At 37.1% G+C, this 109,599-nt stretch overlaps 3 protein-coding genes across 9 annotated transcripts; 2 read left to right on the top strand and 1 right to left on the bottom strand.

The window, feature by feature from the left end:
• The first annotated feature begins 22,808 nt into the window (after positions 1 to 22,808).
• Positions 22,809 to 101,675, top strand: ALKBH8 (alkB homolog 8, tRNA methyltransferase). 7 transcript variants are annotated; one of them, XM_037841318.1, is made up of 14 exons: positions 22,809 to 22,947; positions 23,159 to 23,234; positions 25,262 to 25,350; positions 26,908 to 27,043; positions 29,876 to 30,113; positions 31,820 to 31,951; positions 32,663 to 32,758; positions 35,708 to 35,812; positions 37,018 to 37,088; positions 73,241 to 73,347; positions 80,270 to 80,421; positions 82,840 to 83,096; positions 88,292 to 88,441; positions 100,107 to 101,675. In XM_037841318.1, exons 4-14 carry the CDS (start codon positions 26,915 to 26,917, stop codon positions 100,662 to 100,664), a joined length of 1,995 nt encoding a protein of 664 aa, XP_037697246.1. In that variant the 5' UTR covers positions 22,809 to 22,947; positions 23,159 to 23,234; positions 25,262 to 25,350; positions 26,908 to 26,914; the 3' UTR covers positions 100,665 to 101,675. The 7 variants fall into 7 exon arrangements, with proteins under 7 accessions (XP_037697246.1, XP_037697243.1, XP_037697245.1 ...); XM_037841315.1 differs by having other exon boundaries at positions 23,159 to 23,277; XM_037841317.1 differs by having other exon boundaries at positions 23,159 to 23,277; positions 24,996 to 25,350.
• Positions 48,922 to 49,295, bottom strand: LOC119538404 (mitotic-spindle organizing protein 1-like). The gene has a single exon (XM_037841321.1). The coding sequence runs from the start codon at positions 49,245 to 49,247 to the stop codon at positions 48,978 to 48,980; it is 270 nt and encodes an 89-aa protein (XP_037697249.1). The 5' UTR covers positions 49,248 to 49,295; the 3' UTR covers positions 48,922 to 48,977.
• Positions 101,676 to 102,935: 1,260 nt separating the features above from the next.
• LOC119536260 (60S ribosomal protein L21) lies at positions 102,936 to 103,528 on the top strand. The gene has a single exon (XM_037838984.1). The coding sequence runs from the start codon at positions 102,985 to 102,987 to the stop codon at positions 103,465 to 103,467; it is 483 nt and encodes a 160-aa protein (XP_037694912.1). The 5' UTR covers positions 102,936 to 102,984; the 3' UTR covers positions 103,468 to 103,528.
• Positions 103,529 to 109,599: the final 6,071 nt, after the last annotated feature.

Genomic DNA, 109,599 nt, shown 5'->3' with positions numbered 1-109,599 from the left:
GAAGTCAAAGTTTGCTTTTGGCTCAGCCCCAACTTCTCTCATCTCCAACACCAACCTCCCCACCCCCACTCCCACTCCCACCCCACCCCACCCCCCACACACCCGCTTTCCTGCGCCTCGGGTCCATCCCCTCTCCAGACTCCTGGATCAGTGGGGTCAAGTTCTCAAAGAGCTAGCTCTTTAATTAGGTGTAATTGGGAGATCGTGTCAGTCCTCTCAGGTCACTTGTCTGCAGTTCAACCAGGGCTTCCTAAACAATACATTAACCCCAGGGTTAGTTATAATGGGAGGAATTATAGGTTCGGTGATCTCGGGCTATTTGGAGAACACTGCTTCGCTGGACCCTGCAGGTGGGCAACAGGACTAGCTCCAGATCCCACTTCTACACACACGCGTGCGCAAACACCCTTTCTTTGGGATTGTATTTCATGTTGAGAACATTTTCTTTATATCTCGTTACAACGCTTCTTTTATTAGAGACAGCATAGCGTCGGGGAAATAGGCTGAATTTGAGGTCGGCCTTGATTTCAGTTTCATTTACCACTCCGGCATATTACCTAAACCACTTTGCCCCCCAGCTTCCTCATCTGTAAAATATAGCTTGGTGAAACCTACCTCTCCGGGCTGTTGTGAGAATAAGTGAGGCAATGTATGCAAAGCACCAGACACATAGTAGATGTTCACTGAATAAAAATCTCTACAGTTTCCATCTCCAGTATTCTGTTTTTGTGAAAGCTTGGCTTAGTGATAATCTTGCATTCCCTCTTTACGTTAAATAACCTCAAAGCCTTGATCTTTCTAATTTTCTATCATTGTTAAAAGCATTAGCCACTATTTACTTTTCTTTCAACAACAGTTTCTTCATAACTACCTTGAACAAAGCTTTTGGAAAAAGCTGGACCCAGGTCATACACAAGTCCTCTTTGGTGGGAAAAACTTTTCAGGAGAGATTCATTATGGTCAGATTTATTCACATGACAAAAGGATTTCACTCCATATTCTTTTTTAAGTAGTTTAATTTACTTGCATCCCTCTGTGGTCCTTGTTACACATCTATTGCATAAAGTAAAGTGTGCCTGTATAGAAAGAAATTTACTTCCCACTAATGATATCCACTTTTGAAGGTATCAACTTTTAAAAAATAAACTTTCATTATAAACTTTCAAATATTTCCTTCATTATAAAACTTTCACAATAAATTTTCAAGTATGCTATGTTTTTAATGTCCCTTTACCTTTTTCATGGTGTTCTACCCTTTCTGGAATGTCCTTCTCTTTCCAATTCACTTCACAAAGTCCCGCAAGCTCAAATGCCACTTTCTCTCTGAAGTCTTCCCTCAACCCCCAGGCAAAGTTAATGCTCTGCTGTCATAGTACCAGGGCATACTGCTATCACAGCACTTACCACAGGCTATTGCTGTTATTTAAGCAACATAAAAATATTCACTGAGCAACTATTGTGATCTAGGCACTATTCTGAGAAAACAACAATGAACAAGACAGACAAGGTCCGGTGCATATGGAACTTATAGTGTAGTTCAAGAAAACTGACAATAAACCCTTAAACAATAATCATCAAGGGCAGGGTCATGTCTTTTTGTCTTTGTGTTATTCATCAAATTAATCTATACAGTCTTGATTCATTTTTCCAAATACATCAGTAAAGTATTAATATTGGCCCCAGGCCAACCAAACTACATGGACATGGATCGCCATTTGTTGTGAACCATTACTACTTCTTTCACTTGCATCCCTCAGCTAAAACTTTCCTAATCCCAAACTACTCCAGGGGGATACCTGGAATTCCATGTGATGAATGGAAGGGAGGGTGGAGGCCAGAGACTTTAATCTCCACACCAAATTACAGCCCTTCTCTAACCTCAAGGGAGAGGGTTCTCCACTAGCCCAATAAACCTGGATTCCCAGATCTCCTGCACCCCAAATGTCTCTTCTAGAATGGTGCACCACTCCCAAACTCTCTCCTCACCATTTAAAGCCCACACCATTGGCCTCTGTTTATGTCAATGTATTATTCTCTATTGTCTGTCATCTGTTTGGCTCTACCTACTGTCTGCATAAGCTTCTCTCTCTGATCCTCTTATTATCTGAGTATGAGGCAGACTTAGTGCTGTTTACAACCAGATCTTCCAAAGCATATTTATACATATGTATTCCATAGCACTTAGTGATAGCCTTGCTGCTGTTTACATGAGCAACTCCAGGACAGGATCTCATTCATCCTTGTAGTCCAGGGTTTAGCAGATGACCAATATGTGATAGAGTCTTAATTAAAAGTTTGTGGAACAAATGAATGAATGTTTGCAGGCATGCATCCATCCTAGCTTCTCAACTCCTTCCTCAGACCATAGTTCTTTTCTAATTGCTCTTTCTACTAATGCGAGAATTGATGCACTTAATTTTGCCCTTTCCCAGTCGGCAAATTTCCCTCTAGGCACAAAGCCACTCATTCCTCCACTTCTGGGTCCACAGAGAACTGTGGAAGAACATCGTAACCATAATTCATTATCGATTTGTGTTTTTAGCAGAAGTTACAACCTATCATCTGTAAATCAATATTGTTATTGCTTCCTCCAATCCATAGCAACTGTTTTTTAAAAAAATTTTCTCCTATCCACCTCCCTGGCTCTGTGTTCTTGACAGTGCACATATGACTCTCCCCTCTGCACCAGAAAAAAGAAACCATCAAGTGTCATCTCCCTAGGAATAGCCCATCGTTGTAAATATACCTCTCCCCACACTTTTTTCCTCTTCCTCCTCAATCACAGAGAGTAGATATTCTCTTTATTCTTGAATGCCGGTCTGTACCTGTAGACTCTCTGCTTCCATCTGTATTCCCTCTCTTGTGGATATCACTAACTTTTCTGCCTCTTGCTCTCATCCCTCTCATTTTCTAATTAACATACCCAGAGTACATTAGGCCTTAAAAAAAAAAAAAACTGATTTGATCCTGATGTCCTTTTAAGATATCTAAAAACTTTTAAATATCTAGTGTAAAACTTTCAGAGATCCTTTAAAGAACAACTTATTTGCACTTTCCCATTTCTAGGCATTTCTTTTGTGTTTGGACATGACTATAGTTACATCTGCCAAACCTGTAAGTACACAAAGATGCATGACCTCATGCTATGCTAACTGGAAGCAGCTTTCCTGAGCATTCCCATCATCAAATATCAAAGCACTAGGTTCTCTACAAGGAAAACTACACTGATAGGCAGATTTGTCACAGGCAAGTGAAGCACTTCTCATCAGCTGATAAACATAGGAAAATGCATCTAGTAGGATTACATTCAGAGATGTTCATAGAATTCTAGGTAACAGACTTGTTGGAGACTATGTTTTCTTTGTATTAATCCAGGATGTTCTCACGGCAGCAGTGGATCCCTGCTTCCAAACTGGCAGGGATTCATGTCCATGAAGTTTGGAAGCAGTTACATGTCTGAATGAAGGTGTTCAGTGACATTTGCTGGAGCAATAGTATAGAACGTAGAACGTTAAGGCACCAGCATGGAAGTTAGAGGGTCTTGGGCTTAACCTCTTTCAGTTTCATGTCTGAGGTGAGGATGATAATAAGAGCACCTACTTCATAGTGTTGCTGTCAGGATTAAATTAGTTAATGATTTGTAAAGTGCCTAGTACCCTGACTGGCCCATAAGTACTCAAGAAATCTTAACCATTAATCCAGCTGCATTATTTTTGGATAAAAACCTAATTTAGTAGATTAGCAAGAGATCAACAGAGAGGGTAGGTAAGGGAACTGAGATAATCTGATGCCGTATTTGTAAGTAACAAATGAAAAATCCATGGAGGAGGAGTTGTACCTCTATAGCCCAACCAAAATTATCACAGTAGAGCTGAAGAGAAAGGAGAAGACCTGGGAGATGCTGTACTCTGCCAACTACTCATTACAAGTGACACAGAGCCTGGGTCTCTTCCAGACAGGTAGCTATGCTTCCTTGTTTGGGAGATCTCTTATTACACATCATCCTTAGGTATCATTTGAATAAAATTTTCCCCCACCCAGAGGTTTTTCTTTAGCAAGGTTAGATTGAGCAATGGGGCAAGTAGGAATTTCCTGCCTGGATTATTCTGTGGGTGGGGTGGCAGTGATGGCCCATTTATTTATTTTTAATTGAGCTCTGGTCTTAAGCATAGTAACTTGAAGAACTGGCAGTTGGAGAGTATTCTTGGATGCGTGGGTTTCAGAGTCAAATCAGAAAGGAATCCTCTAGGCTTATAAAGTATTAGGCCTTGTCTAATTTTGCTTGATTGTTGTGTAAAGTTTAGCAATTAATTTAAGGCCACTTTGCTTTCCATAGAAAAGATTTTATAGGCCTATAGAGTTCACTATACTGAAGTGGTGTTTGACTCAATATGCCTATTAATATCTGTACTGATAAAATTGTAACTAGAATACATGAGAGTCAAACACCATGTTAGAAAATGCTTTAAACCAAACAAACTAAGGCTCAGACATGCTGATGTGGCAGTGGTCTTCAAAACATGATCTGCAGAGGGCTTTCCTTGTGGCCCAAGGACTAGCCCCAAACACAGTTCATTTAATAGTCTTTTATTGAGCATCAGCTATGTGTCGGACAATATGCTAGATATTGGGGATACACAGATGGATAAGACATAGTCCATGGTCTCAAGGAATTCATATCCACATAGAGGAGCAAGTGTGCACACGCACACCAATGTACATGCACATACACAGACAATGCAGGTTTTCCTTCCAAGTTTGTTTCAAATATAGAATTAAATCTGTACCAAGCTTCCTTTTCCTCCCTCCTCATTTTCCCAATCAGAATACTCTGCCTGGTTTTTGTTTGCGATGGCATTTCCCCATGAGAGTGAAGGCCAAAAAACACCTGGGAGGCCTGGTGCTCAGGGCCCCACTCCTGTCACCCAAGTTCAAGAGAGTTTAATCAATCTCCAGTATATGGCTGATCCTGCAGGAATCCAAGAGCAAGAAACTGATGTCAGCCAACAGGGTAAAATTTGATCATTTTGGAAACAATATAAATGACACTCTTGAGGCCTGCTAAGAAACTAAATGCAAAAGAAATGCTTTTAAAAGCTCTGGTCTTAGCAGAAGGGAGAGAAAAATGTATCCTTAATAGTGGGGTTAAAAGTAAGTATTCATTGAACAGCCCAAAGTGGTGGTACAGATGATTTGGAATAATCTAGAAAGAAATCAAGTTCTGAAAAAAGGTATAAAAATTAACAAGGTGATGGTTGCTGAAGCCTTAGATATTTCTAGATAAATCTACTTCGAAATTTTAATGGACATCCTGCCATGGCTTTTATTGATGTGCCATCTCTAGCAGGGACATTGTCATTAAATAGGTGGCACCTTCTACACCAGAATATATTTTTAAGGAGGAAATTTACATTTTTGAAGTCATATAGAACAGTCAGGTTTAGTTGATGGAAGAAAATTGAGACGATGGGCCTATGGAAATCAGGATGTGTTGCAAATTAAGAAGCTGTATTATTTCTTTCTGAAAATGTATTCTACTTAGATTGAAATGAAACATTTTGTTAAAACTCTGGAAGGACAAATAGGCTGTTTTTATGCCAATATAAACTTGGGGCCAAAAGCAGAATACCCACAAAAAGACATATTTGCCATGAGCAACAAGTCAAAAAAGAGTCAATTGGAAATGCAGTCACCAGATATGAACCAAAATGCATAATGGGAATGTCACTTGCTTTGTGAATGATGCTGGGCTAGTTATGGCTACTTGTGACATCATTTCCCTTGATGGTCAACCAGCCAACCTCTTAGATCCCGGTAGTGGTGTAAAGGAATCTCAGATGTATTAAACATTTAAATTGCTCATTGCTGCCCCTAGGGTTGAAGGCTTCCTCAACACCACTTTCGGTGGAATAGTGGACTTTGCTGTCATTGCTGATGGAATCATCAAAGACTGCCAAGAACTCAAATTCAAGGACCTCATTGGTGGTCAGTTTTGTAAGAATCAATGCCTGGGAGCTTCAGAACATACTCAATAATGACCAACTTTCCATTACTTCTGCCATTGACTTAGAGGATGCACCATGGTAAAGAAGTGGTTCCTTCTTTCTAATCCATTTGAGAAAAAAGTCTGCCTCCAAAAAGAAGAAAGTCTCTCATCATTGTGAAGAAAATGGTTATTCAATGGAAAGAAAGAGTGGGATGGGATCGGGCCCGAGTGAGAAGGATGGTTTGGGAATCATTGTATGAAAAATGTTAAATCTGTTACTTTTTCAGGAATAGAGAACTAGATAGCCTGAATAATTCTGATTTCACATAGTTTTCATTAAAATAGCCTGTATTCTCGTTCTTCTTTATCATGGTAAACCTGCTGGTTGACAGTATTTTGGTGACTGTTGGAAGCAGTCTATATGGTTAAACAATGTGGATATAGTGAAAAATTTGAATCAGGGTGTGGTTTATTTAAGAGAGAGAATTCTGCTGAACATTTAGTTTAGAATAGTAGGAAATTAAAGACAAAAAAGTCTCAAGCAAAATTACATTCAGATGGCTTGGTCATATTAACGGTTGAAAAGACAATTGAACATCCTGAAAAATAGCTATTACATGGTGCATTTTTTACAAGTTTCTTACTCCAACATATGTTGTGTATTCATAGGGTTGTTTTATTCCAAAATATTTCTCTAATGAAAGATCCACATTTATATCCACATGTGTACTGTGTCATTTGCCTACATTTTAAATATGCTGTTTATCTACTCATAACAATAAAACCTAAGGCCTTATTTGTGTCTGTAGAGCAGAACTTTTCATTTTTATATTAAAATTGAAGAATTCTGATCCTTCTAAAAAGCTATATAATTGATTTATTTTCAGGTGAGACAACAAAAGAATAAGTTATGTTGTAGATGGTGTCATTTTTTTTTCTTCAGAATCCATCAGCTTGTAGTTGAAAGATGGGAAAACATTAAAAAGAAAGTATGGCTTTTTTCATGATAACGATTTATGTGGAAGAGAAGAATTTGATTCAAGTTTTTGTTTAAATTTTGATAAAAGCTTTTAAATCTGTTCACTAATTTAAATAAAATCCTGTATTATGTGAACTATTTGCAAAAAAATCTGTATTAAGATGTAAAAAGAATAATCTTTGGGACCCCATATTTATTTTCATAAGTCAAAAGTAACACATTTTTCTCTATTTTCAGAAGTATGAGTTGATAGTGTACTTTCCGTAAATAAGGGAGAGATGGATGGATAAGTGGATAGATAAGTAGATGGATGGGTGGATAAATGGAGAGAGGGAGGAAAGGAAGGTGGGATGAATAAATGAATAATGTAACTTGAACATGGAAAAGGTATTCACCTGTCCAGAATTTTCTGAAACTATCTAGATTTTAAATATTTTCTCCCATTGTCCAATTGTGTTTCAGATGATGTATCTTAACGTTCAGGAAATACGTTACCATATACATGGAAACATCTTTCCTGGTAATTTAATATGCAAACAGAAAAATAAGATTACTGTGGCATCCGGTCTTCATTCAACAATTATTGTGTTCTTTCCATGTGCCAGGTTTGGGGGATGGCATGGAGATATAAAGATAAGTAATATGGTGCCCACTAACAAGAAGTTCTTAGTCTCATAGCAGAAAAAGGCATGTAAACAGATAAATTTGATGCAAAACAGTCGGTGGTGGATTAGAGACAGACAAATTACTGATGGGAGCCCATTGGAAGGGGGGCAACTGTGTTGTGTCTTTCTTTAGTACTGTATGTCCAGAAATTTCCTATACACAATAAAATTTTTTCGCCAATAAGCATGTCTTCTCTTATGGCATGTCATGGCAGTGCCCTGTTACTCACACAGGTTGGGTGTGTAGGTCATGTAAAATTCTGTGGCATTAACATTTCATGGCATCAAGTGTTTAAATGTATTTATTAATCACAATACAGAGCAGCTTTGAGTGCTGTGCCTTTTGAGAGTCTGACTTTTCAGCTCTTGAAATCTTTTCTTTTGTTATTGTAGAAATGGCATTTCTTCTCTGAAGCACGTCTGAAACTCAGAAACATGTTTTTAAAGTCACAATCTATCCACTTCTTTCAGTTCAACTCAACAAGCAGTTCTCAAGTATCTGCTATAAAAAAGATACAATTCTAGAGGAGATTACACATATTTAGGGCCTAAAATTATTGTAGTGCAAGGATGATGGTGATGATGATGATGATGATAATACCTGATGGAAAAAATTATAACAATAAAAATAACTAACGCATAGTGCTTTCATATGTGCCAGGCACTGACCTAACTATCCCAAGCACTTTACACACTAATTCAGTTAAAATGACATGTCTCACAAGTCTCACATTGAATTTTTATTTCTGTGGACTTAGGAATAAAGAGGATGAGAAATTTTGTTTAAATGTGCAAGGAAATGAAGTCCCCTTTTAAAATCCCTTTTTTAATTGCCAGATCAGTTCGGCCAGTGTTTCCTTAGAGCCAATGTAGAAGGGCTTCTACAGATGGCAGGATTATCAACAATTTTGAAAGGCAGAGAAGTAGCCAGTGATAACAGAGAGAACTTTATATAACATCTATTTTTTTATGAAACTAAAAAGCATGCTTTTGTTATACAGAAAATAATTCTGTTATATTTTCCCTGTTTCCTTCTTGTCTCCACATCAAAATTCTGAGTGACTGGGATTCCTCATAGATGAAGGTAGACAAGTATCCTAACATTAAAAGTAGGGGGGAAAAGCAGCAAAGAGGAAACTTAAAATTACAACAGCAAGGTCATCATGCTTTCAACATCCCAATGCAGAGCCAGCTTCTGGTGAAGTGAGTCATGAAATTATCCACAAAGACTTCTTAAATTCTCATTAAAATGGCATAAAAGTCCACTAAAGGTGCTGCTAGTAGCTCAGTCCTAATGGAATATAATTCATATTTTCATGGTATAGACGTGAACTAAGACACTGTCTTCTGTGAGTGGAGAATTTGCTAAGAAATTTCCAGTGCACCTACTTATAAGGAGAAATCCATCAAAACTGTGGATAGTGTTTAGAGCCTAGCTGAAGTTGTTTTCATCAGATGGGAAAAAAGGGGTGAGGGATATTTGGAACAGTAGTTTTATCTCAGAATCGCTTGGGGAACATTTTCCAAATAAACATGCCAGAACATCACTGAGGCCCAGCCAATCGGAGTCCTTGCGGGGCACGGCCCCAGTTGATTTTAATGCACAAGGCTGATTATGCACCTTGCCCTTATGCCAAATTCTGTAAAATCATCAGCTGCAGCTCATTTGTTTCATATTTTATTGAATTCTTCCATAAAGTTATAAAAGTTATGTTGTTCCAGGCTGAACCTTCTAAACAGATCTATTGTGTACAGATTGCGTTGTGGTTATTTCCTTTCTTTGCATAAATGAAACTAGTGTGTTACTAGCACAGCAGGGAGAGCATTTACTAGGCGCTCCAGAGGGAATCAAAAGCGTCAACTGCTCCCATGCTTGCCATCGATTACCATTAACATTTATTAGGCTGTGGTAGGCATGGTAAGGCCACAAGGGACAGGGCCAATTCACTTAAAAGGGGGACATGAAGCAGCAGACAAAGATGGGGAAAAGCCTTAAAGCAAATTCGTTTTTTAAGTAATAATGGCCAACAGTGATAGAGCCTTACTTTGTGCCCACCTTGTTCTGAACACTTTACATGCATTATCTCCTTTCATCCTCACAGTCACCTTAAAGGTAGGTCCTGTTATTATCCCCGCTTTACAGCTGAGAAAACTGAGGCATAGAGAGGTCAAGGTCACAAAGTTAGTTAAGGATAATAGAGGCAAGATTTGAATCCAGGTAGCCTGTTGCCAGAGCCCATATTTTTAACTGTGATACTGCCTTTCAAAAACACACAAGGATGGAGAGTACCAGTGTTTTGTTGTTATTTGTTTTTACTTTATAGTTAGCAAAAAAAGTCAGCCCCATATTTAGTGGAAATTTGGGATGTATTTTAGAGGAGAGGCAAGGAAGAGTGGATATCACCATGTGCCAAGAGACCATCCAAACCTCTTTCCTCTTTCTCTCCTCTTGATCCTTTCTCTCTTGTCTTTCTTCTCCCCCCTCCCCCCATCCCTTCTCCTTTTCCGCTGTTAGGCGTTTAGTCTACAGACTAGTGTTCTTGGGGACCCTGAAGTACAAATATGCAGAGGGAAAAAGCAGCTAAGCACTGACATACAAAAGAGGGATGCGAAAAAAAGCACAAGGTAAGAATGTGATGGAGAGGAAAATCAGAAGTCACCTGGAGTGTATTTAAGGTAAATGGAGGGCGGGAGGTGCCCCAGGTGGTTCTCCCAAATCAGGACACCAGTTAGGGTCATACCAAGGCTGGAGGAAAGGGAGGAGGTTGCAGGTTTGAGATGACTGATCCTAGGAGTGTGAGAGAGGTATGCAGGGAGATGCAAACAGCACAGCTGTTTTTATTTCATCATGCTAAAAGGGAAGATGTCACCAGAGGCCAGTGAGGGTAAAGAGAAGCATGGTTCTTAGACAAGATGGACCCCTACCAAATAAGACATTTGTCCCACTTAAATGCCCATGAAATTACAAAATTGTATAATGTTAGAGTGCAGGGGAACTTTGAGATAATCTAGGCAGGTAATTAAGGAAATTTTTAGTCATAGAACCTTAAAAATGACCTTCTACGATGATCCCCAAAATACAAAAGACAAAAGCAGAACTGCTTTCAATAAAATGGGTGTGGGGTGAATGCCCTCTCCCCACTCCTGCTGCAACTACCTGAGGTATCTCTAAGAAAATCTGAAGCTCAAAGGAACACAATTTGGAAATCAGGGATTTGGTCCATTGTCCCATTTTACAGAAGAAGTAACTAAGGTGCAGAGAAGAGATAGGATTTGCCAAATTAAATTCTCCTCACACCTACTCCCATGCTCTCTCTGTACCAGGCTGCTTTTAAATCACTGAACAGAAAAAAATCAACAAATGCCTCTATGTGTAACATTTTATCCTGGATGCTATGGTGTAAAGTTTAGGCTTGGCATTCAAAGAACTTATTGCTTAATTAGGGAAAATTGAATAACCATGTAGTTAAATTGGTGAAAGAGTCCATGAGGTGGTACAGATGGTACATATCTAACCACTTAGGAGTGGTATAAATCAGATGCTCTGATTTCTGTTCCCTGAAGGCTTGATCTCTTCCCTGAGTGGGAGCCTCCTGAGCACACCTGGAGTCATTGACCTTTCACCCATAGGCTCTAATCTGCCCAGCTGCCTCCCCACCCCTGACCCCAATGCAGTAGGGATTTAAGGCCCCCACAAGCGCAGCCATATTGTACAGTTCTACGTTGTGTTTGTGAGTAGGTTCAAGTTTTCAGAGTGGGTTCCTGCCTCATTGTGTTCTTTCTAAGTCCATGTCATAGGAACTTCCTTTCTCTCGGAAGTGAGGTTCTACCTTGCTTTTGTGAGTTCTTCTCCTAAGGAGGAGACTTTACTTTTAAACTCTAGTCCAGTGAATAAGGCCTTTTACCTACTGATCGACTTCCTTTAAGATGCTTCCTATTGTTGGATTTATTTTATTTTATTTTATTTTGTGTTGACTCTGCTGCCTTATGTTGCTTGAGTGTCACTTGCAAGTCTCTATCCTACTTCTTGGATGCACTTCGAGTGTTTTCTGGTGATGCCTCCATCCTGGTGGACTGATGTCTAGTTCCAGCTGCAATTCCCCATCTCCCCTTTGCGTTTAAGCAGACCTTGCCAACAGACCTGACCAAAGAGCTCCTGACTGATTTTGCTGGTGGCTTCTTCTGGTCTTTTTTGCTACTGGACTGACTGAATGTTCTTTGTCCTTACCTGGGTGTGTATGTAACGTTCAGGCCCTTATTTCCACTAAGGGGTTGGAGAGTCACTTTGTTACCCTACCTCGCAAGGAAGGACACAGAGGGACTGGTAGCCTCTACCTGTGCCTTACAGGCACTGAACCTCACCGTGGTAAAAATGTGGCTCTGTGTTGTCTAGACTAGCAGTTATTGGAGAAGAATGCTGCTCTGGGGCCTTGCATCTCCTTCCTCACTGAGGAGGACCATTCTTGAAGACGTAGCATATGGGGCATTTCATCAGTGTGGCCTACCTTACTGACAGCTGGAAATGTGTGGAGTTATAGAAGTCCAGTCTAGCTATTTGTGTAGACTTACCTTTTCCTAGTTTTCTGGGGCCTAGAATCTAGTCATAGACTCTTCTACTGACCACAAGAAAACAGGGCTTAAGATTATCTGCCTTAAAGGGTAAGTAACCTGCTGGATGTGTGTGCTATATCTCTGAGTAACAGCCCCCACTGAATGTCCTTATGATAGCATTTAAGGACAAGCCATGATAAATTTTGGGGGAAGGGGACACTGATGGTGTGTGAGAGAAGCAGTAAAGCAGCTTTTTAATTCTTGGCTAGCCGTCTTTCTCCAGTGGAACTTGAAGCTCCGTGCAGCAGAGAGGAGCTCAAGCCTCAACTTCCTACAGCAGGCCTAGTTAACTATGGCAGTTTGAAACTTCTCCAGCCACATATTCAGGGTACACCAAGGATGGTGATTGCTCAGCTACGTATTACAGACCTGACAGATCTCTCCTAACTGGGCTTCTTCATGCTATCCACTTACAGCACCTGTGCATGACCCTGGGACTCTGGCTTCCCGGCAAATGGCTGGCATGGAAACAGCCTTGGTTGATGGAAGGATGGAGATCTAATGCAACTGGATCTTTGTCAACCTTGGTTATGTCTTTAGTGACATAGTGATAGATCATTGGTTGGAGCCTCAATCTCCAGGTCAGTAGGGGACCTCATCTGGAGACACTTTCTTCTAATACTTGCTAATAATAATACTTGCTAAAAATACTTGGCGTAGCCTCACCCTAACCTAGTATACCTGAGAGTTGGCTCTTACTTTGAATGTTGTAATAACTTTCACAGTCTTTCAGTCTGTAGACTACATTCCATAGTTAATGAGCAAAATTCTCAAGAGTCTCCAAGGAAGTCTGATATGTAGAACTTCCTGAGGATTTGATCACCACAGTCTAGGCCCTTGGGCCAAGAAACACATGGTAAGAAAGGCCCTTGCTACCAAAACACAACTTGTGGTGATTAGGTCTGATTTCCCATGAACCATCTCATCAAGATACTAGGAGAATCATTCATTGGCCTTATTTAACCTAACATCCTCATTTCGTTCCTCTCACTCTACTTTAATTGCTAATTGATAAGGAAGAGGATATTTGTGACCTAAACCTTTAGATTTTTAGCTGCTTTCATGAACACATTTGATATGACCTAAGAAACAGAACTACCCTTGGATACATTATGGCTTTCCATTGCCACAACACCTAGCTCAGGTCTCCAGGTTCCCACGGAGGCCTGTCCATATTCTCCCCCCTGCTGATTAGAACCAGGAACGCAGTGCTCCTGTCTCCAAGTTGCATTGGAGAAAGATGACTGGCCAGGGACTAAAAAGCTGGTTTACTGCTTCTCTCTCCACTGTATCAATGGTTTTGGTTCATAGTCAGATTTGATTTTTTCTTTGTTCTGTGACTTGTGGCCTAAATCCTTGTTCATCTTTCTACTGCTTATCGCGGTGCTTTGGTGTCTCTGTTACTTCTAGCTGACTTTTGTTGGTGTAGATTGGGTTGACTTCTGAGAGGCCCTTCATTACCTTAGCTAGGTGAAATCTGCTCAACATTTCTTACCTAGATACCTCTCTTGGATTCTGAGCAGGAGAAGCCTGGCATCGCTTCTGTGATGTGGCACCTCCTAGAGGCCTCCATACCATCCAGAAGCCTTAAGTGACTAGGGAATGCTTGAGGCAACTCCTCATTTCCAACTGTAGTCAGGATTTCCATTCTTTCTAGAAGTTCCTGCTTTTGCTGCTGCCATCTCCTGGTCATAGGTATCTGCTACATTGAATGGAACATAGCTATAAGCTCACTGTATTCCTTTAAGCCCTAGAACCCCTTTCCTTTAATAATCTATCCTTGACTCCTTTGGTCTCCTAAACACTCAGGTAGCAAGGCTTGTCTAACTCCCTCCCCCCCCCATTGCCTTGAGTTAGATTAGAATCAATTAATTTGAAGCTACTGCCACATAATATTTGTATTCATACAGGAGATGATAAAAGAAATGTCAGACACTCCTAAGCCCCATATAATGACAGGCGATGGAAAACGTTCGTTAATGTGACCTTGTGCTCCACCTATAACACCATGTTAATAATTCAGCTTCACTAGTTCTTGTTTCAACTGATTTTTCGAAGCTATCTATTTGCAATTTGGTGTATTAAATTTCATGAAGAAGAATTCCATAATGAATGCTAATTAACTATTAATGCTTGATCCTGAGGATGGCAACAGGTTTTCTAAAGATGTTGAAAAGTAGATTCTAAGTTCCAGTTAACTTTTTATTGATCACATGGTCTCAATTTCAAATATGTGAGAAATGATATCCAAACTTATTTTTTACTTTGGAAATTGGGACAATAGATGAAAATAAGACAAATAATGCTCTTTGTCTTTTTTATTAATACAGCATTTAAATATTCAATTAAGATTCAGTATACACTGTTTTTAATGAAGGTTTAACATTTATACTTTGTAAATTATTCTTGCATATATTTTGCTTAAAAGATGCAACCACTTAAAAGCAATTTTTGAGTTTGTCATGTCTACATTTGTCTTATACTTGGATAAACTCTGAAATGTCAAAAAACAAATTATCTTCTCTGCAGTGGTATACCTTAGCAGCAATGCATGCAGCTGGGAAAAAGGACAGACTTTGTGTTGGACTCTTGACTCTTATTAACTATGGGATCTTGGAAAAGTTTCTTAACCTTTCTGAGCCTCAGATCATTCATCTATAAAATTGGGAAATAAAACTTAGTCCTGAGGTTTTTTGAAGATGAAATAATATTGAGGTGTTAAATGTTCAATACCTCAATAAAAGGTAGTTTTAGGTAAAGAGGTGTATGCTTTAACTTATAAAATTGAGCCCTTTTATTCATGGGAGAACATACATGAATGTCAATTAATTTTTTTAAAACCGTGTGGTACCTAAGCAGCATATACACTTTATCTTTAAGTCTCAGATGCCACATCTGTAAAATGGGATATGAAGATACCAGTAATTAAAATTGTTTTTGAGACACAATTTTATGGGTTCTTTATTAGTTTGATAATCTGAGCTCTGGATCATCTGGATTCTCGGTTCCTTGGACCTTATGTAATTAATTTTTAATTCAAAACAAAAACCCAAATATACTAGAAATCTTGCAGCTTGTCACTCTGGGACAGATTTTTTAAAAGAGTTCTATGTTGACCAATAACATACAATGCTTTTCTTTAATGGTTTAGCATTTGCAAAAGCAACAGGAGTGCTTGTTAAACATGCAGATTACAAGCCGTGTTCCCAGAGATTTTGGAGCACACACTATAATCCAGTGGAGTTCAGAGAGAAAATAATAAAACCTATATTTGCTTTTATTTGACTCTTTGTGGCTTGTGAGGGCTGGGACTCTATTTTTTTAACAAGTACTCCAGTGATTCTGATACAGGTAGTCTTGAGAAACACGCCCTAGTGCAGTGGCTTCTCAAGTGAAGTATGTGCACAACCTTGGGGTTTCAGACTAATATACTGAAAATTCTATATCTAAAAGAAATTAATCTCCACTCACATTTAATATAATGGAGCCTTCATGAGGTCTATATGTCAGATATCACATGTCACAGACCTATGGGAGGTGTTCTGCAAGGAGTAGGGGTGCACGGGCAGGGGAGCTGACTCTGGCACCCTCTGTCCTTTGCCTTAAGCAAGACATGCTATTTGTACCTTGTAAATGGATTTTGGGATTTTATAATGCAAAAACTATTTTCACAAAAATGGACAAGTAGGTTAAAAAATTAATTCCTTACCAAAAAGACAATAAAGATAATTTAAGCACAAGCAACCAATAGAAAATGGCAAAATGGATGCTTCCAGTATGTGGTCTGTATTAGCCAAAATGTGAAGTAAAAGCAAAGATCATCTATTCAGATCCTCCAAGAAGTCTACACCCCAAATTAGAGGCAATCAAGAAGACTTGATGAAATATGGATTTACATCCAGGCTTACCCTCTTTGGGCAAGCATCTCTGGGTCTTTGAGAGATCAGTGATTGTATGAAGCCATCAAAGTAGCAGGAACATAACAATGAAGTGTTTATAAATTAAGAGAATTTTTTTTCTTGTAGAAATATTTAAAAATTTGTTTCATTTTATCATAACCTTTAAAAACCCATGAATCTTTCTGTAGCCACTCCAAAGCTTTTCCTGCACTTTAAGTTGTTTGCTGTCTCTTACTCTCTTTTACTTGAAAAATATGTTGCAGAAAAAAAAAAAAATTCTTCTGTGAAGTAAGCAGGTCTTCAGCCTCAAGAATATACAAACCATTTGGGGAGAATTAATGCTTACAGCTAAAATCTTATGTATTTGAAAATGACCAACACACAGTCCTTCAAGCAGAGTTTTATGTTCTGTGTTACAAATTAAAGGCTAGCCTCTTGTGTTTTCTTTTGTTTCGGTTGCTTCTTGCCTCTAATTACTGCATGGGGAATACTGTTCTCATATGACTTTTAAAGCTGCAAACTTTTCATTGAATTCTTATCACCATAGCATGAATAATGCATTCAATCCTGAAATGTCACAGTGAACATCAAATGGTTTTATATAATGCATTCTTGCTGAAGTTTCAAGAAACCAACAATCCAGGGAAGCAGCAGAAAAGACAAAAGTTTGGAAAGGAAACTTGATACAAATTTATCATTTTCCCAGGAGGGATAAAATGAGTAGCAGAAGAATAAATGGAGAGGAAAGACTGAGAAATGAAAGTTTTTACCATAAAGAGAGAAAAAAGCAAAACTAGTACACTTGCCACTGGGGACAAGTGGAAGAAAAAAACAGAAGTTAGCTAAAAACAAATAGTTGGTAGGGGTGGGACTGGGGCTAGGAACCTCATAAAGATACGAATTTGAAACTGTAGTAAAACTCTGATACCGTTTGGAACTGTAGTAAAAATGTAACAATGTTCAGATTGTTAGGGCCATTTTTTTTTTTTTTTTTCATTTTTACATTATTTTTATTACCACGGTGATGTCTCCTTGCAGGGCAAAGGCCAGGCAGTTTACTAGTGATTATAAAAGATTCAGGGTCCCTAAGCCTGGGGTTCCTTTCCATTAACTCTCAAGTCCCCACATATGGGGGCAAGTCCTGGCCTTCTTCACATCGCCCTGTGGGTACTGAGACCCCTAAATGGACACAAATGCTGATCCTCAGCTACTGCTTTGCTGAGGGTGATAAGCCCTTTGCGTGATGTGTTCTGAGGAAGCTTCTGTCTAGGGTTGTGCACTGTGGCCTTCAGTCCTGGGGGTTGACCTTTTGGTTCTCCTGTCCCTCTCTGTCTGGAGGTACAGGCCCGGTGCATAACCCTGTCCCTGGCTCAGAAGTAGGGCTTGTCCCTTGTGCCCTTCCCTGCACAGCAGTAAGTTTTCACCAAGCCCTGGAAGATTGCAGAGCCCTTTCCCTTCCCCCTCATAATAAGGTCTTATTCAGTCCTGGAGATGGGAGAAAGATTTTGAGCCTTTCTTGCCCTCCCCTAGGTGTCTTGTCCATGTCTGGTCACACTACTGTAAATGTGTGCACACATGTCCTCTCTCCCTGTAGATGCCTTCTCTCCTTAATTTTTTTTTTTTTTTTTTAGGGCAGTTTTCCCAGCCACCTCAGCTGTCCATGCACTTGACAACAAAACGTTGACTTTGAAGCTAATCCATCTTATCAGGGCCATTTTTAAGCCCTGCTTAAATAGTCTTGAAGTAGAAATATAATAGCTGTTAGAATTCTACCTCTAGATGCTTTATTAGTTGAGAGTACTCATCCTTCTAGCACCTCTTTCTCTTAGGTTTTGAGATACACTTTATTATGATGTATTAACCTCTTTATGGAATGCTATTGTCTACCCAACAGTTGTTTCCTTTTTTTCTTGCTAATAGAATTTTTAAATTCATCTTATTGAGATATATTCACATACCATGCAGTCATACAAAACAAAGCATACATTCAATTGTTCACAGTACCACCACATAGTTGTGCATTCATCACCAAAATCAATCCCTGACACCTTCATTACCACACACACAAAAATAACAAGAATAATAATTAAAGTGAAAAAGAGCAATTAAAGTAAAAAAGAACACTGGGTACCTTTGTCTGTTTGTTTGTTTGTTTGTTTCCTTCCCCTATTTTTCTACTCATCCATCCATAAACTAGACAAAGGGGACTGTGGTCCTTATGGCTTTCCCAATCACATTGTCACCCCTCATAAGCTACTTTTTTATACAATTGTCTTCAAGATTCATGGGTTCTGGGTTGTAGTTTCATAGTTTCAGGTATTTACTGCTAGCTACTCCAATTCACTAGAACCTAAAAACGGTTGTCTATACTATGCGTAAGAGTGCCCACCAGAGTGACCTCTCGGCTCCTTTTGGAATCTCTCTGCCACTGTAGCTTATTTCATTTCCTTTCACATCCCCCTTTTGGTCAAGATGTTCTCCATCCCACGATGCCGGGTCTACATTCCTCCCCGGAAATCATATTCCATGTTGCCAGGGAGATTCACTCCCTGGGTGTCTGATCCCACGTAGTGGGGAGGGCAGTGATTTCACCTGCCAAGGTGACTTCTTGCTAATAGAAAATTATTTCTTTTCCCCCAATAGAACATAGAGGTCTCTTGGTGTCAGGAAGGATGGGCCTTATTCCAGTTTCATGGAGTGAATCATAATTGGCCAAAACCAGTCATGGTAATTCCACTTTCCTGAGCCAGAGGATGGTCTGGGGTGAGCATGTATATTAGTTTTCTATTGCTGCAGTAAGAAATTATCACAAATTTAGCCATTTAAAACAACACAAATTTATTATTTCACGGTTCTGTAGGTTGGAAGTCTGGGTTGGCTTGGCTGGTTTCTCTGCTCTGGGTTTCACAAGGACAAATCAAGGTGTCAGCTGGCTGGGTTCTTACCAGGATGTTCTGGGAAGGATGTGCTTCCAAGCTTCTTCAGGTTGTTGGCAGAATCCAGTTTCTGGTAGTTGTAGGACTGAGGTCACTTTTTACCTGCAGGCTGTCAGTTGGAGGTTGCCCCTATCTAGCTCATAGAGGCCTCTTTCCACTCATTGTAAATGGAACTTAATGTCTTAGAGCCAGCAACAGCACGTTGACTTCCTCCCATGCAGGGAATTGTGCCGACTTGTCCTTCTGACTCACCTTTCTTAGTCCAGCCAGACTAAATTATCTGCTTTTAAGGAATTGTGTCATTAGATTGGGCCTCCGGATAATCCATGATAATCTCTCTCTTTTGAGGTCTGTATCGTTAATTACATCTGCATATTCACAGGTTCCAGGGATTAGGGAGTGAATATTTTGGGGGGCTATTGTTCTGCTGACCATAGTGTGCAACTAATTTGCAATCAATGAAACTGGATGGAAAGACAGAGACTTTGCTCCGCTTTTACAGCTTAAGACACTGGTGTGGGAACATGATGTTAGGAGCTGTGGCAGCTACCTTGTAACCATGAGGCAACAAGAATGAGCTAAAAGTCAATGCACCTAGTGGGTTGAATTGTGTCCCCTTAAAAGATATGTTCAAGTCCTAATTCCCACTACTTGTGAATGTGACCTTACTTGGAAATAGGATCTTTGCCAATGTAATCAAATTAAGGTGAGGTCATCCTATTTAGGGGGGCCTATATCCAATGACTGATGGCCTCATAAGAAGGCCATCTGTAGATGGAGGCAGAGATTGGAGTGACTGGCGTGATGTACACAGAAGTCAAGAAACACCAAGAATTGCTGACATGACAACCACCAGAAGCTAAGAGACAGGAATGGAACAGATCCACCTTCAGGGTCGCCAGAATGGACCAACCCTGCTGACACCTTGATTTCGGACTTCTAGTCTCCAGAACTTTGAGAGAATACATTTCTGTTGTTTTAAGCAACACAGTTCGTGGTACTTTGTTATGGCAGCCTTAGGAAACTAAGACACCAAGGATGGTGGAGTGCAAAAATAAAAAGTGCCTGGGTTCTTGACATTTCTGAGCAGCTGAAACAATGCCAATGATTGCCTTTGGATGTTTTCTCATTTGAGGAACAATAACTATTCGTTTAAGCAGTCAGCTCAGTTTTCTATTACTTGCAGCTAAAAGCAATTCTAAATGATATGTCCCTCCTAGGCCTCATTTCTGGAACTCCACTGTGGCACAAACCTCTACTTTTCAATGCTTTAATATGTAATGTTGGGTAATCTGATAAAACTATTTTATTCTGAATATATACCTTCCGCCTTGGGGCTCAATTTTAGCTTCTCCTTGAGACTGTGCTCAGGATTAGAGTTCAATGTAAGGGTAAATACAACTCTTAAAAATACATATTGTTTTTTCCCTGGGGCAAAAAGAGAGAGAGAGACCCTCCCTCCCCACCACCCTCCTTTTTTTTGAGCATTTACTTTAGAAAGCTTGTAATTGTGAATTCTTTCTCTGCTTCATTTGAGATGTATGTAAATCTTTTAAAAGCCTCTTGCCAGTTTTACAACTTTGGCAGGCACCTGCCTCCAAATTTCAAAAGTAACTCCTGCTGTAAAGACAGGACAAGTTTATCTTTCCTTTGGATAAAGGCAATTAGCAAACACAGATGGTCACCCCAGTTACCAGGTGAATTTAGGATGCGTGACAAATGGTACTCTCAAGTCGTCTTACACCAGGACTGGTTATTGCTTATCTTGAAAACATGTAAGTAATGTTCTGTGTCTATCTGGATATATAAAAGCGTACGATTTATTTCTATCTTTGCAGTCTTTTTAGCGGATTGCCTGTGATATACATCACATTCTGGTTTAATGCTTATTCAATAATATAACTGTTCTTTCTATTCTACCTTTGTAGAGAGGTTTTGGGGTTGGCCAGAGATTTTGTTTTTAGTTTTATTTCCCCAACACCAGGAAGAAGAGGGTCCAGGGACTGGCAAACTATAGCCCATGGGCCAAATCCTGGCAGCATAAGCCCTTGTAACCAAGAATGGTTTTTATATTTTTAAAGGGTTGTAAAACAAACAAACAAAAAATGAACAACAACAACAAAAAAACAAAGAATATGAGACAGAGACCATATGTGACTACAAAGCCAAAAACATTATCTGGTACTTCATTGACCCCAGTACTAGTTATATGAGGGCTCAGCTATCATGAGTTTGAAACTAGGGTTTTACGAAGACAGGACATACTAGGTTGGCAGTGAACACCTTTGAAAAATTATTATAGGTCTCAGTGCAAAGCTCTTCTCAGATAAATATGAATTCGACCTTCAAATTAAATTCCTTTACAGTTCAATACGTGTTGAGTTCCTATTATTACAAGACTACGGAAGACATGGATTAAAAAATAAATAAGTCAGGGTCTTAATATAGCTGAAAATTCCTTCAGGGAGTCATCTTCTCTGGGAGCACTAGTCCATCCAAACTCCAAGCAACAGACAACGATCTGCATAAAAAGGATTATATTCAAAATTTTCAATGTATCCACCTTTTTTAAGGATATGGAGGTGCAGATTGTCAGCAGGTGGTCGGACATTTGGGCCTGTACCTCAGGAGCAGAAGAGGAGGGAAGGAATAAATAACAATTTAATAGCTACTTTATGTATGATATTTTATTTAATTATCACATCAATCCCAAAAGGTAAATGTTTCGTAGTTTCTTCTTCAGGTCACACTCCAATGCCAATGTTCTTTCCACTAAACCAAACTGCCACCTAAACGGAAGTCAGGACTAAAGATATAGAAAGTTATCTCTGGTTTACCAAATTCTATTACTTTATCTAGGTGTCCACCCTACTTAAAGCTTTTTAAACTTTCAGATTTCTTAGCTTCTGTAAAAATACTCTGTTCTAGTTCTGATCACTTGTTTTCAATCTTTCTCACTAGCTTTCCTCCTTGTGGCCACAAACACAAGCAATAAGCAATACTTCATGTTTTCTGTTTGACCCTTTTCTTACTCTACAGTCTCTCTAACTGCCTCCCACAATTTTAAAGAGATTTGTGAATCCTTCCCTAATCTTTCTATATCTAAATCACACGAATAAGGGCAGGAACAGTCGCTAATCACCACCCTCTCCTGTGCTTTTTAATTTCCAATCGTCATCGAATCTATCGTTTTCCTTTCCCTCTGCCAATGGCATGCCCTAGTTAACATTTCATTACTTTTCACTTTACCACCGCAATAGCCGGCTAGACAGTCTTCTTACTTCTAGTTTCTCCTCCCACCTTCCACCAGAAGCGCCATTCCCCGGGCAAGGTCACGCATATGCACCTCCCTCCCTTGCCATCTTGCACACTCGAGGGGCCTCTCCCCTAACTCTAAAGATGTACAAAGAGCCAAGGGAGGACAATTATTGCGGGACCAAGGCTAATGGGGAACAAAGACCTGTTTGACCTTGTCCGTTTTGTGAGCTACCGATAAAATATGCCGATTCCCAACCATTATTAGTTCTTCCAATAAAGCAACTGTAAAAGAGAGCAGTTTACAAGCCAAGGGCTCTTGGCCACGAAGGGGTCAAAAAGATATCCCGAGAGGGGAGGGGTGGGGGTGGGGGCGGAAAAAAAAGATAATCCTGAGAGGCCAAGTGGATTGTGGGAGTACTCTTCGCCGCCCCTCTGATTCCTGGGAAATGTAGTGCAGTTTTCTCCAACATGGCTGCGCGCAAGTGAGGCGATGTGTGAGTATCCGCCGAAACTGTCTACGCCTAAAGGACAAATACCGGCGACCGGTGAGAACCCGGTGTGAGCAAATTTGGAGATTTGTGGCACCCTTCTTCCTGACTGGCGCGACAGAGCGGTAAGTCACCGCTTCTTCCGTAGGCCTCTTCCGGTCTCTTCTGCCTCGCCGGCCTGGAGCTGAGAATCCAGTAAAGGAAGGAATGGCTCCGGAGGCTCCCTCGTGCAGTTCGTGGGCGGTAGTGTGCCAGTGCATTGGGTACTCTTGTAACTGAGATGCACGTGTTTGAGTTCCGTGCAGTTGCTCACGTGTGGATGTTTTTTTTTTTCAGATTGGAGACGAACGGTTGCAACCTGGGGCGTGTTAGTCTGTCGCTCACAGCCGAGTTTTCCCGTGCTTTTACTTGAGTAATTTCTTCGAACTCTGGGCTCCTGGTGGTGGTAGCCTTTGGTACAGAATTGATTTCCTTTGACGGATATTTATTTAGTGCTTGCTGTCCACCAAACACTTTGTTGGTGGTTAGAGGTAGCGTTTTCTCTCAAGTCTTTGCTCTAAAGTAGGTGGCATCCTTCTGGGTGAGACCAACACACCAACAGGTTATTAATTATAATACAATTTGAGAACTGCAGAGATAGAGATACACACCTGGTATTTATGAAAACATTGAGGAATGTTGCCAAAACAATTCTGGAGGAGGAAGGTTTAGGAGGGAAGATGGTGAGTTCGATTATGGCATATTGAATAAACGTTTGTTGAGTGGCTACTAGGTTCAGGATCCTGTTCTGGGTGCTGGGGCTACAGAGTGAACAATACAGACAAAATCCCTATTTTCATGGAGCTTGCTTTCTAATTAGAGGGGGAAGGTAGGGAGTAAACAAAATAATAAGGGCATAAGAAAATACACAGTGTTCTTCAGAGAGTTAAAACAGGGTGATGTGAAAAGTGATGGGGTGAATTTTTTCTAATCGTTTAACTTTTTTTTTTTTTTTAATAGGTAATGCATTTTGAATAGCTACTAAATTCAAAAGTCACAAAAGAGAGAGTTCTTTCCTTCCTGCTTTCCATCCACTCATTGCCCCTCCCTGGAGGCAGCCCATATTACCAATATCTTGTGTGACTTAGGATCTATATTTATGTAGATCTATATATATAGCTTGTATTGATGTAATTTATAATCAGGCCTCATTTGATAGGAACTTAGGTTCTTTCTGATCTTTGCAATTAAGTATAATTTACATACAAATACAGGAACATTTGTTTCATCTATACATACTTTTTGGTTCATAATAAGCTCTCTGTTGAGCGAGGAGGGTGTGGATACACAAACTGCTGCTGCTTAGGGCAATATTCAGTAGGATTTATTGGAGTTAAACTTAGCAGCAAGCAAGTAGCAAAGCATGCGAAATCTCCAGACTTACTGATTATCTCACAGAGACTGTGCTTAGGCTGGACATGGCTGTACTGGACTCAGCATGGCTAGTATTTTAGTAAATAGTGACCTTATTCCCATAACATTTCATAACACTCCCATTACATGACAAATAACTTCCAGTAATTTGTGCAACAGTAGAAACTCCCTGGTCAGGGAAATGGCCTCATTAGAAAGGGGGATCCTCCAGACCTACCTCAGCAGCTCGTGTCAGCCTATTTATTCCTTTGTTGAAGTGACTCATACCTGCTGGGTCAGAGCATTTCCAAGCCACTGAACAGGGAAGAAATGAGCTCCCAGGGCTATCTGGATTGTTCTTTCTTCACATGCAAGCATATTGCATAACTGAAAGAGGGCAAAGCAAAAGAGGATAACAAAATGTGGCTATAAGGCTCCATCTGCTGGTATTTGGACTCTTGGCAGCAGACTTTTAAAAAGATGTTTTCAGCATTTTTCTTTTGCATCTCCATTTTGCAGTTATTGCTCATGTGAAATATTAAGAAAAAATTCTGTAGTGCACTCATTCTCCATTGCATACTACAAACTTGCTTTTCCAAAGATGATGCTCTTGGAATGGGATGGTTATAAAATAGCTCCTTTGCAGGCCCTCAGCTTTTCTTTGTCTTCCTTAATCATTCTGATCTGACTCTTGGAAATTAACAGTAATGTAGTAATAGACGCATTTTATTCCTAATAAAGCTATGAGATAGGCACTATATTTATTATCCCTGTTTTACAGATGAAGAAACTGAAGCAAAGAGATGATGAGTTACTAACTCACCAGGATCGTACAGCTAATAGTGGTGGATCTGAGATTTGAACTTAGAACCTGGACTCTTAACACTGCGTTATACTGTCTCATAGCACTAAACGAAGCTCTGGGGGAACAAAGAAAAAATTTATTTAATCCCTGTCATCAAAGAGTCCATGGTCCAGTGGAAAGGGATAGACATAAGAACAAATAATTAGTACATTGTTAAAAAATACTGTCTTCTTCCTGCCCAGTGACTCCTAAAGCTGTTTAACTTCAATTCCTCTCCTGAGAGCCACTTCATATTGTCAACTGCCAGCCAGATATTGCATCTATATACCTGGTTAGTACCTCAAACATGTTCTGTCCTAAATCTGACCTGACCTCCCTTGCAGAATAGCTGTTCCTGTGTTTCCAGTTTTAAAATGACATTACTAATCTTTCCGTCATTCAGGCTTCAATAAAACTCATCTTTGATTATTCTCTCCCTCACTTCTGAGTAGTCATCAAGGGCTATTAATTCTACCTGACCACTCCCCCTTCCTCCTCCATTCTTCCTGCTCCCTTCACCTTAGATCAGGTTAGCATTTTCACTTGCCAAGCCTGATTACTGGTCTCCTTGCCTCTCATCTGCTTACTGTGCTCTCCAGCCAGCCTACCTTACCAACCTTCCTTCTTATCACTTGTACCCTGTGTGCTAGTTAAGCTAGGCAACTGGCTGTTCTTTCAATAGGCTTGGCATTTTTTTCCCTATACTTAAAGATTTGTAATTAGAGTTTTGTCTGTTAGTGAGCTGTTTTAGAATATGATTTTATTTAACCCTCTAAATTTATTTTGTTTGTTAACTTTAAAGGCTTTGAAGTATGTAGAGAGTGGGTCAGCAAACACTCTGCTTCGAAAAATTATGCTTACCCCTCGCTATCTTTGCCAGACATGTCCAATCCCGGTTTTGCCTTCTACTCTTTATTGCCTCACTAGATTCCTTCCCTTCCATATGACTCTATATTCTTATCCTTCAGTACTCAGCCCAAATCCCCCTGTGTTTTGAAGTCTTCCCAATATTTTCCAGTTAACATTGATCTTATTTTTTTTGTTTCTAATTTGCCATACCTAAAGACTGTACCATTAACATTTAATTATATAAGCTTGCATCAGTTCTTACTTTGTTTAGTGTTTGTTTTCTTCAACTAAATTATAAACTTGTTGGAAGCATAAACTTGTCTTATAGTTGTATATTGCAGAATTTTGAGACCATAATAGGCATGTGTGTATTCCTCATTTGTCATTTATCCTTTCAAAAATAGTATGAGTTGAATATCTACAGTGTGTTGGTGTTACTGTGTCCCTTTCATATAATATTACTTTCTCTTCTCTACAGAAATGACCAAAACCTGAGTTTTGTGTTTATCCTTACCTTGCTTTTCTTTTTAGTTTTATATGGCTTGCTTTTGGACGTTGTTGAGCCTTATGTAAATAGACTATATACTGTATATTCTTCTGTGAATTGTTTTATCTATCTATCTATCTATCTATCTATCTAGCCAGCCTAACATTGTATTTGTGAAATCTTCTGTGGCATGTTTTACCTACTGTTTCATAAGTAAAGAGATGTAGAATCTATAGGTAAAATAGCTCACTTAATATTGGAACTAAAGCATTGGGACATTTTTTAGAACCTTTAGAGATGCTATTGGATGTTCTTACCTCTTTGTTACCTTAGATATTCCTTTATTGTCTCTGCATCTGTTTGTTCACTCTTCTGTTGGTTGGTGAAAGGTAAACTACGCGTTTTTTTGAATTGTCACATAGATAAACTCTAAAATATGAATGGCATCATTATCATTGCTTCTTCAGGACTTTTGAGATTGTTTATTTTTCTCTCTCTCTTTTTTTTTTGCAGTATTGCTATGGACAGCAATCACCAAAGTAATTACAAACTCAGTAAAACTGAGAAGAAGTTCTTAAGGAAACAGATTAAAGCCAGTCATACTTTGCTGAGACACGAAGGCATCGAGACAGTATTATATGCCACTCAGGTTACCTAAAACTATTACTATCATTTGAATATAAATGCATTGCCATGCTAATATATTATGTATTAATAATTGCTCAGAGAAGAAGGCTGTAATTGTTCAGTCATGTGTTTTATATGTATATATACACACACACATATATATACATATACATACATACATATAAATGATAGGACCTGCTAACTTTCTAGTCAGACTAGTCAATAGGTTGAATTCCCATTGATTGTTTTGGTTGAACTAGAAGACATTGTAGGTATAGCTTAATAGTAATATGAACAACTTTTTTCAGTTTATAAAGCACAATATAGTCATTATTATATTTAATTCCCTAAAAATTTCTGTGTGGTGGATGGGAAAACTAAGGTTCTGAGAGGTTGTGATATGTCCACTGATATTAACTAGTAAGTGACTGAATAGAAACATAAAGCTAGGATTTTTGTATCCTAATCTTGCAATCTTCTTTCCTTTATACCTGACTTCATTTGTATTATAAAGTATTTTGATTATATGCTATAAAACATTTTTCACTTATTAGACCTTATTTACAAAGCGTTTCATTATTTGATGTCAATAGTTAAATGAATGATATATATATGAGGGACTTGGAGACTTCCTGGGCTATGAATTGGAAGAACTTGGTTTAACCCTTAACTTCTCCACTTATTTGAACATGAGCAGTACCCTTTGACCTTGGCTTTCTTCATTTGTAAGATACTGCATGCCTTTGTACTCTTTTGGATTGTTAAAAAAAACTTGATCATGACAGTATTTACTACACATTAAAATATTACATGAATATAAGTTATATTCATTTTGGTTCATAAAATTACAGAATAAGAGTAAAAAAGAAGCTTAGAGATCATCTAACTGAGGTTCTAAAACATACGACTGGAAGACAGAGTTGGCATTAAAACTTAGGTCTTGACTCTTACATCGATACGCTTTTTGTATTACACTGTCTTCTGTGCTGTTTCGTAGCTTGGGAATTAGCAGTCTGTTGAGGGGAAATTTGATTTTAATAGATGAAAGTCCCATTCTTGGAGTTAAATATTAATGACTGTGGAGAATTTAAACCAAATTCCTATAGAAGGGATGGAATGAGATGACAGATTTAGAATCAATATATTTGTACATACTTAACTGTTTCAGCCAAGAGCCATTGAGGCTGTGATGCATCCAGTAGATTAAACTAACATACCCTTCTCTTAACTTGCCTTCTTTTCCTTAAAAGGATGTTGAAGAGAAGTAGTAAGAAAAGAAATGGGTTGAGTTTTCTTTACTGACTCTGAAGCTTGTTTTGATTGGGTCTGTCTTTTCTTTAGGGTCTTCAGAAACCTTCATCCTACCTTCATGGCTTCCAAAGCAGCTTTTTATTTGGGATTTGATTAATTGTTCTCCACCATATTTTTAAAGGAAAATAATTGAATTGTAAAGGGACCTCTGATTATATCTTATCTATCCAGGGAAGAACAAACACTTTAACTGATTTTTTTTTTTTTTTAATTAAATTCAATTTTATTGAAATATATTCACATACCATACAGTCATCCATGGTGTACAATCAGCTGTTCACAGTACCATCATACAGTTATGCATTCATCACCCCAATCTATTTCTGAACATTTTCCTTACATCAGAAAGAATCAGAATAAGAATAAAAAATAAAAGTAAAAAAGAACACCCAAATCATCCCCCCATCCCAACCTATTTTTCATTTAATTTTTGTCCCCATTTTTCTACTCATCCATCCATACATTCCTAAGATTTGAGAAGATGGCCATGTTTTTGTAACATGGCTATATATAATTACGTTATTTTGGTACTTTAATTAATAAACCTCATTGAATGAAGTGCAGGGGCAAGCCATCTGAGACTAAATTTTTCACTGTATTATATATCATTGAGAATTGTGTTTATCGTATACACATGTATACTTGCATATGTATTAAGTATTGGCTGTCTCATGACAGAACAGAATTTTATTTATTATCCAATTTTATAATAATTGATCATAGTCTTTTTAAAACAAGGTTCTAGATATTCCCAGTTTGAGTATATGAAATTAATATGTTATGTACTAATCTCAGCTTAGTTTAAATCGGGGGTTGGCAGAATGCTACACTCAGGCTGAGTCTGTCTTGTGAGCTAAGGATGGTTTTTACTTTTTTAAAAGGTTGCTAAAAACACAAATAACCAAAACTATGCAACAGAGACTTAGGTGGCTTGTAAAACCTAAAATATTTATCTGGCCATTTTCAGAAAAAGTTTGCTGACATCTGATATAAGTGATGAAATTGTTGAAAGTAGGCTGTAAATGGTTTACTTTTATTATATTTCAAAGTTTTTAGAAGTTATAGATCATAAATTGAAGATCTTAATCAAGACTGTAGAATGTTTTTTAAGTTCAAAGACTAAGGGCATTAGGCAATAAGCATCAGAAAGCTGCAAATGATTATGAAAATTACAAAGGAAGTTTGAAATACTTAGAGGAAAATTTCTTATATTATATTGAATAGAACCTGTAATTGATTTTTCTTATATCTAGAACCTTTACTTTTAGGTTTCAGTAAAAATTGTAGAATGATTATATCAGAAATGTGGATTCTGGAAAATGACAAAAATGGGCTTGAAACAGAAGTACTTTTTAGTCTCCAAATATTTAGTAAATTGATTTACCTATTTTTTATGAAATTAGCAAACCAAATAACCATCACAAAGAAAACTTTTACCTTCCTTAATTACACCTTTGTAAAAATATAATCTTATTTAATAATAAACAGGTTATCAGTATATTAATTGCTCATGTTACTTTTCTTTTTCTTCTTTTTTTTTAAGAGTCTGGTTGTTGCCAATGGTGGTTTAGGTAATGGCGTGAGTAGGAATCAACTGCTTCCACTTTTAGAGAAATGTGGACTGGTGGACGCTCTCTTAATGCCACCTAATAAGCCCTACTCATTTGTAAGATACAAAACTACAGAAGAATCCCAGAAAGCCTATTTTGCCCTCAATGGAAAAGAGATAGAGGATGATTTAGGACAAAAGATCATTCTGTACTTGAATTTTGTGGAAAAAGGTATTATCATATGGGTACCTGTTTAAAAATGGTTCTTGCTATTGTGAGTTTTCATTTCAAAGACCTAAGTTGGGGAGAGCGCTCAGTTCTTTGGAAATAAAATAGGACATCAAGTAAGCAGCTCCTGTTCATTTAGCAGACATTCATTAAGCTTCTAGTTTGTGCCAGGCAAGGGACTAGAAGTTGTAGTACAGAAGAGAACATGACATAACCTGCCTTTAAGGAGGTGATCCCACCAACATAACTATATTTATTATACATATTACTTATTTTGGAACCCACCTATATTATTGTATTTTTTAAAGTTTAATGTTGATGATTCAGAGCACCAGTTTATTTCATGGTGTCTGCCCAGAAACTTTCAACTAATCACTTAAGAATTAATTGTGATCCAGAAGATTATGTGCCAAGCTTTATATTTATAGAGGACCACCTTTAGCCTCCAGAGATACTTAAAGCTTTGTAATGGCGCCATCCAGTAGAACTTTCCTGGATGATGGAGATGTTCTACTTTTGTCCAATACAGTAGCCACTGACTAGTGTGACTAAGAAACTGAATTTTAAATTTCATTTAACATTATTAACTTAAATATTAATTTAGTTAGTTTAAATAATAGTTGTATAGTCTGATTTATAGAATTACTATAGGGATTTTTTCACCTTGTCAACTCTGCCCCATGGAAATGAGATGAATTGAGATGAACTTTGATTTAGACATCTAAGATCCTTCTATTATATTTATTTGCCACCAAGGTAGACAATAAAAAAAGCTCTGTTTAGATGTCCTAGGAAGGTGGGTAGGAGGGGATAAACTGACCAAGTTTGTTTTTGTAAAATAAGACCCAAAGGAAAACTTTTAAAGACATATTTTTGAATTTATACTTCTCTCCTTGGTGTTTATATGTATTAGATTTTAAATCTGACTTAAACTTTACAGATCTAGACTGTCTCCATATTTTACACTTCTATATCTGGTTTTTTCCACCATTCAGTATGATGAACACTAAGAAATTGCAATAAAGTGAGGGTTGAAGTGTTCTTTATTTGAAATCCTATATTAGATCCAAATGTCCTTCTAAGACTCTTGTGATCACTTTAACAAACTTCTCATTTTTAATTGAAAGAACTATGTCGTAAGTGCTTTGATATTTGTAACAGATAGCCCCTAAATACAGCAAGCATTTTTAGTTATTTTTTTTAAACTTAAGTATTTGATTTTGTCTTCGTGAGAAGAAAGCAAATTTATATGCTTGTTGTATAAATTACCTACAATCATGTCATTAGTTCTTTAGAAAGTTGTATGTTATTTTACATTTTTCTGTTACTTGACGATAGATAAAATCAAGAGCCTAGGAGCAAAAATGAGCATTTAAATTTCTATATTAAAAATTTAGAAACAATATGACTTTTTAAAATAGAGGGGAATAGTGTAGAAATTTTGAGAAATCTTGCATCTTAGTGAGATTTGGAAAGTGACTCAATCTGTTCAAACAGAATACTTTAATATTGTTCTGTTTACTGTTGGTAATTGCTGTGGACAAAATGTATAGTCTGTTTTTTTTTACACTTCTAATGTATCATGTGCCTTTTAGAATTCTTATTTCTGAAAATGAGGATTGGGAACTTTATGAGTTGATGAATGGATATTGGAGAAAATTATTTGTATTCAGTTTTGTATGTGACTACTTTAATTTGGTGCCTCACAGTAGAATGGAATGAGTTGGGGCTTCAAACCTTACCTCCAGGCCTGATGGTAGTGGAAGAAATTATTTCTTCTGAGGATGAGAAAATGCTTTTGAAAAGCATTAATTGGGCAGAAAATACAGATAACCGAAATGGTAAGTAAAACTTTTGAACTCTTGATATTTAAGTGTCTGCAAAATGCCATCTCACTGCCCCTATTTCTGGTCTTTCCCTTTGGTTTATTGAAACTCTTAATATTTCCTCAAAATTACTGAAAGTAGCCTGCATCCAGTGTGAGTCAAGTCATACCAACAATTCTTGGGAGCATTAAAAATGAATAACATTTATATAGATATCAGTTTTCAGTTCAAAATGGATTAATAGTATTAGCTGACATTTGTGTAGCTAACATTTATAAGCTCTTTCACATATATTATCTTATCTGGTTCTCTTCACAATAAGGCAGATTTCCTATAAGGAATCAGCAATTCAATACCGTACCATTATAATATAGTATTATTAAATGGAATAATTTAAAACTTGTATTTTAAAATAAAATATTCCCATGAATCTTAATGGAATCTGTAATGCTCTTGGGTATCTACTCTGATTCTTTCCAGATGATTAGAGTGTTGTGAGTGGCATTTTTTTGTGATTGGGTGAAAATCTTTAGGTGTTTGTTACAGTTTTAGACCTGAAAGAATGGGAGGTACAAGGCAGAATGGTTAATTTTATTAGAGGTGGAAATTTTGCAGTTAACAGAAGGTACCATTACTAAAACTAATCCTTTATGTTGACTTTGAAATATATACGAAGGAACTCCATTCTTTTTCTCTCAAATAATTTACTTTCTTCTCTTCATACAGTTCAAAAATCTTTAAAACATAGAAGAGTAAAACATTTCGGCTATGAATTCCACTATGAGAACAACAATGTAGATAGGGGTAAGCCACTACCTGGAGGTAAGTCATTGTTAATAAACAATAAATGCTGGTTCAGAAAAAATATTTTATGTATTAGAATTATATCATAGTTGAGATATGTTTCATTTGTCATTTGTAGGTGAACTTTCAAAATAGTCAATTAAATTAAAAACTTTTTAAGTAAATAAATAATAAAGTTTTATTGTAAAAAATTCGAACATTGAAATAAAGCTAAAGTTATCCTTGACTGCTATCCTTATTCTCATAGTTCTTCTCAGAAGTAAATACTGTTAACAGTTTAGTATATATCCTTTCAATCCTTTAACAAATGAGTTTACATCCAAATATATATACCTGTAAAAGTCCATAGTTGCTAGCATGTGTAGTGTTATACCATGTTGGGTATGTTGAATATTCATCTATTGGGTACATCATTGCAACTTATTCTTTCCCCTCCATGATATGTCTTAGAGATCTTATATATAGTTTTAAATTTTACTGAATGTTCTATAATACCTTATTCAGTTAATTCCTTATTGGTAGACAATTGGGTTTTTTCTGGTTTTTAGCTTTTACAAGTGGTTCTGTAGTGAGTATCTTTCTACACATCTCTATAGGCACTATGAAAGAGTTTCTCAAGGGGTATTACTTTTGGAATTGTTGTGGCAAAGATAATGTTCATTTAAAATTAATAGATATTGGCAAATTGTTCCTCAAAACAGCTGTATCAGTATATTCCCACCAAATGTCTAACTCTTTCCCCCATACCTACAAATGTGATATTTTAAGACTTTAAATTTGTAGTTTCCTGATACTAGTGAGGTTGACTATTTCTGTTTCCTTCTTTGTGAATTCCTTTTCATTCTTTGCAATTTTTTCTGATGGGTTGCCTAATTGATTTGTAAGAATTTGTTATATATTTGGGATATTAATTCTCTGGTGTAATTTTTTGTTGGAGTTAATTTATTTATTTTTATGATTTTGGTCTTATTTAAGGCTTTCCTTCCCTCATGAAGTAACATTTATGATTCCTTTAGTAGTAAGTTCTATTTTGAAACGTGTGTGTGTGCTTTTAAGGGAAATTATTTATAATAATTAAATTTAAAATAAATGGGATTATAAATTAATGGGATTATAAGTATCAGTGATGCATTGAAGGCAAACATGTTCATAAATGGTTGTTTAAAGGGATATAACCCACAGAGTAGAACCACAAACCTAAATAAGTGTTAGCATGATACATTCATAAGGTATGACACTTGTGCAGGGGGTTAACAATAGAGCGGTATATGGAAAAACTACCCATTACATATTAAAGACTATATTTAATAGGAATATCTTATCAACACTACACTAATACTAGGGATAAATAATTAGCAGCTGATAGCTCTGGGATGTATTATGTTATGATAATTGTTTAAAGTTGAGAGTGATGATGATTGTACAACTAAGTGAAGATAATATAAGAAACTGACTGTTTAATCGGGATAGACTATATATGAAGTGAAATTAGGAACCTGCTACTTAAAATATGTATATGAATAATAAAATGAATGGAATAATTTAAGATAAAAAAGAGGGTGATCAGGCTGATTTCCAGGATATAATATATTGCATTTTTTGTTTTTATTTAAATTCAGTGTTATTGAGATATATTAACATACCATGCAGTCATCCATGGTGTACAATCAGCTATTCACAGTACCATAATATAGTTGTGCATTCATCACCACAATCAATTTTTGAACATTTTCCTTACACCAAAAGAATAAAAATAAGAATAAAAAATAAAAATAAAAAAGAATACCTCAATCATTCTCTCTGCCCCTATCCCAACCTATTTTTCATTTAGTTTTTGTCCCCATTTTTCTAGTCATCCATCCATACATGGGACAAAGGGAGCATGAGCCACAAGGTTTTCACAGTAATATAGTCACACCATGTAAGCTACATAATTATACAGTTGTCTTCAAGAATCAAGGTTACTGGGTTGCAGTTTGGCAGTTTCAGGTATTTCCTTCTAGCTATTCCAATACACTAAAACATAAAATGGGATGTCTATATAGTACATAAGAATGCCCTGCAGAGCAACCTCTCAACTCCATTTGAAATCTCTTAGCCACTGAAACTTTACTTTGTTTCATCTTTTTTTTAAATTCAATTTTGTTGAGATATATTCATGTACCATCCAGTCATACAAAGCGTACCATCAGTTGTTCACAGTACCATTATATAGTTGTGCATTCATCACCAAAATAAATTTTTGAACATATTTCATTATCACACACACAAATAATAAGAATAAAAATTAAAGTGTAAAAGAACAATTAAAGTGAAAAAAGAACACTGGGTGTTTTTTGTTTTTGCCCCCGTTTTTCTACTCATCCGTCCTTATACTGGACAAAGGGGAGTGTGATCCACATGGCTTTCCCAATCACATTGTCACCCCTCATAAGCTTGTTATACAATCATCTTCAAGATTCAAGGGTTCTGGGTTGTAGTTTGATAGTTTCAGGTATTTACTGCTAGCTGTTCCAATTCATTAGAACCTAAAAAGGGTTATCTATATTGTGCCTAAGAGTGCTCACCAGAGTGACCTCTCAGCTCCTTTTGGAATCTCTCAGCCACTGAAACTTATTTCATTTCATTTCACATCCCCCTTTTGGTCAAGAAGGTGTTCTCCATCCCACGATGCTGGGTCTAGATTCCTCCCCGGGAGTAAAATGTATTGCATTTTATAATTTTATTGCTGTTTTAAAGAATATCAAAATTGGATTTTTTGTTTGATTGAAAACACTGAAATAACTTTAAAAGTTTCTTAAGAGGTTTTTTAAAATTTTGATTTGCTTGTGGGTTTGTTATATTAATAGATCTGACTGTTAAATTAAAAGCTATGAGGTATTTATCACAGTGACTTTTTTTATTGTTAGGTAAAACATACAAAGGTAATATTTTAATATGTTTCACCTCTTTGTTTATTGACCACAGGTCTCCCTTACATTTGTGATAGCATTTTGGAGAAATGGTTGAAAGAAGGTTACATTAAGCAGAAACCTGATCAGTTGACCATAAATCAATATGAACCTGGGCATGGTGAATACTTCTTCTGATAAAATTCTAGGCATATACTTAAAAAACTAAGTAGATTATATAACTCTTTGAGATCAAGGATATTATTTGTTAGCCCAAGTAACTGCTTAGATTCATTTGCTTGTGTTTGTTACCTGTGTTAACTTTAATCCCTTGCAAATCTACACTTCAATTCATTGAGGAACTTGCATCTTAAAGTGTAAACAGATGGACATAAATATGTAACTGTTTGTGTGTGGTTTTTGTTTTTTTGTGTTTTTTTTGTTCTTCTCTCAATGTTTTATTTAAAGAGAGGAAAAAGATTGCCTGGAAAACATAATGGTAGAAACTGAAGAAACTAGATAATTTTCAGATAGAGGGATGAAGGCTAAATGGAGGTTTGGAGCTTGATTGGATGATCTTGCTCTTCTTTCTCCTCTATTTGAAAATATGGAAGACATAATTCTAGGGTGATATGCTAGTGAAAAATCTTTAGGTTATTGATTTCTTGTATTTGTAAGCAGCAACTTCATTTGATATTTATAGTAATCAAATGATTTTACAGTTTTATTAATGACATGGAGTGTGTTTTTCTTCATTTATCATATTGTATTATAATTACTTATTATCTGCCTCTCCATTTGTCTATTAGGTCCTCTAGGACAGGGTCTATTTCTTACTTGCCTTGTACCCTCACCTTGTAGTGAAGTTGCTTTTACTAGAAGGTGCTCAATTAACATAGGTTGATAGGTTGGTGGAGGAAGGCACATCTTAATTACTGAGTTACTTAGTCTTCTATTACTTAGGTTCTGCAAGGTGGCAGGGGTGGGGGGTGGAGGTGGTGGTGGTGTGTGTGTGAGTGTGTGAGGTTTTGTGGGTGTGTGGGTGGGTGGGGGTGCTGGTTGTGGAATGACTTTGGTATTTATCTTCCACACCTTCCTTCTAACTGATTTTGGATGTGTCCTAGTTAAGTAGTGACTCTTAAGACTTGATTTTAATTTAGAATGAAGTCACAATGGTGCTTTAACTTGAAGTTAAGATATTTTTAGTATAGAATCCCTTTAATTTAGTTTAGTCATATTCACTGTTACCTTTTAATTAAAATTGTAGTACCTTCCTGATTTCTAAGTAATTTTTTCACCATAGTAAGTGTGAGACTGTATTTAGAATTGTCTCAAATCTATTAAAAGGAATAATCAGGTGCTGTTTTATTCTGTTTTCCATTTCAGGAATTCCTGCCCATATTGACACCCATTCTGCTTTTGAGGATGAGATCATTTCTCTCAGTTTGGGGGCAGAGGTAAATAGATGTTCAGCCATTTTTATTAAGTATAAACATATGCTTTACCTTGTGAAATGTCTTTCGTAGGCTTTCCTACATTTCTTAATTAAAATGAATTGATTTAAAATGAAAAGATCTAAATACATAATATCATCAATACTTTCATTTCTTACAGAACACGAAATGATCACAGTCTCTCTTTTTATATATCCAAAGATTCATCTTTCAGCTCATCAGATGCCAGGAAAACACCTTTTTGATTTAAATTTTCATGCATATCACGTTACAGTTAATTAAAATCCAGACCTCCCTTGGGTATAGGCAACTTTTGACTTTATTGGTGCAACATTGCCACCTAGTGGCCAAAGGTAGTAGCTGCAGGCCATAGAAAACACTAAAAATGTGTCAGGAATTTTTGTAAACTATTCCACATACATTACTTGATTCAGTTCCTTCGAAAACTCTGAGTAGTATAGGGTAACATTCTCATTTTTATGTTAGAGAAGATATAAAAAGCGTGATTTAAAGTAATCCATGAAAACCAGAGACAGAATTTTAGATAGAATTCAGAATTTTAAATCTAGAAGAATGCTTAAAATATGAGATAATCTAATATAACCAGAGATTGCTTCAATATCTGATCTTGGTCCTGGAGACAAATGCTGGGTTTTTTTGTTTGTTTGTTTGTTCAGTATTTGTAAGGTTCCCGTCACTAGGTCTTCCGCTGGGCTTGTGTGATCATGTTGATATTGTGACCAGAGAGTTAGTGCTGTTTGTTTGTTATGCAAAACCAGCTTCTTACCTACACCTGTGGATTCTTATTAGCTGCTTTCAACAATGAGGAGGTGAAAGAAAAAGAAAAAGCCCTTCTCTGTCTGGTTTGTTTTGACCCCTTATTATCGCTTGGAGCTTTAGGGAACCAATAAAGAACACCCTGTCTTTTGTTCCCAAATTGGTAGCAGTTGAGAAGGAGAAAAAGGATAAATGGAGATTAGAGTATCAGCTTTACTGCTGATATAGAACATAGTTTTAGTTCTGTAGCCAAGTGGACTTGTTAATACTCCATCTCTGAATTAGAGACATACTGACCTTGTCACTGGTACAGCTGGACAATTGGATACCTCCCCTAGGGAGGCACAGCCTGTCCCTAATACATGAACACACCGAGGAGCATGTGTTAGATCCTACAAATCAGCTGGAGCCAAAAAAGAGAAAGAAAAGGGTTGAGCCAAGAAAGCTTGGTTCCACACTAACCAATCAGATAAGGTTTTCTTCTTTTCTAGTGAGTTACATGTGAAAGGGTGGAGAAAAGCTAGGAGTGTTCTTTCTGTACTTTCACTCCTAGGGGAAGTCCCTCCCCTCTTTGGAAATATGAGGAATAGGGCCTGAGGTTCCTTCAACACCCTATAAGGTATTTGCAGTTTTTAATCAAAAGTCGTAAAGAAGGAAAACCTTGCCCTTTAGTTGAACTGAAAATCTGCTGTAATCAAACATCTCCCTTTGGTGTCCCTGTGGGCATATGCATTTCAGCTGTATTCCAGTTTGCTAATGCTGCCTGTTATGCAAAATACCAGAAATGGATTGGCTTTTATAAAGAGGGGTTTATTTTTACAAAGTTACAGTCTTAAGACCATAAAGTGTCCAAAGTAAGTCATCAACAATTGGGTGCCTTCACTGGAGGATGGCCAGTGGTGTCCGGAAAACCTCTGTTACCTAGGAAGGCATGTGGCTGGTGACTGCTCAAGTTCTGGTTTCAAAATGGCTTTCTCCCAGGACATTCCTCTCTAGGCTGTAGCTTCTCTCCAAAATGTCACTCTCAGTTGCTCTTGGGGCGTTTGTCCTCTCTTAGCTTCTCTGGAGCAAAAGTCTGCTTTCAAAGGCCATCTCCAAAATGTCTCTGTAAACTGCAGTTCCTCTCTTAGCTCCTGTGCATTCTTCAAAGTGTCCCTCTTGGCTGTAGCAGGCTCACTCCTTCTGTCTGAGCTTTTATAGGGCTCCAGTGAACTAATCAAGGCCCACACTGAATGGGCGGGGCCATACCTCCATGGAAATTATCCAGTCAGAGTTATCACTCACAGTTGGGTGAGTCGCATCTCCATGGAAACACTCAATCAAAGATTTACAATCGAATCAACACTAATGTCTGCCCACACAAGATTGCATCAAAGATAATGGCATTTGGGGGGACATAATACATTCAAATTGGCATATTCCACCCCCTGGACCCCAAAATAACATGATCTTTCCATATACATATACACTCATCCCATCACAATATCACAGAAACTTACGTCATTTCAGTAACAATAGGTAAGTACAAGATCCCATCAAAATCAGTTACAGGTGTGATCTGTCTTACGGAAAAATTCCCCTCTAGCTGTGGATGTGTGAAACTCAGAACACATTATCTGATGCCAATATACAAAGGAGGGACAGTCATAGGATAAACGTTCCCATTGCCATAAGGAGATACAGTAAGGAAAACAGGGTTTAAAGGACCAAAGCAATTCCTAAAACCCTCAGGGCAAACTCCATTAGATTTCAAAGTCTGAGAGTCATTTATTGAATGGCATTGTATCCTTGGGGCTTGAGAGTGTGGGATTCCAACCCTTTCCAAAGGCTTTCGTGGCAGCCCTTTTCTCTGTAAATGCTGGGGTGAGTGCTCCAACATATCCACACATTGGGGAGACCACCTTCTCGGTCCCACCCTCCTCAAATATTGGAGCAGCACCTGGATTCTCTTCCATCTCTGGGGCACACGCTCAACCCCTTCAAAACAGTGGGGTGGCGGCCAGGCTCTCCCCAATTCCCTGGGAATGTGCTCCACACTCTCTGGGGCCTGAGTTGAGAGCACTCTTCCTGAACATTGAGGTGGAAAACCCACCCTTGACCTCCGGGGCTAACTCACCCTTTCCGTGTGTGTGGACCACTCCACTGTCCCAGCCTGAGACCTCTTGACTCCAGACCTCAACCTCCATGGCTCCATCTTTGAAGAAATTTTTCCTTCAGTTTGTTCCTTGTCTGTCTCCTCCAGTCCAGACCGGCAGCGGCTCCATCTATAAAGATCTTGCAAAAATTCTGTTGGCTTCACATGAAGCACGCAGGGGTCAAAGCTGTCAGACAATAGGACTTTCCACAAATCTTTTCTGCTTAACTCCTTCTCCAATCTTGTCTTATACTGAAATGGCGGTCGGGTTCCATGTTTGGATAAATTCTCACGTGGGGCTATAGCTTCTGGTGTTCCATACCCTGGAAGCCCGAAATTTTCCAAACCATCAGTTTCTGGTTTCTTTGAGCCCAAGAGTTCAGTTCTAAGTTAATCTCTCTCCACTCGCATTTTACTATAAGCTGCAAGGAGAAGCCATGCTATATCCACAACTTTTAGTTTTGAAATCTCATCAGCCAAAGCTCGTCGCTCTCAAGTTCTTCCTTCCATCTGAGACAAGGACTCAATTTTGCCAAATTCTCTGCCACTTTAAAACAACGATCGCCTTTCTTCCAGTTCGCAACAACAGAGTCATCATTTCTGCTCAAGGCCCCATCAGAATTATCTTTAGAGTCCATATTTCCACCAACAGGGTCCTCAGAGCAGTTTAGGCCTTTTCTATCAAGCACCTCACAATTCTTCCAGAATCTTCCCCTTATCATATAGAGACTTATTAAGGTATTCATTTCAGTTTGAAGCACCCATTGTGCTTTTTTTCTCTTCTCTTCAGTTCTGAAAGTCCTGACTCTACAAGATTGTCAAATGTTAAATGACTTTGCATGTAATTTAAGTGATTCTTTGACATCCCTTTCATCCACTTCATGAAGTTGTCTATCTTTTGCAAAGTTTTCAATTTCAGTTGGTTTCATATTTGCATTGCATTAGCTAGTATTTACAGCATCCAACAACCATTGAAAGACTGACCACAGTGATTACTGCGATGAGCAGAGATACCTGCTGTCTTAAACAGAGAGAAACATTTGGCAGGTACTTATTTTATGAGAAGTCTGTTCATCAATAAATCATCTCATTGTGATGACTTTTGCAACTGAGTGGCCTGGGATAATTGAATACTGGGTAATGAAGATCCCATCTATTAAATGCCTACTGTGGTACTATATCTCATTAGATCATCTGGCTTATGCTTTCAGCAAATAGCTATCGAGACTAGTTTGATATCTTGTAATAGGGTCTTGAATAAAAATTCCTCATGAAATATATCTTGAGATACCCAATTTCTTGATTGCCAACTGAATGACTTTGTACCTTCCCTAAGTTTTTTCAGCCTGGTCTCTGTATAGTTTTTTGGCACAGAGATGTTCTGATCCTGGAGCAATTCTTATCACTTTTCTATAAAGAATGACTCACAGGGCATTTCTCTTTTAAGAATTTATGGCTTTAATGGACAAATGTTTCATTATTTTCTGATCATCAGTGTAAAGTGGAAAAATAAAACAAAGAACTTAAAGCAATAACTGCTATTTAGACCTCAGCCATACTGACTTTGCCTCTAACGTCAAATTCAGTCCTTAAAATATGTATATATAAGGAATGTTTACTGCCTCAGAAGCCAAACAAGCTCTTCTTCCATTTTTGTTTTAATTCCAAGCCTCATACTTTATTCTTATCCAAGAAACTTTGAAATATTCATGTTTTCAGAAGTTCTGTCAAATGGATTTTCTTTACTGTATAGCTTTTTCCCTTCTTTCATCCTTTATGGTTTGTGTCAGTAGTGTTCTTAGTGTTAATAGGATAATGTTCTTTCATCCTAGTGGGTATATTTTTCTCCTGCATTTGTGCATATGTGTGTTTTGTATCTATGGCTATGGTTGCTTCTATATGGCTGTGTATAGTGATTTGGTTGTGGAAAAGAGCAAAATTCTTACATAGGGTATTTAGTTATCATAATACAGTCTACATGGCACTGAACCAAATCATTTTTCTTCTTTTTTATAAAGTCATATTTTTTATCGTAGACTGTAACATGTATACATGGAAGTGATAACTTTCCAAGTGCGATTTAGCAAGTAGTTAGCAAATTTCAAAGAATGTTAAGGGTTACAGTTCCACAGTTTCAGTTATCATTTTTCTTCTTATCCAGTGTGTGTCTAGCATTCAAAAATTCTGTGGGTGGACAAGTAGATCTGCTGCTTTATGGGCCATAAATAAGTAAATAAATGCTTTACCTTGTTTGATCATGTTAGTTGTTGTCTGTTGAATTCTATTTTCACTTTTAAACATTTTCCCTATTAACTTATGTTCTGAAGATTTTTCAATTTTTGTGTAATTTTTTCATCTTTCAAGATCTCTTGGAAGCCAAAATTCCCTTTTGTGTAAATTGGGTAAATGAGACTCATTGCTGGCAATTCTTAGAGTGTACTCTTTATCTTCTTTTTATGGAATAGGATCTCCTTTATTTTTGCCCCTACGGTAAGGTTAATGGCAAAGAGACAACCTGTTTCAGCCAGCAATCTGCTAACAGTCTGTTTCACAAAGTGACATCATAAAATAGAACATTCTGCTATATTTGGAGTCTAACAGCCTTGAGTGCTGGGTCTCCTGAATTTCTATTAGAATCATTTGTATCTACTCTGCAGCAAGAAAGCAGTATTACATCACTTTAGCTATGTTGTAGAACCAGAATAAAATTTAGAAAATCAATTGAGTTTGGGAAACTACAGTATAAGCCCATTTAGGTGATGTAGTTGGAACCAGTGGTTGGTTGTTAATCGGAAAAAGGCACTTAAATTGGGGAATAATAATAATAAAAGGTACATATATACTGGAAACACTTTATATTAACACATATAAATTTATTCACCAATATTTTGATGTGGAGCTAAGGCCTGCCTTTCTGTCTTTTCAGTATCACTTTCTTTAAAGTAAAGCAAAAGCTTATAGACACTCATGTAGTGTTTTTTCTTTTTTTTTGATGTTTTTATTTCCAGTACTTTATTGTTGAATTATCCCATCTGTGACAGCAATTTATTTTTGCACTTTTACTGAGTTTTTCTGTGACATTCAACTTAAATTAAAAATGATCTTTTCTTACTCAATTTTCATTGGTTTATGAAATATTTATTTAAATAACTACAATAACAAGTATAACCAGTACAAAGAGTTTGGGAACACAAACAATTAACTTTATTTTACTTATTTGTTTTTTATTTTTATTTTATTTATGATTTAAAAGCAGTTTTATTGAGATGTATTCACATAACATACAATCCATCCAATGCATACAATCAGTGGCTTTTAGTTTGTCCACAGAGTTGTGCATTCATCACCACAATCAATTTTAGAACATTTTTATTACTCCAAAAAGAAAATCCCATACCCATTAGTGATCACCTCTGAATCCCTCTATCCTTTCTCAGCTCTATGTAACTACTAATCTATTTCTGTCTCTATAGGTTATTTATATTTACATTATATATAAATGGAACCATACAATATGTAGTACTTTGTGTCTGATTTCTTTCACTTAGCATAATGGTTTTTTTTAATTTTTATTTTTTTAAAGTAGAGAAGTTATAGGTTTACCAAAGTAATATAAAAAATACGTTCCCATTTACCCCCCTATTGTTGATACTTAGCATTGGTGTGGTGCATTTGTTACAACTGATGACAGAATATTAAAATATTACTGTTAACTATAGTTTACATTAGGAATATTTTTTCCCATATGCCATCCTATTGTTAATACTTTTTAATAGTAACATACATTTGTTCTAGTTCATGAAAGAACATTGTTATATTTGTTCTATTAACCACAGTCATCGTCCACAGCAGGGTTCATTTTGTTACATAGTCCCATGTTTTATCTTCTAGCTTTCTAGTGACTTAGATGACCTTAAACTTCCCCATTCAACCATATTCACACATATAATTCAGCGCTGTTAATTACACCCATAGTAATGTGCTACCATCACCTCTATCCATTTCCAGACATTTACAATCAACCTAATTAGAAATTCTGCACAAATTAAGTATCAGCTTCCCATTTTCCCTCATGGTAACCTATATTCTAGATTCTAACTCTTTATGAGTTTGCTTCTTATAATTAGTTCATACTCGTGAGATCATAACAATATTTGTTCTTTTGTGTCTGGCTTATTTCTCAGCATAACATTGTTAAGGTTCATCCAGTTCATCCATGTTGTCGCATGCATTCCTTTTTAGAGTAGAATAATATTCCATCGTATGTATGCACTACATTTTGTTTATCTGTTTCTTGGTTGATGGACACTTGGGGTGCTTCCGTCTTTAGGCAATGGTGAATAATGCTTGTATGAATATCGGTGTGCAAATGTCTGTTCGCATACCTTCTTTCAGTTCTGAGTATATGCCTGGTAGTGGGATTGGAGGATCATATGGCAGTTCTATACTTAGCTTCCTGAGGAACTGCCAAACTGTCTTCCACAGCAGCTGCACCATTTTACATTCCCACCAGCAGCGAATGAATGTTCTTGTTTATCCATCCTCTCCAACACTTGTATTTTTCTCTTTTGTTAATAGTGACCATTCTAGTAGATGTGAAATGATATCTCAGTGTGGTTCTGACTTGCATTTCCCTAATTAGTGATATTGATTATCTTTACATGTACTTTTAGCCATTTATATTTCCTCTTTGGAAAAATGTCTGTTCATGTCTTTTGCTCATTTATAATTGGATTGTTTGTCTTTTTGTTGTTGAGTTGTAGGATTTCTTTATATATTCTGGATATCAAACCCTTATCAGATATGTGGTTTCCAAATATTTTCTCCCATTGAGTCAGCTGCTTTTTCACCCTTTTGACAAGGTGCTTTGAAGCATTGAAGCATTCAGTTTTGAGGAGGTCCCATTTATCTATTTTTTCTTTCTTTGCTTGTGCTTTGGATAAGGTCTAAGAAACTACTGCCTATCACTAGATCTTGAAGATGCTTTCCTACTTATTCTTCTAGGAGTTTTATGGTACTGGATCTTATATTAAGTCTTGATCCATTCTAAGTTAATTTTTGTATAGGGTGTGAGTTAGAGGTCCTCTTTCATTCTTTTGGATATGGATATCCAGTTCTCCCAGCACCATTTATTGAAGAGACTGTTCTGTCCCAGTTTAATGGACTTGGGAGCCTTGTCAGAAATCAATTGACCATGGATCTGAGGTTCTATTTCTGAACTCTCAATTTGATTCCATTGACCAATATATCTGTCTTTGTGCCAGCACCATGCAGTTTTGACCACTGAGGCTTTATTCTGTGCTTTAAAGTCAGGGAAGCATGTGTCCTCCAACTTCATTCTCTTTTTTTTGGCAAATCAAGGCTCTTTACCCTTCCAAATAAATTTGGTAATTAGCATTTCCATTTCTGCAAAGTAGGCTTTTAGAATTTTTATTGGTATTGCATTGAATCTGTAGATAAATTTGAGTGGAATTGATATCTTTAGCCTTACAATCTGTGAACACAGACTATCCTTCTGTGATGGTTAGGTTCATGTGTCAATATGGTCAGTGCCCTGGTCAAGCAAGCACTGGCCTAACTGTTACTGCAAGGACATTTGTGGCTGGTTAATAAACCAGAACGCTGGTTTATTAAATCATAAGTTGATTGCATCTCTGTGGCTGATTACATCAATGAAAGGATTGTCTTCCACAATGAGAGAATTCAGTCATCTGGCTTTAATCCAATCAGTTGAAGATTTTTAAAGGGGAAGAGAGAGAACTTTCACTTCTTCTTTAGCCAGCCTCCTTCTCTTGGGGAATTCACTGAAGACCCTCATCGAAGTGCCAGCTCGCAGCCTACCCTATGGAATTTCTCTTCTTCAGCCAGCCAGCCTCTCCTGGGGAGTTCATCGAAGACCTTCATCAGAGTTGCGGCTTACCCTACAGAATTTGGACTCATAAATCTCCACAGTTGTGTGAAACACTTTTACAAAATCTCATATTTACAGTTGTCTCCTGTTGGTTCTGTTTCCTTAGAGAACCCTGACTAAACACCTTCCGTTTGTTTAGGTCTTTCTTGACTCCTTTCAGCAATGTTTTGTAGTTTTCTGAATACAGTTTCTTTACATCCTTGGTTAAATTTATTCTACATATTTGATTCTTTTAGTTGCTATTGTACATGGAATGTTTTTCTTGATTTCCTTCTGAGATTGTTCATTATTAGTGTTTAGAAACACTACTGATTTGATATTGTATCCCACCACTTTGCTAAATTTGTTTTTTAGCTCTAGTAGCTTTGTTGTAGTCTTTTCAGGACTTTATTAATATAGGATCATGTCATTTGCAAATAGTGAAAGTTTTATATCTTCCTTTCTAATTTGGATGCTTTTTAGTTCTTTTCTTTCCTAATTGCTCTAGCTAGCACTTCTAGCACAATGTTGAATAACAGTGGTGACAACAGGCATCCTTGTCTTGTTCCTGATCTTGAGGAAAAGCTTTCAGTCCCTCACCATTCAGTATGATGCTAGCTGTGGGTTTTTCATAAATGCCTTTTATCATATTGAGGAAGTTTCCTTCTATTCCTATTTTGTAAGTGTTTTTATCAAGAGAGGATGCTGTATTTTGTCAAATGCCTTTCCTTTGTCAAGATGATCATGTGGTTTTTCCCTTTCGATTTATTAATGTGGTGTGTTTCAGTTGGCTAAAGCTGGTGGAAATGAAATATATTGGAAATGGACTGGCTTTTACAATGGGGGTTTATTAGTTCACAAATTTATAGTTCTAAAAGGCCATGAAAATGTCCCAGTTAAGGCATCAACAGGATGATACCTTCTCTCAAGAAAGGCCGATGGCGTCTGGAGTTCCTCTGTCACATGGCCAGAGTCTGCTGGTCCTCTCCTGGGTTTAGCTTCTGGTTTCCATGGCTTTCTCCAAAAATGACTCTGGTCTTCTGTCTTAGCTTCTCTCTTAGCTTCTCCCAGGGACAAACTCTGGATTGCATATCTTAGCTTCTCTCTAAAATGTCTCTGTCAGCTTCTTTGAGCTCTCTCTCTGTGAGCTCTCTTAAAGGACTCCAGTAAAGGATTAAGACCCACCTTGAAACACATCTCCATGGAAACAATTTAATCAAAAGTCCCACCCACAGTAGGTCTGCCTCCACAAGATTGGATAAAAAGAACATGTCCTTTTATGGGGTACATAGTAGATTCAAACCAGCACATGGTGTATGACATTAATTGATTTTCTTGTGTTGAACCACCCTTGCATACCTGCAATAAAACCCACTTGGTCATGGGGTATAATTCTTTTAATGTGCTGTTGGATTCAATTTTTTTTTTTTTTTTTTTTTTTTTTTAAATCATCTAAATATTTATTTAATATCTCTGGGAACACAAGCTGAATTCACAGATGCAATATTAAATCAAAAGTACATGCCAATACCTCCGAAATGGTTTTAATTTTGTCACTGACAATACGCACACACTGCAACTGCATCGCTATTTTGTTTGATTTCCTTATATTTAAGTACACATTAAAAATATATGTTTACATTTCAGAAATGTAATACATTAAAGAAGCCCTCTGTAAACAATCCCTTTTCAATATATTTTCCGGCTTTGTTTCATACATAAATAACTTAATCTACAAAATCATAAATAAAACTATCAACTTTTAAGGCCTGAGACTATATACAAATTTTGCTCAAATTAAGAGCTTGACAAAAGTGTTTTCTTTATATGATTTTATAAATAACATGCAGTGTTTTCAGTGTTTATCAATCAAATGACTTATTGTCACAAGTTATTGTCTCTCAATCAGTTCTGTCAATAGACCTTTCCAATGTGCTTAATAAAGATGCCATGTGTTTAAAAAGCCAAACTAGTTAAAAGACTGGATTTTTAAAACAGTAAAGTTGCTATTTAAATATTACTCTTTTTTGAAACCACTTCAGCATGTCTGAAAAAAAAAATGCTACTAAAGAGGGAATGCTTGTACTATCATTTAAATGTCAACTTAAAAAGTCTAAAATTTAAGAAACAATAAAATCAGATTAAATTCATATTAATCTTGTGAAAAATCTTCTATTGAAATTCTGTTACAGGAAGAGAATAACACTATCCTAAGTTTTACTCAAGATTTACTAGTTAAGACTCAAATTACTTTTATTTAATAAAACCAAAAGGGAATTTTGCATGTTGGCCATATTTCACTTTATAAATTATTTTTTTAGACCTTCATTTATAGGGTATAAAACTTAGAAAGTAAAACATTCTCATTAGATTTAAATGAATAAAACTACAATTAATACTAAGTTAAGCACTATCATTAGTTTTAAATCTAAGTTTCTAAGCTTTATTTTTCAGTATAAAAATGATCTGATTCACATTAACAGCCAGCCAAACTTCATGTTTATAAAACTAAACATTCTTCATTAAAGAGTACACAAGAAATGCTTTCTATGCTCTTATTTAAAATAAAAAAATTCTGATATTCATAATGAATCTAAATAAAAATTCACAAATGGTGGCTGCAATTGTCAACTTACAGCTCAACACAACTAAATCCACAATTATTATGCATAAACAATTCAAAATTAAAGTTTATAATGGAAATGTTAACAAGTCATTATTACTTTATCACTACTGATGGGTTCCACTAGACTCAACCAATCACAGTGATGTGCACATTTTATAGACAGACTGCTTAGAAAATTAAAGCTATCAGAGCTATAAATAAGGAATACATAAATATGAACACAGCAATGCCAAAGCATTAGGGCCTTTAAAAACAAATGAATATGATGCGAAGTAAACATATTTGATAGTTCTCTCTTAAGCCACTTTCCACTGATTTATACAGCTATAGTTTATAATTCTAAAAAAACAAAAACAAAATATTTCTATACTGCTGCATGAAGTTCATTCTACATTCCTGACTACAATGCAATCTTTAAATCCTCTTGCAGAGCTGGACATATCTCATCAGGATTTCTCCAGAAAGTCAACTTGTCATATTTTCAGCAGCATTTGAGTCTCTAACCTTTAGTGCTTCGGAGGCCTTGCGAAGTTCCTTAATAACTGATGATAAAGCTTCTGGGTTAATTCCTTGTTCACAAAGCCGTACACAAATAGACAGAGTTTCCATATCTAAGCCAGTATTCAAAATCCTTGAAATCTCAAGCAGAACATCCATGGTCTCCCTCACAGCATTCAGATTCGCCGCCGAGGCCGCCCCCGCAGCCGCCGCCCCTGCGCCGCCACTGTTCGCCATCGCTGAGGCCGCTGAGGCGGACGGAGGCGGACGGAGGCGGAGAAGGGCCTGACCCGGAACTCTGGATTCAATTTAAAAGTAATGTGCTTTCTCTCATTTCTGATTTATTTGTATCTTTTCTTTTTTTTCTTTACCAATCTAGCTAAGGGTTTGTCAATTTTATTGATCTCAAAGAACCAAATTTTGGTTTTGTTGATTGTATTGTTTTTTATTCTCAATTTCATTTATTTCAGCTCTAATCTTTGCCATTTCTTTCCTTCTGCTTGCTTTTAGATTGGTTTGCTTTTCTTTTTATAGTTCCTGCAGGGGTGTTGTTAGGTATTTGATTTTAACTCTTCTTTTTTAAATGTAGGTGTTTAGGCTGTAAATTTCCCTCTCAGCACTGCCTTTGCTGCATACCATAAATTTTGCTATGTTGTGTTCTTGTTTTCATTTATCTCTTGTGATTTCTCCTTTACCCAGTGATTGTTTACCAGTGTGTTGTTTAACTTCCATATATTTGTGAATTTTCCAGTTCTCTACCTGTTAACTAATGTCTGCTTCATTCCATTGTGGTCAGAAAAAGTGCTTTGTATAATTTCAGTCTTTTTAAATATATTGAGGCTTGTTTGTGACCTAACATGTATTCTATCCTGGAGAATGATCCATGAGCACTTGAGAAGAATATATATTCTGTTGTTTTGGGGTGCAATGTCCTGTCTGTGTCTATTAGGTCTAGTTAATTTATTATATTATTCAAGTTCTCTGTTTCCTTATTGCTCCTCTGCCTAGATGTTCTGTATATTGACCAGATGTTCTGTATTGAAGTCTCCAACTATTACTGTAGAGATATCTGTTTCTCCCTTCAGTTTTGCCAGTGTTTGCCTCGTGTACTTTGGGACACTTTGGTTATGTGCATAGATATTTATGATTATTTCTTCTTGGTGAATTGCCACTTTTATTAATATATATAGTGTCCTTTGTCTTGTATAACCTTTTTGCATTTAAGATCTATTTTGTCTGATATTAGTATATCTACCCCAGCTCTTTTTTGGTTACTGTTTGCTCTGAATATCTTTTTCTAACATTTCACTTTCAACCTATTTGTTTCTCTGTGTTTAAGGTGAGTCTCCTGTAGATAGCATATAGATTGGTCATATTTTTTTATCTGCCAGTCTGTATCTTTTGATTGGGGAGTTTAACCCATTAACATTCAGTTATATTACTGTAAAGGCAATACCTACTTCAACCACTTTATCCTTTTCTTTTTGTATGTCATGTCTTTTTTTTTTTTTTTTTTGTCTCTCTTTTTACCCTTTTAGTTACCATTACTGAAGATCTTCATTTCTACATTCTCCTCCAGACTTCTCTCGTCTGTCTTTTCCTTTAAACCTGCTGAACTATCTTTAGTGTTTCTTGGAAGACAGGTCTCTTGTTAATGAATACTCTCAATACTCCCACATTTTTGAAAGACAGTTTTGCTGGATAAAGAATTCTTGCCTGGCAGTTTTTCTCTTTCAGTACCTTAAATATATCATATCTCTGCCATCTTGCCACCATGGTTTCTGATTAGAAATTGGTACTTAATCTTGTATGTGACAAATCACTTTTTTCTTGCTGCTTTCAGAATTCTCTCTGTATCTTTGGCATTTGACATTCTGATTAGTATGTATCTCTTAGTAGGTCTATAAGGATTTACTCTGTATGTTGTGCTTCTTGGACATGTGTATTTATATCTTTCATAAGAGTTGGGAAATTTTGGGCCATTATTTCCTTGAATATTCTCTCTGCCCCCTTGGCGTATGTTTGTGTGCTTCATGCTTTCATTCAGTTCCCTGAGACCTGCTCAATTTTTTCCGTTCTTTACATGTTCTTCTGTCTGTGAATGTCGTATCTTCTAGTTCATTGATTCTTTCTTCTCCCTATTCAAATCTGCAGTTGTATGCCTCTAGTGTATTTTTTAATCTCTTCTATTATGCCTTCCATTTCCTTAAGTTCTGTTATATTTCTTTTCATACTTTCAAATTCTTCTTTATGCTCATCCAGTGTCTCCATAATATTCTTTATCTCTTTAACCATATTTTCCTTCCTCTCCTTGAATTTATTAGGACATTGTTTGAACATCTTTTATTTTTTTCAAATTCTTTGTTTGCTCTGACTTTTTAGTTTGTTCCTTTGACTGAGCCATATCTTCCTGTTCCTTAGTATGACTTGTCATTTTTTGCTGATGTGTAGGCATCTGATTATCTTGATGAGTTTACTCCCAAATGTTAGTTTCTCTCTTTTGTCTAGTGTTTTATTGTTGATCGGCTTTGTTTTAGTTTGCTAATGCTGCAGAATGCAAAACAGCAGAGATGGATTGGCTTTTATAAAAAGGGGGTTTATTTGGTTACACAGTTACAATCTTAAGGCCATAAAGTGTCCAAGGTAACACATCAGTAATCGGGTACCTTCACTGGAGGATGACCAATGGCATCTGGAAAACCTCTGTTAGCTGGGAAAGCCTGTGGCTGGCGTCTGCTCCAAAGTTCTGGTTTCCGGAAGACCTCTGTTAGCTGGGAAGGCACGTGGCTGGCGTCTGCTCCAAAGTTCTGGTTTCAAAATGGCTTTCTCCCAGGACGTTCCTCTCTAGCAAGCTTGCTCCTCTTCAAGACGTCACTCACAGCTGCACTGAGTTTCCTCTCCTTGAGCCAGCTCATTTATATGGCTCCACTGATCAAGGCCCACCCCGAATGGGTGGGGCCATGCCTCCACGGAAATATCCCATCAGTTATTGTCCACAGTTGGGTGGGGCGCATCTCCATGCAAACAACCTAATCCAAACGTTCCAACTTAATCCCCACTATTTTGTCTGCCCCACAAGATTGCATCAAAGAATATGGCTTTTTCTGGGGGACATAATACATTCAAACCGGCACAGGCTTTGTGTCCAGGCTCTTCTTTGACACTTGACTCAACTTATTCTAGACCGCTAGAATTGCCCATGTTTAACCAGTAAGATTTGTTTCACTATTCTACATCTGATTCTTGCTCTTGGTATGCAGTGCAATTTTTAAGATTGTTCTGTTTTTGTAGTTGTTTCACTGCCAGGAGAAAGCTTCCTTTTGTATCTTCCTTCTCTGGGAATCTTGATCTGTTCTGTTTATTTTTGTTTTCCCTCTATAGTTTTTTGTTTTGTTTTTGTTTGTTTGATTTTACACTCCTTTCCTTGTCCCTAGCTGCTTTGACTTGGGGGCAAATTCTGTGAGGAGGGTTACCCCAGAGAGGACTTTCCCAAGTCAGTAGTTCTCAGCCAAAACAGGGCCAGGGACCACAAAGGGGGTGCAGATTGGCTCCAAAGTGCCCTGGGGAAAGGGTCAGGAAAGACTCCCAAAATTTTTTTTGATGGCTCCCCAAAGCTGTGCTTTCCTGACCTGCCCAGAAAATGGCACCCTACAAGAAACTGTTCCCCCAGCCCTAAGAGGCGCTGTCTTTAAACCTCCACAGCCTCCACCCCTGTCTGGGGCAGGTTGAAACAGTAGCTCAGAGCCAGAACCCAGCCATCTGAATTCACTAATCAAAAGCTGTACGTCCCCTCCCCCGCCTGTTCTTGGGGAAGGGGATTTTTATATCCCTTACTGATGGGACTGGATCCCAAGGCGACCTGCCTTGAGAGTGGGGAATGGACGCCAGCAGCTGCCTTGTGGAGAGGGCTACTTAAGTTTTTATTGCCATTTATCCACCTGTTCATCCCAGTCTTCCCTGCATGTTGTATAGTGTTCTTCTGGCCTCTGGAGCCCTAAAACAGTTGTTTCAGACAGTTCCTGCCCGTTTCCTAGCTGTTTTGGAGGAAGGAGTGTGTCTTGGAGCTCCCTGCTCTGCCTTCTTCCCCAGAAGTCCCACAGTTGACTTGTTAAGCATGCAGGCTCAGCTGTTAAGAAGAGAAGTGCATGAACATATTAGAGAGTTGCCTATTACCAACAAACATTCAGGGCATAACTACACTTTACAGAAGAAATGGAACATGTTGGTTAATTGCACGGGAGTTGTTAAAAGAGCTTTTACTTCTGTGACCAGCATTGTCCTAAACAATGTGGGGGATACAAAAACATTTCCAGAATTGATAACTTTCCTCAGAGTTTAGACCTTTTAGACTCTCCAAAAGACATTTTCACTTCTCTACACAAAACAAACTTTTCCTCTTCTGGGTTTCCTGCTCTGGTTAATGATCCCACTGTCTACCAGTTAATTGATTTAGAACCTGGGAAATACTTCTGACATGTACTTTTACGATTATGAGATTTGTTCAAAGTTCTGTTTTAACTGCATCCCACAAGATTTTTTTTTTTTTTAAATAAAGCTTTGTAGAGATACAATTGACATACAATAAACGTGTTTAAATACACACTGGTGAAAGCTTCACCACACTCAAGATAATGAAGATTATCCATCACTCCCAAAAGTTTCTTCTTATCCCTCCCCTTGCTTGAACCTCAGATGCTACAGATTTAGTTTGTATTTTCTAGAAATTTTTTTGTAGAGGAATCACAGAATATGTACTCTTTGCCCTCTGTTTCTTTCACTCAACATAATTATTTTGCAATTCATTCAAAGTCAAAGGTCAATTGATATCTTTACTTTCTTGTTGGACAATTTAAGGACCTTAGAATACTTTTAACTTTCTAACACTTTAACTCCATTCCCCTTTGCTAATTTATATAGTTGATTGTGTGTTTGAAGTCCCTTCATTTCTTTTGTTTTGTACAGTCAGTGAATGTGTAGATATAATTACCATCTTGTCTGCTCTTCCTTTTTCCTTGTATCTTAGACCTTTCATCTGGGATCATTTTCCTTTTATAAAAAGTATATCCTTTAAAATTTCCTTTAGTCCTGGTCTGCTGTGGTCTAACTCTTGTTTTCAGTTGGTCTGCAGATGTCTTTATTTAACTTCCATTCTTCAAGGATATTTTGAATAGTTACAGAACTTGAGGTTGGCAGTTATTTTCTTTTGGCCCACTAAAGACTTCATTTACTTCTTTCTGGCTTAGTTATTGCTCTTGTTACCTTTGAAGGAGATCTTTGTTTATTTCTCTGGCTTTTTAAAAGATTTTCTTTATCTTTGTTTCTCTGTAGTTTTATTTTGCTAAATCTGCTTTTCTGCTTATTTTGATGGGATTTCTTATTCTGCTTGATGTTTATTGGGCTTCTTAAATATATGGATTCTGAAAAACTTTCTGCTGTTATCTCTTCCACTTTTGCCTCTGCACTATTCTTTCTCTCCTCATCTACCCTTTCTCTATATCCTTTTATTTCACTTACCCTTTCTTCTGTGTTTTCTAGCTTCTGTTTCTCCATATTTTATTCCAGATAGTTTCTTCTGTCATTAATTCTTTCTTCATCTATGTATAATTTGTTAATAAACCCATTCATTGATTCCCAATTTCAATTATGGTATTTTTTTAGTTTTAGAATATCTGTTCGGTTTTTCTTGAGATCTAGAGAGTCACTTTTTTTCATTTCCATTTTGACGTTTTCAAGCTTAACATTTATATATTTGAACGTGGTAAGCATCTTTGTTTTATAGCCTGTGTCCGATATTTGAATATTTGAGTCCCTATGATTCTTTTCTGTTCCCCTGCTAGACTACTTCCAGAGCAGGTACTGTGGCTTATTCTGATTCAGATGATTGTAATATTTAGCTAGGATTTTGAACCATTATTAGAAAATGCTGAATCTGTGTAGTATCAACTCAAAAGGCAGTAGAATTTCAAGCTTATTTCTTTTTGGACAAAGAATACATAGAGATGAAATAATATAAGCTCCCAATGGAGGTTCTAATAATCATTTAATTAAATATTTCAGAACAGTGTTAGAAACTGAAAAAGCTGAAACATCTGTGTATTGCATCCAGATCCTTAGATACTTGACCTGGGACTGGGTTCAGCATTGGGCAAGTCTTGTACTCTCTTGTTGCACACTGCACATTTTAATGTTTTAAAATGTTTACTCTGGAATTTATTCCCTGGGATGTCTATTTCTTGGTTTGTAAACAGCTTGTGATAAGACAGAGATTTTCTTGAACTTCAGCCCTCCTATCAGGAAGGTCTGCCCAACAGTTTTCCCTGTCTTTCTGGGCCTGTGTCTAGTGCTGGACTTTTGCTTTTTAACTGTTTTGGAGTTCCAGTGTTTACAGGAGTTTGGCTGTCTGCTCTGTTTCCCAGGAGACAGACCTTTCTCTTCCGGGTGTTTAAAGCTGGCAGGCCTTTGTCTCAGACTGTCCATGCTATAGTTTTTTTTAATTAATTAATTAATTTTTTTAAGTGAGATTGTTCAGATACCATACAGCTATCCAAAGATCCAACGTATACAATCAGTTGCCCGTGGCACCACCATACAGCTATGCATCCATCAACACAATTATTTTTTTTTCAATTTTTAGAACATTTTCACTACTCCAGAAAAGAAACAGAGACAAAAAAAAGGAAAAATCACATCCTCCCATACCCCAACCACGTCCCCCCGCCCCATTATTGATTCATAGTTTTGGTATAGAACATTTGTTACTGTTGATGAAAGAATGTTAAAATACTACTAACTGTAGTATGTAGTTTGCAATAGGTATATATTTTTTCTCTATATGCCTCTCTATTATTAACCTCTAGTTAAAGTGACATACATTTGTTCTAGTTCTTGAGAGAGATTTCTAATATTTGTATAGTTAATCACAGACATTGTCCACCACAAGATTCACTGTTTTATACATTCCCATCTTTTAACCTCCCACTTTCCTTCTGGTGACACACGTGACTCTGAGCTTACCCTTGCCACCACTGTATCAGTTTGAATATATTGTGTCCCCCAAATGCCATTATCTTTGATGTAATCTTGTGTGGGCAGACGTTATCAGTGTTGATTAGATTGTAATTCTTTGAGTGTTTCTGTGGAGATGCGGCCCCACCCAACTGTGGGTGATGACTCTAATTGGATAATTTCCATGAAGTGTTGGCCCGCCCATTGGGTGGGCCTTGATCAGTGGAGCCATATAAATGAGCTGACTGGGTAGAGGGAACTCAGTGCAGCTGTGAGTGATATTTTGAAGAGGAGCTACAGCCAAGAGAGACACTTTGAAGAAAGCATAGGAGCTGCGGATGAGAGACATTTTGAAGAAGGCTGTTGAAAGCAGACTCTTGCCCTGGAGAAGCTGAGAGAGGACAAATATCCCAAGTGCAACTAAGAGTGACATTTTTGAGGAACTGCAGCCTAGAGAGGAACATCCTGGGAGAAAGCCATCTTGAACCCAGAACTTTGGAGCAGACGCCAGCCACGTGCCTTCCCAGCTAACAGAGGTTTTCCAGACACCATTGGCCATCCTCCAGTGAAGGTACCCTTTGTTGATGGACATTTTATGGCCTTAAGACTGTAACTGTGTAACCAAATATACCCCCTTTTATAAAAGCCAATCCATTTCTGGTGTTTTGCATTCCAGCAGCATTAGCAAACTAGAACAACCACCTTCACACACTTTTTAGAACTGTTAATCATTCTCATTACATGCTACCATCACCCCTGTCCATTTCCAAATATTTAAGTTCACCCTAGTTGAACATTCTGCTCATAATAAGCAACCACTCCCCATTCTTTAGCCTCATTCTATATTCTGGTAACTTAAATTTCATGTCTGTGAGTTTACATATAATTAGTTCATATCAGTGAGACCCTGCAATGTTTGCCTTTATGTGTCTGTCTTATTTCACTCAATATAGTGCCCTCAAGGTTCTTCATCAACCCTTTTCTTTTAAGATGGTTTTGTTCAAACACTATACATTCCGTCCTAATTAAACAATCTTTGGTTCCCCATATAGTCACCTATTTATGTATTGAGCACCATCGCCACTGTCTATATAAGGACATTTCTTCACAAAGACAGAGGAAAAGTCAAAGAAGGCAGAGGCAAAAGAAAAAGGCAAGAGAGAGAAAAACAAACATAAAAACTTGATAGCTAGAAGGTGACAAAAGGAAAGATAGCATTAACCTAAAGTAGAATAAAGAGTCAGACAACATCACCAGTGCCTGAAGTCCCATACCCTTCCCCTATTCCCCACCCCCCCCGTAGGCATTTAGCTTTGGTATATTGCTTTTGTTACATTAAAGGAAGCATAATACAATGTTTCTGTTAATTCTAGCCTCTAGTTTGCATTGATTGTATTTTCCCCCCAATCCCACCCTATTTTTAACACCTTGCAATGTTGACATTCATTTGTTTTACCTCATATAAAAACATATTTGTACCTTTTATTACAGTCGTTGAGCACACTAGGTTTCCCTGAGTTACACAGTTCCAGTCTTTATCATTCGTCTTTTGTTCTGGTGTCCCACATGATCCCAGCCTTCCTCTTTTCAACCATATTCACAGTCATCTTTGTTCAGTGTACTTACATTGCTGTGCTACTATCTCCCAAAATTGTTTTCCAAACCTCTCACTCCTGTCTTTTTCTTTCTGTCTGCAGTGCTTCCTTTAGTGTTTCCTGTAGAGCAGGTTTCTTGTTCACAAACTCGGTCATTGTCTGTTTGTCAGAGAATATTTTAAGCTTTCCCTCATATCTGAAGGATAGTTTTGCCGGATATAGGATTCTTGGTTGGTGGTTTTTCTCTTTCATTATCTTAAATATATCACCCCACTTCCTTCTTGCCTCCATGGTTTCTATTGAGAAATCCACACATAGTCTTATCAAGCTTCCTTTGTATGTGATAGATCATTTCTCTCTTGCTGCTTTCAGGATTCTCTCTTTATCTTTGATGTTTGATAATCTGATTATTAAGTGTCTTGGCGTAGGCCTATTCAGATCTATTCTGTTTGGGGTACGCTGCACTTCTTGGATCTGTAATTTTATGTCTTTCATAAGAGATGGGAAGTTTTCATTGATTATTTCCTCTATTATTGCTTCTACCCCTTTTCCCTTCTCTTCTCCTTCTGGGACACTAATGACATGTAAATTCTTGCTTTTCACTTTGTCTTTAAGTTTCCGGAGACGTTGCTCGAATTTTTCCATTCTTTTCTCTGTCTGTTCTTTTGGGTATAGGCTTTCAGGTGCCTTGTTCTCCGGTTCCTGAGTATTTTCTTCTGCCTCTTGAGATCTGCTGTTGTATGTTTCCAGTGTGTCTTTCATCTCTTGTGTTGTGCCCTTCATTTCCATAGATTCCGCCAGTTGGTTTTTTGAACTTTCAGTTTCTACCTTATGTATGTCCTGTGTTTTCATTATACGGTTCATCTGTTTTGCCATATCTTCCCTAAACTTTTTGAATTCAGTTATTATTAGTTGTTTCAATTCCTGCATCACAGCTGAAGTGCAAGTTTGTTCCCCTGACCGGGCCATAACCTCATTTTTCTTAGTGTAGGTTGTAGTTTTCTGTTGTCTAGGCATAGTTTCCTTGGTTACGCCAATCAGGCCTCCCCAGACCAGAATGGGCTAAAGTCCCAGAAGGAAGAAATATTCAGTATCTGGTTTCCCTGAGGGTGTGTCTTAGAAAATTGGTACACCCTCTGATGCCTCCAGTCACTGTGCTTTTCTGCCCAGCAGGTGGTGCCTGTTAGCCTATAATTCTTGACTGGGATAAGTTTGAATGAAAGGCAGGCAGTAGAGCTGGGCCCCACCCCTTTCCTCTTAGAGAAGATAGATGCCCTAGGGGGAGGTCATTAGCATTTCAGTGGTCTCTCTCTGCCTGTGCTATACCCTTATCTGGGTCACAGAACTGGGAACTGAAAATGGCTGAGGCTTTCTCCACTGAGCTGAAAAAGGAACAGAGCTAGTCCAAGGCGACCCTGCGGCTCTCCAAGGTCAGTCGTCACCCAAAGCCTCTGTCTACTTGTTGGGGATTCGTACCTTATAGTGAGCAGTTCACACTCACTAATTAAAACCCCAGTTGGAGCTCAGCTGAGCTGTATTCGCTTGCTGGGAGAGAGCTTCTCTCTGGCACCACTAGGCTTTGTAGCTCGGGCTGTGGGGGAGGGGTCTCCCGATTTGGATCCGCAGTTTTTATTTACAGATTTTATGCTGTGATATTGGGCACTCCTCCCAATTCAGGTTGGTGTATGATGAGTGGACAGTCACGTTTGTCCCCCTGCAGTTATTCCGGATTATTTCCTAGTTGTTTCTGGTTTTTTTTAGTTGTTCCAGGGGGGCTACCTAGCTTCCACGCCTCTCTATGCCGCCATCTTAGATTCTCTCCCATGCCATAGTTTTTTAATACTCCTTTTGTTGTCTCAAGTTGTTTTAGCCTGGAGGGTAAATTGTGGGAGGAGTGGCACCCCAGAGAGGACTTTCCCATGTCAGTCTTTCCCAGCCAAAACAGGGCCAGGGACCCATGAAGGGGGTGCAGAATGTCTCCTAATTGCCCTGGGGAGAGGATCAGGAAGGGTGCCAAGTGCTTCTCTGATGGCTCACTAAAGCTGAGCTTTCCTGGCATGCCCAGCAGATGCATCCTTTCAGCTAACTGTCCCCTGCAGCCCTAAAGAAGCACATTGTGTTTAAATCACCACTGCTTCCTCCCCTGCATGGATGGGTTGAAACAAAGGCTGTTGCCACCTTTGCCCAGGTTGGGGTTGAAACAATAGCTGCCCCTAGAGCTGGGCACCCAACAATCCAAATTTGCTAGTCAAATGCCATGATCAGTGATTGTTTGTGCCTACCCTTGATCTTGTGGAAGAGGATTTTTATGTGTGTTTTTGTCAACCATGAGCTAGCCAGGGACTGAACCCCATAATGGGCTGGGTGCCAGCAGCCACTGCTTGGAGAGAGCAGTTTGCTGTTCTTTACCATAATTTATCGGCCTGTTTTTCTGTTCTTCCCTTGATGCTGTACAGTGTTATTCTGGCCTCTGACATTTTAGAGTGTTTGTTTCAGACAGTTTCTGCCTGTTTAGTAGTAGTATTGTTGGAAGGACTGAGTCCTGGAGCTCCCACCTTTGCCATCTTTCCTGAAAGTCATTCCAAGACATTTTTATCCTTATTTCTTCATTCAACTTTGACCTGTTGTTTATTGCTCTTTCCTTTCAAGCTGCAGAACTCTCTTTAGCATGTCTTGTAGGTCTGATCTAGTGGTGATAAACTCACTCAGCTTTTTATATAAATATAAAATAGAAATTTTTCTATTTTTATTTTTTATGGGAATTGTTCTTGTTTGCTAATGCTGCCAGAATGCAAAACACCAGAAATGGACTAGCTTTTATAAAGGGGGTTATTTGGTTACACAGTTACGGTCTTAAGGCCATGAAGTGTCCATGGTAACACATCAAAATCACGTACCTTCACTGGAGAATGGCCAATGGTGTCCAGAAAACCTCTGTTAGCTGGGAAGACACGTGGCTTGTGTCTGCTCCAAAGTTCTGGTTTCAAAATGACTTTCTCCCAGGACGTTCCTCTCTAGGCTGCAGTTCCTCAAAAATGTCACACTCATTTGCACTTGGGATATTTGTCCTCTCAGCTTCTCCGGAGCAAGAGTCTGCTTTCAATATCCATCTTCAAACTGTCTCATCTGCAGCTCCTGTGCTTTCTTCAAAGCGTCCCTCTTGGTTGTAGTTCCTCTTCAAAATGTCACTCGCAGCTGCACTGAGTTCCCTCTGCCTGTCAGCTCATTTATATAGCTCCACTGATAAAGGCCCACCCTGAATAGGTGGGGCCATGCCTCCATGGAAATATCTCATCAGAGTTATCACCTACAGTTGGGTGGGGTGCATTTCCATGCAAATCTAATCAACACCGAAACGTCTGCCCCACAAGACTGAATCAAAGAATATGGCTTTTTCTGGGGGACATAATACATTCAAACCAGCACAGGAATGTCTTAATCTCTCCTTCGTTTTTGAAAGACAGCTTTGTTGAACATGGAATTCTTGGTTGGCAATTTTTTGCTTTCAGCACTTTAAATATGTCATTCCACTGCCTTCATGACTCCATAGTTTCCAGTAAGAAATTGGCATTTAACCTTATTAAACCTCTCTTGTATATGATATGTTGCTTTTCTGTTGCGGATTTCATAATTCTCTCTTATCTTTGACATTTGATTATAATATGCTGCAGCATGGGTCTATTTGGGTTTGTCTTGTTTGGAGTTCGTTGAGCATCTTGGTTGTGTGTATTCATGTCTTTTGTTAAGTTTGGGAAGTTGTCAGCTATTATTTCTTTGACTATTTTTTCTGCTCATTTCTCTTCTCCTCTGGGACTTGTGTGATATGTATATAGTTACGCTTGTTGATGTCCTTCAGTTTACTCAGGCTTTGTTTACTTTTCTTCGTTCTTTCTCCTTTCTGCTCCTCACACTGGATGATTTCAATTGTCTTATCATCAAGTTCACTGATTCATTCTTCTGCCAGCTCCAATCTACTGTTGAAACCTTTTAGGGAATTTTTAATTTCTGTTACTGTGGTCTTCAAGTCTGATTCATGTTCATAATTTACATCTCTCTTTGTGTTCATCTCGTTTTCCTGATTTCCTTCAGTTTCTTGTCCCTGTTTTCCTTTAGCTATTTGAGCATATTTAGGACCATTTTTAAAAAGTCTTTGTATGTCTCAGGTCTAGTCCTCCTCATTAATGGTTTCTAATGCTTTAATTTTCTACTTTGTCTAGGCCATCATTTCCTATTTTTTGGATGTTTTGTGACCTTTTGATGAAACTTGGACATTTTGATATTTTAATGTGTTATTGCTGGACTGTAGACTCTGAAGCATCTGATCTTTAAGCTTGTATCTACCAAGTGTTATGATAGCTTTTCTTGAATGTTAGGAGCTAACAACAACAACAAAAAGAAGCAAAAAAAAGAAAACATCTTTCCGATTCTTGACAGACTGACCTGTGCAAGTGTTCTCCTTTAGGGCTTATCCATGCAAAGAGTTTAGAGGATAGATCCAGGCCAAAGCATAGAGGCCTCCCTGATCCTTTCTGTGCATGTGTCTTGTATTAGGCATGAGTATGTGGCCCTAGGGATTACTCCACTCCTCTCCTTTACCTCATTTACACAGATAGAGATGTCCCGTCTTCCCTAGGAAACAGTTTCCTCCCAGTCCTGGACACTGCACTGTATGTCCTATAGCCAGCAATTCCTTACCCCAAGGAGCATGACTTGACTGCTCTCCTATAGCATTCTGAGCCACTTTGTACCTGCAGGGAAAGTTCTGGAATGGCATATCCCTTAGATTACCACCATACAGATTGGGTCAGACATAGATGCTTTTAATATGTGTTTGAGGGTTTTTCTCTCCTTCTGGAACTGTGCACTGGGAGTGTGGACCGGCTCTGGGCTGAGCTGGTAAGGGGTAAGGGTGGGGCCAGTCAGGGCACTAGGAGATCCTCCTGCTTTTAAGTAGCTTTGACTTGATTTGGCCCTTGCCCTATTACCACAGTCCTTTAACTGTCTTCTGGAGCTTTGAGAGAGATGTTTTTCCAGTTCTTGCTGGCTTTTCAAAGGTTTGTGGGGAAGGGTCCTGAAGTGTCTTCCTCCACCATCTTGAGTAGGGCATAGCATGAAAAACTGATTTTTAAGCCAAAATTTTCATTATCTCCGTAGCCATATCATATACAAAGTAAAACTTAATTTTACTGAAGTGGTTTGTAACTGGCTAATCTTTTTTGTGTGTGTGTGCTGAGCTTTAATTTTTTTATTATTTGATAAACAAGTTAATTGTAAAAAAAATTAGGAAATACAGATGTGTAGAAAGAATAAAAGTTATTCAGAATTTCATTATTCAGGGAATTTTAGTTAAGGTACTTTATGGTTGTGATTCAAAAGTCTAACCAAATCATTATCCTAGATATTAAATTTGAAATACTTCAACCCAACATGAACTTTGAACATGATTTTAAACTTTTAAGCTCCATTTTAAAAGTGTCAATATATTATATTTAATTAATAGAAATACAGTGATTTGTTTTTCTAAATAATTTGCTTTGGTATGATTCAACTAATTTTTTGAGTGTCTGATGTATGCCCATGTTATTTACTGTTGTTTCATCCCTTGATTTTTTTTAATTCAATTTTATTGAGATGTATTCACATACCATGCAAAATTAATTAATTAAATTTTGAACATTTTCATCACCACAAACACAAAAATAATAAGAATAAAAATTAAAGTGAAATAGAACAATTAAAGTAAAAAAGAACACTGGGTGCTTTTTTTTGCCCCCATTTTCCTATTCATCCATCCATACACTGGACAAAGGGGAGTGTGATCCACATGGCTTTCCCAATCACATTGTCATCCTTCATAAGCTACATTTTTATACAATCATCTTCAAGATTCAGGGGTTGTGGGTTGTAGTTTGATAGTTTCAGGTATTTACTGCTAGCTACTCCAGTTCATTAGAACCTAAAAAGGGTTGTCTATATTGTGCATAAGAGTGCCCACCAGAATGACCTCTCAGCTCCTTTTGGAATCTCTCTGCCACTGAAGCTTATTTCATTTCCTTTCACATCCCCCTTTTGGTTAAGAAGATGTTTTCCATCCTATGATGCCGGGTCTAGGTTCCTCCCTGGGAGTCATATTCCACATTGTCAGGGAGATTTACTCCCCTGGGTGTCAGATCCCATGTAGGGGACAGGGCAGTGATTTCATCTGCCAAGTTGGCTTAGCTAGGGAGAGAGGGCCACATCTGAGCAAAGAGGCATTCAGGAGGAAGCTATCAGACACAATTATAGGGAGGCCTAGCCTCTCCTTTGCAGCAACAGTCTTCCCAAGGGCAAGTCCCGTGGTAGAGGGCTCAGCCCATCAAACCACCAGTCCCCTATGTCTGTGAGCACATAGCAACCATCGAGGTGGGGAAGCCCAACACCCCTGCTTTCTTCACCAGCTCCTCAGGGGGGCTCTGCGTATTTTTTCATTGTTTTTGTTTTTTTTAATTAACTCTTTTTTTAAATTAACTATTAACTATATAAAAAAAATTAAAAAAAAACATACAATAAAAAAAAATTTCAAACAAACCATAACAAGGGAGTAAGAAAAAGACAACTAACCTAAAATAACTACTTTACTTCCAACATGTTCCTACTCTACTCCAAGAAAATAACCTAATACAGCAGCATTTCTGTGAACTTGTTCCTACCATACCCACCAGAAATTAACAAACCATAGTCCTTCCTGGGCATTCCCAGAACATTAAATTTACCCACGATAGCTTATCTGTTCTTATTGGGTTATCATTCTCCCTTCCTTAATTGCTCTCTATCGCTATTTCCCCTACATTCTACATTATAAACCATCTGTTTTACATTTTTCAATGTTCACATTACTGATAGCATATAATATTTTTCTTTTTGTGTCTGGCTTATTTTGCTGAGCATTATGTCTTCAAGGTTCATCCATGTTGTCATATGTTTCACGACATCATTCCTTCTTACTGCCACGTAGTAATCCATCGTGTGTATATACCACGATTTATTTATCCACTCATCTGTTGAAGGACATTTGGGTTGTTCTATCTCTTGGCAATTGCGATTAATGCTGCTATGAACATTGGCGTGCAGATATCTGTTCGTGTCACTGCTTTCAGATCTTCCAGGTATATACCGAGAAGTGCAATCGCTGGATCGAAGGGTAGCTCTATATCTAGTTTTCTAAGGAACTGCCACACTGACTTCCACAGTGGCTGAGCCATTATACAGCCCCACCAACAGTGAATAAGAGTTCCAATTTCTCTACATCCTCTCCAGCATTTGTAGTTTCCTGTTTGTTTAATGGCAGCCATTCTAATCGGTGTGAGATGGTATCTCATTGTGGTCTTAATTTGCATCTCTCTAATAGCTAGTGAAGCTGAACATTTTTTCATGTGTTTCTTGGCCATTGTATTTCCTCTTCAGAGAACTGTCTTTTCATATCTTTTGTCCATTTTATAATTGGGCTGTCTGTACTATCGTCATTGAGTTGTAGGATTTCTTCGTATATGCAAGATATCAGTCTTTTGTCAGATACGTGGTTTCCAAAAATTTTTTTCCCATTGAGTTGGCTGCCTTTTCAAATTTTTGACAAATTCCTTTGAGGTACAGAAACTTCTAAGCTCTAGGAGTTCCCATTTATTTTTTCTTTTGTTGCTTGTGCTGTGGGTGTAAAGTCTAGGAAGTGGCCGCCTCATACAAGGTCTTGAAGATGTTTCCCTACACTATCTTCTAGGAGTTTTATGGTAGTGTCTTTTGTGTTGAGATCTTTGATCCACTTTGAGTTAATTTTTTGTAGGGTGTGAGGTGTAGGGGTCCTCTTTCATTCTTTTGGATATGGATATCCACCTCTCCCAGCCCCATTTGTTGAAATGACTGTTATGTCTCAGTTCAGTGGCTTTGGGGGCCTTATCAAAGATCAGTCTGCTGTAGATCTGGGGGTCTATCTCTGAATTCTCAATTCGATTCCATTGATCTATATGTCTATCTTTGTGCCAGTACCATGTAACTGGCTAATCTTTTGAGACCTTGTTTTGGATGGTGGTGTATTTTACTTCACAGTTCCCTGTGAACAAATGAAGCCAAAGTGTATTGAGTGCTGATAGCAAAGTGGTCTCAGTATAAACACAAGCATGAGCATATTATCTTTTAGATATTTAAGCTAAATATATATAATATTGAGTATTTAGTGGTGACTAAAATGGCTCCAATTTAGGATCTTTCCTTTTTCAAGCTTATTTTTATGTTATGCAAATTCTGTTATGTATATTTTGCTCTTCATTTTACCATTTGGTAATGTAGTTTAGACCATTAAACTAATGGTTGTCTTCTCTTTCTATTTTACATTACATTTGAGTTTAGCCAGGCAAAACTGTTCAAAATGATTTGTATTTGGGAGTGAGGAAGAGGAGAGGCAGACTTGATTGATTCAGCAGCTGAGACCTACTTTTCAAAGGCAGAGTTGTATTTGAAAGGTAGAATTTGTTGATTTGTTCTATATCAAGATTTTTGAGGGGTTTTCTTTTAAATATTTACGTAGTCTGATTTTGTCTGTTTCACATATGCAGTTTTTCAGGCAAGTTCCCAGATGTGCACCCGAAATGTAAATGTGGTACCCAATCAACTGGAAAGCTTTCAAACCAGAAATATCAAATGATGCTTTGACTTCTGCCTACTCTTTCAGAAGTGATGATAAATAAATGCCTTTGAGCTGCAGTGGTATTTAGCTACTACCTTAGGTCCCACTTTTCTGTGCCATAAGATATCATCTGTTTTTGTTCTAATGTGTGAGGTTAGTTTCTCTCATAACCAGAATATTGAGGCCTATACTTTATAAAATTGCTTCTAAGTGCAGGAGAGGGGAGTAGAAATTATTTTCTTTTAGTTATTTCAAATGGGAGTTCCTTTGTGTTGATTTCAGGGTATGTTGCAGCATTGTCTCCTTGTTTTTACTTGTTTTAAAAGGTAGAAACTAAGTAGGATAATCGTTGTATTTAGAAGATTTAAAGGTCATTGGCATTAGCCGTTGGTCTCCAAGGTGCCTGTGGTGGTTTAGAACTGTATATACCCCAGAAAAACATACACTTAAAGTTAATCCATTCCTGGATTATTGTAAATAGGAGAGTCATCTGTGGAAAGATGTTTTGTCCCCAGGCCTAATGGAGCAGCAGCCCCACCCTTTCCAAGCATGTGCCCAGTGAATATCCTCTCCACACACATATGGGGGCCTGCTCTCTTGGCTGAGAAGTGTGGACCTATTGTAAATAGGACCTTTTGATGAGGTTACTTAAGATATATCCCACCTCAATCAAGGATGGGTCTTAATCCTATTACTGGAGTCCTTGATAAGTGGAATGAAATTCAGACAGAGAGAGAGAGAGAGAGAGAGAAAGCCAAGAAAGCAGTAAGCTGAAAGGGAACCTAACAGAGAAGGAAGGGACCAGGAGATACTGCTCTGTGCCTTGCTATGTGACAGAGGAACCAAGGATCACCAGCAGCCAGCCCCAGAATGCCAGTCTTTGGGGAGAAAGCATCACTTTGATGATGCCTTGGTTTGGACATTTTCCCAGCCTCATAACCATGAGTGAATAAATTCCCATTGTTTAAGCTGAACCATTTCATGGTATTTGCTTGAGCAGCCTAGGAAACTAAAACAGATTTTGGTACCAGAGGAGTGGGGTGCTGCTATTGGGAATGCCAAAAATGTAGAAACAGCTTTAGAATTGGGTAATGCAGTGAGGCTGAAAGAATTGTGAGCTGCTTTATAGAAAAGGCCTAGATTGCTCTGAAGAGACTGTTGGTAGAAACATTGATGCTGAAGATGTTTCCAGTGATGCCTTCAACAGAAATTGGATACTGGAGAAAGGCAATCCTTGTTTTAAAGTGGCAGAGAACTTGGCAACATTGAGTTCTTACGTTGAATGGGAGCTAGAACTTGGGAGTGATGAGCTTGGATATTTAGCTGAGGAAATTTCCAAGCTAAGTGTGGAAAGTGCTGCCTAATTTTTCCTTGCAGCTTATACTGAAATGAGAGAGGAAACAGATAAGCTGAGAACTGAACTCCTGGGCACAGAGAAACCTGAAATTGATGGTTTGGAAAATTCTAAGCTTCCGGAAAGTGAATCCCCAGAAAATAGTGCTCCATGTGAAGGTTTAACTGAACATGGAAGCAGTCAGTAATTTCTGCGGAAGTCAGAATGGTTTGAACCCACATGCACTACATGCAAAACCAACAAGCTTTTTTGCGTAATTTATATGAATGGAATCACTGCTAGCCTGGACTAAAAGGGACAGAAATGGGACAGATTGAAGGAAAAATCACTTCAAGCAGAACCATGGAAGTTGAGGTCTGGACTGAAGACATCTTCTCAGCCAAGAGAGCAGGCCCCCACATGTGTGTGGAGAGGATATTCACTGGGCACATGCTTGGAAAGGGTGGGGCTGCTGTTCCATTAGGCCTGGGGACAAAACATCTTTCCATAGATGACTCTCAGACCTTGAAATCTAATGGAGTATGCCCTGCAGGATTTTGGTATTGTTTGGGAACCATGACGCCTGTTTTCCTCCAATTTCTCCCTATGGGAATGTAAATGTTTAGCCAGTGCCTATCCCTGTATTGTTCATCAGAAGCAGATAACTTGTTCTTTAGCTTTCACAGATCCACAGACAGAGAGGAATTGTGCTTCAGGACAGACCATACCTATAACCGATTTTGATGAGACTTTGTACTAAGCATTGTTCTGAAAGACTTAAGACTTTTGGGATATCATGATGGAATGAATGTATCTTGCCTAGAGAAAGAACATGTCCTTTGGGGTCTAGAGGATGGATTGTGATGGTTTGGACTGTATGTATCCAGAAAAACATGTTCTTAAAGTTAATCCATCATGCGGGTGTGAAACCATTGTAAGTAGGACCTTTTGATGAGGTTTATTTCAGTTAAGGTGTGTCCCAACCTCTATCAGATTGGGTCTTAATCATATTACTTGGAGTTCTTTATAAGAGAATGAAATTCAGACAGAGAGAGAAAGCCACAGGAACACTTGAAATGGAATCTGGAAAGAAAAAAAGAGACCGAGGAGATGGCACCATATGCCTTGCCATGTGGCAGAGGAACCAAGGATCAACAGCAGCCAGCCCCATAATGCTGCTTTGGGGGGAGAAGCTTTTGCCTTGGTGGTACCTTGATTTCCTAGTCTCAAACCAGAATGAATAAATTTTCATTGTTTAAGCTGAACCACTTCTTGGTATTTGCTTGAGCAGCCTAGGAAACTAAAACAGTGTCCAAGGCAAAACCACTATCAGTTCTTCTGTCCTGGAAAAATTTGGCATTTCAGTATGCTTTTCTTTCGGCTATTCTTCAGCTTAGCAAACTATACTACTGGGAGTATCATTTGTTTTGGAGAGTAAACTGTATTGTTTCACTATAAACGCTCAACATTCTTTCCTCTCCACCACAGTGAATTAATTACCCTCACAAAATGTTGGGAATCTGTATTTGTAAACCAGGGAAAGTATATAAACAGACATTTTTGGCATAGCTGTATACTCTGCAAATAGTCTGTAGCTTCAATCTTTTTATCCCTGCAGTTATGAATCAATCTCCCCCCCTCCACTTTATTTTCTCTTTTGCACTTGTCCAAACATGGTAGACACTGCCAATGTTGAGGTATTTGGAATCCTATTTGCTATTAAAATAAAAGCAAACTTTTATTTCATTTGGATCAAGCAGAAATGTTCAACCTGCACAAGATTTATGTTTGGCAGGCTGTGGAAACAGTGGATTTCTCTCTGTTCTGCCACTTTCTCAGCTTATGAAATATTTTCTTTGTTATATATACTAACTTCTTTCCTCTCAGCATTCATCATTCTCTGTGAATCACATATCATTCTTCTTCACATATTATCTCTTAAGTAGATACTCATCAATATTTCTCTCAAAAAGTTAAAGATCTTAGCCCATTCTAGCCATCGAGGATAGGATTAAGTTTCTGTCTTCTTTCTCAGAAGTGTTCCCAAGAGCAATATATTCTTCATTTCCTGTTTAGCCAACATGAAAGTCTGTTATTCCTTCATGTACTTTCCTGTCCATAAATCTTATCTTTACTCAGGTGACAGAGTGAAGCTGTGTTTGGGGTTTTCATTCTATTGTATTTTGGATTTATAGAGGTTGTATAAAATCAGAAGTCTAGAGTTTTTGTTTTGTTTTGCATTCAGTATATCCTCAGAGATATATGGCTGTAGAGTTGATCTTTATTGAACTCTGCCTTCTCAGAAAATAAAGAAAATAGGTAAAATCAAAAGGTATAATTGGAAAAAGCTCCTGTGGATCAAGTCTGTCACAAGTAGAATGATTCAGCAGTTGTAGGGGAGCATTATTAATTGTGACTCCTTAGTGAATTTGAAGAAAAACAAAGCTCTTTTTTGTCTTTTGACAAGCTTTATTTAGTAGGCATACAAGCAATTGGGGAAATCTTTACTGAAAAAAAAAAAAAACTCACAAAACACTAGATTGACTACATAAAAAAATGCAAAACTTTCAGGGTCAGCTATATAATTTGGGAGCTGAGTGCAAAATGAAAATGCAGGCTCCTTTTTCAAAAAGCAGAAAAAAATCATTAAAGGTAGTAAAATATAAGGCTTTTTACTTTCTTTTGTGAACTCCCTCTCAGTTTGTCAAGGTGGTTTTTATTTGTTATTCAATGTTATTCTTTGTGAAGAAATTTAAATTATAAATTGTTACCATGAATTTTACCACTCATTTATACTGTGCAATTCCAGTTTTAAATGCAAATATAAGAACATTTAACTCATATATGGAATCACCAAATTAAACAGTTCTTATTTTGTAGCTTATAGATACATATGTGATCATTTTTACCAGAACAATAGAAACATTGCACAAAACGGACTCAACAGTTTTTATTTCGTTTTTTGATACGTGCACTCTCTACTTTCACCTTATTGATGAGTAAGGGCCAAAAGGAAAAGGATGTATGGGTAATCCTATCTTTCCATTTCCTTCTTTGTTATCATTTTCACTCTTAAGTGTTTGGCTATCTAGGGAAGTAACATGAGTAAGAAAGGATAGGATAGGGTTCTTTAGACATTTGTGTTTCTTAGAATGCCTTTGCCTTCTTACTGCATTTGAAGCAAGTACTGATGGGCTCTAGACTGTTAGCATCCCTACTTACTCAGTTGTAGACATAACTCATTTACCTTGTACTTATTTTGAGTCTTGCTGAGCTTGCTGTATCAAATACCTACCATCTATCCATCCCTCTACCCATTCATCTATTTGTTTTTTAAAATATACATTTCAGGGAGGTTATAGTTATCAGTGCACTCACCCATAAAAACTTCAGCATTCACCCACAGTGTTTACAAATTGAGTGCTTTTGGAGTATGAATATTTGAAATTATATATGGGTATTTGGAGATAATTGCTAAAAAATTAAATTCTATGAAATTATTTTATTTTCCATTCTTAGATTGGAAGGATAGGTGAGAAAGGGAAAAAACAGCTTAGATCTATCTAATTCTTTATAGTTTACAGAGGATTTTATGTGTATTATTTAATTTGATCCAACATTATTTCTAATAATACTATTAATAATAATAATAATTAACAGTTATTGCATGCTTACTTTGTGCCAGGTTCTGTGCTAAGTTTACCTCTAAGGCAGGTACTATGATTATCCACATTTACAGATGAAGAAACTGAGATAAGAGAAATTTATTTCCTTCATAAAGTTACAGAGCAGGGAAGTGGCAAAGCACGGATTTGAACCCAAGATGTCTGACTATGGACTTAGTGCTCCTAACAATTACAGTGTTCTGCCTTTATACTTTTAAAAATTCAGCTGAGAAACCGAGACTCAAGGGGTTAACCAACCTGGCTTGTTTCCAGAGTAAAGACAGAAAACCAAACTGAGGTCTTTTGAATGTTTATCTTGATGCTCTTTCTCTTTACACCAAAGTGACATCTAACATTTGTAGAGTTCTTTGTGAATAAGAAATGTTCTCTAATGTTAAGTTGCTTTAAGTATGATGTTGAGAGCGAAGCTATGTGGGTGATGAAAATTGAGTGTGGTGGAGTTTTTGTTTTGTATACACATGTATGCTTGTTTGTGTGTGCCCCTCCCTGTTCCGACTCTCTTGGTACCCTCTCCCGCTCTAGTTCTTGTTCTCTGCCTCCCTCTTTTTGTCTGTCTTCTACTCTTTAGAAAGAAAGTGATGTCATAGATTGCTCACTCTCTTCTTTCTTTCCCAAATTTAAAAATTAGATTAAAAATTCTATGAAAGCAAAATTTTCGTAACATATGGATGGTCCCTGGTTTATGGTCTAAATTCCACAGATCAGTTTGCTAATTCTCTTATTTATCCTTAAGCATTAGAACAGGCTATTATAACAGGGAACAATCAGTCAGTCACTGAGTATTTGTTTATTGAATGCATGACAAGTGCCTAGCAGTGTTTTATGGCAGATCTGTATATATATTTAAACTTTTATGTATAGATATATAATCAGATTTCTTTGAAAGTTGGGAATTATAAACATCATTAGTGAATATTAGTGGATATGGAGATGACCTAGTTATAGGAGTTTTCCCTTCAGCTATTCTATAAAGAGAGATACGCTGAATCCTGTTCATTCCACCAATACTGTAATATATATTTTTCAAATGGACTGATTTCTTCACTTTAAAAAATATTTTTAAGCCCTTGGCATACCTTTTTAATTCATAGTTGTTGCTTACTGCTATTTTAAAACTGAGGTCTTTGGTGTTTGTTGGGTTCCTGAGGACAAAAATATTTTCTTGGGTGTTATGTCTATTGGTGGCTTTTTGTAATAATATTTAAGCATATCTTGGATGTTGTATCTTTATGGGTGGCTATTAGTAATAATATTTAAGCCTGTCTTAAGAAGAATTGCTGAAAATGCTCATGTTCTCTTTTTCTCTTGTAAATCGGCTTCTAATAATCAGTATGCTGCCTGACTTTAAAGGCAAAATGTATTATTTGAGAATCTGTAATCTGATATTTTTTCTTTCTGGATTATTAATTATTAATATTCTATGAAAAAATAAAAACAAAAACAATATTCTTTGAATAATAATAATAGTCACTGCTTTTTTCTGCTTTACTATGTGCCAGGTTCTGTGATTTATATCCATTATATATTTAATTCATACAACAGCCTGTAAGGTTGAGAAAACTGAGGCACGAAGAAGTTAAATGGCCATTTGGCTAGTAAGTAGAAGAGCCAGGATATGTGTCTTTCAGCCCCAAAGTCCCTGTGTTTGACAGCTACCTTAGTGTTTCTCACTGTATGATCCTTAGGCCACCTGCATCATAATCTCCTGCGGGTGATCCTGATCCTCATACCAGACCTGCTGAATCAGAATCTCTGTGGATGAAATATGGTTTTAATCATCCATTTGATTCTTATGTCCACTGAAGTCTGAGAAGCACTGTGCTGTGCTGTTCTTCTATAAACATTACCATGTTTTAATCTCTATTAGCCTAGAAGGATAAGTAGAATCAATCATTCTTATTCCTGGAGTATTTGAAATTTTGGCTTGATTTTTATGCTTTTGTCTTTCCTTCAAGATTGTCATGGATTTTAAGCACCCAGATGGTGTCACAGTGCCAGTTATGTTGCCTCGTCGGAGTTTGCTAGTGATGACGGGAGAATCTAGGTACCTTTGGACCCATGGGTATGTACTGAGATGACCCTGATGACGGGATACCTTTTGCTTGATTAGAGTTCTCATTCTTCTCTGCTTTACCCACTTAAACTTGCCCCATGCCTACATACTGAAGGTTTTGGGTTAAGCCTCCTAGGAGCATCTCTAATTTTCTTTTACTGTTAACTTTTTACTTTGAAAAAAATTCATTTGGAAAAGTTGCAAACATAGTACAGTGAACTCCCTTTGAATTTCAGTTAGATTCACTGATTTTAAACATTTTCTGCTTGTGTTTTATTTTTCTTTCACATATATTATCATTATTATTATTTTTGCTGAATCACTTGAGAATAAGTTACAGACATCATGGCCTCTTTACCTTTACATGCTCCATTGTGTATTCCTCAGAACAAAGCCATTCTGTATATTGGGTTGGCAAACTCTGGCCAGTGGGCCAGAATTAACCATTTGCTTGTTTTTGTACAGCTTTTGAATTAGAATAGTTTTTACATTTTTAAAGGGTTGTAAAAAAAATACACACATACACACAAAACGATAAAGAAAATGCAACAGAGACTGTATGTGACCCTCAAGGCTTGAAATATTTATGTTCACCCTTTACAGAAAAAGTTTCAACTCCTGTTCTATAAAACCACAGTAAAATCATCAAATTTGGGAAATTCAATTTTGATGAAATATTCTTATCTAATATATAATCCGTATTAATATTTTCTAGTTGTACTTTATAGTTCTTTAGAGTAAGCTTTCCCTGATCTAGGTCAAAACCATGATCCTGCATTGGATTTAGTTGTAATTTCTCTTTAGTCTTTTTAAATTTGAAACAATTCCTCAGTTTTTCCTTGTTTTTCATGACATTGACACTTTTTTTTTTTAATCATCATTTTATTGAGATATATTCACATACCACGCAGTCATACAAAACAAATTGTACTTTCGATTGTTTACAGTACCATTACATAGTTGTACATTCATCACCTAAATCAATCCCTGACACCTTCATTAGCACACACACAAAATAACAAGAATAATAATTAGAGTGAAAAAGAGCAATTGAAGTAAAAAAGAACACTGGGTACCTTTGTCTGTTTGTTTCCTTCCCCTACTTTTCTACACATCCATCCATAAACTAGACAAAGTGGAGTTTGGTCCTTATGGCATTCCCAATCCCATTGTCACCCCTCATAAGCTACATTTTTATACAACTGTCTTCGAGATTCATGGGTTCTGGGTTGTAGTTTAATAGTTTCAGGTATCCACCACCAGCTACCCCAATTCTTTAGAACCTAAAAAAGGTTGTCTAAAGTGTGCGTAAGAGTGCCCACCAGAGTGATCTCTCAGCTCATTTTGGAATCTCTCTGCCACTGAAGCTTATTTCATTTCCTTTCACATCCCCCTTTTGGTCAAGAAGATGTTCTCCATCCCACGATGCCGGGTCTACATTCCTCCCCGGGAGTCATATTCCACGTTGCCAGGGAGATTCACTTCCCTGGGTGACATTGACACTTTTGAGGAGGCCAGTTGTTTGTAGAATGTTCCTCAATTTAGTTGGTTTGATTGAATCTTAATACTGAAGAACTGGGTTATGCATTTTTGGCAGGAATACATGTATCTTTAGTCTTTTGAGGAGGGAGCATCAAACTGCTGAAATTTACATATGTTGTCACTTAAAATACTTCCAAGTTCTGTATTTATTAATTCTGCCCTGCTTAGAGATTTAAGCTGACACATGTTTTTAAAAATTCAAAGAAATGAACATATAAATGAATTTGTAACTTGTCCTAAGACCATAAAAAAGATGGCCTGCTTCTATGCAGTAGGGCTTTTCTTAAAAAAAATAAATTAAAGAAGTTGTGGGTTTACAGAATAGTCATGCATAAAATAGAGGATTCCCATACATCACCCTATTATTAACACCTTGCATTGGTGTGGTACATTTGTTACAACTGATAAAAGCACATATTTCTAATTGTGCTATTAACTATAGTCTGCAGTTTAACCTAGGGTTAACTGTTTGTGTTGTGCAGTTCCATGGATTTAAACAAATTTTTTTTTATTCTAGTAACATATATTCAACCAAAAATTTCCCCTTTTAACCACTGTCAAACATATAATTGAGTGCTGTTAATTATGTTCAAAATATTGTGCTACCATCACCACCATCCATTACCAAAAATTTCCATTGTCCCAAATAGAAACTTTGTACATTTTAAGCCTTCACTCCTTATTCCTTTCCCCTGCCCCCATCCCCTGGTAACCTATATTCTAGATTCTGACTCTATAAATTTGCTTATTCTAATTATTTCACATCAGTGGCACATACAATTTTTGTCCTTTTGTATCTGCCTTATTTCACTCAACATGATGTTGTCAAGGGTCATTGGTGTTGTCACATATATCAGGTCTTTGTTCCTTTTTACTGCTGAATAATATTCCATTGTGTGTCTGTACCACCTTTCATTTATTCTTTCATTGGCTTATGGATGCTTGGGTTGCTTCCATCTTTAGGCAATTATGAGTAATGCTGCTATGAACTTATAGGGCTTAAATTTACCTGATTTTTTAAAATGGCCATTTTAGATATTTGCACTTACAATAAGAGAAAATGGCAACGTGACCCAATGGTTTCAAGTATTCTTGGAATTTTTAGAATATTTACATTTTCTCTTTTGGATTCATGTGTTTTATAATCAGTAACATTTAAACTTTTTAAGAATAATGGCATTACAACAAATATTAAACAGTTTATTTTCACATGCTCATGTTATAAAAATATTTGAATCTCTTCTGGGTAAAGGTACAGATTAGTTGTCTTAAAACAGCATTTGATCATTATTTTCTTGTTCAGTACATATTGTGCAAATAAATTAATTGTAGTTAACTCTGAAAGATTGAATTATAGGTAAAATTTATCTTTATACCTTTCTATGGAATCAAAATTCTCTATAATAATTTTGAGGAGGGAGGAATCCTTTATTAGTTTTAAAGATTTCCATTGAAACCCATTGCCTGCACCATGGTAGTGTGTGTCTGTGTGTGTGTGCGTGTGTGTGTGTGTGTTAGAAAGAGAGGGGAGAGGTGGGGAAAAGGGCAAGCAAGGGAGGCACAGATAGAAACAGGAAGAGAGAGAGACTAACCAAACAAATGATATACTGGCCATCAGGGCATTTTTTAGATGGATGGAAGAATAGATTGAAAGAGTGTATCTCATACAATTAACAATATTTAAACTATAGGACATAAACCTTGATAAAAACTTTTTGATGGTGATATGCTGATAAAAAAGCACTAGAAAGCACTGTAGAGGGACATGGATTGTAAAAGGTTGATTAATACTGCCTCTATTATTAGAAATACCTCAATCTGACTTTAATTTGATCTAGTCCAAATTTACTATTCTAAACTCATCTTGACTATGTCCTATATCAAAGATGTCAAATTGGTAGCTCATGGGCCAAATTTAGAAGTCAGGTATCTTCTTTTTGGCAGATGCACTGATGGTCCACATGGTAGTAATGGTTCTGTTTTTTTAAATTGCTTACATATAAAAACTCAGAAGCTTTCACTTACACATCTGAATTTCCAGATTTGTCTTTTGAACAGTGGGAAGATCTGACATTGGGCCAGAGTACCACTTGGCAGTAGTAGCCGAGACTGAATAGCAATGGCCTTCTGTAGGTGAGGCCTGTGTTCTCCAGTTCCCTACAGTTTCTACCACTATTACTCCCTGATCAAAGGCTGGGTATCATTTGTCTTTTATCATTATGCTTGTACTATTGTTTATCTCATAACATGTTAAATGAAAATGAAATTTTTTTTAACTCATGTCAGTATTAAAAGTAGGAAATGCAAAGCCACAAAAAATGAAATAAAAATGCTATTCAAAATGGCATCAAACCCAATAAACTACTTCCTTTCCAATTCTCATTAAACAAACAGAAAAATAATAGTGATATAGTTTAAAAAGCTGTCAGCCTGGGAATTCTCATCTAACCACAGAGGAAGTAAAACAATGTAGCAATGACAAAATGAAAAATAAGAATTGAAATACATATCATTTTTTTATTTTTTGGATCAAACCCCTTTTAATTCACCTTTCTTTTTTAGATCCTCTGCAAACAAAACTTATCTGGCTGTTAATAAAGAGTTATCAACAACTTAAATATAAAATTACATTTGTTTAGATCTTTTAGGCCTAGTGCTTTCCTGTGAATATGAAACCCTCTTCTATAGGGAAATAACTTTGCTAGAGTAACTCAAGCAAAATACTTGGCCTTAGAAAATCTGAGCCTGAGGAATACATTTAAAAGAAGATATCCAACACATCTACACTGAAAACTATGAAACATTGAGAGAAATTACAGAAGAACTAAATAAATGAGAGAGGTATGCCATAATCACAATAGGAATACTTGATATTTTTAAGATATCAATTGTCTTCAAATTGTCTTCAAAATCCTAAAAGACTTTTTGGTAGTAACTGACAAATTGATTCTAATATGTATCAGGAAATGTGAAGGACCTAGAATAGTCAAAACAATCTTGAAACAGCATAATGTTGGGGAATTTATTCTACCTGGTTTTTAAGAATTTCTAAAAAGGTTTAAAGATTTTCTATATGTAGTGTTGGCATCCAGATAGACAAATAGCTCAATGCATCAGAATAGAGTGCAGAAATATATTCACATTTATGAGATCAATTGATTTTTTACAAAGACACCAATGCAATTATTAAATGCAACAAGGAACATCTTCAACAAATGGTGCTGGAATATCCATGTGGGGGAAAGAAAAGGAACCTTGATCCCTACCTTAAACCACTCATAAAAATTAGTTTGAGGTAGATCATAGATCTAAATGTAAAAGCAAAAACAATAAAGCATCTAAAGAAAATGGAGGAGGATATTTTTGCAACTTTGTGGCAGGTCAAAGATTGTTTTTAGAAAGATAACAAAAAGCACCATAAAAGAAAAAGATAAATTAGACTTCATTAAAATTAAAAGCTTCTGCTCATCAAAACATACCATTATGAAAAATGAAAAGGCAAGATACAGTGGGAGAAAATATCCCTAATACTTATATGTAACAAGGGATTGTACTTCATTAAAATAAAAATCTTCTCATCAAAACATACTATTATGAAAAATGAAAAGAAAGTCACAATGGGAGAAAATAACCACAATACATATATCTAACAAAGTGCTGGGCAAAAGCTTTGAACAAATCTTTCACCAAAAAAAGGATCTATGAATGATTAATAAGCACATGAAAAGAGGCACATCATTAATCATCAGAGAAATGTCAAATAAACCACAATTTGATACTAATTGCCACCCACTAAAATGGCTGAAATTAAAAACTCAGAAAAAACTCAGAACCAAGTGTTGGCAAGAATGTTGAGCAGCCTGGAATTCTCATATATTGCTGGTAGTGTAAAATTGTTCACCTTGGAAAACTGATTATTTCTTATTTTATGCCCCACCAGTTCTTTCACTTCAAAGTATTTACCCAAGAGTAACAAAAATATATATCTAAAAAAGACATGTACAGAATGTTTATAGAAGCTTTATTTATAGTAGTCTCAAACTGGGAAGACCAAATGTCCATCAAGAGGAGATTTGGGATAAATAAATTATGGTTTGTTCATACAGTGGAATATTACTTATCAATAAAAAGGGAACAAACTACTGCAACACACAACATGGATGAATCTCAAAATTATTATGTTGAGTGGACAAAGCCAGACACAAAATAGTACTTACTGAAAATGAAGTTCAAAAATAGGTAAACTATACTGGTAGAAATCAGAATATTTGTTGCTTTGAGGTGGGGAGGATTGATTGGAAGAGTCCACAACGGAATTTCCTTGGGTAATGGAAATATTCTGCCTCTTTCTTGGAGTAGTGATTACATACATAAGAATATAAGTTTGTCAAAACTCTGACCTGTACACTTAAGATCTGTACATGTCATGCTTTGTAAATTTAACTTTAAAAAGTTGAATCTTTACTGAAAGATTCCTTTTCCCATTCAAAAATTTTATCTTATCCCAAGGACCCCCATTAAACCTTTTTATGAGCTTCAATGGCATGTACCTCTTCCTTTTCCTTTTTTTACAATCTTTAATTTTTTAAATTGTATCTGTATTGTTTCCTGCTGTTGCTATCCTTGTTCCTCAGCTAGATGTCAGTTACTGAGAAATGTGTATTGGAAACTCCAGTGATGTTGTGTATTTGTTTATTTCTCCATTATAGTTTTCACTTTTTGCTTTATATATTTTAAGGCTGTATTATTAGCTAGGTGCGTAAAAATATAGGAATTTTGTATCTTTCTGTTTGATTGACCCTTTTATCATTAGAAAATGTTGTAATACTTTTGCAGTAAACTCTTTTTCTGGTTAGTATAGCCATACCACTTTCTTTTGGTTTTGCTTGGTATGTAGTATTTTTTTTTTCATATGACATGTCTTTTTTTTATCTTTTTATTTTCAACCATTCTCTGTCTCTATATTTAAGATATGTCTCGTCTTTTGTAATCAGCACGTAGTTGGATTTTTATTTTTTTAAATCCTGTATGACAATATTTGTTCTTTAATTGGAGGATTTAGTCCTTTTTTGTTTAATGTAATTACTGATATCAGGTTTAAATAGTTTCCTTTTTGTACCATTTGTTCTTTGTTTTTATCCTTCTTCTTGGAATTTGTATTAAATTAAATATTTGTTGTTATCTCATTCTTCTTGCATAATTTGTTAGTTATTCATTCTTTTAATATTACTACCCTGGAAATCAATTTCCTTTAAGGTAGAGACTTTTATTTCTTTGCTTTCATCACAGTGCCTAACAGTTCAGGGAATCCATTAGATATTTGCTCTGTTCCCTTAACATTTTTGTGAATACAGTGTAAATTATTTTGATTATTGATTATTGTTTTTAGAATCACACCCAGAAAATTTGATACTGTTCAAGCATCTAAGAGTCGTAAAAGTGGAACTATTACCAGCGATGTTGGAGACTTAACTTTAAGCAAGAGGGGAATACGAACATCATTTACATTTAGGAAAGTGAGGCAAACACCTTGTAATTGTAGTAAGTATGTAACTTTATTTCTACTGTGAAATGGAGTAAATATAGTATGAAAATCCTTCAACGTCCCTTTGGAACTAAGGAAAGTTTTGTTTCAACTTCTCTAATGGCATTTCCCATGTTTTGCCTTGTATTATACTTACATATACTTTCCTTAACCACCCATTTAGAGTTTTTACTTCTTAAAGGCAGGGGCTGCATCTTATTCATCTTTATTTTCCTGAAGCTTAGAACTTAAGGATAGTTGGAAACCAAATACATTTATTTATTGAAGTCATCATTAAGAATGCTACAACTATAGGACCATAAAATATCACTTCTACAAAAATAGATTTTGTTAGAAAAAGCTTATCAAAATTCTAAATTACTTCTCATTAGCATAACAGGGAAATTGGAGATGATAAATTGCTCTACAGTAGATAACTCTAGGGGGATAAACAGTGGTTTACGTTCTAGTTGATTTGGAAACCTAGAAGGGAAATAAAAGAAGTGCTCAAAAACTTGTCAAGAGGATGCTATTTTGAATTGTCTGAACAAGTACATTATGACCTGGATTTCTTGGATTCAATTAACAAAAACCCTTTACATTTGATAAATGATATTTTATAATAATAGTGATAATATCTTTTTTATATCTTGGGATTAGGTTATGGGCAATATCTAACAATGGGCCTTTGGATGTATTCATAATCTTAAATCAGATTTTAAATCAAAAACCTTTATTACCTACAAGATATTATCCTGTTAGAAATTTGAAATGTTTATATTTGGTATTTGGATGTTAGTAAAGTTTAAAACAGAGTTTTGTTTCTTTTGCTAAAAGTGTCATTGAGGCCTTAAAACATCAATTTTTTAATCATTTAAAAATGATATTTGGTGAGTGTCTTAACACTATACGTAGCTTTACAAGATACAGAAAAGTGAAGGATGGATCCTATTCTCAAGGAATTTAAAGTCTAGTTTTAGAGACAAGCTTGTTTCTTTGCAAATTTTTTTTTGTTAGGGGCATTTATTAAATGTAAGAGATCCTATAAGAAGCTCTGGTTAGGTATTCAGTTTACTGATTTTTTTTTAAGTTCAAGGCCATTCTTTGGATACTTTTGGTCAAAACTTTCTGTTGATAATCTTCAAGAGAATAGAATTTACTAAGACCAATTTAGAGTAACATATAATGTATGTTATAATCATATTTCTTATTTAATCAACATAGTGTAACCCATCTGTTTCAACAGGTATATTTTTAGAGTCCTCAAGCTTCTGGGGCTACCATTTTTGTAAATACCCAATTAAAATGTGTAGACCTTCTCTTCCCTGATTAATATGGACTAGACACTCCCATCCCCATTCTAGTCCTTTCTGTGTTGTGGCATCCTCTAGTTATAGTTAGTGAAAAAAGATTTGTTTTATGTCCATTTCTGAAGCCATCAACACTACAGCCTGTTTTTCTGCTGTCACATGATTTCCAATTATTGTTTTAGTGTTGCCTGTCTTTCTCTGGGCACACTACTCCTTCCTTTATTCTCTAGAACATTACTCAACAAAAGATGTTGTGTGTGATAGACTTTGGCTGGAGACAGAGAGAGATTATAACATAGCAGAGAACAGGCAAAAATTTTGTTAGTGTTAGACATTATTACAGAGTACAGGGAACAACTTCAAAATTCATGTATGACGTTGTGTCCAAAATTTCAGTTCTCAACTTGGTGGTGTTTTCCTTGGCGTTTGCTCATTCCTATTGAAGGAGACAACACAGTGTAGTCATTTGAGAATGTGAGCTTCAGAATTTACATTGCTTGGGTTGAAATCCTAGCTTTAAGTCTTACTAACTCTGTCACTTTGGAAAGTTATTTAACTTCTGTGTGCTGCATTTCCTCATCCGTAAAATGGATGTAATAGTACCTATCTTTTAGTGTTGCTATGATAATTGAGACAATACATATAAACTGCTTCAAATAGTATATGGTAAATGTTTGTGATTATTACCAAATGACATTTTGCTTCCAGGTCTTGTTCCTCTTCTGGCGTTCCGAGGGCCCCCAGAATGCCTGTCTTCATGTTCCAAGGGAAAAACCCCTAACACTTGTTACTTTGGTTATGCCAAGCCCATCATGATGCTTTCCTGAATAAGAGGACTTTTAAAACCAAGTTGAAATAGGTATCTTCATTATAAGGCAGATGCAGAAATGCAGTCACATTTTGTGGTAAATGGATTTTTTCCCCCTTCTTTTTATATTATTCCCCTCACACATATTATTGGGCTTGTTAGGTAAGAGCTGTTTGTTTTACTGATAAATCAGAGCTTACCTATCTTCAATCAACAGATTTAAATTGATTTGATTTTTCTTTCAGGGAAACTTGATTCCTTATGGATCATTTGCATAAAAATGAAAAGTTGATATTGCTTTATTTTTTTTCATTTAGATTACCCTTTGGTCTGTGACAGCCAGAGGAAAGAAACTCCACCCTCATTTCCAGAGAGTGATAAAGAAGCCTCACAGCTGGAACAAGAGTATGTCCATCGTGTTTATGAAGAAATTGCTGGGCATTTCAGCAGCACAAGACACACTCCTTGGCCACATATTGTGGAGTTTTTGAAAGCTTTGCCAAGTGGCTCAATAGTAGCTGATGTTGGATGTGGAAATGGAAAATATCTTGGCATCAATAAGGAGTTATATATGGTAAGTAACTTTTGCTTTTGATTTCCTTTTTGCTTTATTTGCAATGGTTGTCATCTGTCTTCCTCATGATATAAAGATGTTTTTAGGTAACTTAAAATAAAAAATAAACCTTCTAATTCAAATGTTTTTTCATAATTGAAAATTATTGTGAAGTTTGTTGTGACTTCATTTTCATCATAAATTAGACCAGAGTGCTATTAAAATTTTCCTTGATAAATTGCTTTTACCAAATAATTTAATTGGCATACTTTATAAATATTTAGTCAAAGAAAAGTTATATCCCATATTTTTAAGGTTTGTAATACTCAGAATTGTTTGATTTTGGGTAAAGTACTATAGCAGAACATGAAGCATACACATTTGAAGGCATGAAACCCCTTTATTTTCCTTTTACTCAGTGGCCAACATTCTGTTTATGACATTGCAGAAGAGTTACAAAAACAGATTGAAAACTAATGAACATTCTCACTCAATTTTTTATTCCCTTAGAAATTTATGGACATGCCGTCTTTTGTGTTTTTCCCCCTTTATGATTTGATTTCTAAGAGGTTCATTTTATAAGTAAAACTATCTGATATTTATAAAAAATCTTTACAGATTAGAGAGGATTTTTATAGAAGCCATTTTCTTTGCTTTGCTTCTAAGTATGAGAAGGATAAAACAGACATTTTCATTCATCCTTTATAAATGAAGAAACTGAGGTTCATACAGGTTATATAATTTCCCTAATGTCATATAATTAGGGGACATGATTGGAACTTAAACCCATATCTTCTGATTCCAAATTCAGTGTTCTTTTACTCACTATAGAAAAAAAAAGTTTATAATTTATTGGTATCTTACTGTTGAGGAAACTAAGGCTCAAATAGAATAAATAACTTGACAAAGGTTACAGTACAAAACCCAAGATTTGAATCCATTTCTGCCAAACACCAAAGCTTCTGTTTTCAGTTGCTATAATTTTTTTCCGTGAGCCACTTTTTTCCCTATTGTGCTAGGAAGTAGGAAATTCTCCCCATTCTAACACACTGTTGTAAATATTTATATCAACATTGCTGTGTGAAGACTGGAGCCCCACTTTCTCAAGACTGGGGGAGGAAGGACTAGAGTTAAGCGAGTGGGTAAGGAGAATGAGAGCAGTCTACAATCACAGGTTATTGTAGTACATCAGATTGTTTATAATCTTTATTTTTACCTCATCCTAGATATTGCACACCGATATGAAGAATGTTACTACTGCAATTAAGGAAAGGTAGACTGTGTGCATTAAGAGGCAGATAAAAGAATAGCTTTTCATTAACATAAGACATTGGTATTCATATAGTGTCATCATGTTTACAATTCTTTCTTTTCACATAGCTTCTTAAATTTTAGTTTATAAAGAATAAGGTCTAGTGAGTTCAAGTTATTCTTGAAGAGGAAGGAGGTTTTTGATTTGCCACTAAAATCAAAACTATAATCACAGTAAACAAAATATCTTCTTTTATTTTTATCTTTAGGTATTGTCCAACACTGTTTCTCAGTAGACTCTGCTTTTGTACTTTCTTGATATTAACCCGTGGTTTTATCTAGTAAGGTATCATTTGTGACAGTAAAACTAGGTTGAAGTCAACTACAACAACTTTTTTTTTAGACTTCTTCAGTTACATCCGTACTAGTTGTTGGCTTTCTTTTTCTTTTACTTTTTTTTTTAGAGAAGCTGTAGTTAACAGAAAAAGCCTGCACAAAATACGGAGTTCCCATACACTACTCTATTATTAACCCCTTGCATTAAATGTGGTATATTGTTACAATGAAAGCATACTTTTATAATTGTACTATTAGCAAAAGCATACTTTTATAATTGTACTATTAGCTGTAGCTAACACTGTTTGTGTTGTACAGTCCCAGGGTTTTGTTTTTTTTTTTAACTTTTACCCTAGTAAACTAAAATTTCCCCTTTTAACCACATTCAAATATATAATTCAGTTCTGTGAATTACGTTTGTGTTAGTTTGGATATATTATATCCCATCAAAAGCCATATTCTGTAATGCATTCCTGTGGGTGCAGACATATTAGTGTTGATTAGGTTGGAATCCTTTGATTGAGTGCTTCCATGGAGATGTGACTCAATGAACTATGGGTGAGACCTTTGATTAAATAATTTCCATGGAGGTATTACTCCACCCATTCAGGGTAGGTCTTAATTAAATCACTGGAATCCTATAAAAGAGTTCACAGACAGAAGGAGCTCTGAGCGGCTGAGAGTGATGTTTTGGAGAGCAGACAGGAGAGACGTTTTGGAGATGGCCGCTGAAAGCAGATTTTTGCAAACGCTTCAGAGATGCTAACCCAGAGTTTGCTCTGGAGAAGCTAAGAGAGGACAAAATTCCCCAAGAGCAACATTTTGAAGAGTGCACAGGAGCTGAGAGAGGAGCTGGAACACAACCTGGAATCAGCAGATGCCAGCCACATGCCTTCCCAGGTAACAGAGGTTTTCCAGACGCCATTGGCTTTCCTTTGGTGAAGGTATACCCATGCTGATGCCTTAATTTGAACATTTTCATGACCTTCAGACTGTAACTTTGTAACCAAATAAACCCCCTTTATAAAAGCCAATCCATTTCTGGTACTTTGCATAACAGCAGCATTAGCAAACTGGAACAACGTTCAAAATGTTGAATGCCTGAGGGCAAATCTGTGAATTTACCCTTCACTTCCTTCCATGAAAACCAGAATATATGCAGTGCTGTGTTCTGCAGCATTGAAGGAAATGTGACAGCTTCAAAATGGATGAGGCTTAACTCAGTGTAAGATACCTTTAGGATACATGAAGTTGTCTTTATATCTACAATCCAAGGTAAGAATTTTTGTCCACCCCTTATTCCATACAGTAACAGTAATTAATATTTGCATAGCACCTTTAGGGTTAATAAAATATTTACTATCTACCATTTTATTAATTCTCATATTAGCCCTGAGAAGTAGGTATTCTTATTCCTATTATTTAGATGAGGAATCAGAGGCTCCCAGATATTAAGTAGCTTTTTTCTACATTGCTCAACTAGTTATCAGTGGAGCCAGAATTCAAATCTAGAGTTTAGTATGCTCTTTTTACTGTTTTTGCCTGTTTCTCTGTGCTTTAAACCATATGCTGCCAGTCTGATTTTTCCTATAATTGTGTATGTTCTTAATAATTTATAAAATGTATTTTTAAGAAATCAAAATAATATAACCACAATTCAGAAAATGGACAAAAGGAAAGGTATTTACCTATAATCTAATCACCTTAATAAGCCAAGTTATTGTGATGATTACCTTTCCAGTATTTTTCCTAGAAATGTTTCATATAGTGATCTGTATGCAAACAACTGATAACTCATTTATATTACTTAACATTTTCATTTTGATAACTAGCCTTAAAAAGTTCCTTGACTTTATAATATTTAATTAAGTGGATGTTGTTAGACATTTTGGTTGTTTGGAACTATTTTAAATAACACCATAATGGCCATGTATATTGAGATGCAATGTAAGAAAAAAAATATGGAGAAAGATCCATATTTAAATCCCTGCTCCACCACTTAGCTACCATTCAACTTTAAGCAAATTACTTATGTTCGTTGAGACAAAATTTCCTTATATAGGGATAACAATACCGAACTCACTGTGTTATGATGATTAAATGTGCTAATACAAAGAATCTATGTTACGGTTTACTAAGGCTGCCGAAATGCAAAATACCAGAAATGGACTGGCTTGTACAATGTGGGTTTATTAGTTCACAGATTTACTGTTCTAAGGCCATGAAAATGTCCAAATTAAGACATCAAATGGTAGATACTTTCTCTGAGGAAAAGGCCGATGGCATCCTGAACACCTCTGTCAGCTGGGAAGGCATGTGTGGTCCTTTGCTCCCAGCTTGCATTGTTTTCAGCTTCTGATTCCAGTGGCTTTCTCCTTAAGCGTATGTGGGTTCTCAGCTTCTCCAGGGCAAACTCAGAGCTTCATCTCTTAGCTTAGTGTCTTAAACATCTGTTTCTATGTCAGCTCTTGTGGGCCCTCCTTGCTTCTCCTGAGGGGCAAACTCTGTATTACATATCTTAGCTTCTCTCCAAAAGGTCTCTCTTAGCTTCTTTTAAAAACTCCAGTGATCTAACAAGACCCGTCCCGAATGGGCGAGGTCACATCTCCATGGAAACAATCTAATCATAGGTCCTACCCTACAAGATTGGATTAAAAGAAAATGGCTTTCTAGGGTCCATAACAGCTCCAAACTGGCACAATCTACTTTAATACATAGTGGACAATGAGTAAAAGGCACTTAGTTATTATTAGCCTGTTTTACTTTTTTCCATATTTGGGATTATTTTCTTAGGATAAATTTTTGGAAGCATAATTATTGGGTCAAAAGTTGTGAACATTTTTATCTTCCGTAAAAAGTAGTTTGCCAAATTGCTTTTTAAATGGTTGAGCCAATTTGTACTACAAGCAGCACTATGTGAGAGTTTTACTATCACTATAGTATATTTTGGTTTTACAATATTTTTGGTAGTTTAATAAGAGAAAAATGAAACCTTGTTTTAGTTTTCATCTTTGATTACTAGCTTGAAATTTTTTTCATGTTTACCTGTAGTTCTAGAATTGCATATTTAATTTTTTGCTATAAGTTATAAAAAATTATATACTAGAATAAAAATACACAGTTTAAGCCCATGTGTGTTTTTATGTCATATATATGAATATTTATAAATAAGCCATTTTCTGTCCTGTTGTTGACATTATGCAACATTTTAGGGAGGATTTAAAATTCTTTGTACTACCTTTGATATAAAAATTTGAAGGAATTTAAAAATAGAAAGGAAAAGGAGAAAAAGTGACAATGACAATCTGTGTGTGTGATATTACAGAAAGATCCAGATTCTGAGTGATGAACACTTAGATACAAAATGGGACCTCCCTTTTCCATCACTGTCATTTTTATTCTACGCATTTTGTTTCCATTCAGTAATTTGAGTTCTGTTTGATACCTATAAAGGTAATAAATGCTCTCCTTCAAGTATATATTCTGACTCTAAGAACTGGTAGTGTCATACTAGTTCACAGTGTATATGAAATGTCTAATGACTTTAAGCTATGGAATAAACCCATAACTGTTCATTTCTCATGACATTTAAACAAAATGATTTGAAATTCTTTCTTTCTCTATTATAGATTGGTTGTGATTGTAGCCAAAACCTTGTGGACATTTGTAGAGAGAGGCAATTTCAGGCCTTTGTCTGTGATGCGTTAGCAGTACCAATCCGTAGTGAGTCTTGTGATGCCTGTATCTCCATTGCCGTCATTCACCATTTTGCAACAGTAGTAAGTATTGTCTTTCTACAAGAATTTATAATTAAAGTGCTAAGAAATATTCATGAATTTTATTGATTTGCTGTTTCCTCCTATTCTAACATATAATCTGAAATTATGTCTTTGGCCTTTTGGCTGTTTTGATTGGATTATTAGGTGTACAATAGAGTATTTGTTACTTGGATAATTAAAGAAGGTATCATCTGTGACTAGGAGAGCTGTGCAACTGGAAACATCAATTTCTTTTATCAACTATTGTATACATATGTGTGCATAGGTGTGTACAAACACTTCAAATCTTAATTCTCTTTGATTGCTAGGCTTATGTCCTTAATGTAATGCATTATTATATTTTTTCCTCCTCTGTTAGCTTGCTGGCTAGATCCTTTTAATATTATTTAATGGTTACCCTAGCGATTATAACCTATATCTTTGACATTACAGTCTACCTTAAGTTACCCCTTCCTGAATAGTGCAAGATTATCACAACAGTTTAACTACATTTAGCCCTGTCTTGCTTTGGCATTATTAATTATATATTATTATTTTTATTGTTTATACCGTAAATATTCATTTATATTTACTCATGTTATTTATCCTTTCTGGTGTTCTATTATGCATTTTCAAGGTTTCATAAGGGGCTAGTTTTTTTCTCTTAAAGAATTCTCTTTGCTATTTTCTTCAATGTAGATATGCTGGTGTTCTGGTTTGCTAATGCTGCCAGAGTGCAAAACACCAGAAATGGATTGGCTTTCATAAGAGAGGGTTTATTTGGTTACACAGTTAGTCTTAGGGCCATAAAGTGTCCAAGGTAACACATCAACAATCGGGTACTTTCACTGGAGGATGGCCAATGGCATCTGGAAAACCTCTGTTAGCTGGGAAGGCACGTGGCTGGCTTCTGATCCGGAGTTCTGGTTTCAGAATGGCTTTCTCCCAGGATGTTCCTCTCTAGGTTACAGCTCCTCAAAAGTGTCACCCTTAGTTGCTCTTGGGGCATTTGCCCTCCCTTAGCTTCTCTGGAGCAAAAGTCTGCTTTCAAAGGCCATCTCCAAAATGTCTCTGTAAGCTGAAGCTCCTCTCTCAGCTCCTGTGCATTCTTCAAAGTATACCTCTTGGCTGTAGCAAGCTTGCTCCTTCTGTCTGAGCTCATATAGTGCCCTAGTAAAGTAATCAAGGCCCATGCTGAATGGGCGGGGCCACTCCTCCATGGACATCATCCAATCAGTTATCACCTACAGTTGGGAGGGTCACATCTCCATGGAAACACTTAAAGAATTACAGTCTAATCAACACTAATATGTCTGCCCACACAAGATTGCATCAAAGATAATGGCGTTTTGGGGGACACAATACATTCAAACTGGCACAACTGGTAACAAATTCTCTCAGATTTTGTGTCCAAAACATTTTTATTTTGCCTTCATTTTAAAGATATTTTTATTAGGTGGACGCTTAATTTTCTTTTCATTGTCTTCTGTCTTCCATTGTTTCCATTAAAAGTCAACTTTAAGTGTTATTGTTGTTCCTTTAAAGGTAATGTGTGTGTATTGTTTTTTTTTTTTTTCTATTTGCTTTTAATATTTTCTCTTGTCTTATTTACAACATTTTGACTGTGATTACTATTATCTTTTATACATTTATCCTGCTTGGGGTTCATAGAGCTTTTTGTATATCTTGATTTGGAAAATTCTTGGCTAGTATTTCTTCAGCTGTTTCTTCTGTCTCATTCTCTCTCTTCCATACTTCTGGGTTCCTCATTACAACGGTGTTAGACTTATTACTCTGTTCATATTCTTACACTGTTTTCTATATTTTCCATCCTTTTTCATCTCTATGTGTCAATCTGCATACTTTATTCTGAACTGAATTCTTGTTCCATTGTTCTCTGTCGGGTATACCTACTTTACTTTTTTTTTTAATTCAGTTTTATTGAGATATATTCACATACCTTACAGTCATCCATGGTGTGTAATTAACGGTTCACAGTAGCATCATTTAGTTGTGCATTCATCACCCCAATCTGTTTTTGAACGTTTTCCTTGTACCAGAAAGAATAAAAATAGGAATAAAAAATAAAAGTTAAAAAGAACACCTAGGAGAGGCGGGGCAAGATGGCAGACTGGTGAGCTGTATGTTTTAGTTACTCCTCCAGGAAAGTAGGTAAAAAGCCAGGAACTGCATGGACTGGACACCACAGAGCAATCTGTCTTTGGGCATACTTCATACAACACTCATGAAAACGTGGAACTGCTGAGATCAGCGAAATCTGTAAGTTTTTGCGGCCAGGGGACCCGCGCCCCTCCCTGCCAGGCTCAGTCCCGGGGGAGGAGGGGCTGTCAGCTCCAGGAAGGAGAAGGGAGAATTGCAGTGGCTGCTCTTATCGGAAACTCATTCTACTGATTCAAACTCCAACCATAGATAGACTGAGACCAGACACCAGAGACTCTGAGAGCAGCCAGCCCAGCAGAGAGGAGACAGGCATAGAAAAAAAACAACACGAAAAACTCCAAAATAAAAGCAGAGGATTTTTGGAGTTCTGGTGAACACAGAAAGGGGAAGGGCGGAGATCAGGCCTTGAGGCGCATATGCAAATCCCGAAGCAAGGCTGATCTCTCTGCCCTGTGCACCTTTCCTTAATGGCCCTGGTTGCTTTGTCTATTAGCATTTCAATAACCCATTAGATCTCTGAGGTGGGCCGTTTTTTTTTTTTTTTTTTTTTTTTTAAATCCTTTTTGCTTTTTCTAAAACAATTACTCTAAGAAGCTCAATACAGAAAGCTTCAAAGAATTGAAATTTGGGCACGTCAAGTCAAGAGCAGAACTAAGAGAGCTCTGAGACAAAAGGCAATAATCCAGTGGCTGAGAAAATTCACTAAACAACACAACTTCCCAAGAAAAGGGGGGTGTCCGCTCACAGCCACCATCCTGGTGGACAGGAAACACTCCTGCCCATCGCCAGCCCCATAGCCCAGAGCTGCCCCAGACAACCCAGTGTGACGGAAGTGCTTCAAATAACAGGCACACACCACAAAACTGGGCGTGGACATTAGCCTTCCCTGCAACCTCAGCTGAATGTCCCAGAGCTGGGAAGGGGGAGCAGTGTGAATTAACAGAGCCCCATTCAGCCATCATTTGAGCAGACTGGGAGCCTCCCAACACAGCCCAGCAGCCCAGAACTGCCCTGGGGGGACGGCACTCACCTGCGACATAGCACAGTCATCCCTCAACAGAGGACCCGGGGTGCACAGCCTGGAAGAGGGGCCCACTTGCAAGTCTCAGGAGCCATACGCCAATACCAAAGACTTGTGGGTCAGTGGCAGAGACAAACTGTGGCAGGACTGAACTGAAGGATTAGACTATTGCAGTAGCTTTAAAACTCTAGGATCATCAGGGAGATTTGATTGTTAGAGCCACCCCCCCTCCCCGACTGCCCAGAAACACGCCCCACATACAGGGCAGGCAACACCAACTACACACGCAAGCTTGGGACACCAATTGGGCCCCACAAGACTCACTCCCCCACTCACCAAAAAGGCTAAGCAGGGGAGATCTGGCTTGTGGAGAACAGGTGGCTCGTGGACGCCACCTGCTGGTTAGTTAGAGAAAGTGTACTCCACGAAGCTGTAGATCTGATAAATTAGAGATAAGGACTTCAACTGGTCTACAAACCCTAAAAGAACCCTATCAAGGTCAGCAAATGCCACGAGGCCAAAAACAACAGAAAATTATAAAGCATATGAAAAAACCAGACGATATGGATAACCCAAGCCCAAGCACCCAAATCAAAAGACCAGAAGAGACACACCTAGAGCAGCTACTCAAAGAACTAAAGATGAACAATGAGACCATAGTACGGGATATGAAGGAAATCAAGAAGACCCTAGAAGAGCATAAAGAAGACATTGCAAGACTAAATAAAAAAATGGATGATCTTATGGAAATTAAAGAAACTGTTGACCAAATTAAAAAGATTCTGGACACTCATAGTACAAGACTAGAGGAAGTTGAACAACGAATCAGTGACCTGGAAGATGACAGAATGGAAAATGAAAGCATAAAAGAAAGAATGGGGAAAAAAATTGAAAAACTCGAAATGGACCTCAGGGATATGATAGATAATATGAAACGTCCGAATATAAGACTCATTGGTGTCCCAGAAGGGGAAGAAAAGGGTAAAGGTCTAGGAAGAGTATTCAAAGAAATTGTTGGGGAAAACTTCCCAAATCTTCTAAACAACATAAATACACAAATCATAAATGCTCAGCGAACTCCAAATAGAATAAATCCAAAAAAACCCACTCCGAGACATATACTGATCACACTGTCAAACATAGAAGAGAAGGAGCAAGTTCTGAAAGCAGCAAGAGAAAAGCAATTCACCACATACAAAGGAAACAGCATAAGACTAAGTAGTGACTACTCAGCAGCCACCATGGAGGCAAGAAGGCAGTGGCACGATATATTTAAAATTCTGAGTGAGAGGAATTTCCAGCCAAGAATACTTTATCCAGCAAAGCTCTCCTTCAAATTTGAGGGAGAGCTTAAATTTTTCACAGACAAAGAAATGCTGAGAGAATTTGCTAACAAGAGACCTGCCCTACTGGAGATACTAAAGGGAGCCCTACAGACAGAGAAACAAAGACAGGACAGAGAGACTTGGAGAAAGGTTCAGTACTAAAGAGATTCGGTATGGGTACAATAAAGGATATTAATAGAGAGAGGGAAAAATATGGCAAACATAATCCAAAGGATAAGATGGCCGATTCAAGAAATGCCTTCACGGTTTTAACGTTGAATGTAAATGGATTAAACTCCCCAATTAAAAGATATAGATTCGCAGAATGGATCAAAAAAAATGAACCATCAATATGTTGCATACAAGAGACTCATCTTAGACACAGGGACACAAAGAAACTGAAAGTGAAAGGATGGAAAAAAATATTTCATGCAAGCTACAGCCAAAAGAAAGCAGGTGTAGCAATATTAATCTCAGATAAAATAGACTTCAAATGCAGGGATGTTTTGAGAGACAAAGAAGGCCACTACATACTAATAAAAGGGGCAATTCAGCAAGAAGAAATAACAATCGTAAATGTCTATGCACCCAATCAAGGTGCCACAAAATACATGAGAGAAACACTGGCAAAACTAAAGGAAGCAATTGATGTTTCCACAATAATTGTGGGAGACTTCAACACATCACTCTCTCCTATAGATAGATCAACCAGACAGAAGACCAATAAGGAAATTGAAAACCTAAACAATCTGATAAATGAATTAGATTTAACAGACATCTACAGGACATTACATCCCAAATCACCAGGATACACATACTTTTCTAGTGCTCACGGAACTTTCTCCAGAATAGATCATATGCTGGGACATAAAACAAGCCTCAATAAATTTAAAAAGATTGAAATTATTCAAAGCACATTCTCTGACCACAATGGAATACAATTAGAAGTCAATAACCATCAGAGACTTAGAAAATTCACAAATACCTGGAGGTTAAACAACACACTCCTAAACAATCAGTGGGTTAAAGAAGAAATAGCAAGAGAAATTGCTAAATATATAGAGACGAATGAAAATGAGAACACAACATACCAAAACCTATGGGATGCAGCAAAAGCAGTGCTAAGGGGGAAATTTATAGCACTAAACGCATATATTAAAAAGGAAGAAAGAGCCAAAATCAAAGAACTAATGGATCAACTGAAGAAGCTAGAAAATGAACAGCAAACCAATCCTAAACCAAGTACAAGAAAAGAAATAACAAGGATTAAAGCAGAAATAAATAACATAGAGAACAAAAAAAACAATAGAAAGGATAAATATCACCAAAAGTTGGTTCTTTGAGAAGATCAACAAGATTGACAAGCCCCTAGCTAGACTGACAAAATCAAAAAGAGAGAAGACCCATATAAACAAAATAATGAATGAAAAAGGTGACATAACTGCAGATCCTGAAGAAATTAAAAAAATTATAAGAGGATATTATGAACAACTATATGGCAACAAACTGGATAATGTAGAAGAAATGGACAATTTCCTGGAAACATATGAACAACCTAGACTGACCAGAGAAGAAATAGAAGACCTCAACCAACCCATCACAAGCAAAGAGATCCAATCAGTCATCAAAAATCTTCCCACAAATAAATGCCCAGGGCCAGATGGCTTCACAGGGGAATTCTACCAAACTTTCCAGAAAGAACTGACACCAATCTTACTCAAACTCTTTCAAAACATTGAAAAAAATGGAACACTACCTAACTCATTTTATGAAGCTAACATCAATCTAATACCAAAACCAGGCAAAGATGCTACAAAAAAGGAAAACTACCGGCCAATCTCCCTAATGAATATAGATGCAAAAATCCTCAACAAAATACTTGCAAATCGAATCCAAAGACACATTAAAAAAATCATACACCATGACCAAGTGGGGTTCATTCCAGGCATGCAAGGATGGTTCAACATAAGAAAAACAATCAATGTATTACAACACATTAAAAACTCGAAAGGGAAAAATCAATTGATCATCTCAATAGATGCTGAAAAAGCATTTGACAAAATCCAACATCCCTTTTTGATAAAAACACTTCAAAAGGTAGGAATTGAAGGAAACTTCCTCAACATGATAAAGAGCATATATGAAAAACCCACAGCCAGCATAGTACTCAATGGTGAGAGACTGAAAGCCTTCCCTCTAAGATCAGGAACAAGACAAGGATGCCCGCTGTCACCACTGTTATTCAACATTGTGCTGGAAGTGCTAGCCAGGGCAATCCGGCAAGACAAAGAAATAAAAGGCATCCAAATTGGAAAAGAAGAAGTAAAACTGTCATTGTTTGCAGATGATATGATCTTATATCTAGAAAACCCTGAGAAATCAACGATACACCTACTAGAGCTAATAAACAAATTTAGCAAAGTAGCGGGATACAAGATTAATGCACATAAGTCAGTAATGTTTCTATATGCTAGAAATGAACAAACTGAAGAGACACTCAAGAAAAAGATACCATTTTCAATAGCAACTAAAAAAATCAAGTACCTAGGAATAAACTTAACCAAAGATGTAAAAGACCTATACAAAGAAAACTACATAACTCTACTAAAAGAAATAGAAGGGGACCTTAAAAGATGGAAAAATATTCCATGTTCATGGATAGGAAGGCTAAATGTCATTAAGATGTCAATTCTACCCAAACTCATCTACAGATTCAATGCAATCCCAATCAAAATTCCAACAACCTACTTTGCAGACTTGGAAAAGCTAGTTATCAAATTTATTTGGAAAGGGAAGATGCCTCGAATTGCTAAAGACACTCTAAAAAAGAAAAACGAAGTGGGAGGACTTACACTCCCTGACTTTGAAGCTTATTATAAAGCCACAGTTGCCAAAACAGCATGGTACTGGCACAAAGATAGACATATAGATCAATGGAATCGAACTGAGAATTCAGAGATAGACCCTCAGATCTATGGCCGACTGATCTTTGATAAGGCCCCCAAAGTCACCCAACTGAGCCATAATGGTCCTTTCAACAAATGGGGCTGGGAGAGTTGGATATCCATATCCAAAAGAATGAAAGAGGACCCCTACCTGACCCCCTACACAAAAATTAACTCAAAATGGACCAAAGATCTCAATATAAAAGAAAGTACCATAAAACTCCTAGAAGATAATGTAGGAAAACATCTTCAAGACCTTGTATTAGGAGGCCACTTCCTAGACTTTACACCCAAAGCACAAGCAACAAAAGAGAAAATAGATAAATGGGAACTCCTCAAGCTTAGAAGTTTCTGCACCTCAAAGGAATTTCTCAAAAAGGTAAAGAGGCAGCCAACTCAATGGGAAAAAATTTTTTGGAAACCATGTATCTGACAAAAGACTGATATCTTGCATATACAAAGAAATCCTACAACTCAATGACAATAGTACAGACAGCCCAATTATAAAATGGGCAAAAGATATGAAAAGACAGTTCTCTGAAGAGGAAATACAAATGGCCAAGAAACACATGAAAAAATGTTCAGCTTCACTAGCTATTAGAGAGATGCAAATTAAGACCACAATGAGATACCATCTAACACCGGTTAGAATGGCTGCCATTAAACAAACAGGAAACTACAAATGCTGGAGGGGATGTGGAGAAATTGGAACTCTTATTCATTGTTGGTGGGACTGTATAATGGTTCAGCCACTCTGGAAGTCAGTCTGGCAGTTCCTTAGAAAACTAGATATAGAGCTACCATTCGATCCAGCGATTGCACTTCTCGGTATATACCCGGAAGATCGGAAAGCAGTGACACGAACAGATATCTGCACGCCAATGTTCATAGCAGCATTATTCACAATTGCCAAGAGATGGAAACAACCCAAATGTCCTTCAACAGATGAGTGGATAAATAAAATGTGGTATATACACACGATGGAATACTACGCGGCAGTAAGAAGGAACGATCTGGTGAAACATATGACAACATGGATGAACCTTGAAGACATAATGCTGAGCGAAATAAGCCAGGCACAAAAAGAGAAATATTATATGCTACCACTAATGTGAACTTTGAAAAATGTAAAACAAATGGTTTATAATGTAGAATGTAGGGGAACTAGCAGTAGAGAGCAATTAAGGAAGGGGGAACAATAATCCAAGAAGAACAGATAAGCTATTTAACGTTCTGGGGATGCCCAGAAATGACTATGGTCTGTTAATTTCTGATGGATGTAGTAGGAACAAGTTCACTGAAATGTTGCTATATTATGTAACTTTCTTGGGGTAAAGTAGGAACATGTTGGAAGTTAAGCAGTTATCTTAGGTTAGTTGTCTTTTTCTTACTCCCTTGCTATGGTCTCTTTGAAATGTTCTTTTATTGTATGTTTGTTTTCTTTTTAACTTTTTTTTTCATACAGTTGATTTGAAAAAAGAAGGGAAAGTTAAAAAAAAAAAAAAGAAAGAAAAAAGACAAACAAGGAAAAAAAAAAAAAAAGATGTAGTGCCCCCTTGAGGAGCCTGTGGAGAATGCAGGGGTATTCGCCTACCCCACCTCCATGGTTGCTAACATGACCACAGACATAGGGGACTGGTGGTTTGATGGGTTGAGCCCTCTACCATAAGTTTCACCCTTGGGAAGACGGTTGCTGCAAAGGAGAGGCTAGGCCTCCCTGTATTTGTGCCTAAGAGTCTCCTCCTGAATGCCTCTTTGTTGCTCAGATGTGGCCCTCTCTCTCTGGCTAAGCCAACTTGAAAGGTGAAATCACTGCCCTCCCCCCTACGTGGGATCAGACACCCAGGGAAGTGAATCTCCCTGGCAACGTGGAATATGACTCCCGGGGAGGAATGTAGACCCGGCATCGTGGGATGGAGAACATCTTCTTGACCAAAAGGGGGATGTGAAAGGAAATGAAATAAGCTTCAGTGGCAGAGAGATTCCAAAACGAGCCGAGAGATCACTCTGGTGGGCACTCTTACGCACACTTTAGACAACCTTTTTTAGGTTCTAAAGAATTGGGGTAGCTGGTGGTGGATACCTGAAACTATTAAACTACAACCCAGAACCCATGAATCTCGAAGACAGTTGTATAAAAATGTAGCTTATGAGGGGTGACAGTGGGATTGGGAATGCCATAAGGACCAAACTCCACTTTGTCTAGTTTATGGATGGATGTGTAGAAAAGTAGGGGAAGCAAACAAACAGACAGAGGTACCCAGTGTTCTTTTTTACTTCAATTGCTCTTTTTCACTCTAATTATTATTCTTGTTATTTTTGTGTGTGTGCTAATGAAGGTGTCAGGGATTGATTTAGGTGATGAATGTACAACTATGTAATGGTACTGTAAACAATCGAAAGTACAATTTGTTTTGTATGACTGCGTGGTATGTGAATATATCTCAATAAAATGATGATTAAAAAAAAAAAAAAAAAAAAAAAGAACACCTAAATCATCCCACCCTATTTTTCATTTAGTTTTTGTCCCCGTTTTTCTACTCATCTATCCATACACTGGGTAAAGAGAGTATGAGCCACAGTTTTTCACAGTCATATTGTCACCCCTTGTAAGCTACATAGTTATACAGTCGTCTTTGAGAGTCAAGGCTACTGGGTTGTAGTTTGATAGTTTCAGGTATTTACTTCTAGCTATTCCAACACACTAAAACTTAAAAAGGAATTATCTATTTAGTGCATAAGAATGCCCACCAGAGAGTCCTAATTTACTTTTAAACTCATTTATTGTATTTTTCAGTTGTAGAATTTGTTTGCCTTTTAAATATATTTTGGGTCTTTACTGAAATTCTCCATCTTTTCCTCTAGTTTTTTTAAACATATTAACCATGGTTATTTTGAAGTCTGTGTCTGGGGGGGAGGTTGTTTCTATGGTCTGATTTTCAGTCATTTGGTCCTGCTTGTGTATAGCGTACTCCATAATTTTTGATTGAATATAGGATACTGTGTATTATACTACTGAACTGTATATTTGAAAGTGGTTAAAATGGGAAATTTTGAGTTATATAAATGTTATTACTATAAAAAGTTCAAAAAAAAGGTTTGGATAATCTTATCTTCCTCCTTAGAGGGCTGAGTTTTCTTAGAGCAAGCAGAGAAAGTACAAACAGATCACTAATTTGTTAGAGTTGGTTTTAAGGTTTACTAATGGCCGATTTATGTCTTTAATAGTTTGGTCCCCACTTCTGGGATGTGGCACTTCTGAGTCTCAAATTAAAGCCTGGGTGTGCTCCAGGGCCATTACACCTTTGTGGGCTTTAAACTCTAGTCTCTGTCTCCCCAGCATTGTTTGTTTACTAAAATCTCTGTGTAACTTTTTAACCTCCAAGCTGCTACTGTGCTAAGGTTTTTGGAATTTCACTCTGTGCACATATACTTTAGAAATTGGCAAATGCCTTGAGGGGAATTTGCGTATAGATACTTGGTATCACTGCCTTGCAGTTCCCCTTTCTCTAGATTCTGTCCCTCAATTCCCAGCTGCTTTGGCCTCCCTGGCCTCTAATCCCTGTCTCCTCTGCTTTCTGCTGGTACTCTATTCCCTCCATGTTGCAAATTGGCAGATAATCTCAGGGAAAAGCTAGGGTGAATGTACAGTTTAGTTTAATTCTCTTCTATAAAGGATTATAGCCTTTAAAATCCTGCCCTTGGTGGTGTTCTCCTGTGCGTTTAAGCAGCTGTTTTATGTATTTCATCCAGCTTTTATGATTGCTTTTAGCAGAAGGCCTAGTCTAATACAGCCTATTTCATTAAGGCCAAAAGTAAAAGTTCCCATAATACAGTTTACACAATTTCTTTTATAAAAAGCATTATATATACGTAATGATTAAGTTAAAAGTGCTTCGTATTACTACTTATATCCTTTCAAGAGGTCACCAGTTTGTTCCATGTATCCCAGCTAGTCAATCAAGGGAAAAGTCTCAGAGAAGATTAGCAAAAATAATAATTCTCTTTTCTCTACTTCTTCAGTACTTTTTTTCTCAATCACAGAACAAAACGCTCCTTCCCTTTTTTTCTTTCTTGTATTACATAAGATGTTTCGTTAGATTTTCAAGGCTGTTCATCCAAATGAAAAACAGTCCTATTGCCAGTTTCTGTGTATCTCCTCTAGCTAATAAACAGCAATTTTTTATTTTTATTTTTATTTTTATTTTTATTAGGAGCGTAGAGTGACAGCTCTCCAAGAACTTGTTCGACTCCTGAGACCTGGTGGGAAGGCACTCATTTATGTCTGGGCAATGGAACAAGAATATAATAAGCGGAAGTCCAAGTATCTTAGAGGAAACAGAATTAGCCAAGGAATGAAAGGGGCGCTCAGCAGCAATACATCAGTGCAAGGGTTGTTTGTCGAGCAAATGTCTGATGTGGACAGTCAAGATTTGGCATGTTCTGTCCCCTCCAATGATGACTTGCAGGAGAAAGGCTGTAATTCAAGGAAAGTTGGTAATTCCAAGCTTCCTATTCACACTAACAGGACTTCTTTTCATTCTCAAGACCTACTTGTTCCTTGGCACCTTAAGGGAAACCCTGCTAAAGACAAACCTGTTCAGCCATTTGGTCCGGATGGATCCCATGACCCAGGTCCTGTATTTCATCGTTACTACCATGTATTCTGTAAGGGAGAATTGGAAGCTGCCTGCCAGACTTTGAGTAATGTAAGCATTCTGCAAAACTACTATGATCAGGGAAACTGGTGTGTGATTCTTCAAAAGGTCTAATTATTTGTATGAACATACAACGTATAGGGAAAAAAATGTTCAGTTTTTTCTTAAAGGAGACTAAGTTGACTGTCTTTTAGTGGAAGAGAAAATTTGTGAAAAGTACCAAAATAGAGCTCCTGAGAGAACTTTGGAAGTAGAGATTAGTTAGGAGACATTAATCTGCTACTGTTGCTGACCTCATTTTATCCATAAATGTGGGCTCCTCCTGAGGGCTTTGATCTCTGTGTTCTTCAGAGGAACAGGAATGGTTTTTAAAAATGATTGAAGCAGTTTGTGAAGTCTTTGGGATCTATGGATAAAAGTACAGCACTTTGAAGATAACCTTTTGTTATAAATTGTTACTGAGTGAACTAAATCATGTAGAATCTCACTAAAGGAACTGTATAACATTTCAATAAAGAAAATGTTCCTGGTCGATATACAATTGTCTGAAGTTTAACTGTAACTGTTAGCTCCATAAAAACATAGATTATAACCACTCTATCTCCATACCTTACTAGCACAGGGCCTGACACATTTTAGTCAATCAGAAATACTCCCCCATTAGTTAGCAGGAGCTTCATTCAACAAATAGTCACTGAGCTTTTAATAAGTACCAGTTACTGTTTTAAGTACTGGGAATAGAGCAGTGAAACAGACAGCAAAGAAAGTCCAGTGATCAAAACAGAATGGTACTGGCATAAAGATAGACATATTGATCATTGGCATCAAATTGAGAGTTCAGGTATAGACCCATGCATTTATGGTCAGTTGATTTTTGACAAGGCTGCCAAGTCCACTCAACTGGGACAGAACAGTCTCTTCAACAATTGCTGGAAGAACTGGATATCCATATCCAAAAGAATGATAGAGCACCCCTATCTCAACTTTGTACAAAAACTATCTCAAAATGGATCAAAGACCTAGATATAAGAGCCAGGCAGGACCATAAAACTCCTGGAAGGAAAAAGTGAAGCATCTTCAAGATCTTGTGATAGGCAGTGGTTTCTTAGAACTTACACCCAAAGCACAAGCAATGAAAGAAACAAATAGATACAGGGGACCTCCTCAAAAATGAAGACTTTTGTGCTTCAAAAGACTGACAAAAAGGTGAAAAGGCAGCCTATTCAATGGGAGAAAATATTTGGAAACTACATATCCGATAAGGGTTAATACCCAGAATATGTAAAGAAATCCTATAACTAAACAATAAAAAGACAAACAACCCAGTTTAAAAATGGGCAAAAGATTTGCATAGACATTTTTCCAAAGAGGAAATACAAATGACTGAAAAAAAAAAAAACATAAAAAGATGCTCAGCATCACTAGCTATTAGGAAAAGGCAAATCACAACCACCATGAGCCCACATTATGGATAAAATGAGGTCAGCAACAGTAGCAGATTAATGACTTTTTAATATTAGCCATTTGGGTGGGTTTGAAATGTTATCTTTCTTATTTTTAATTTGTATTTCTTTGAAGACCAGTGATGTGAGCATTTTTACATATCTTATTTGCCACTTGTATATCTTGAAGTGTCTGTCATAATCTTTTGTCCATTTAAAAAAATTGAGTTGCTTGACTTCTTATTGAGTTGTACAAGTTCTTTATATATTCTAGATACATGTCCTTTGACATGTATATATATTGCCAGGATTTTCTCCCAGTCTGTGATTGCCTGTTATTTTCTTAACAATGTCTTTTGAAGAACCAACATTTTAAATTTTTATGAAGTTCAGTCTATCAATTTTTTAATTTTATAGATCATACTTTTTATGTCCATATAAGAAATTTTTCCCAATCTGTATCACTAAGATTTCTTCCTATATTTCTATCTAAGTTTTTATAGTTTTAGCCTTTACATTTACATCTATGACATATTTTGAATTAATTTTTGTATGTTGTGTGAGGTGGTTGGTGGCTGTTCATTTGTTCCAGCATCATTTTTGAGAAGAGTATTCCTTCCCAAAATGAATTGCGGTGACACCTTGTGGAAAATAAATGTACCATGTATGGGTGGTCTGTTTCTGGACTCTATTTTGTTCTTTTGATCATGTATCTATTTTTATACGAACCACATAGCTTTGGTTACTGTAGCTTAATAATAAGTCTGAGATCACATAGTATAAGGCCACCAGCTTAATAACACTAATAACACTTAATAAGCCAGCTTATTAAAAACACTTAATGCACTTAATAACAGAGCTTCAAATACATGAAGAAAATCTGATAAAACTGCAGGAAAAAATAGAAAAACTCACATTTATAGTTGGAGATTTCAATAGTTGATAGAACCTTCCTTTCGGCCGGAACCGCCATCTTGCAGTAATTTGCCAAAATGACGAACACAAAGGGAAAGCGGAGAGGCACCCGCTATATGTTTTCTAGGCCTTTTAGAAAACATGGAGTTGTTCCTTTGGCCACGTATATGCGAATCTACAAGAAAGGTGATATTGTAGACATCAAGGGAATGGGCACTGTTCAAAAAGGAATGCCTCACAAATGTTACCATGGCAAAACTGGAAGAGTCTACAATGTTACCCAGCATGCTGTTGGTATCGTTGTAAACAAACAAGTGAAGGGCAAGATTCTTGCCAAGAGAATTAATGTACGTATTGAGCATATTAAACACTCTAAGAGCCGAGATAGTTTCTTAAAGCGTGTGAAGGAAAATGATCAGAAAAAAAAGGAAGCCAAAGAGAAAGGTACCTGGGTTCAACTGAAGCGCCAGCCTGCTCCACCCAGAGAAGCACACTTTGTGAGAACCAATGGAAAAGAGCCTGAGCTACTGGAGCCCATTCCCTATGAATTCATGGCATAAAAGGTGTAAAAAAGAAATAAAAGACTTGTGGATCTTAAAAAAAAAAAAAAAAAAAAAAAAATAGTTGATAGAAGTAGTGCATAGAACAATCATTAAAGATATAGCAGACTTGAACAACACAACCAAGTTAATTGACCTTTATAGAACATTCCAGCCAACAACAGAATAATAAAACAAGACTCAATAAATTTAAAAGGATTCTAGTCATGAAAAATATGTTTTCTAGCCACAATGGAATTAAATTAGAAATTAATAAGGATTTCTGGAAAAATCCCCAACTATTTTGAATCTAAATTACCCTGCATTAAGGAACAACTCAAAGGGGAAATTAGAAAGTATTTGGCACTGAATAAAAATGAAAGCGCAACATGTTAAAATTTGTGTGTTGCTGCTTGTGCAGAAAATTGACAACAAAGTAAGCCTGAAACTGTTATTCTTAGAAAGGCCAGCTTGCAAGGTTGGCCCTTGGTTGTTGTCTGGGAACTTGGATTTCAGGAGGGTTCCCACCACCCTAACTGATAATAATGGCTCACTTGTCTAAACTGTGCGAACGATATGGTTTATGTTGAACACGTTTTCCTTCTGGGAGTCCAGAATTTGGGTACCTGCCAGCAGATGATGCCAATAAAAACCCTGGGCACTAAATCTCTTAATGAACTTCCCTAGTTGGTGACATTTCATATGTGTTATCACAACTTGCTGGAGGAGTTAAGTATGTCTTATGTGACTCCACTAGGCAAGGACTTTTGGAAGCTTGTGCTTCGTTTCTGCTGGACTTCATTCCATGTGCTTTTTCCCTTTGCTGACTGTGTTTGGTATCCTTTTGCTGTAATAAATCATAGCCATGAGTCCTCCCAGCGAGTCATAGAACCTGGGGGTGGTCTTGGGGACTCCCAGCACACTAGTGCTTAGGGGGGAATTTATAGCACTATATATCTACATTAGAAAAGAAGAAAGGTCTCAAATCCAGAATCTCTCTTAAGAAACTAGAAAAAGAAGAGCAAAAGAAATGTAAAGTAACAGACGAAAGGAATCAGTAGAGATCGGGGCAGAAATCAATGAAATAGAAAACAGAAAAATAGAAAAAAAATCAATGAAATAGAAAACAGAAAAACAGAAAACAAAACAAAAGCATGATCTTGGAGAATAAGAATAAAATTAATAAACCTCTAACCAGAGTGAATTGACCAGGGGTTGAATTCTATGATTTTTATAATTGCTGAATTCAATCAATAAAAGAGAATTAAGATAGATTCACATTTATCCCCTTTTCAACAAGACTAATTCTTAGTTGAAAAGGGATTAACAATTAACAAAAAATGTTTTTAATTTTGCAGTAGTATTCAAATCAAATAATAACAATTTAATTTGCAGTTTTTCTGTAATACATCTATTGAGGAAAGTAAGATACTGATTATGTATTAAAGAAATATATTTAATTTTAGTTTTTCTTTTGCTACTTTGAACATTTCTCTATTACCTGACATTTTAAAAAGAAAGTTAAAAGAGATGCTTCCTTGAGTCATTCCCCTCATTGCTTTTCTGCTTTGAGATAGCAACCTCAGCCATCAGTCAAGAATACACTAAACAATAAGTCCATTGTTCTTGCCAGAGCATTAAGTCAACCTGCTGAATGTTTTCCACTCACACAAGTGGATGTTAGAGAATATATTACTTCTCACCACACTACCTACTTCCAGCTGCTTCTCACTACCTGGCTACATCTGTGTAGTTTGCTCTCCCTTGAAGCTCAAGAAGAATTTTCAAGGTAAAATCTTACTGGCCTTCTGAGTTGTCTTCTTTAGAAGGCTCTGGATCTTGCCACAAAAGAATTGCCATAAAAGAGAGAAATATAAGATACAATGTGTAATTAACTTTTGTCACTTCTTGCCCTATAATTCTGAAGAATCATCATTCTTTAGGTAAGAGGAAGAATCTTAAGTTTTAATAGAGGGTGTTGAGGAGGGCATTATGTGGAGGGAGGATCAGGTGTTCTTGTAATTCTTCACTCCTCCCTCTACTGTTTGTCTTATCAACTTTTGAAAGAAACTATCTGGGGATTGAGAGTAGGAATGGTTTGATTAGAAATATTATTAGCTCCTCACATGTGACTTTAAAATCTTTATTCTGTGGAAAATAATTTGTTCAAATCAGCAGTGGATAAGATAGGTCGAAAGTCTAAGATAATAATGGAACTATGATGATTTGAACCACGTTTTACATATATTAAGAGTTTTAGCTGAATCTTTGAAAATTTAGCCATGAATGGTGGCAATTGTGTGCCTGCTTTATTTATTAGCATCTTCCTTGCTGAACACTTATCTAGTGTACCTGTTACGTGAGGCAAGTTGGTCTAGTGGTTGTAGAAAGAATAAAAGGTTTCCTGTAAGATATGGATTTGAACTTGAACTAGCTGTAAGGAACTTGGGGAAATCTGTATCTGTAAAGAGAATATAATAATACCTTCCTGGCAAGTTTTGTGGGTGGTTACATGAGATAATGTGTAAAATATTGAGCATAATACTTATTTTCCAGTAGATAGTCAATAAATGTCAGCTTGCTTCCCCCAGCCCCTGCTCTAGTCACATCCCTGAGAGCAATCTGGTCTTGACCTTTTCTAATCTCTGTGAGCTTATGTGGGTGTAGGGTTAAATTTGATGTTGACATTCATTCATACAGGTCATTCAATGTGTATTGTTGCCAACTATGTGCCAGGCACACTATTCTAGGTAATGGGATACATCAGTGAACACAAGATCCTCCTCTCATAGAGTTTACATTTTAGTTGGAGGGAGGGGTATGCTGGGATGTGGTGGAATAAACAATAAGCAGTAAGCATAGTAAGTAAGTAAACTACATATTATGTTGTAAAATGATAAATATCTGGGAAAAGAACATTCCAGATAGAGGAAAACAGCCAGTGCAAAAGTGAAAGGCCTAAGAAGAACTAAAATTAGTGAAAGTAGTTGGAGTTAAGATCAGAGAGTTTGAGGGGGTTGGAGAAAGAGTAGACCATGTAGTATACGCCAACAAGTTTTTGGGTTTTAATTTGAGGTGACGAGCTATTTGAAGGGTTTTGAGTGAAGGAGTGACAATGAGTTCGACTTTAAAGGAATACTCTAGCTGCTGTATGGAAACCAGACAGTAAGGGAGGAGGATGGAAGCAGAGAGACCAGTTAGGAGGCTGTTGCCATAATCCAGAGGAGAAGCAATGGTTGACTTGCAACAGCATGATAGCATTGGAAGTGGTGAGAAAGAATAGGATTTTGTATATGTGTTTTGAAGGTAAAGCCATAAGGATTTCTGAGGGGTTGGATGTAGGGTCTGAAAGAGAGGGGGCGTCAGTGATGACCCCACATTCATGAGTATGGAACTTCTCTGCAGTTCTCACAGTCTACTCTGGGACTGCTGTCCTTTATTTCAAATACAATTACTTCTGCAAACAAACCCTGCAGTTACTCTGAGCTCAGATATTCCATGCACTGCTGATCAGATAGATGTTCATTCAGTGTGCAGAAATAGAAATAAACAGAATGCAGTGCAAGAAGTGTCATCATACATTCCTTTAGAGACTATTAGGCCAAGATAAACAAATACAACTAAGGATTCCAAAACTTTATGAGCAATGGAAAGGCAGGTGATTGATGACACTCTATTCTTAGTAAATTACTAAAAAGAAAATGCTTCCCCAAGAAGAGCCAGACATGCATTACCATAACCTAACAATGTCCTTTGCAGAAGCAAGGGGGAATAAATGGTGATAAAAAAAAGGGCTTTAAGAGCTTTGTTGCTGCTTTCTTTTGTGACTCTATTTGCACGTCCCAAAAAATCTAAAAAGCAGTGTGAAAGAAAAAAACCACACGATGTTCTGTTGAGTGCAAAGTCTCATTGTCTTCACTCTTGGAAAAACAATTAGAGTGTGTTATTGATTAATAAGAAACAGTGAAAAAGCATTTGATGCAGTATTTAAGATAGTCCACTCTGGCTTTTGTAATTCTCAGCAAGGAAAGTAGGTTATTTAAGGAAATAAAAGCCTTTAAAAACTGTTTTAAAGGATCAACATGAAGAACTAAAGAGAGCACAGTAGAGTTAAGGAAGGCATTCTTAGTCTCTGGTCCATGAATAAACTTCAGTGCATTTGTGAATGACCTGCAATAGTATACAAAAAGCTTTGTTGCAGGTGCATGTGTACATTTTCCTTGGGAGAGGATCCATTTTTCTGTTAGCTTCCCACAAGAAGTTAAAAATCACAAACCAAAGTAAGATTCCAGGCACTGACCTTCCATTCGCTGCCTATGCCCATGAGATCCAAAGGCAGTGGCAAAGTCTTTTTAGTCTAAGCTTCAGAGGCCCTGAGAGATAGAAAAGGATGTGATGGTGCCCCTGGATTTTTGCAGTGTACAAACTGTCCAACCATATATGGCAGGTGTGTGTGTGTGGAGGGAGTAGTATCTCTAGATGATTATTACTTGACCACATATTTGGATCTTATGTGGAGAAAAGGCCATAAGTAAAAACTGAAATAGTATATCCATATTCCTTGAGGTTTTATTTGTGATTAACCCTAGGGAAGGGATAGAAAGTTAAGATAAGTATTTACTAGGATACTGGAGATTTTCCTGCAGGAAACTTCCTTTTATTTCTCTTAGAAGAAAAAGCAAAGCAAAACAAAACATAGAGAGTGATGTCATCAACATAGTGACAAACAGCTTCTGAAAACTTCTCTCCAGAGATTCAGTGAAAAAAAGGACAATTCTGAATGGTTAAACTCTGGAGGAGGATACAGACTGGAGAAGGACCCTGCAAATGCCAAATTGAAGAAAGAGAAGAAATATCAGGTAGGCATCTTCTGTCCCAGGCCAGCCGGTCCTCTCCCCTCCCCCTTACTTGGTCTCGGTGTGGGAAAGGCACAGAATCAGCAGACAGGACCCCTCCCACCAGGGGCACAGCACTGAGACATACCCCCACCATTTGAAGACGCAGGGGCAGGGGAGGACATTTCAAGGCCCAGGTCAGTGGGGGAAAAAGAGACGGAGAAAACATGAACAGAGACTGTGTTTCCAGCCCTGGGTCTGAAAGCCCTTCCCCCACCTTTGAGGGAAGCAGCAGCCAGCAGCAGTTTCCTTTCCTGGGGACAGCTGGAGTGCTGGGTCAGCTGAGGAAGTACTTTGCCACAGGTGGAGCCCCACATTGAGCCAAATTTTGGTCGGCAAAGTGAGGGCATAGGATCCCACAGTTTCAGCTCACCTGGGTAGATGCAACCTGTGCTTGGAGGCAAAGGAGCTTCTGAGGATGATTAAGTTACCGAAAAGTGCCATCTGCTGAACAGTCTTCAGACCCTTTTATTTTTTTATTTTAAATTCAGTTTTATTGAGATATATTCACGTACCATACAATCGTCTGTAATGTACAATCAACTGTTCACAGTACCATCATATAGTTGTGCATTCATCACCCCAATCTATTTTTTGAACATTTTCCTTACACCAGAAAGACCAAAAATAAGAATAAAAAATAAAAGTAAAAAAGAAGACCAAATCATTCCCCCACATCCCATCCTATTTTTTCATTTAGATTTTGTCCCCATTTTTCTACTCTTCCATCCATACACTGGATAAAGGGTGTGTGATCCACAAGGTTTTCAGAATCACACTGTTGCCCCTTGTAAGCTACATTGTTATACAATTGTCTTCAAGTGTCAAGACTACTGGGTTTTAGTTTGATAGTTTCAGGTATTTACTTCTAGCTATTCCAATACATTAAAACCTAAAAAGCCTTATCTATATAGTGTGTAAGAATGCCCTTTAAAAAAAAATGCTTAAAAGATGCTTCAGACCCTTTCTTAGGCCCACAGGAACTGGTTTACATACCCTGTATGGAAAACTGGTCCTGTTTTGGCTGAGAAATATGGAATACCCAACTGTTAAAGCAGGGCTGTAAAACAACAAACCTAGGTCTTGCTAGTCAGTGGAAAAAAGAGCACTACTGGAAGCCAGAAGATTTGTATTACCACACACAGTGAACTGCTGGAGTGCTCAGTGCCTACCTCCCATCCCTGTGGCAGGCCACAGTGGGTGCCTGATTTTGGGAGGAAGACTGGGGAGCAGAGCCAATCTGACAACTGGCCTGGGA

Source organism: Choloepus didactylus, chromosome 6, assembly GCF_015220235.1.
Source record: "Choloepus didactylus isolate mChoDid1 chromosome 6, mChoDid1.pri, whole genome shotgun sequence".
NCBI classification, from domain to species: Eukaryota; Metazoa; Chordata; class Mammalia; order Pilosa; family Megalonychidae; genus Choloepus; species Choloepus didactylus.
This window is presented reverse-complemented; position numbering and strand designations above follow the sequence as displayed.

Coding starts and splice junctions, on each gene's coding strand:
- ALKBH8 (XM_037841318.1), top strand. CDS start 26,915: ATGGACAGCAATCACCAAAGTAATTACAAACTCAGTAAAACTGAGAAG. Junction 83,097..88,291: donor TCAATAAGGAGTTATATATG/GTAAGTAACTTT, acceptor TCTCTATTATAG/ATTGGTTGTGATTGTAGCCA. Junction 88,442..100,106: donor TTCACCATTTTGCAACAGTA/GTAAGTATTGTC, acceptor TATTTTTATTAG/GAGCGTAGAGTGACAGCTCT.
- LOC119538404 (XM_037841321.1), bottom strand. CDS start 49,247: ATGGCGAACAGTGGCGGCGCAGGGGCGGCGGCTGCGGGGGCGGCCTCG.
- LOC119536260 (XM_037838984.1), top strand. CDS start 102,985: ATGACGAACACAAAGGGAAAGCGGAGAGGCACCCGCTATATGTTTTCT.